General features: G+C 46.2%; 1 protein-coding gene across 1 annotated transcript; it reads right to left on the reverse strand.

Moving 5' to 3' along the window:
* Positions 1 to 3,837: 3,837 nt before the first annotated feature.
* Positions 3,838 to 93,297, reverse strand: LOC117364900 (cofilin-2-like). The gene is made up of 4 exons (XM_033954633.1): positions 93,158 to 93,297; positions 52,370 to 52,677; positions 26,140 to 26,216; positions 3,838 to 4,994 (listed from the first exon to the last, which is right to left on the reverse strand). Exons 1-4 carry the CDS (start codon positions 93,158 to 93,160, stop codon positions 4,885 to 4,887), a joined length of 498 nt encoding a protein of 165 aa, XP_033810524.1. The 5' UTR covers positions 93,161 to 93,297; the 3' UTR covers positions 3,838 to 4,884.
* Between the last annotated feature and the right edge of the window lie 50,882 nt (positions 93,298 to 144,179).

Consider the following 144,179-nt stretch of genomic DNA (forward strand, 5'->3'; position numbering starts at 1 on the left):
ACAAGTGGATTGGAATCAGAGATGACATCCCGTAGTTGATGATAAACCCCAGGGAATGATGGGTGGCTAAGGTGTATGGTAAGTAGTAAGCATTATCTGGAATGAATGTTGCTTTTGCTTAATACACATAGTGCTGAAGAGAAGCCAAAAGGCTGAACTTTGTACTGGTTATGGTGGTTGAGGAATTTGAACCAGAGGAATTGGCAGTGGGTGGGATAAGAGGATATGGTGTAAGCATCCTTGAGGTCTAGATCAGCTAGCCAGTTGTTTAGTCACAGAAGAGGGAGTATTAGTCAGATCATTCTGATCTCATTTGAGGTAGGCAATTAGCAAACAGAGATCCAGAACGGAACAGAGGTCCCGAGTCTTCTTGGGGATAAGGAAGAAATTGGAATAGAAGACTATATTCCTTCTACTTTTGGGTACTACTTCCACTACTTCCACTAAATTGTCCTGAATGAGAAGCATCAGTTCTGCTGTCAATAGTGGGATGTCATGATCTGTATGCAAGGGGAGATCCAGAATGGAAGTCTTCTTGGGGATAAGGCAGGTTTTGTCCTTTTAACCTCTTCTTGGCTGCAGTGTCTTCTAGTATTATGTTAGTGCTAGTTTCTGTGCCTAGCATGTTTGCATTCCTTGGCATTATTTCTGTTGCCTGAGATGTGGCCTCTGTTTAGCTGCCTTGTGCCATGATTGGTATTGTATTGTGCTTCTATATTTTGCTTCAATAAACATGATTTTACAAAAAAAAAAAAAAAAACCCCTAAATTTCTCCAACTTTTGGGCACTTCTGCGTTGTTCTGAATGAGATGCAACAGTTCTGCTGTCAACTGTGGTATGTCATGATGTGTATGCAAAAGTTGAGAAGCTTGGGAAAGCTGGGTTTGGGAATGGAAATTGAGTTGTGACTGGATAATCAAAATCACGTCTTATCACAAAGGCCTGATATGGGGGAAGGAAATAACTTAGCTGGCCTCCCAATGGCAAGGGATCAAAAACTAGAGATGGATTTGAGAGCAGGCAGCTGGAGGTCTGCTTCTGAGCTCTTGGGCATTGTTTTTGAGTAGACAGGACTAGGAACATTGAAGACTGGGTCCATTGTACAGAACAAACACACACATCTGGAAGAATTGCTGATGGTATGAGTGACTTGCTGCACTGAGAAAGATGTCCATAGCAGACATGAGTAAACTATGGCCCATTTAGTTTAATCCAGCCTGCCAACCGCCCAAACCCTGACCACAAGCCCTACATATCTCCCTCCAGAGCAGTGTTGGGCCAGCAGCACTAAACAGGCTGACTCACGGCCTTCTCTTATTGGGGAATCAACTCGGCACACAGAAGGCCCTGAGAGAAGGTTACGAAGCAGCCTGTTTAGAGTGCTGCCAGCCCAACGTTGCCCTGGAATGAGGTATGTAGGGCTTCAGATGGGAGGGAAGGATGGTCAGCGGGGGTTCGGCTGCGTAGCGGAGGCTCAGCTGCACAAGGGATGGGAGGGAGGGAAGGATGGAAACGGAAAGGGTTCTGTTGTACAAGGGGTGGAAGGGAAGCATAGAAGCTAGGCAAGGGTTCTGCTGCACAGGAGGAGGGTGAGGGGAGGAAAGATGCTGCACATGTGGGGGAAAGGAAAGAGGAATAATTGGGGTGGAGAGGAAGGGAGAGATTATTCATGTACATTTGTTTTGCATTTTTCCTGCAATGCCTGTTTTCCCAGTAGATGGTACATTAACCTTTGTTGAGGTGTGAGTATTACTCCACTCCACATTTTTGATTTGCAGTTGAGCCCCATAGTAAACATGAGTGGACCAAAGAAAAGTGGACAGTAAATGCTGAGTGTTTAAGAGGGAGTGGACAGCAAAATATTCTTTCACCAAAGTCTGATTAATGGCTGTATGTCCAATATGCTAGGAAACTTGCAATTTTCAAAGAATACAATATCAGCTGTCACTTTGCCACAAAACATGCTAGCAAGCAGTCACCACAAGAATGGGAGGCTACATTTACATTTAATTTATATTAGTTCACACAAACACTCCATCCATCTGCTCTTGGTCCGGCCCCTCTGTCAAATTTAAGAACCAATTGTGGCCCATGAGTCAAAAAGGTTTGCCCACCCCAGGTCTATAGGCACACAGTAGCCTGCTGAAATATTGCAGAGCTGGAAAAAAAAGCTGGTATGTGGAGAGGAGTAGCCTCTTGAGTGATGAGAGGCAGAGAAGACTGATTCAGAGGTGTAGGGTCATCAGCCTTAACATCACTAGAGGGCAGACATGTCATTTTAAATTGGATCTTTGAGGAAGAAAGGGTGGATTATCTTTCAGTAGTTTAGATTTATTTTGACCTGCTGGCTGTCCTCTTGAAGGAGTACTGTGAAGTTGAGACTGGGCTTGCAGGAGCTTTCCAAACCCATGTTTTGTTTTTCACTAAAAGAGCAGGCCACTTGTTGCTGGCTTGGTCCAGTGCTGCAAAAGCCAAAGGTGAGTGGGTGGCACAGCTGGCTGCCTCCATAGTTGTACAGTCATGTCTGGTGGGATCTGCCATCCTTCCCTAGTCACCTGATCCCATCATTCTGCAGTACCAAAATAGGCTGGGGAGGAGAAAGCAAAGCAGCTTGTGGCTTTGGTAAAATCAGAATGCTGAGCTACAAGCAGGAAAGGCTGCTGTTGGCTGTCAGCCTCTCAAGACTTACAGTGAAGAGAACCCATAGCAGTCCAAGTGCTTTGCCAATTTAAACCATTAAGGTCAGTTCTGTTGTAGTGTCTGCTGGAAGTTTTTAAAGAAAGTGAGTCAAGTGAAGAGAGCTGCAGAGGAGCAGCTTAAGGGAAAAAAAAACACAGGGGAAGGAGCCACTAGAGGCAGTAATCCCTGCACATGCCTAGTGCAGGGATTTCTATAGCTAAAGGAGAGCACCAACAGAGGATCAGTCTGAGGATTTCAGCACCAAGTGTGACTGTCTCTTATCTACTCATCTCTGGAGAAAAGATTCTCCTAGAAGGGTGTCCCCATCCTGTCTCTCTCCACACCCAGATATCCTCTTTTAGCAGAATTAGGGTCCTCTTGCTATTTGAGTAGTTCCTGGGAAGTGTAGCCTGCTTATGTCCTCAGCCTGGGTATAGAGACACTGGGTCTAGGGACCAGACTATCCTTCCAAAAGGACCCTCTCTAGCCCTGTGCCTACCCACACAACTATTGGAGACCTTCTAAACAAAGTGAAAGCCTGCACCATATGGGGCAGTTGCTAGGCCTTCCCTCTGCAAGGGGAAAAGGATAGCTTCCTCTACCACAGGTTCCAGAACATCCATAGGCCATTTATATTTTGATAGTCTGGCAGGAAAATGGCCACTGCCCTATGATCAGCAGTGAAGCAAAAAACCCAAAACAAAACCCCAAACACACAACAAAACACTTTTATAAATTGCCCAAGTGATCTGCCCCTCACGCTATGAGGCAGTTGACAGTAAAATCATGGTGGTATACATATGCCAGCTCCCATATGCTTTTATGCCTGGCAAGAAATGCTGCCAATACATTTCAGCCACACCAAAACAGTGTTGAGGCTCTTTGCTACCTCAGTCCAAGCATGCTTCGCGGTTGCCTGCTTAACTTAAAATTAATTAATCCCAATTAGGCTCTGGTTTCTTTTGTTTTCGGCACACTTTTTTTTTTTTTTAAAGGCAGTAATCTGCAAGGACAAGGACAAAATAGACTGAAATACTGCCCTAGGATTGGCTAGGTGTATCCTGAGGACTCTAGTAGTTTTTGGTTAGAACGAATTAGGCTTACCTGGGGAATTTAAAGCTAGGGGGAAGGGGAGAAGAAAGACACACAAACTGTAAAGAGGTTCATTATTAATGATTTTATTGAAGGGTTTTGTTACGGTGCTCCATCCATATTAGTAACTCCACTGAAAAAGGGTGGGGAGGGGAACCTTCCATCCCATGTTTTACAGACTCAATGTTCCATTTATACACAATACTACAGACAGCACATGTCACTAGTCTCAGCAATTGGCAGGTCCATCATTTTTTCCCAAGACAAAAAGGTTGGGAAAGATTTGGTCACACTAAAATACACAAGACTGAAAGTATAATCATCTGTGTCCCAAGGTACTCAAATCATTTAAGTTGGTCAACATAAAAAGCCACAGACTGATCACTATATCATGCCAAAACACTTCCATTATCCTCTTAGCATTCAATACAAAAATGGAGAAAGCAACTTTGCTATTATGTAGAAAAAGAACTATTTGCTTTAAACACTTCTTGGTCTCAAACCATACAACAATTTTAGTCTGTTTTGAAGTGTGGAATTAAGGGCAGACGTAACAGGAATGTTTAAATTTCAGTCTGTCAGACTATAGATGATCTGTACAGGAGGACCTTCTGATGTCTTTTTACATAGCTGATTTTTTACTCTAACCAAAAAATTCATGCCTTTAGCTGCTTTTAAAAATGACCCCACCCAAATGGAATTTGCTTCTGAAAAACAATCTGAAACATCCTTGACCAAATAAATACAATGAGAGAGGAGGTGGGGGAGGGAGACAAACCATACAGATGGCACACCCTGTTCCACTCAATCCAAAGCTTGGCAGATGACTTGTAACAAGTTTAACAAAAATCCACACTTACAAGTCAAATTTGGCAAACAATTCAAACTCTCGCTGTTGAGACTTAAAATGTACTGATTTTCAAAAAATATGGTAGACATACAGCTGGGTCAGATAAGAGCAGCTAGGAAATAAGGAAGGTGTGGAACAGACAAGAAACCATTTTTGGAAATCCGAACACTTAGGAATCCTACCCCATCCCTCCCCACCCACAAAGAAATAGGTAGCCCAGGGGACTTAAGGTGGAAGCTCCGTTAGAAATGGACATTGTGGTTTCAAACTATTTTGCCTTCCACCTTCAAAATCTGGCCACCCAGTTTCGCAGCCAGTTCCCTATGGTCTCTGATGTCTTCTATATTGTTTGCCTGCAACTCGTGCTTGACACCTGCAAGGAAAAAATGGTTGCATTAGAAATTAGTATTACAACTAATCATGCTTCCAGCTGTCACAAAAGAAAATGGACTGACTATAGAGAACCCAGAAAGCAGTTACTTGTCATAACAGTTGTTATCCAGGGACAGCAGGCAGCTATTCTCACATATGAGTGACATTATCCACGGAGCCCGTATGCGGACAGCTTCGCAAACAGACTTACTTGAAGAAACTCAGAAGTTTCGAGTCTGCTGCACCACGCATGCGCGTCTCCTCAGTTCAGCTAGCTAGCAGAGAAGCCAACCAGGGGAGGTGGGTGGGTTGCGAGAATAGCTGCCTGCTGTCCCTGGATAACAACTGTTACAGTAAGTAACTGTGCTTTATCCCAGGACAAGCAGGTAGCCTATTCTCATGTATGGGTGACCTCCAAGCTAACTAGAATGGGATGGTGGGAGCATTGGATGGTGGGAGAATATATTTTGTAATACTCTCTGGCCAAAATGGCCATCCCGTCTGGAGAAAACATCCAGACAATAGTGAGAGGTGAAAGTATGAACCGAGGACCAGGTGGCAGCTTTGCAAATTTCCCAATAGGAGTGGATCTGGGCATAGCAGAAAGAGATACAAGCAGCCATCCAGTTGGAGATGGTACGCTTAGAAATTGGATGTCCCAACTTGTTTGGATCGGAGACAAAAAGTTGAGGAGCAGATCTGTGTGGTTTGGTGCGTTCCAAGTAGAAGGCCAAAGGACATTTACAGTCCAGAGTATGAAGAGCTGATTCTCCCGTATGAGAATGAGGCCTTGGAAAAAAAACACTGGAAGTACAATAGATTGGTTGAGATGAAATTCTGAAACCACTTTAGGTAAGAATTTAGGATGAGTACGGAGGACCACCTTATCATGATGTAAAACTGTGAAAGGTGGATCAGCAACTAAAGCTTGCAGCTCACTGACTCTTCGAGCAGACATGAGAGCAATGAGAAACACCACTTTCCAAGTGAGATATTTCATGAGCTGTAGACATTGGTTCAAATGGAGGCTTTATCAACTGAGCAAGAACAACACTGAGATTCCAAACCACTGGAGACAATTTGGGAGGAGGTTTGACATTGAAAAGTCCTTTCATAAATCTGGAAACCACAGGAAGAGCAGAAAGGGATTTCTCTTCGATAGGCTGATGGAAAGCTGCAATTGCACTAAGATGGACTCGAATGGATGTAGACTTGAGGCCAGAGGTAGTTAAGTGCAGAAGATAATCCAAGATGGAAGCCAAGGAGGTATCTCGAGGCTCCTTGTTGCGAGAGATACACCACGTAGAAATTCTACTCCTATTTTGGTGGTAGCATTATCTAGTGGCAGGCTTTCTGGAAGCCTCTAAAATGTCCTGAACAGGTTGAGAAAACTGAAGGGAAGTTATGTTGAGAGATACCAAGCTGTCAAGTGTAGAGACTGCAGGTTGGGATGAAGTAGAGACCCTTGACTCTGTGTAAGCAAAGATGGAAAAACTGGTAGAAGGTATGGCTCACTGCTGCTGAGTTGACGAAGAAGAAGGAACTACCAAGGTTGTCTCGGCCACCGGGAGCTATCAGAATCACGGTGGCATGATCGTTCTTGAGCTCGACAAAAAAGTCTTGAGAATGAGAGGGAATGAAGAGAATGCATATAGGAAGAGATTTGTCCATTCCAACAGAAAAGCATCTGCCTCAAGGCGATGAGAATAGTATATCCTGGAGCAGAACTGAGGCAGTTTGTGGTTGTGGGGAGATGCAAAGAGATCTATCTGAGGAGTTCCCCACTGAGAAAAAATGTGATGAAAAGGCGAGGAATTGAGTGTCCATTCGAGAGGTTGCAGAAGACGACTCAATTTGTCCAAACAATTTTTTGCCCCTTGGATGTAGACAGCTTTGAGGAAGGTGTTGTGGAGGACTGCCCAGTCCCAAACCTTCAGAGTTTCTTGACAAAGAGGGAGATTCTTTTCCTCCATGTTTGTTGACATAATACATGGCGACTTGGTTGTCCGTCCGAATGAGGACTACTTGGTCGTGAAGATGTTGAAAAGCTTTGAGAGCATTGAAGATCGCACTGAGTTCCAACAGATTGATGTGACACTGACGATCCATGCTGGACCAATGGCCTTGAGTACGGAGACCATCGAAGTGAGCCCCCCCAAGTGTAGGTTGAGGAATCTGTCGTGAGGACCTTCTGATGAAGGGGTGTCAAACAGCAAACCTCTGAAGAGATTGGAAGAGAGCATCCACCAGCGGAGACTGTCTCAAGGAAGGAGTGACTGTATGGTGTTTAGAAAGTGGATCACAAGCCTGCGTCCACTGAGATGCCAGGGTCCACTGAAGAATTTTGAGATGAAGTCTGGCAAAAGGAGTCGTGTGAACTGTGGAAGCCATGTGACCTAGCAGTACCATTATGTGTCTCGCTGAGAGTGAAGAGCGGGAAGACATTTTGTGACAGAGGTAAAGAAGAGCATCCAAATGTTGTTGAGGAAGGAATGCTCTAAGATGGATTGTGTCCAGAACAGCTTCAATGAACTGTAGATTCTGATAGGGCTGAAGATAGGATTTGGGAAAGTAGATTTTGAATCCCAAGCTTGATAGGAACCACGTAGTCCATTGGGTCGCTACAATAACCCCCTGAGATGTTGAATGTTTGATGAGCCAGTCGTCTAGGCAGGGAAACACCTGAAGACCATGGTTCCTTAGAGCTGCTGCTGCTACCACCACCACTAGGCACTTGGTGAACACTATGGGAAATGATGCCAGACCGAAGGGTAGCACTCTGTATTGATAATGCAGATTCCCCACCCGAAATCTGAGGTACTGACAAGAGGCTGAATGAATGGGAATGTGAGTGTAAGCCTCCTTGTGATCCAGAGACAGGGACAGCATGCAAAATTTTTCTCTGACCAAAAATTTGTTGAGAGCCCTAAGATCCAAAACGGGTTGCATATCGTCCATCTTCTTTGGAACTAGGAAGTAACGGGAGTAAAAAACCCTGTTCTGCTGTTCCAAGGGAACTTCCTCAATGGCACTGAGATGAAGCAGAGCTTGAGTTTCCTGAAGAAGGGCGGTCTGGGATGGATTCGAAGGCTACTCTCTGAGGAAGCTCTGGTGGAATCAGAGAAATGAAGAGAGTATCCTTTCCTGATTATTGAGAACACCCAGAGGTTGGATGTAATGGTCTCCCATCGATGGTAAAAATGATGGAGACAACCTCTTATGGGGGAAGGGAGGACAGAGGTAGAACAATGGAGATTATGCTCTGTGAGACAGTCAAAAATGCTGAGCAGCCTTAGGTGCAGCAGAAGGCTGAGGTTTCTGTTGCTGTTTCTTGGCGGGTGCTCGAGTATAAGGAGCTGCCCTTGGAGGATAACGCCTCTGGAAAGTTGGAAGAGGTCGAGAAGGCTTTGCAGGAGCTGGCTTAGGCTTTGGTCTGACAATTGAAGCAAAAACTTTTTCATGCTCAGACAACTTTTTGGTGGCGGCTTTATGGATTCATCAAAGAGGTCATTGCCCTCCCAAGGAATATTAGCCAGACGATCCTGAAGATTGGGGTCCATATCAATGGTGCGAAGCCAAGCCAGTCAGCGCATTGCTACTGAGAAAGCAGTGACCCTGGAAGTATGTTCAAAGGCATCATAAGATGACTGGAGAAGATGCAATTGAAGTTGTGCCAAGGTAGCAGAGAGCTCTAAAAACTCCACATGTCTATTTTGATCCAAGATTTTCATAAAACCTGAAAGATGATCAATCAGGAACTTAAAATACGTTGTGAAGATAAAATTGTAGTTGAGGACTCGAGGCCATCATGGAATTCTGGTAAAGGTGACGGCCAAACTTGTCCATGGTCTTTCCCTCTCTTCCAGGAGGTACTGTGGCATAGACTCTGGAAGGATGGGTTCTCAAGGAGGATTCCACAAGGAGGGATTGGTGAGTGGTGAGATAGTTGTGAATTCTCAAAGCCCTTACAATGTAGAGTCCTATACCTCGATTTCAATTTGCCTGGAACAGCAGGTATAGCATAAGGAGTCTCCAGATTTCGTTTGAAAGTTTGAGACAAAAGCCTGTTAAGAGGAAGCTTGAGTGACTCTGCAGGAGGTTGAGTCAGATGCATTTCTTCTAAATACTCCTTAGAGTATTTAGAACCAGCATCCAACTTAATATCCAGGTCGTCAGCCATTTGACAAAGGAAGGAAGAAAAGAACAATTGATCCGCCAGAGCCTAGCCTCAAGAAGGACTCGATGACCGAGGCAACTCGAGTAGAGAATGAAGGCGAAGCTTCTCAGTAGTATTGGTAACCCAAAGAATAGACAGACTTGGAGGAGGCATTGGAATCGGCCGAGTCATCGGGGTCTGGAATTGGAGACCTTGATCGAGTAGTTGGAGGCCTCGAAGAGCTGGACGGTCTGGATTGAGGCCTAGACAAGGAAAGCTTTTCAGCGGAAGACAACCTATGCCTCAATGGATGCCTCGATGAGGGCCTTGATCTATGACTAGAGTGCTGCCTGGAAGTAGGTCTCGGTTGAGATCGAGGAGACTTCATCCTATGCCTGGAAACGGGCAGTGCCGCTGGTGAATGAATAGGGCTAGAAGCTGTAGATCGAAATTCAGTGGTTTGGATTGAGGAATCTCGAGGCACTCGCAAAGACTCGGCTCCTTGCATGGAATGTGAAGAGTCCTGTCGAGGCACTCGCAAAGACTCGGCTCCTTGCATGGAGTGTGAAGAGTCCTGTCGAGGCACTTGCAGACTCGGCTCCTTGCATGGAGTGTAGATTCCAGACCAGACACTCGCAAAGACTCAACTCCTTGCAAAAAGTATGTAGACTCAGCTCGAGGCACAGGCAGGGACTCGACCTCGTGGGAGACTGCTGTTTGCCCAGGCTAGACTGCAGGAAGCAGAGTCAAAGCAGGAATGTATTTGATCAGTAACTGAACAAATTTCTGCTCCAGCATGGTCTGGAGAGAAGCCTGCAATTGTGGATCCGAGTCTGAACTGGACCACTTGCTGAGGCTAGAGGTTCCAAGGTGGCAATAGAAGCATGCTTTGTTTTGGATTGATGCTTGGATAACTTGAGGACCACTGCAGGAACCTTCTGCTTAGGTATCTGACCTGAGGGAAGCTCAGGGGAAGACAAAGCAGATATGCTCGAGGTCCAAACGAGGAAGGTATGAGACTCGAGGTCAGAGTTGTGACAACAGGAGGACCACCCAGTTGAAGACTTGACCAAGTCAGAGATCGAGGTCAAAGGTGTAGCTGAAGAGTCCATCCTGAACTGCTTTTCCACTTGAACTCAACATTTCAGGGCTCGAGGTTGAAGAGTAGCACAGCGCTCGCAAGACTTCGGACTATGGTCAGGCCCGAGACAACGAAGAAACGAGCAGTGTGGGTCCATGAGGGAAATTGCACACTGGCACTGGCTACATTTCTTGAAGACCGTGAATGGCCGGGACATAAGGAAAGATAGCCGTTGCGAAGTCAAAGCCCACAGGCGCGCGACCTGTCCCGCCAGTCAATTGACAAAAAAAAAAAATTATTATTATTATTATTTAAAAAAACAAACAAACAATAGGAGAAAACAAACCACGGTGAAGAGAAGGCATGAAGCGAACGAAGTTCAATGCAGTGTCAAAGATAGACTTTTCAGCTCCGTGGAAAACTGAGAATTGAGGAGATGCACCCTGTGCTGGGCGGGAAGGAACTCACGCATGCGCGGTGCTGTAGACTCAAAACTTCCGAGTTTCTTCAAGCAAGTCTGCCTGTGAGGCTGTCCAGGCTCCATGGATGACGTCATCCATATTTGAGAATAGGCTGCCTGCTTGTCCTGGGATAACATACCGTTGAAAGACTACAGTATGGAGGGGATAAAGTAGAAGCCTAACGGTTTTCAATACCAAAGCTGGTGCTACGAGTTGGCAGCAGTAGATCATGCAGCCTTCTATGGCCTCTGAAAACAGACTAGATTAGCAAGTTAGATGTGATAGAAGCAAGAATAGCAACTGGTGCAAACAGGGTATATCAAGTTCAATAAACATACACTGCTATTTGGAAGTATTACAACTTAAACCCACCACATCAAGCTTAAGCCAGCTTTATCAGTATTTTGGTTGGTATCCTTATATATCTCAAAATCCTAATAAGAGCCAACAATGAAACTAAAACGTGCAAAGTAGAGCAGGCATATACGTTGAGAAGAAGACTAAATGCCTCAAGTGCCCAGGGTCAATGGCCAGAACTTATCTTGGCCGTTAAACCCACAACTGAGCTATCATCGGGTACTGTCTTATTTTCTCAATATGCCTGTTTATTCTTTTTTTATCTTTTTTCTTTATGTAGATGTTTTATAGATGTTAGTTTTAACATAAATTGATGTATCACTCTAAATAAATGCTGTAGGAGTGTGGTACTTAGCTCGGGTAAACGACTGCCCGGCACACTTCCCACACTCAGTCAAGACGGAAGATCTCCGTTTCACTCTCTATACTTTTCAAAGAGCTTCTTCAGAACAGCGAGAGGATTAGCTTCAATACTACAATACAAATAAATACAACATCATTGTTACTAAAATGGCAGGAATGGCAGTCAAATGCTGACCTTTCAATAACTCCCGAAAGGCAGACAAGGCCGTAAGCTGAACCTGGAGAGAAGACCAAGCCAGTCCCCTATCCACACCATCCTGCAAGAACTCTAAGATGTTAGGCAGAGAAGCGCGAAGAGACCACTCCACGCACATCACACCACTCCTCAAATAGACGCCAAACTCTCACATAAGCCCAAGATGTGGAAAGCCTCTGGGACCCCAAGAGAGTTGAGATCCCTTTATCTGAATACCCCTTCTTACCTAGGCGACCGCTTTCAAAAGCCAAGCCGTAAGACAAAAGCGACCTGGATCGAACATTCGAATGGGACCCCGAGTTAGGTCGTCCAAGAGAGGCAAAGGAAGAGGATCCACCACCAGATGCCTCACCAGATCCGTGTACCACGGTTGTCTAGGCCAATCCAGAGCTACTAGAACCACGAGGCCTGGATAGTGAATTATGCGGATAAGAACTCTGTCCACTAATGGCCATGGAACACATACAACAGCCCCTCCATTGGCCATGGCTGAACCAGAGCATCCAGGCCCTCAGTCTGACCGTCTCTACGACGACTGAAGAAGTGGGGTGTTTTGGCGTCGACACTTGTGGCCATCAGATCCATGAGGGGCTGACCCCAAGACTGCACTATCAACTGAAAAACCACTCTTTGGGATCTAGCAAGTGACGACTGAGCAGGGTCGCCTCCTGTGCCACTAAAGTGCTCCTGATGTCCCCCTGATGATTTACATAGGCCACCACCGTGGCATTGTCTTACAGAACACTGACTGACTTGCCCATCAGAAAGGACTGGAAGGGTAGCAATGCCTGTCAGATGACTCTGGTCTCCAAGATACTGATTGACCAAGAAGCCTCCTCTGTGGACCAGGTGCCCTGAGCTGAGTGACCTAGACACTAGTGCAGCCCGATTCAAATCGGTTCACCGATTCACTTCAGGTGAATTGATTAAAAAATAAATAAATCAGCCTCCTGATTTGGTAACTGACCCTCCCCCCTCGTCCCCTAAAGCAGGAGCAGCAGTGCTGTCTCTTGCTGGCCGGCTGCTGCCACACCTGCTTAGAGGGCGAGGGGGGTGGATCAGTCGGGAAGTGCTGATGTCCGGCTTCCCCCATGGCCTCCTGCGCACCATTTACCTAATATCAGCAGCTGCAGAGAAGATCGCCGTTGCTAGTGATCTTTGCAGCTGCCATAGGTCTTCCAAGCCGTTTTGTCTGCCGCGGTCCCGCCCCTCTTCTGACGACCAGTGCTGGACGCAGTACTCCATGTGATGGTGCACCATGGCCCGATTCAGCAGCATGATAACCTATAAAAGGGGTGAAGAGGCTATAAAATAAACCCAACAGGATGTTTTGAAAAAAAACAAAAAACCCAAGCCACACAATTGGGCAGGAAAAAAAAAATAGGGAAAAAAAACAACAAAATTCAATAGGCTGAATTGAATCAAAATTTTTTACCGAATCAGGCAGCACTACTCCCCAACCAAGAAGACTGGCATCCATAAGCAGCACCGTCCACTGCGGCTGATCCAGACACTCCCTTCGTACAAGATGAGTGGTCTGTAGCCACTAACGAAGACTGCCCCGAGCTAAGCCCAGAAGCAGAACAGGATGGTCCAGACTGTGCCTCTGGGGCGACCACCTCCGAAGAAGAGCATACTGAAGAGAACACATGTGGGCCCGCGACCACCTCACTACATCGAGGAAAGCCACCATTGACCCCAAGACTTGGAGAAAATCCTGCCCTCGAGGACACCGGGACGTCATAAGCAGAAGATCAGAGATTGCAATTTGCTTGCCCGGGGCTCTGGAAGGAAGACCTTCCCCAAGGAGGTGTCAAACAGCACGTCTAGATACTCCAGGCACTGAGAGGGAGACAGCCGGCTCTTGGCAAGGTTGACTACCCATCCAAGCGACTGCAAAAATTCCACCACCCGAGCCATTACCCTGTGCTAACGACTTCGCTCGAATCAGTCGTCCAGGTAGGGATGAACTAGAATGCCCTCTTTGCGCTACGCCGCCATGATGACCACCATCACCTTGGTGAACGTCCGCAGAGCCATGGCCAGACCAAAGGGAACTGCACAGAACTGATAGTGTTGCCTCAAGATCGCAAAGCACAGGAAGAGATGATGGGAGACCCGAATAGGAATGTGCAAGTAGGCCTCGGTCAAATCTAGAGGTCAGAAACTCCCCTGGCTGAACCGCCAGAATCACAGACCGCAGAGTTTCCATGTGGAAGGAAGGCACATGAAGAGTCCTGTTGACCCCCTTCAAATCCAGCATGGGCCAAAAGGACCCTTCTTTCTTTGGCACTACAATGTAAATCGAGTACCAACCTGTGCCCCACTCCTACGGGGGAACTGGACCCACCGCGTGGAGATCTAACAATCTTTGAAGGGTCTAACGAAAGGCCTGCTGCTTCCACGCCACCTGCAAGGGAGAAGCGAGAAACCGGTCTGGCAAGGAAGGGCAAACTCCAGAGAATAACCGTCCCGAATCACCTCCAGAACCCACTGATCGGATGTGATGTCTGCCCACTTTAGATAAACATCCTTCAGCCGGGCGCCCACCAGAACCAAGACGGGCGCCGGCAAGGAGTCAATGGGCAGGACAGGCAGCAGGGGACCTGGTGAAGGTACTACCCGCACCCCCGAGGGCCCCATGAAAGGACTGCATGAGCTGGAAGAACCTGCCTCTAGAGAGCCCAGGGGACTGAAAAGAGGTAGCCCCTCGGCCAGGGCGGAAATGGTGGAAATCACGCCCACGAGCAGCACCACCTCGAGTCAGCAGCCTAGGCCTATCCTTAGACAAACGAGGCACTTTAGAATCAGTGAGTCTGAATCAACCTGTCCAGGTCCTCACCAAACAAGAAAGATACCTTAAAAGAAAACTTTGTCAACTTAGCCTTTGACGCCGAGTCCGCCGATCAAGCTCAAAGCCACAAGGGACGGCGAGCTGCCACTGCAAACGCCAACGACTTGGCAGAAGCTCGCAATAGGTCATACATGGCTTATCTGAAAGATAAGCACCACCCAATTCAATCTTTGCTACCTCGCACTTGAGCAATTCCCAATCCTCAGTTTTACATCAAGGACATGCTTGGCCCAGTGAAAACATGTCCGAGCCACCATCCGCCACTTGGGCTGGCACATCAAAACTCTGTTTAAGGAGGGACTCCAACTTATACTCCTCCGGGTCCTTCAAGGCCGCACTGCCCTCAACAGGTATGCCTTTTAGAGATGGCAGAAACCACCACGTCATCCACTATAGGCGACTTCAGAGTGTCCCTATCCCCTTCAGGAATGGGATACAGGCGGGCCATGAAGCTCACAAAACGAAAAGCACAGTTACTTACCGTAACAGGTGTTATCCAGGGACAGCAGGCAGATATTCTTTACGCATGGGTGACGTCACCGACGGAGCCCCGGTACGGACCTTTTTAACTAGAAAGTTCTAGTTGGCTGAACCGCGCATGCGCGAGCGCCTTCCCGGCCGACGGAGGAGTGCGTGGCCATTAGGAGAATAAATTTTGTAACACAGATTGGCCGAAGTGACCATCCCGTCTGGAGAAGGCATCCAGACAGTAGTGAGTAGTGAACGTGTGAACTGAGGACCAAGTGGCAGCCTTGCAGATTTCCTCGATGGGCGTGGAACGGAGGAAAGCCACAGAAGCAGCCATAGCTGTGGGCCGTGACAGCACCTTCCAGTGAGAGACCGGCCCGAGCATAACAGAACGCAATACAGGCAGCAAGCCAGTTGGAAAGCGTCCGTTTAGAGACAGGACGACCTAGACGGTTAGGATCAAAGGTCAGAAAGAGCTGAGGGGACGAGCGGTGAGCCCTGGTACGATCAAGGTAGTATGCAAGGGCACGCTTACAATCCAGCGTGTGCAACGCCTGTTCCCCAGGATGAGAATGGGGTTTAGGGAAAAAGACAGGCAACACAATGGACTGGTTGAGGTGAAAAGCCGAGACCACCTTGGGAAGGAATTTAGGATGGGTACGCAGAACCACCTTATCATGGTGAAAAACAGTGAACGGTGGATCGGCGACCAGTGCATGCATTTCACTAACCCTCCAGGCAGAGGTGATGGCAATGAGGAAAAGCACCTTCCATGTTAGAAGTTTGAGCGAAGTTGAGGCAAGAGGCTCAAAAGGGGGTTTCATGAGGGCTGATAAAACCACATTCAGGTCCCAGACGACAGGAGGCGGCTTCAGAGGTGGTTTGACATTGAAGAGGCCTCTCATGAACCGGGAAACCAGTGGATGAGCCGTGAGAGGTTTTCCGAGGATAGGCTCATGAAACGTAGTGATGGCACTGAGGTGGACTCTGATTGAGGTAGACTTGAGGCCAGCCTCGGACAGAGAGAGCAAATAGTCCAGTACAGTTTCCACCGCTAATGAAGTGGGATCGTGATGATGCAGGAGACACCAAGAGGAGAACCTGGTCCACTTCTGATGGTAACATTGGAGGGTGGCCGGTTTCCTGGAGGCATCCAAAATGCGACGGACAGGCTGAGACAGATTCTCTGGAGAGGTCAGCCCGAGAGAAACCAAGCTGTCAGATGGAGTGAAGACAGATTGGGGTGCAGTAGAGATTGACGTTGCTGTGTAAGTAGAGTAGGAAACACAGGAAGAGGAATGGGCTCCCTGGAGCTGAGCTGAAGTAGGAGGGAGAACCAGTGTTGGAGAGGCCACCGAGGAGCGATGAGAATCATGGTGGCCCTGTCCCTGCGGAGTTTGGATAATGTCCGCAACATCAGAGGTAGTGGAGGAAAGGCATAGAGGAACCGATCCGTCCAGTCGAGCAGGAATGCATCTGAGGTCAGACGATGAGGAGAGAAGAGTCTGGAACAGAACTGGGGCAGCTGATGGTTGTGAGGCGCTGCAAAGAGGTCCACCTGCGGAGTGCCCCAGCGAGCAAAGATAGAGTGGAGTGTTGAAGGGTCCAGCGTCCACTCGTGAGGTTGAAGGATGCGGCTGAGATTGTCGGCCAGGGAGTTCTGTTCGCCCTGGATATAGACAGCCTTGAGGAAGAGATTGCGGGCCGTGGCCCAGGTCCAGATGCGTAGAGCCTCCTGACAAAGGAGGCGAGATCCGGTGCCGCCTTGCTTGTTTATGTAGTACATGGCGACTTGATTGTCTGCACAGGAGAAGAACCTGAGGGCAGAGAAGATGCTGGAAGGCCTTGAGGGTGTAGAACATGGCTCTTAGTTCCAGGAAATTGATGTGATGTTGACGCGCCTGTGGGGTCCAGAGTCCCTGGGTGCGTAGATCTCCTAGGTGAGCTCCCCACGCATAGGGGGAGGCATCCGTGGTGATGATCATGGAGTGAGGGGGTAGATGAAAGAGCAGACCCCTGGAAAGATTTGAGGAGTTCAACCACCATTGAAGAGATTGTTGAAGAAACGATGTCACAGAGATGGGATGAGAAAGAAGATCCGTGGTCTGTGACCATTGGTTGGCGAGAGTCCATTGAGGTGTTCTGAGGTGGAGACGTGCCAGAGGAAGTACATGTACTGTCGAGGCCATGTGACCCAGGAGGACCATCATCTGTCGGGCAGGAATAGAGTGATGCAGGAGCACCTGACGACAGAGGTGGAGCAGGGTCCGCTGACGATCGGAGGGGAGAAATGCCCTCATTAGTGTGGTGTCGAGAACTGCTCCAATGAACTGAAGTCGCTGTGTAGGAAGCAGATGCGACTTGGGGTAGTTGATCTCGAACCCCAGGAGATGGAGGAGAGAGATGGTGTGATGAGTGGCTTATAGCACAAGCGTTGATGTAGGAGCTTTCACCAACCAATCGTCCAAGTAGGGGAACACCTGGAGGTTGTGAGACCTGAGGAAGGCTGCCACCACAATAAGGCACTTGGTGAACACCCTGGGCGATGAAGCGAGGCCAAAAGGTAGCACTTTGTACTGATAGTGACGGTGCTGTATCTGAAACCGTAGGTAGCGACGTGAAGTCGGATTGATTGGGATGCGAGTGTAGGCCTCTTTGAGGTCCAGGGAACATAGCCAGTCGTGTTGAGAGAGAAGAGGGTACAGCGTGGCAAGGGAGAGCATTCTGAATTTCTCCTTGACCAGACACTTGTTGAGGTCCCTGAGATCGAGGATGGGACGAAGGTCTCCTGTCTTCTTGGGAACCAGGAAGTTGCGGGAGTAGAATCCCTGACCCCTTTGGGCCGGAGGCACCTCTTCGATGGCATTGAGAAGAAGGAGGGATTGGACCTCCCTCAGGAGGAGGGGGGTTTGGGAGGAGTGAGAAGCAGACTCTACTGGAGGATTGTCTGGTGGAAGAGTCTGGAAGTTGAGAGAGTAGCCGTGGCGGATGATGTTGAGGACCCATTGGTCTGATGTGATGACCTCCCAACGGCTGAGGAAGATTTGGAGACGTCCCCAGATTGGTTGAGGAAGAGGCAACGAGGGAGGAAGACTGGCTATGCCCTGGAGAGAGGAGTCAAAAGGGCTGAGAGGGTTTCGAAGTAGGGAGAGGCTTAGCAGGCTGAGTAGATTGAGAACGAGCCTGAGTGTGTTGATGTTGCTGACGGGGCCGCCGAGGTTGTTGTGAAGGCGGATTGAGGGGTCTGGCAGAGAACCTGCGCTGATACGAGGACTGTGGTCTGTAAGGACGAGCAGGTGGAGCCTTTTTCTTAGGTTTGATAAGGGTGTCCCACCTGGTCTCATGGGTGGAGAGCTTCTGGGTGGTTGAATCTAAGGACTCCCCAAAAAGTTCATCCCAAGACAGGGAGCATTGGCTAGGCGGTCTTGGTGGTTGATGTCCAAATCAGATACCCTCAACCAGGCCAGGCGGCGCTTGGCAACGGCCATGGCAGATGCACGGGAGGTCAGCTCAAAGGAGTCATAAATAGAGCGCACCATAAATTTTCGCAGTTGAAGGAGGCTGGAAATTTGCTGTTGGAAGAGCGGAACTTTGCGCTCTGGGATGTATTTTTGAAGGACGGACAGTTGTTGCACCAGGTGTTTCATGTAAAATGAGAAATGAAATGTGTAATTGTTCGCCCTGTTGGCCAGCATAGCGTTTTGATAAAGGCGCTTGCCAAACTTGTCCATCGTTTTGCCTTCTCTGCCAGGAGGGGTGGAGGCATAAACACTGGAGCCCTGAGTTTTCTTCAAGGTAGACTCAACTAGGAGAGACTCATGGGGTAGCTGAGGTTTGTCAAAACCTGGGATCGGGATGACCCTGTAGGCGACTCCATTATACGACATGTGGACAGCCACACCGCAGGAGGAAGAGAGGACAGAGTCGTCACCTGTCTGCCTGGAGCAAGAGTGAAGGATGTGACCAACAGGATCTCCAGGATCATAGATGGCGCACGGGGAGAGGACACCGCTGTGCTTATCCACGTGGGAACAAATGATGTGAGCGGGCGGAAGTATGACAGGGAAGAGCTGAAGGGCCAGCTCCGCTCACTCGGAAGAAAACTGAAGATCAGGGAGGTGAAGGTGGCCTTCTCTGAGATCCTCCCAGTACCAAGAGCGGATGGAAAGAGACAAGGGGAATTGCAAGTAATCAACGCCTGGATGAGACGATGGTGCGAAGAAGAAGGCTTCGACTTCGTGCGCAACTGGACGGCGTTCTGGGGAAAAAGCAAGTACTACAGAAGGGACGGACTACACCTCAACAAAGAAGGAGCAAGAGTTTTGGCAGGCAACATGAAGAAGGCAATCGAGAAAGCTTTAAACTGAAAGATAGGGGAAAGCCGACAGTCGACCACCGGTCGATGGCACGGATAGCAGGATGCCCCGACGAAGAAGCCATGGAAAACTACTCCTACACAAGAGAAGACGACCTCACGGCAAATAAGGGAGAAAAAGCAGGAAGGGACAATTCAGATACAGGAGGGGACGACCACACAGCAAACAAGGGTGATAACACAGGAGCAGTAAAGGATACCGTAATTGAAACTACAGGGACGGCCTAGAGTAGAAGGTCCAAAAAGGTAACACGAAGGGAACTTAGATGTATGTATACGAATGCTAGAAGTCTAGGTAACAAAATGGGGGAACTAGAGACAATAGCAAGACATGACATATTGGATATCATTGGCATAACAGAAACATGGTGGAATGAAGAAAACAAATGGGACACAGAACTACAGGGATACAAGCTGTATAGAAGAGATCGAGTAGGGCAGAAAGGTGGAGGTATTGCTCTATATGTTAAGGAGGGAATAGAGTCTGTTGAAATGGTTACAACAGAAATGAAAGAGAAGCTTGAGTCACTCTGGATCAAGATTCCTGGTCAATATGGCGCAGATACGAAAATTGGCCTTTACTATCGTCCCCCAGGACAGGCGGAGGAAACTGACTCAGAAATGATGGAGGAAATCAAACAAGAATGCAAGACAGGCAATATAATTATATTGGGAGACTTCAATTTCCCAGGGATAGACTGGAAACTAGCAACCTCCAACTGCGGCAAGGAGGCCAAGTTCCTGGAGGTGCTAGGGGATTGCTTCCTGGAACAAATGGTAAAAGAGCCGACAAGAGGCAACGCCACCTTGGACTTGGTCCTAAATGGCCTCACGGGACCGATAACAGAAGTGGAAGTCATAGTTCCACTGGGAACGAGTGATCACAATGTAATTAACTTTAAACTTGACATCGGGAAAGGGAAACATGCCAAAACCTTAACCACCACCTTGAACTTTAAAAAGGGTAAATACGATCGCATGAGAGCCATGGTAGAAAAACGACTCGAAAAGAAGGTGGACAAACTTGAAACGGTAGATCAGGCATGGTCCCTACTGAAAAATACTATCACAGAAGCACAAGATCTCTACATTCCGAGGATTTCCAAAGATCGGAGATCAAAGAGCAAAAGAGAACCGGCATGGCTTACCAAACAGGTGAAGGAAGCCATAAAAGAAAAGAAGGACTCTTTCAAAAAATGGAAATACATAAAGACAACCGAAGCCTGGAACAAACATAAAGATGATCAGAAGAAATGTCACAAGGCGGTGAGGGATGCAAAACAGGAATATGAGGAAAAAATAGCCCAGGAGGCCAAAAACTTCAAGCCCTTCTTTAGATACGTGAAAGGGAAAAAACCTGCAAAAGAGGCAGTCGGACCCTTGGACGACCAGGGAAGAAAAGGGTACATCAAGGAAGATAAACAAATCGCAGACAAACTAAATTCCTTCTTTGCGTCCGTCTTTACGAAGGAGGACACCTCAACAATACCTGAAGCGGAGAAAGTGTTTGCAGGAGAAATAGAAGACAGCCTCACCACAGTTGAAGTGGACTTAGACCAGATATACTATCAGATCGACAAACTTAAAAGTGACAAATCCCCTGGACCGGATGGAATTCACCCGAGAGTCTTAAAGGAATTGAAGGTTGAAATCGGAGAGTTATTGCAAAAACTTGCAAACCTGACAATCAGAACTGGACAGATACCGGACGACTGGAGGATAGCGAACGTCACCCCAATTTTCAAAAAAGGATCGAGAGGGGAACCGGGCAACTATAGACCTGTGAGTCTTACGTCTGTCCCCGGCAAGATGGTTGAAGCACTGATCAAGGATAGCATGGTCCGGCACTTGGACGCACACGACTTGATGAAACCCAGTCAACATGGATTCAGGAAAGGGAAATCATGTTTGACGAATTTACTCCAATTTTTTGAGACCGTGAACGAGCAAATTGATAGTGGGAAGCCGGTGGACATAATATACTTGGACTTCCAGAAAGCGTTCGACAAAGTTCCACACGAAAGACTTCTCAGGAAACTACAAAGCCATGGCATAGAGGGGGATATACAAAGATGGATAGGCAAATGGCTGGAAAACCGAAAGCAGAGAGTGGGCATAAATGGGAAGTTCTCCGACTGGGAGAAAGTGACTAGTGGTGTACCCCAGGGCTCGGTACTTGGGCCGATCCTTTTTAATATTTATATCAATGACCTAGAGGAAGGAACATCCAGTGAGATCATCAAGTTTGCAGACGATACAAAACTATGCCGGGCGATCAGATCGCAGGAGGATAGAGAGAAACTCCAGAGCGACTTGTCTCGGTTAGAAACATGGGCGGAGAAATGGCAGATGAAGTTCAATGTGGAGAAATGCAAGGTAATGCATTTAGGCAATAAGAATAAGGAATACGAGTATACAATGTCAGGTGCAACTCTGGGGAAGAGTGAACAAGAAAAGGACCTGGGTGTACTGATAGATAGGAACCTGAAGCCGTCGGCACAATGCGCGGCAGCGGCAAAGAAGGCAAATAGAATGTTGGGAATGATAAAGAAAGGAATCTCGAGTAGATCGGAGAAAGTTATAATGCCGCTTTATAGGGCAATGGTCAGACCACACTTGGAATACTGCGTCCAACATTGGTCTCCCTACCTAAAGAAGGATATAAAACTGCTGGAGAGGGTGCAGAGACGAGCAACAAAACTGGTGAAGGGTATGGAGAAACTGGAATACGAGGACAGACTTATAACACTAGGATTGTTCTCCCTTGAGAAAAGGAGAATGCGTGGGGATATGATCGAGACCTTCAAAATACTGAAAGGAATCGACAAAATAGAGCAGAGATTATTTACATTGTCCAATTTGACACGGACTAGAGGACATGAAATGAAGCTAAGGGGGGACAGGTTCAGGACTAATGTCAGGAAGTTCTGCTTCACTCAGAGAGTGGTTGACACCTGGAATGCCCTCCCAGATGAGATTATTGCGGAATCGACCGTCCTAGGCTTCAAGAGCATATCTCCTTAAGAGAGGCATGTAAGGATATGGTGGACTATAAATTACGACAGGTGTACACCTGGCAGGGCCTCCGCGTGTGCGGATCGCCGGACTTGATGGACCGAAGGTCTGATCCGGAGATGGCATTTCTTATGTTCTTATGTTCAGGCTATCCAGCTTACGGGGGGCCCCTGGAACGGTGAGTGGGTTCTCCCAGTTCTTATAAAAAGTTTCCCGCAGTATGTCATGTACGGGTAACTTGAGAAACTCCTTGGGAGGCTGTTCAAAATCCAAGGCCTCCAAAAAGGCCTGGGATTTTTTGGAGTCAGACTCGAGAGGGATGGAGAGAGCCGCTGACATCTCCTTGAGGAATCTGGAGAAGGAGGATTGCTCCGGCTTAGAAGTGGTATCGGGCGCTGAGGGCTCCTCGTCCGATGATGATGCGTCCTCCTCGGTACCGGGAGGGGAGTCTTCCCATAAGTCCGGGTCCCTGACATCAGTGTGTGCATGTCGAGATATCGGGGTGGAAGGCTCAGTATGGTGGGTCTTGGATAGAGACTTGCCAGAGTGCACCGAGACATTACCGGGAGAGGAAGATCGGTGCTGGTCTCGGTCCCGGGAAGAACGGTGCCGGTCTCGGTCCGGGGGGGACCGGTGCCCAGCCTGGTACCGAGGAGGATCGGCATCAGCGTGGGTAGGACGCACGGGATGGGCATGAAGGTGCTCAGCCGAGAGGATCAGCATGGAAGAGCTAAGTGGTACCGATGGAGTGGATACCGGTTGGGCGGTGTAAGGCTCGGGCCGGTCTGGTACCGAAAGGAGCGGTGCCAAGATGGTCGGTAACAGGTGCTGGAGTTGTTGCTGCAGCTGTTCCTGTAATTTATCTTGGAGGATGGTCGCGATGCGGTCATCCAGGGGTTGCACCGGAACCGCTTTTTTCTGCTTTGGTTCCTTAGGTGCCGCTCCACGCCCCGGCGATGAGGAGGCCAATGATGAGGCACTCACCGAGATCGGGGCGGAGCGTTTCCGGAGTCGGTGTGAAGCCGGTAGGGCCGGTGTCGCCACTGTGGCCGGAGGGCGCTCCAGGGAAATGGAAGGCTTCTTAGCCGGCTTACCTGGTGCCAGCGGCGCCGATGAAGGATCGGGCGTCGAAGTGGTGGGTGCCGATTTTGGAGGTACCGTAGTCGACGCAATCGGCTCCATCGCAGATGCGGTGCCAAAGAGGATGTTCTGCTGGATTTGTCGATTCTTCAGAGTACGTTTTTTAAGAGTGGCACAGCGGGTGCAGGAGTCCGCCCGATGCTCAGGACCCAAACACTGTAGGCACCAATTGTGTGGGTCAGTGAGGGAGATCAGGCATGCACACCGCTGGCACTTCTTAAAACCCGGCTGCGGGGGCATGAATGGAAACACGGCCTCTGCAAAATCAAACCCGGAGGCTTGTATGGTGACAACAGGCCCCGCCGGGGCTGGAACGAAAACAAAGAGAAATAAAATAAGAGAAAAACCCTAAGGGCAAGGGAGAAAAATAGAGAGAAAAAACGCGAGCGGGAAGGCAAAAAGGTGGATTCAACGGTTGTTGAGAATACACGCGTCTTCTTCGCTCCGCGGAAACGAAGAAACTGGGGACCACGCACTCCTCCGTCGGGCGGGAAGGCACTCGCGCATGCGCGGTGCGGCCAACTAGAACTTTCTAGTTAAAAAGGTCCGTACCGGGGCTCCGTCGGTGACGTCACCCATGTGTAAAGAATATGCTGCCTGCTTATCCTGGGATAAAGGAGCTTCCGGCATCTGCGCCTGTGTGAGCATAATATCCCAAATATCCTGATGCATAGGAAAAGAGCGGGAAGCAGAGTGGATCCCCTTAAGCAAGGGGTTCACCGTATGCGGGGGTTCCAACACGGTGTCCTCAAAGTGCAAAACCTGAAGAATTAACTCATGAAGCTCTTCCTGCTGAAAAATACACACCACAGACGCATCTTCGCCAGCTGGGAGTGCTCGAACCCCTCGCTGGCAGAATCTGACCCCCCAAAGAGGATCCTGGAAATCTCCCCAAGGGGCCAGGTCCTTATCCATAATATCTTGCTCCTCTAGGCAAAAATCCTCATACCAAGAGACTCTCAGCCGTTTGGATGAGAGAGGAGTAGAGGGGAGCAAAATCACCGCTGCGTGGGGCTGCACTGGGGAAGATGTCGAGGGCAAAACCCCATCCCCCGAGACCCTCGGAGTGGACATGGAATCTCCAGCCACCAGCACATAAGCTTTACAAAGTGCTAACATAAATTCAGGGGGAAAACCCCACTGCAGCCCCAAGGGACTCCCTGCCCCAGCAGGAGACCCTGCCATACCTTGCCCCTGTTTTTCCAGAACAGGGGGAAGGTCACCTGAGGTAACTGAGATGAAGGAGGAGGTTTCCACCGAAATTGGACCTGAAACTGCCAAAATCAGAGCTTCTGCGGCCTGTCGCGTCTGGGATTTTCCTGATGCCGAGGCCTAGGAACCGACCAATGCAAAAAGGGAATCCCTAGCTGTTCTGGCGGCAAGGGAATCCTCTGCGTGGCCCGCGATCCAAAACAGACTCGTGAGGTACATGCAACGGGGTGCCTTGGCCACCAGTACCCGCTGCCGACGAGGCTACCCCACTGCTCTGGCTTGCACAGGCTGAGGTACCTCTACAAAAATATGGGAAGATGGAGGAAGGATCCCAGCACGAAACCTGCTGGGTTTAACACTCCTGAGGTGAGACGGATCCCCAAACAGGACTCATCCAAGCTCTATCCGGCACAAAATGGGGAACCCAGGAGTCCAAAACAAAATTCCAACAGCCTTTCTATGGAGACTGAGACAGATTGAGTTGCTCTGCAGATTCTAGCCTGATATACAAGTTTGTGCTCAGTCTCCACCTGCTGGTAGCAGTGAGGCATATAACCCATTCGTAAGGACTATACCATTCTACCAAGCGATACAGAATAGAAATTTTTTTCTACCTTTGTTGTCTGGTTTCTGCTTTCCTCATCTTGACATTCTATTCCTTCCATCCATCCACTGTCTGCCTTCTCTCTGCCTCTCCCATATGGCATCTGCTGTTACTGTGCCTCTCCCTTCCATCTCTCACTCCACCCCCCTCCATTGGTATGGCATCCATCTCCTTCAGAGTCTTCTCCCCTCTCTCTCTACCCACTAACATGCACCATCTTATCCCCTTTCTCCCACCCACTAACATACAGCGTCCCCCTCCCCTTCCTTCCAGCGTGTTCCCCTATCTCTCTCTCCCCTACTCATTTTCCACAAAGCATCTGTTCCTCTCTCACCTCCCCTTTAGCATCCTTCATGCGGTCCTGCAGCCCCCTCCTCCCGATCAATGCCATCCAGGCATCACCCTCTCTCCCTTCATAGTGATTTTCATTTTTTTGTCTCCCAACTAAAGTCATATGCGGCTGCCCGAAACTTCTTTTGACGCAACTTCCTGTTCCTGGTTGTGTCAGAGGAGAAGTTTCAAGTAGCTGCGTGCGACTTGAAAGGCTCGTGCAGCTGGGAGACAAGAAAAATGAAAATCGCCATGAAAGTGAGGGGAAGGGAGGGAGATGCCTAGACGACGGCAATCTGAGAGGGGAGAGGGGGGGCTGCTGGACTGCGCAATCAGTAACCGTGCGTATTCCCTCACTTCACTGCGGAGACAAGGCTATTCACCACTCCACGGGGTGGTGAATGGCCTTGTCCTCTTACCCACCGTGACCACTTTTTCTCTCCCTGTTTCGGCGGGTTACCCGCGGCTAACAGCCACCATGTCGGACCTAAGTTCTTCCATGTGTCTCTAATAGGCCCATCAAATGATGTTTACCTGGGAATTTCTTTTTAATGGCATCCTTTGAGCTGGCATAAATCATTTTGCTTTTCAGTGATGCAGAATCTGGAGCCCTACAAAGGAAAAGTTCACAGAATTATCAGAACATTGAAAAATAATGTTTAACCAAGTCTAAACATCCATTCATTTCTCTGCCCTAAGCATATGACCTATGCCCATTGTAGCATCTTATGAATTTGACCTTTGGATTTCAAATTCAACTGGAATAGAAGCAAATCTGGCATCATTTGCCTTCATTTTGGTGATGCTCAGGAATTGTCCATAAGTCTCTAAATTAACTGGGACTATTGGGGTATCTTCAATGAATGCACATTATATAGTTAAAGGAAACAAGTAAACAAACAGTCAACTAGATCCAAACAGGATAGTTAGAAGCAGACATGGCTAATGGAACACATGGTGTTTGTGGAGTTAAGAACATAAATTAAGCTGAATACTAAAAGTAATTTAGTATAGTAGCAAGCCATAAAGCACAGTTACTTACTGTAACAGGTGTTATTCAGGGACAGCAGGCAGCTATTCTCACATGTGGGTGACGTCATCCATGAAGCCTGGATGCGGACAGCCTCGCAAGCAGACTTGCTTGAAAAAACTCAGAAGTTTCGAGTCTGCCGCACCGCGCATGTGCAAGTGCCTTCCCGCCCAGCACAGGGCGCGTCTCCTCAGTTCAGATAGCTAGCAGAGAAGCCAACCAGGGGAGGTGAGTGGGTTGCGAGAATATCTGCCTGCTGTCCCTGGATAACACCTGTTACGGTAAGTAACTGTGCTTTATCCCAGGACAAGTAAGCAGCCTATTCTCATATGTGGGTGACCTCCCAGAATGGGATGGTGGGAGTTTTGGCAACTTAGGAGAATAAATTTTGTAATACTCTCTGGCCAAAATGGCCATCCCGTCTGGAGAAAACAGCCAGACAATAATGAGAGGTGAAACTGTGAACCGAAGACCAGGTGGCAGCTTAGCAAATTTCCTCAACAGGAATGAATCTGAGGAAAGCTACTGAAGCTGCCATGGCTCTGACTTTGTGAGCTGTAACTCGACTCTGTAGATGCAGTCTAGCTTGAGCATAGCAGAAAGATATACAAACAGCCATCCAGTTGGAGATAGTTCGATTAGAAATCTGTTCGCTTAGAAATCGGATGTCCCAGCTAGTTCGGATCGAAGGAGACAAAAAAATTGAGGAGCAGATCTGTGTGGTTTGGTGCGTTCTAAGTAGAAGGCCAAAGCATGCTTACAGTCCAGGGGAAGAAGAGTTGATTCTCCAGGATTAGAATGAGGCCTTGGAAAAAACACTAGAAGTACAATGGATTGATTGAGATGAAATTCTGAAACCAGTTTAGATAGGAATTTAGGATGAGTACAGAGGACCGCCTTGTCATGATGGAAAACTGTGAAAGGTGGATCAGCAACTAAAGCTTGCAGCTCAGACTCTTCGAGCAGATGTGAGGGCAATGAGAAAGACCACTTTCCAAGTGAGATATTTCAGATGAGCCGTATCCATTGGTTCAAAACAAGGCTTCATCAATTGAACAAGAACAACATTGAGATCCCAAACCACTGGAGGCGATTTAAAAGGAGGTTTGACATTGAAAAGTCGTTTCCCTTCGATAGGTTGATGGAAAGCAGCAATTGCACGGAGATGGACTCAAATGCATGTAGACTTGAAGCCAGAGGTAGATAAATGCAGAAGATAATCCAAGACAGAAGACAAGGAGGTATCTTGAGGCTCCTTGTCACGAGAGATGCATCATGTAGAAAATCTAGTCCATTTTTGGTGGTAATGTCTAGTGGCAGGCTTTCTGGAAGCCTCTAAAATGTCCCAAACAGGTTGCAAAAACTGAAGAGGAGTTATGTTGAGAGGTACCAAGCTGTCAGGTGTAGACTGAGGGTTGGGATGAAGAAGAGATCCTTGACTGTGTAAGCAGAGATGGAAAAACTGGTAGAAGGTATGGCTCCCTGCTGCTGAGCTGAAGTAGAAGGGAGAATCAGGGTTGCCTGGGCCATCGAGGAGCTATTAGAATCATGGTGGCATGATTGTTTTTGAGCTTGACAAAGAGTCTTGAGAATGAGAGGGAATGCATACAGGAAGGGAATCGTCCATTCCAGAAGGAAAGCATCTGCCTCGAGGCGATGAGGAGAGTATATTCTGGAGCAAAAATGAGGCAGTTTGTGGTTGTAGGGAGACGCAAAGAGATCTATTTGAGGAGTTCCCCACTGAGAAAAAATGTGATGGAGAGGCGAGGAATTGAGTGTCCATTAGTGAGGTTGCAGAAAATGACTCAATTTGTCCGCCAGATAATTTTTCTCTCCTTGAATGTAGACTGCTTTCAGGAAGGTGTTGTGATGGATCGCCCAGTCCCACACCCCCTTAAGCTTCCTGACAAAGAGGGAGAGATCCTGTTCCTCCCTGCTTGTTGACATAGTACATGGTGACTTAATTGTCTGTCCGAATAAGGACTTCTTGGTCGTGAAAATGCTAAAAAGCTTCGAGAGCATTGAAAATCGCTCTGCGTTCCAACAGATTGATGCGACAATGACGATCCGTGCTGGACCAGTGGCCTTGAGTACGGAGACCGTCGAGATGATGCCCTCAAGCGTAGGTCGAGGAATCGGTTGCGAGGACCTTCTGATGAGGCGGTGTCTGGAACAGTAAACTTCTGGAGAGATTGGAAGAGAGCAACCACCAATGGAGAGACTGAACGAAGGAGTGACTGTAATGTGTTGAAAAAGTGGGTCGCAAGCCTGCGCCCACTGAGTTGCCAGGGTCCACTGAGGAATTCAGAGGTGAAGTCTGGCAAAAGGAGTCATGTGAACGGTCGAGGCCATGTGACCGAGTAATACAATCTGTCTTGCTGAGAGTGAAGAAAGCAAAGACACTTTGTGGCAAAGCTGAAGAGCATCAAGACGCTGCTGAGGAAGGAATGCTCCGAGTTGGATAGTGTCCAGAACAGCTCCGATGAACTGTAGATTCTGAGAGGACTGAAGATGGGATTTTGGAAAGTTGATATCTAATCCCAAGCTTTGTAGAACCGCGTAGTCCATTGGGTCGCTACAATAACCCCCTGAAATGTTGATTCTTTGATGAGCCAGTCGTCCAGGAGGGTCCGTTAGCGAAATCGCGCGCTGGCACTTGTCACACTTTTTAAAACCAGTGATAGGCCGGGACATAGGTCGAAAAAGCTCCGCCGCAAGATCGAAGCCACGGGGCTGCGGCCACATGGCCTGCCCAGTCGAACGGTACGAAGAAAATTTTTTTTAAAAAAAAACAATAACACACGATGAAAATCAGTGATTACGATTAATTAAAATCAAAACCGCAGACTTAGAAGGCACAAGCGAAGGAACTTTGCGCAGAGAGTTGAAGACGGACTTCTCGGCTCCACGGAAAAGTAAGAACTGAGGAGACACGCCCGGTGCATCGGGCAGGAAGGCACTCGCGCATGCGCGGTGCGGGCGACTCGAAACTTTGAGTTTTCTTCAAAGAAGCATCCGCATCGGGGCTCCGTTGGATCACGTCACCCATTAGTGAGAATATCTGCCTGCTTGTCCTGGGATAATGATTTTTATTTAAGTTTTACATTATTTGTAGCCTCCTTCTTTCCTTTTGAGTAATGCCTTTATAAAGAGAATCTTCCCACTTCTACCTCTAACCTTCTGTTGTAGTTCCTTCCTATTTCTCCTACTGTAAACCGCGTCGAGCTCTACGAACGTGGAGATGATGCGGTATACAAACCTAAGGATTAGATTAGAATTACAGTAGTCTAATTTGGATATAACTAATGAGTGAATGAGAATATTTAGAGCAGCAGGATCTAGAACTTTAGCTATTGATCTCTAATCATCCTTAATTTCCAAAAAACAGTTTAACTACCATACTAATTTGATCATGGAATGTCAACTTTTGATCTATTACAACTCCTAAGATTTTCATAGTAGTGACTACTTGAACTATGGTGTTAGTTTTATCTACACTATATACTAGGGAAATTTAAATTACCCAATAGTGATAAACAGCTCTATCTAGTCAATTGGGGCAAGGTCGTTTTTCCATGGGAATAGGATAGTTTTTTTATTTAGCTACATTTAGTGACAACATGTTTTTGTTTAGCCAGTTACTAATTTGTTGTAATTTAGAATTTATTTTAGTTATGTCTTCGGGGTCATTAGTATCAATTGGATGAAGTAATTGTATATATCTAGATTTCCAAAACACCTTTGACAAGGTGCCCCATGAATGCCTACTCTGGAAACTGAAGAACCATGTGGTGGAAGAGACGTACATAGATGGATCAGAAACTGGTTGGCGGGTAGGAAACAAGAGGGTAGGAGTGAAGGGCCACTACTCAGACTGGAGGAGGGTCACGAGTGGGGTCCCGCAGGGCTCGGTGCTCAGGCCGCTGCTATTCAATATATTCATAAATGATCTAGAAACAGGGACTAAGTGCGAGATAATAAAATTTGCGGACAACAAATTTGTGGAGCTCAGACTAAAGGGACTTGAACAAACTAGGGGAATGGGCAACAAGATGGCAGATGAAGTTCAACGTTGAGAAATGTAAAGTATTACATGTGGGAAGCAGAAACCCGAGGTACAACTATACGATGGGAGGGATGCTATTGAATGAGAGTATCCAAGAAAGGGACTTGGGGGTAATGGTGGACATGACAATGAAGCCAACGGCACAGTGCGCAGCGGCCACTAAGAAGGCAAACAGAATGCTAGGCATAATCAAGAAGGGTATTACAACCAGAACGAAAGAAGTTATCCTGCCATTGTATCGGGCGATGGTGCGCCCGCACCTGGAATACTGCGTCCAATATTGGTCGCCGTACCTTAAGAAGGATATGGCAATACTCGAGAGGGTTCAGAGGAGAGCGACATGTCTGATAAAAGGTTTGGAAAACCTTTCATACGCTGAGAGACTGGGAAAACTGGGACTCTTTTCCCTGGAAAAGAGGAGACTTAGAGGGGGATATGATAGAGACTTACAAGATCATGAAGGGCATAGAGTAGAGAGGGACAGATTCTTCAAACTTTCAAAAAAATAAAACAAGAGGGCATTCGGAAAAATTGAAAGGGGACAGATTCAAAACGAATGCTAGGAAGTTCTTTATCCGTATGGTGGACACCTGGAATGCGCTTCCAGAGGGTGTAATAGGGCAGAGTACAGTACTGGGGTTCAAGAAAGGATTAGACAATTTCCTGCTGGAAAAGGGGATAGAGGGGTATAGATAGAGGATTACTGCACAGGTCCTGGACCTGTTGAGCCACCGCGTAAGCAGACTGCTGGGCACGAAGGACCTCATGTCTGACCCAGCAGAGGCATTGCTTATGGTCTTACGTCATCTGCATTTGAAAAGATTGTGAATCCTATTTATTGGCCTAATGTCATTTATTACCCTAAACTATTGTTTTTTCCTTTTTTGTTTTGCCTTTTTCTTTCACGATTGTAGTTCTTCCCTATTGTTTGAAGCAAGTCCATATGTCTTATGTGTTTTATTAAGTCACTTTGGTTTTGTTTAGTTTCCCGATTTTTAATCCGTTTTTATGTAAACTTTATATTGTACACCGCTTAGAAACCTGATTAAGCATTTTAAATATGAAAATATTGAAAAGAAGAGGAGACAGTATCGAGCCCTGCGGCATACCAAAAGTAGAGGAAGAAGTACAGATTGAGTTATTGAATTTTACTTTTGATGAAAGATCAGTGAAATAAGACTGGAACCAGGGGGAAGATCCAAGACCCCTATCACGGCTAATATTTTAAGGAGTAATGCATGATCTATATTATCAAAAGCTGCAGAAATGTCTAGTGATAAGAACAGATTTATGGTGATCCAGAAAATACAGAATGTTGGTGGTTAATCCTATCAAAGATTGTTCTGTCGAAGGAATAGTTCTAAAACCTGTTTGGATGTATTGTCTGGGTGTTTTCCACAAAATCTGTCAATTGATTGAAGACTACTTTCTCAGAGAATTTGTTCAGAAATTCTAGGTTAGCAATTGGCCGATAGTTTGATTCTAGATTTGAACAGTATGATCTTTTAAAATAGGGCAGATAATTGATTCCTTCCAATATTTTGGCATTCTGCCTGTGGACAGACTGGTCAAAATTAGTTTGAATAATGGGTCCAAAATACAGAAAAATGTTTAACCATCATTGATGGGGGATTTGAACAGTTGATATTTATGGACTGTAGAAGTTTTTTTTAAAGTCTGCTTTGGAAGGGATACTAAACTGCCGTTTGGGAGGAGTTACTTGCCCAGGAAATTGCTTGATGAGATATTTCAAATAAGAGAAATAGAAATTGTAGTCGACGACTCTATTGGCCAACATGGAATTCTGGTATAGCTGTCAGCCAAATCTGTCCATAGTACAGCCCTCTCTACCTGGAGGGACCGATGCGTAAACCTTTGATGGAGTAGATTTGTTCTGTGTAGACTCCACCACCAGAGACCGATGAGGAAGTTGAGGTTTATCAAATCCTGGAATGGAGATTTTATTTATTTTTTTTTTTTTTACAGAGCCATCTCAATTGATTAGTTTTCTCTCAATGAAATGTCTTGAAAAAGGAATAACAACATAATAACGCCTATGAGAAATTAGTTCCCCGCACTTTAGTTAGACAAGGATTTTTCTTGCTTAATTAATTTGAAGTATATAAGTTCTGCTCTTAATAATGGATCCAATAATATTGAGGACTAGTGTGAGAACAGCTAGATTGGTATTTCCTTGTAGCAAATATTAATTTTGGAATTATAGTTTAATATGTAGTTTGATCTCACTTTTCTGTACAAGATGTATATGCTTGGTAAACATTGTAAAATGTTATAAATAAAATATTTTTTTAAAAAAAGAAAAAAAAAATGGAGATTTTATAAAGAGAGTCCAATTTCTTGGGTACCACTGAGACCATAAGAACATAAGCATCGCCTCTGCCGAGCCAGACCATAGGTCCATCGTGTCCAGCAGTCCACTCCCGCGGCGGCCCCCCCAGGTCAATGACCTGTAAGTGATCCTTTACTAAGACATTTTATCCTGTATAGTACCTCTCTAATTATACCCTTCAATCCCCTTTTCCTTCAGGAACTCGTCCAATCCCTTTTTGAAACCCAAAATCATACTCTGCTCTACCACCTCCTCTGGAAGCGCATTCCCGGTATCCACCACTCTGAGTGAAGAACTTCTTAGCATTTGTTTTGAATCTGTCTCCCTTCAATTTTTTTGAGTGCCCTCTTGTTCTTGTTGCCCCCACCAGTCTGAAGAATCTGTCCCTCTCTACCTTCTCTATACCCTTCATGATCTTGTTAAGTTTCTATCATGTCCCCTCTAAGTCTATGCTTTTCCAGAGAAAAGGGCCCCAGTTTCTCCAGCCTTTCAGCATATGAAAGGTTTTCCATGCCCTTTATCATTCTTGTTGCTCTTCTCTGGACCCTCTCAAGTATTGCCATATCCTTCTTAAGGTATGACGACCAGTACTGAACACAGTATTCCAGATGCGGGCACACCATCGTCCGATATAGCGGCAGGATAACCTCTTTGGTTCTGGTAGCAATTCCCTTTTTGATAATGCCCAATATTCTGTTCGCCTTCTTTGAGGCCGCTGCACATTGTGCCTCCAGCTTCATTGTTTTGCCCACCAAAACCCCCAAGTCCATTTCTAGGTTGCTTACCCCAACTACCATCCCTCCCATCGTGTAATTGCACATAGGGAAAGGAAACCCTATGTACAAGACTTTGCATTTCTCTACATTGAGAGGGGATTCCCAGTTTTTGTAAAGAGTTTCTCTCAAGATCCCATGGAAAGGAAGTTTGAGCATCTCCTTAGGAGGTTGATCATAGTCCAGAGTTTCTAGAAATTCCACACTGAATTTGGAATCTGCCTCCAATTTAACAGTTATCGAGTAAAGGAAAGCCTCTCAGTGGGAGAAGCAGCTCTAATTAAAGAATGCCTTGGAGACTTCAATGCTTCGGTAGTGGAAGGTGAATAATCTGGGATTTGAATCATCCTGTAAATCAGAGTCCACCAGGACAAAGGAAGAATGCTGTTTCAACTGGTGCTGGTCTGGTGTCAGTGTCTTGGAATGCTTACGTTTGCGGGAGCTTCCCTAACTTCAATGAACTCCTGCTAGAGCAGTGGTCTCAAACTCAAACCCTTTGCAGGGCCAGATTTTGAATTTGTAGGTACTTGGGCCTCAGAAAAAAATAGTTGACGTCTTAAAGAAATTTTGCATGAGGTAAAACTTTATAGTTTATAAATCTTTCCTTTTGGCTAAGTCTTAATAATAATAATATTGTAATTTATAGCTAGAGAGACATACGATCAAGAAACGGTTTTATTTTACTTTTGCAATTATGATAAACATACTGAGGGCCTCAAAATAGCACTTGATAGGCCGCATGTGGCCCCCGGGCCACGAGTTTGAAACCACTGTGTTAGAGCATCTGGAAGATGATGAATCACACTGGGAAGATTGAGATCGGTATTGAGAAGACGGATGCTTCGATGCAGGACTGGTAAGGAGTAGTGTCGTAGAGTCCTTACCGCGCACTAATGAACCACAGACAATACCGGAGGACCTGGGAGTGCTAGTCCAGTCAGTCAGGAGTAGTTGGAAATGGTCCCCGAGCTCCTCCCTAAAATGAACATCAAGCTTCTGTCTCAGGGTAAGCACTGGTACATGTGGCTTAGTCACCAGTACCACAGGTGTTGGGACACGTTCCGGAGAAAATGACTCTGATGACGAAGCACCCCTCGATATTAGAACTGGTCACTGCAGGAATTTACGCTTGGCTGGCATAAATGGGCTTGATGCCTTAGTGACCTGCGACCCCGGCTGGGAAGGTGGTGGCTTCTTAGCTGGCTTACCTGAGGGAGCAATGTGTTGCAATACCAGTTGATGTTGGTGCATCTGGCGATGTCGTTAACTTTGACATCAGAGACTTCGATGTAGACTGTTGTCGTCAGCTCATCCCCGAACATGCTGACAGCCTTCGGGCTTTTGCTGAGTCATGGTCCGCCTCTGATGATGCAACTTTCCTCAGAGGCAGACGTGACCCATCAAAGGACCCAAGGCTGTCTAAGTGAATCACTGCGCCTGCAAGTACCGAGAGCTGCTGGGAGGGGAGCGGAGGAAGCCACTCCAGTCCCTACTACCTTTTTAAGAATAAAACTGCTATAATAAAAGCAAAATAAGAAGGCTTTGCCCGACATACTTTAGAGCAAGAGTTCCACAAGAAAGGTTCAATGAAAGAGAATGCTCTTTTCCTAGTTCATGATAACTTGATCACATCTAATCCAGGTAATGCAAGAAGTCATTTTTGTAATGAACGCAAAGTCATTGATGGAGAATATTTGCACAAATAGGTTTTAACTGCTTCAACAGTATATAATGATAAAACCAAGCAATCACCACATTACTACTATGTGGTTTAGAAAGAGTGTTATCACACTTGACACCAAGAGAAATAATATTTTGACATTTAGGTAAACTGTGGCCTTTGATGTTTGATAACATTTTTAATTCATTGTTTTTACATGAAATCCACATAGCAGTGAAGCTGGAATAAATCATGTAAAAAGGAGAGAGGGACATAGAAATATAGAAAGGGGAGAGGGACATAGAAAGAAGGCAGATACCATATGGAAGGGGGAGAGGGCAGACAGTGGATGGAAGGGGCAGACGCTGGAAGGAAGATAGTGAAAAGAAGATGAAAGCAGAAACCAGAGACAACAGTCTGCCCTTTTTTTGGGGGGGTTTCTCTCTTTCTTTCTTTGCCCTTTCTCTCCTTACCATCATTCTGTGGTGCATCAGAACCCCCCTCCCTGGGTTGCCCAACCCCCAGCGGCAAATTTAAGAACCACCCCTGCACTAGAGCATTGAGCCCCTCGTTTCCTGGTTTGGATTTTCGACTGAAGGCTCAGCCCTAAGGAAGTCCATGGTTGGCTCGGGTGCCTAAGGCCAGTATGGTTGGCTCAGGTGCCTAAGGCCAGCACTGCGTTGCAGCCAGCAGGAAGACTTTGCCGCCACTACCACCACTAAGCTTCCTTCTGTCGCTGACCTATGGAAGATAGGTCAGCGATGGAGGGAAGCTTACAACTTGCCTACTGACTCTGCCGACGGGTGTGAGCTGGGAGGGATGGGAAGAGAAGTGCTACTGCAGCAGCACCCAATTGGGGAGAGAGAGGGGAGAAGGAAGAGGAAAGATGCCAAGACATGGGAGGGAGGGAAAGGAGCTACCAGACCATGGAAGGGGGGGAGGAGGCGGCAGATGCCAGACCAGGTGGAAGGAGAAGAGATGCCAGATAATTAAGTGGGAGGGGGAGAAGAAAGAGATGCCAGGGCATGGGGGAAGGAAGGGAAACTAAAGGAGACAAAATGCCAGACCAGAGGGAAAGAAAGGAGAGGAGGTGCCAGAGAAGGAGGGAGAGAGAGGAAGGAGATGCCAGGGCATGGGGGGAGAGAAGGGAAGGAGATAGAGATGAAAGAACATAGGGGTGGAGTGGTAAGGAAGAGAAGGAAAGGAGAAGAGAGAGATGCCAGAGCATAGGGGAAGGGGGTGAAGCTGAAATGAATCATGTACAAAGGTGAGAAAGGGCACAGGATATAGAGTTTATTGAAGGGACATAGAAAGAGGGAAGATGCCATATAGAACAGAGAGGGTGGACAGTAGATGGAAGGAGTATAGAGAGAGAGAGAGGGCAGAGGCTGGGTGGAAGGGGCAAAAAGAAAGGACAGATGTTGCATGGAAGGGAACGAGGACAAACACTGAACAGAAAGAAGAGAGCGAAGAGAAGATGACTAAAGTAGAAACGACAAAAGATAGAAAAAAATTATTTTGTTGCTTTACTTAGAATCGAGTAGTACTGTAACATTATTGATTAAAGTTTATAAATAGGAAATGGAAATAAGGCAATTTTGGGGGGACTAAACCCCTTTCCTCAGGTCAGGACAGGATACCATAACAGCAGTATACTGTTCTGCAGGGGTTCCCAAATGGTTGATCGCGATCGACCAGTAGATCGCAAAGGCAATGTGAATCGATTGCATTGCCTTTGCAATTTTTCTTCCTGCCTGCCCGAGCCAAGCCAGGCACGTACAAGTGCTGGACTCACAAGACTTCACCTCCGACATCAGAGAGGAAGTTCTGGGCCAGCCAATCGCTGCCTAGCTGGCCTGGAACTTATTCTCCGATGTCAGAATTGACGTTGGAGGTGAAGTCTCGCGAATCCAGCGCTTGTACGTGCCTGGCCTGGCTCAGGGAGTAGCAGGGAGAAAAGGTTGTGGTGGTTTGGGGGGTAGGGATAGAATCAGGGAAGTGGAGAAATTAGTGCAATGGCTTGGGGAGGGCAGGGTGAGAGAGAGAAAAAGACAGAAATAAAGAGGGGGCAGGGGGGAGAGAGAAAGAAAGAAAAGGGGAGAGGCAGAAAGAAATAAATATTGGATTTAGTCAGAAGAAGGAGGTGCAACCAGAGACTCATGAAATCAGACAAAAAGGTAGGGAAAATGATTTTATTTTCAATTTAGTTATCAAAATGCGTCTGTTTTGAGAATTTATGTCTGCTGCCTATATTTTGCACTATGGCCCACTTTTACTAAACCACGATATTGGTTTTTAGGGCAGGAAGCCTATGAGTGTCAAGAGCAGCATGGGGGCATTCAGCGCAGCTCCCTGTGCTAAAAACAGTTATCGCACTTTAGTAAAAGGGGGAGGGTATATTTGTCTATTTTTGTATAGTTGTTACTGAAGTGACATTGCATAATTAACTTTCTCTGCGTAGAGTGTTTTAAAAAATGTTATTGTTGGTAGATCATTTTGACTTGGTCATTTTAAAAAGTAGCTCGCAAGCTAAAAAAGTGTGGGCACCCCTGCTGTACTGTCTTGAAGAAAGATTTGGCCTCTGAAAGCCAACTGAAAATTGGATTAGTCCAAAAAAATGGTATTTTCTTATTTCTCATTACTTGTTTTATTTCTGTTTGTTAATTTGTAAAGTGGTGATTGTTATGTAGCAGTTTTTTTTCAAATTTACATCTACTGTCTTCATATTTTGCACAGTAAGCACAGTTACTTACCGTAACAGGTGTTATCCAGGGACAGCAGGCAGATATTCTTAACGCATGGGTGACGTCACCGACGGAGCCCCGGTACGGACCTTTTTAACTAGAAAGTTCTAGTTGGCCGCACCGCGCATGCGCGAGTGCCTTCCCGCCCGGAGGAGAGCGTGGTCCCCAGTTAAGATAAGCCAGCTAAGAAGCCAACCCGGGGAGGAGGGTGGAACGTAAGAATATCTGCCTGCTGTCCCTGGATAACACCTGTTACGGTAAGTAACTGTGCTTTATCCCAGGACAAGCAGGCAGCATATTCTTAACGCATGGGTGACCTCCAAGCTAACAGAGAGGGAGGAGGGATGGTTGGCCATTAGGAGAATAAATTTTGTAACACAGATTGGCCGAAGTGTCCATCCCGTCTGGAGAAGGCATCCAGACAGTAGTGAGTAGTGAATGTGTGAACTGAGGACCAAGTGGCAGCCTTGCAGATTTCCTCGATGGGCGTGGAACGGAGGAAAGCCACAGAAGCAGACATAGCTCTGACCCTGTGGGCCGTGACAGCACCTTCCAGTGAAAGACCGGCCCGAGCATAACAGAACGCAATACAGGCAGCAAGCCAGTTGGAAAGCGTCCGTTTAGAGACAGGACGACCTAGACGGTTAGGATCGAAGGTCAGAAAGAGCTGAGGGGACGAGCGGTGAGCCCTGGTACGGTCAAGGTAGTATGCAAGGGCACGCTTACAATCCAGCGTGTGCAACGCCTGTTCCCCAGGATGAGAATGGGGTTTAGGGAAAAAGACAGGCAACACAATGGACTGGTTGAGGTGAAAAGCCGAGACCACCTTGGGAAGAAATTTAGGATGGGTACGCAGAACCACCTTGTCATGGTGAAAAACAGTGAACGGTGGATCGGCGACCAGTGCATGCATCTCACTAACCCTCCTGGCAGAGGTGATGGCAATGAGGAAAAGCACCTTCCATGTGAGAAGTTTGAGCGAAGTTGTGGCAAGAGGCTCAAAAGGGGGTTTCATGAGGGCTGATAAAACTACATTCAGGTCCCAGATGACAGGAGGAGGCTTCAGAGGTGGTTTGACATTGAAGAGGCCTCTCATGAACCGGGAAACCAGTGGATGAGCCATGAGAGGTTTTCAGAGGATAGGCTCATGAAACGCAGTGATGGCACTGAGGTGGACTCTGATTGAGGTAGACTTGAGGCCAGCGTCGGACAGAGAGAGCAAATAGTCCAGTACAGTTTCCACTGCTAATGAGGTGGGATCGTGATGATGCAGTAGACACCAAGAGGAGAACCTGGTCCACTTCTGATGGTAACATTGGAGGGTGGCCGGTTTCCTGGAGGCATCCATAATGCGACGGACAGGCTTGAGACAGATTCTCTGGAGAGGTCAGCCCGAGAGAAACCAAGCTGTCAGGTGGAGCGAAGACAGATTGGGATGCAGTAGAGACTGACGTTGCTGCGTAAGTAGAGTAGGAAACACAGGAAGGAGGGAGAACCAGTGTTGGCGAGGCCACCGAGGAGCGATGAGAATCATGGTAGCCCTGTCCCTGCGGAGTTTGGATAACTTCCGCAACATCAGAGGTAGTGGAGGAAAGGCATAGAGGAACCGATCCGTCCAGTCGAGCAGGAATGCATCTGGGGTCAGACGATGAGGAGAGAAGAGTCTGGAACAGAACTGGGGTAGCTGATGGTTGTGAGGCGCTGCAAAGAGGTCCACCTGCGGAGTGCCCCAGCGAGCAAAGATGGAGTGGAGTATTGAAGGGTCCAGAGTCCACTCGTGAGGTTGAAGGATGCGGCTGAAATTGTCGGCCAGGGAGTTCTGTTAGCCCTGGATATAGACAGCCTTGAGGAAGAGATTGCGGGCCGTGGCCCAGGTCCAGATGCTGAGAGCCTCATGACAAAGGAGGCGAGATCCGGTGCCGCCTTGCTTGTTTATGTAGTACATGGCGACTTGATTGTCTGTGCACAGGAGAAGGACCTGAGGGCAGAGAAGGTGCTGGAAGGCCTTGAGAGCATAGAACATGGCTCTGAGTTCAAGGAAATTGATGTGATGTTGACGCTCCTGAGGGGTCCAGAGTCCCTGGGTGCGTAGATCTCCCAGGTGATCTCCCCACGCATAGGGGGAGGCATCCGTGGTTATGATCATGGAGTGAGGGGGTAGAGTGAAAGAGTAGACCCCTGGAAAGATTTGAGGAGTTCAACCACCATTGAAGAGATTGCTGAAGATACGATGTCACAGAGATGGGATGAGAAAGAAGATCCGTGGTCTGTGACCATTGGTTGGCAAGAGTCCATTGAGGTGTTCTGAGGTGGAGTCGCGCCAGAGGAAGCACATGGACCGTCGAGGCCATGTGGCCCAGGAGGACCATCATCTGTCGGGCAGGAATGGAGTGATGAAGGAGCACCTGACGACAGAGGTGGAGCAGGGTCCGTTGACGGTCGGAGGGGAGAAACGCCCTCATTAGTGTGGTGTCGAGAACTGCTCCAATGAACTGAAGTCGCTGTGTGGGAAGCAGATGTGACTTGGGGTAGTTGATCTCGAACCCCAGGAGATGGAGGAAAGAGATGGTGTGATGAGTGGCTTGTAGCACAAGTGGAGACGTAGGTGCTTTCACCAACCAATCGTCCAAGTAGGGGAACACCTGGAGGTTGTGAGACCTGAGGAAGGCCGCCACCACAATAAGGCACTTGGTGAACACCCTGGGCGATGAAGGTAGCACTTTGTACTGATAGTGACGGTGCTGTATCTGAAACCGTAGGTAGCGACGTGAAGTCGGATTGATTGGGATGTGAGTGTAGGCCTCTTTGAGGTCCAGGGAACATAGCCAGTCGTGTTGAGAGAGAAGAGGGTAAAGCGTGGCAAGGGAGAGCATTCTGAACTTCTCCTTGACCAGACACTTGTTGAGGTCCCTGAGATCGAGGATGGGACGAAGGTCTCCTGTCTTCTTGGGAACCAGGAAGTAGCGGGAGTAGAATCCCTGACCCCTTTGGTCCGGAGGCACCTCTTCGATGGCTTTGAGAAGAAGGAGGGAATAGACCTCCCTCAGGAGGAGGGGGGCTTGGGAGGAGTGAGAAGCAGACTCTACGGGAGGATTGTCTGGTGGAAGAGTCTGGAAGTTGAGAGAGTAGCCGTGGCGAATGATGTTGAGGACCCATTGGTCTGATGTGATGACCTCCCAACGGCTGAGGAAGATTTGGAGGCGACCTCCGATAGGCTGAGGAAGAGGCAATGATGGTGGGAGACTGGCTATGCCCTGGAGAAAAGGGCTGAGATGGTTTTGACGGAGGGAGAGGCTTTGCAGGTTGGTGAGAATGTGAGCGAGCCTGAGATTGATGCTGTTGACGAGGTCGGCGAGGCTGCTGTTAAGGCGGGTTGAGAGGTCTGGCCGAGAACCTGCGCTGGTATGAAGACTGGTGTCTGTAGGTGCGAGCAGGTGGAGTCTTCTTTTTAGGTTTAATCAGAGTGTCCCACCTGGTCTCATGTGCTGAGAGTTTCTGGGTTTTTGAGTCCAGGGACTCTCCGAAGAGTTCATCACCCAGACAAGGTGCGTTAGCCAGGCGGTCCTGGTGGTTAATGTCCAGGTCAGAGACTCTCAGCCATGCCAAACGTCGCATGGCCACCGCCATGGCAGATGCGCGAGAGGTCAGCTCAAATGAGTCGTAGATGGAGCGAACCATGAAATTCCTGAGTTGGAGGTTCCAAAGGAGGGATTCGTGGGGCAATTGAGGTTTGTCAAACCCTGGGATTGGAATAACCCGGTACAAGCTATCCAATTTGCGAGGGGCCCCAGGAACAGTGAGGGGAGTCTCCCAGTTTTTATAGAAAGTTTCCCGTAAGATGTCGTGGACGGGCAACTTTAGAAATTCCTTGGGAGGTTGCTCAAAGTCTAGGGCATCGAGGTCTTTTTAGAGACTTTTTAGAATCGGACTCTAAGGGGATGGAAAGAGCTGCTGCCATCTCCCTAAGGAATTTAGAAAAAGAGGATTGTTCTGGTTTTGAGGTGGTATCGGTCATGGAGGGTTCTTCGTCGGTTGACGAAGCGTCCTCTTCGGTACCGTGCGGGGAGTCTTCCCACAAATCTGGGTCTCTAACGTCAGGGTGTGCACGTTTGGACATCGGTGTGGAAGGCTCGGCATGGCGGGTCTTGGAGAGAGATTTGCCTGAGCGCACCGAGGCGGTACCGGGAGAGGAAGACCGATGTCGTTCCTGGGACCGGGAAGGGTCAGCAGCAGTACGGGTATGCACTATAGGTGTTTCAGCCAAGAGCACCGGCATAGAGGTATTAATCGGTACCGAGGGGGTCGACACCAATGGGACAGTGCGAGGCTCGGACCGGAAGGTGCGGTGCCAGCAACGCCGGCAACAGTTGTTGGAGTTGTTGCTGGAGCTGCTCCTGTAATTGGTTTTGGAGTATGGCCGTGATGCGGTCATCCGGGGGGGCACCAGTACCGCTTTTTTCTTTTTCGGTACCATAGGTGCCGCTCTACGCTCCGGCGATGAGGAGGCCGATGATGAGGCACTCACCGATATCGGAGCGGAGCGTTTGCGGGGTCTGTGCGGTGCCGGGAGGGCCGGTGTCGCAACCATGGCAGGAGAGCGCTCAAGGGAAGTGGAAGGCTTCTTAGCCGGCTTACCTGGGCCCAACGACCCCGAAGAAGGGTCAGGTGGTGTCAACGTCGTGGGTGCCGACTTTTGTGGTGCCGTCGACGTCGCAGCAGGTTCCATGGCAGATCCGGTACCGAATAAAAGATTTTGCTGGATCTGCCTGTTTTTTAATGTGCGCTTTTTAAGCGTAGCACAGCGGGTGCAAGAGTCAGCCCGATGCTCTGGACCCAGGCACTGCAGGCACCAATTGTGCTGGTCGGTGAGAGAGATCGGGCGTGCACACCGCTGGCACTTCTTAAAGCCCGGTTGAGGGGGCATGAAGGGAAACACGGCCTCCGCAAAATCGAATCCAGAGGCCTGTATGGTGGCAACAGGCCCCGCCGGGGCCGGCCTGAAAAAATAAAGAAAACTGGACGAGTTTTTTTTTTTTTGTAAGTAAAAATAGGGAATCTGAAAGGAAAAATTAGAAGAAAAACGAAAAATTACACGAGCGGGAAGGCAGAAACTAGCTTTTCAACGGCCGTTGAAAGCACATGCGTCTTCTTTGCTCCGCGGAAACGAAGAAACTGGGGACCACGCTCTCCTCCGTCGGGCGGGAAGGCACTCGCGCATGCGCGGTGCGGCCAACTAGAACTTTCTAGTTAAAAAGGTCCGTACCGGGGCTCCGTCGGTGACATCACCCATGCGTTAAGAATATGCTGCCTGCTTGTCCTGGGATAATTAGAGGACATGCCACTGTTTCTGTGGTGTTGCATTATATGCAGTCTGGTTTCTTGGTTCAGTTTAACTTTTGTCTACATAGTTCTATTTTTAGTTTGTGATTATTCCATATTGGGCGAGGGTGTATCTGTCTGTGTGTATGAAAAGGACATGGCTTTCTGTTAGCAATGACTGTGCAGGATCTGGCTTGTTTAGTTTTACATAAGAACATAAGCATTGCCTCTGTTGGGTCAGACCAGGGGTCCATCGTGCCCGGCAGTCCGCTCCCGCGGCGGCCCCCCAGGTCCATGACCTGGAAGTGTTCCCTACCTAACCTAAAATATCCATACCCTATTTGCTCAATGTCCAGTAAGGTAACTCTATCTGTACCCTGTAATCCCCTTCGCTTCCAGGAAGTCATCCAGTCCCTTTTTGAACCCCAGAATTGAACTCTGTCTTATCACCTCTCCGGGAAGCGCATTCCAGGTGTCCACCACCCTCTGAGTGAAGAAGAACTTCCTTGCATTCGTTATGAATCTGTCTCCTCTCAGTTTTTCTGAATGACCTCTTGTTTTAGTTGTCCCTGCTAGTCTAAAGAATCTGTCCCTCTCCACCTTCTCTATGCCTTTCATTATTTTATAAGTCTCTATCATGTCCCCTCTCAGTCTCCGCTTCTCCAGGGTAAAGAGCCCCAGCCTGTCTAACCGTTCGGCATATGAAAGGTTCTCCATACCCTTTATCATCCTCGTTGCCCTCCTCTGGACCCTCTCGAGTATTGCCATGTCCTTCCTGAGGTATGGCGACCAGTATTGGACGCAGTATTCCAGATGTGGGCGCACCATTGCTCGATACAGTGGCAGGATAACTTCCTTCGTTCTGGTAGTGATACCTTTTTTGATAATGCCCAACATTCTGTTTGCTTTTTTTGAGGCCGCTGCACATTGCGCCGCTGGCTTCATTGTGTTATCCACCAATACCCCCAGATCTTTTTCTTGTTTGCCTTCCCCGAGTGCCCTCCCTCCCATCGCGTAGCTGTACATGGAGTTCCCTTTCCCTATGTGCAAGACCTTACATTTCTCCACATTGAAGTTCATCTGCCATTTTTTTGCCCACTCACTCAGTTTGTTCAGGTCGCTCTGCAGTTCTTTGCATTCCTCAACAGTTCTGACCCTGCTGGAGAGTTTTGTGTCATCCGCGAACTTGATAACTTCGCACTTTGTCCCCATTTCTAGATCATTAATAAATATATTGAACAGCAATGGTCCCAGCACTGACCCTTGCGGAACACCACTTGTGACCCCTATCCAGTCAGAGTAGTGCCCCTTTACTCCTACCTTCTGTTTCCTGTCCGCTAGCCAATTTTTGATCCATCTGTGCACGTCCCCTTCCACCCCGTGGCTCCACAGTTTCTTCAGTAAGCGTTCATGGGGCACCTTGTCGAAGGCTTTTTGGAAATCTAGATATATAATGTCTACTGGGTCACCTTGGTCCAATTGCTTATTTATCCCCTCAAAGAACTGCAGTAGATTTGTCTGGCATGATCGGCCTTTACAGAAACCATGCTGGCTCGATCTCATCAGATTATTTTTTTCTATATGCTCATTGATACCTTTCCTGATCAGTGATTCGGCCATCTTCCCCGGAACAGAGGTTAAGCTCACCGGTCTGTAGTTTCCCGGGTCGCCTCTCGATCCTTTTTTGAAGATCAGTGTAACATTCGCTATCTTCCAGTCCTCCGGGATTACCCCTGTTCTCAAGGACAGGTTGCAAATATGCTGCAGTAGCTCTGCTGTTTCATCTCTGAGCTCTTTCAGTATTCTCGGGTGGATCCCATCTGGGCCCGGAGCTTTGTCCTTTCTTAATCTATCTATCTGTCTGAGAACATCTTCGAGGCTTACCTCCATGCATGATAATTTCCCCTCTTGATCTCCCTTGAAGATTTTTTCCGGTTCTGGCACACTGGTTGTGTCCTCTATTGTAAAGACCGACGAGAAGAACTTGTTTAGCCTACCAGCCACTTCTTTTTCCTCTTTCACCACTCCCTTCCGGTCACCCTCATCCAGGGGCCCCACCTCCTCCCTCGCTGGTTGTTTCCCTTTCACATATCGGAAAAATGGTTTGAAATTTCTTGCTTCCTTGGCCAGTCTCTCCTCATACTCTTTCTTGGCTTTCCTGACTACTCAGTGACATTCTTTTTGATGCTTCCTGTGCTCTCTCCAGTTTCCTTCAGTTTTATCTTTTTTCCACTTCCGAAATGATTTTTTCTTGTCTCCTATCACTTTCTTTACTTCACTGGTTATCCATGCAGGGTCCCTCGTCTGATTATTCTTGGAACCTTTCCTAAATCTTGGTATATATAGGTTTTGCGCCTTGTTTACTGTGTCCTTGAATAGGGACCAGGCTTGCTCCACAGTCCGAGTTTCCTTGGAGCTGTTTCTGAGCTTCTTTCTCACCATTTGTCTCATGGCATCATAGTTCCCTTTCTTGAAGTTAAATGTTGTTGCCTTGGTTCTCTTTCCCATAGGTAGTCCTACTTGCACTTTGAACTGAATCATGTTGTGGTCACTGGTTCCTAGTGATCCCATGACCTCCACATCCTTTGCTGGTCCTTTCAGCCCATTGAGGATCAGATCCAGAATCGCTGATCCTCTCGTTGGTGTCTCGACAAGTTGTTCCATGAAGCAGTCATGGACTGCTTCCAGGAACTCCGTTTCCCTTGCACATTTTGAATTTCCAAGACACCAGTCTATACCAGGATAGTTGAAATCTCCCATAACTATGGTGTTTGGGTTCTTGCATTCCTTTCTCAGCTCAGCTACCATTTCTGTATCCTCAGCTTCAGTTTGCCCTGGTGGGCGGTAGAACAGTCCCATCTTTATCTCGGATCCGTTGCTTCCTGGTACTTTGATCCACAATGACTCCAGTTGGGCATTTGTCACTGCTGTGTCCACAGTGGTTGAGTGAATGGTATCCCTTATGTATAGTGCTATTCCTCCCCCTTTCTGGTAAGTCCTGTCTTTTCGGTAGAGTATCCTGGCAGTACTATGTCCCATTTGTTTTCTTCGTTCCACCATGTTTCCGTGATCCCTATGATGTCTAGTCTCTCATTATTGGCCATGACTTCTAGTTCCCCCATTTTGTTCCTTAGGCTCCTTGCATTAGTATACATGCAGTTCAACTCCCGGCATTTTCCCTTCCTTTCTATTTTCCCTTGCATTCCATTCTTCATTCTGTCCCCTTCCTGACCTGCCAACTCCTGAGTATTGTCTCTTTTGTCCTCTCTTTGTGGTAGATTCCTATTGCCTTCCCCTTGTGGCGTGTTCCTATTGTCCTCCTCTTGTTCCTTCTCATCATCCAGTCCCATTTTGACTTCCCCTTTCAGCATGCTCATGCTTGTGTTGGTGTTCTAGTGCCCACTGCAGTGTTTAAGATGCTGCCTTTTCCTAGGTGCACCCTTGTCGTGTGACTCATAGATTATTACTAAAAATATCTTTTTTATATAGAGGAGGGGGTTGTTAAAAAATGATCAGCACTGGCTGTCATAATACTAGGTACATCACTGGATTTAATGATACTATTCTAACTTTACTGTTGATGTAGTTGTTGTCCCCCCACACACACTATAAAGAATTAAATTAAAGTTGTATTAACATCAAGCAGCTTTCAAATGACATTATAAGCAAATAAAAATAAAATATTTTAATACATTGATAATTATTACCTGCTTCTTTACCTAAACTGTTTTGCCCTAGCTCTCACTTCACACTTCTCCCCTCCGTACTCGCAAATTCAGTATCTACAGATTTGCTTATTCATGATTTTAAACCAAATAATGCATTTTCATTCTCAGGCTATTTTAAGCACTGTAAGCCCCCCCTTAAGTCTTACCTGGTGGTCTAGCGGGCTTTCAGGGCAGAAGCGATCTTCCCACGCTCCTGCTCTGTGCAGATCGCTCACAGGAAATGGCTTGAGAGACTACAGGAGCTCAAGGCAGCCATTTCCTGTGAGCAATCTGCACGGGGCAGGAGCGTGAGAAGATCGCTCCTGCCTGAAAACCCGCTAGACCACCACGTAAGGTTTAAGGAGGGGGGGGGCTTTCAGGGCTTAAAATAGCTGGGGGGAAAGTGGGGTTAGAGGCAGAACCGGTCTGAATATTATTTGCGGTTTTTTAATATTCACGGGCTAGCTCTGCCCCTAACCCCCGTGAATAAGGAGAGGGAAGTGTACAGCAAAAAAAATAAAAAAATAGCAGATAAAGATCTATCACACAGGTCTCCTTCAAGGCTCAGTAACATCTCTCCATAAATTATGTGGAAGAGGTCTGGAAGTGGGGATTGCATCCATTTCATATCCTCAGCGAGACCTCAGGAAGGAACCTAGTGATCAAAACATTAGAGGTGCTGTAGAGCCATTTCTTGTATGACTGGATGAGCTATATTTATCTTTTTTTTTTTTTTAGTTGTTTTAAATTTATGCAGAAATAAATGGCTAGATTGAACCTAATGACTTCATTATCGCATTTCCCTTTTTTTAAACCTCTATACCATTTGAAAGAGGGCAAATATCTAATTATTCCCTTCTATAATTGGATACTTCTTAATTTAGTAAAAATATTCTGGCACAAGTGTCAAACCTTAAAAAAAGGAAGTCATATTGAGCATTGGAAAATAATAATAAAAATAGTACACATTTAGGGCTCCTTTTACTAAGCTGCGATAGCGGTTTTAGTGTGCGCTTAGTGCGTGCAGAATTGCCATGCGCACTAGACGCTAACACTAGCATTGAGTTGGCGTTAAATTTTCCTGCATAGTGCAGGGGTTTGCACGCGCTAACATTCTGCACAAGCTAAAAACGCTAGTGCACCTTAGTAAAAGAAGGGATTAATTTTCCCCAACACCAAATTTCCCCATCCCGCCCCACCTGGCTACTTTTTCATGCCACCCGGCTGGAAAAAATGTCTAGGGAGAACACTGAGCATGGAATGTTACTATTAATCCCCCCTACTATATTTGGGGAATTTCCAGATACTTGGATTGGCCACTATGGAAACAGGACACTAGGCTACGTGTACCACTGATCTGAACCAGTATGGCTATTCTTATGTTATGAGGTTTAAACTTACACTGAACCACTGAAAATGCTAAAGCTAAGTCCCTAAATCTTTTATAAACATTTTCAAAAATGCAGCCCAATTGTGCAAGAGATGAAACCATGTAGTAGTACATTTTGTCATGTTAAGACAGCTCCATTCAGCTTTCCTAAAAACTAAAAAAGCACAAAGGATGTTTTGGAAGGGGTCTGCCAGTGTTAAGTTGAAGTCTGGCATGTTAAAAGTTTAACAATGGAGGAGAGTAAACAGTGGAGGGCCACAGGGATCTGTACTGGGACCAGTGCTGTTTAGCTTATTTATAAATAATCTGGAAATTGGAACGATGAGTGAGGTGATTAATTTTGCAGATGACACAAAACTGTTCAAAATTGTTAAAACGCATGAGAATTGTGAAAAATTGCAGGCAGACCTTAGGAAATTGGAAGACTGGGAAAGTGGCAAATGAAATTTAATGTAGACAAATGCAAAGTGATGCACATTGGGAAGAATAACCCAAATCAGTTACTGGATGCTAGGAGATTAGTGCCCAAGAAAAGGATCTGGGTATTATTGTAGACCAGTGGTCTCAAACTCAAACCATTTGCAGGGCCACATTTTGGATTTGTAGGTACTTGGAGGGCCACAGAAAAAATAGTTAATGTCTTATTAAAGAAATGACAATTTTGCATGAGTTAAAATTCTTTATAGTTTATAAATCTTTCCTTTTGGCTAAGTTTTAATAATAATTTTGTAATTTATAGCTAAAGAGATATATGATCAAGAAACATTTTTATTTTACTTTGTGATTATGATAAAACATACCGAGGGCCTCAAAATAGTACCTGGCAGGCCGCATGTGGCTCCCGGACCGTGAGTTTGAGACCACTGTTGTAGACAATATGATGAAACCTTCCACCTAATGTGTAGTGACAGACAAAAAAGCAAACAGGATGCTAGGAATTATTAAAAAAAGGGATGGTTAACAAGACTAAGAAGGTTATACCGTATTTTCGCGGATATAACGCGCACCATTGTAAAACGCGCACAGGGGTATAGCGCGCAGAAATCACGATGATATGTACAAAAACTTTTCTATACCGCGCTCAGGCATATAACGCGCATGCTGCCCGACTCTCCTCTGGCCACCCCGACTCTCCTTTCGCTCTCCCCGACTCTCCTCTGGCCACCCCGACTCTCCTTTCGCCCTCCCCGACTCTCCTCTGGTTGCCCCGACTCACCCTGACTTTCGGTGCACTGCCCCGCCTCTCCGTTCCTGTCCCCCTTGAAGTCCTGTCCCCCCTTGAAGGTCTGCCTGTCCCCCCTTGAAGATCTGCCTGTCCCCCCTTGAAGTCCTGTCCCCATCCTGAAAGCCTGATGCCCCCCCTCGACGTACGATTCTTCTCCCCCCTCGGCAGGACCACTCGCACCCCCACCCCGAAGGACCGCCGACTCCCCGACAATATTGGGCCAGGAGGGAGCCCAAATCCTCCTGGCCACGGCGACCCCCTAACCCCACCCCGCACTACATTACGGGCAGGAGGGATCCCAGGCCCTCCTGCCCTCGACGCAAACCCCCCTCCCTCCAACGACCGCCCCCCCCAAGAACCTCCGACCGACCCGCGACCCCCCTGGCCGACCCCCCCACCCCCCTTCCCCGTACCTTTGGAAGTTGGCCGGACAGACGGGAGCCAAACCCGCCTGTCCGGCAGGCAGCCAACGAAGGAATGAGGCCGGATTGGCCCATCCGTCCTAAAGCTCCGCCTACTGGTGGGGCCTAAGGCGCGTGGGCCAATCAGAATAGGCCCTGGAGCCTTAGGTCCCACCTGGGGGCGCGGCCTGAGACACATGGTCGGGTTTGGCCCATGTGCCTCAGGCCGCGCCCCCAGGTGGGACCTAAGGCTCCAGGGCCTATTCTGATTGGCCCACGCGCCTTAGGCCCCACCAGTAGGCGGAGCTTTAGGACGGATGGGCCAATCCGGCCTCATTCCTTCGTTGGCTGCCTGCCGGACAGGCGGGTTTGGCTCCCGTCTGTCCGGCCAACTTCCAAAGGTACGGGGAAGGGGGGTGGGGGGGTCGGCCAGGGGGGTCGCGGGTCGGTCGGAGGTTCTTGGGGGGGGCGGTCGTTGGAGGGAGGGGGGTTTGCGTCGAGGGCAGGAGGGCCTGGGATCCCTCCTGCCCGTAATGTAGTGCGGGGTGGGGTTAGGGGGTCGCCGTGGCCAGGAGGGTTTGGGCTCCCTTCTGGCCCAACTACACAAAGTACGGGGAAGGCGGGTGGGGGTGTCGTGGGGGTCGGCCAGGGGGGTCGCGGGTCGGCTGGGGGACGGGCGGAGGTTCTTGGGGGGGGGGGCGGTCGTTGGGGGGAGGGGGTTTGCGTCGAGGGCAGGAGGGCCTGGGATCCCTCCTGCCCGTAATGTAGTGCGGGGTGGGGTTAGGGGGTCGCCGTGGCCAGGAGGATTTGGGCTCCCTCCTGGCCCAATATTGTCGGGGAGTCGGCGGTCCTTCGGGGTGGGGGTGCGAGTGGTCCTGCCGAGGGGGGAGAAGAATCGGACGTCGGGGAGTCGGCCGGGCAAGAGGGCTTGGGCTCCCTCTTGCTCCGATCGTGGATGCGGGTGCGGGTGGGAGCGCGTGCGAGCGGTCGTTTGGAGTGGGGGTGCGAGCGGTCCTGCTGGGGGGGTGAATCGGGCGTCGGGCGGGGTGGGAACTATGTTTAAAAACTTTTGTATACCGCGCTCAGGCATATAACGCGCGAGGGGTATGCGCGGTACGTAAAATCACGTATAACGCGCGCGTTATATCCGCGAAAATACGGTAATGCTCCTGTATCATTCCATGGTGTGACCTCATCTGGAGTATTGCATTCAATTCTGGTCTCCTTATCTCAAAAAAAGATATAGCAGTACTAGAAAAAGTTCAAAGAAGAATGACCAAGATGAAAAAAAGGATGAACTCCTCTCGTATGAGGAAAGACTAAAAAGGTTAGGGCTCTTCAGCTTGGAAGAAAGACAGCTGAGAGGAGATATGATTGAAGTCTACACAATCCTGAGTATAATACAGCAGGTACAAGTGTATCGATTTTTCACTCTGACAAAAATTACAAAGACTAGAGGACACTCGAAGTTAGAGGGAAATACTTTTAAAACCAATAGGAGGAACATTTTTTTCACTCAGAGACTAGTTAAGCTCTGGAACACATTGAGAAAGGTTATGGTAAGAGCAAATAGCATAGATGGTTTTAAGAAAAGTTTGGACATATTTCCTAGAGAAAGTCCATATAGTATGTTATTGAGAAAGACATGGGGGAAGCCACTCCTTGCCCTAGATCGGTATAGCATGGAATGTTGCTACTACTTGGGTTTTGGCCAGGTACTAAGGACCTTGATTGGCCACTGTGAGAACATGCTACTGGGCTTGATGGACTATTGGTCTGACCCAGTAAGGCTATGCTTATATTTTTATGTAATTCCAGGCAACTAATTGAGACTAGGTTAAGATGGGCAGTTTCTACTGCTTATAAAAAAATTTAAAAAAAAGTTATGTTTACAGACAATTGATTAATGTACCCAATTCTGATCCCTACCCCCTTACCCCACTAACAGATAACCACAGCACACTATATAACATTTTTATATTCCAGCCTTAACTTATAGATTACCTCACTAATTTCACACACACATCCCATCTCTAAATCACACAGCTTTTAAATTCCACAAAAGCATAGTCAACTCATCACTTAAAAAGCTTCCATACCAAAAAAGAAAGACTAGGTCTTCCTTTCTTGTTTCATGGGTGTCATAGCAAACATCATAAAGGGCATAGCGACAGTCATCTTTAGGCAGCATAGAAATGAAGGTCTTGTATGGGTCATCCACCGTCTCGCCAATATCTCCCACCAGGATCTCCTTGCCTGCCTCCAAGATGATGTATTTCTTGTCATCACTCAAACAGAAAAGCACTGCCTTCTTCCGTTTTTTGATCTCTTCTTGGGAGGAGCATTTCCGCACTTTCATGTCATTGAAGACACGGATGACTTCATCTGTGACAGTTACACCAGAGGCCTGTGAAGGGGGGGGGATTAAAAGCTTGTTAGTAATGAAATTCAAAAACTTCCTCACCACCCAGTGGAACTTGCTCAAATTTGACACTATTTGATATGAAATCTATGTACAATATTCAAAATCGCTTATCAGTGTAAAAAAGGTTTAACAATTTAACAATTCTGCCTCTTGTTTAAAAATAAGGCCACCTTCCACTCAATACTCTTACAAAAAACCCACAAGAAAATATAGTAAAACTTCTACTTGGCTAGAAAAAGATGTCCTAAGGTTTTCCTAAAAGAAAGTATGACACTGAAATTAAGTTGCTTATGGATATATAAGGTACTTGACCTTTTAATATGATTTAGAAAAGTTTATCTGGAGAACTTGGCACAATCTATAAGTGGGAATCTAAGGGCCAGATTCCCAAAATTAAATCCATCGCTAAACTGTTTAGACAGTTTAGCCTGTAAGCATTTTAGCGGCGGATTATCAAAACATATTATGTCTGTCAAACAGCGAGCTTTCTAGCAGTCTCCGACAATGACATGCAAATGGGCTCTTCAACATTGTAATGAGCCCTCTTATGGATTCTTAAAAGATGTCGAGCCATTCTTTTAAAAGCAGCGTTGACTTTTGGCGACAAAAAATAAGCAACTGATCCTGGGGTGTCGATCAGTGTCAAGAGACTGCTAGAAAGCCTGTGTTGTGATACAGCAGGAGAGATGACTATTCTCTTTCACTGCATCACAACACCCCCCCCCCAAAGAACAGTGGTGACTGCAGCGGGAGATACCCACACTCTCCCACTGCCAAGAAATCCCAGCCACGCACCCCCAACCCCCCTGCAGCAAGAGAGAATCCCACTCTCCATCACTGGTAAATGACCCCCCTGCAACAGAACACCTCCCCGCCTCCAATGTCCCATTGCATCCAAATTGATGCATGAGAGGGGCCTTAAACAACTTGGGCCAATCAGAGCCTCAAGCCCCATCCCCGGTGCATCCCAAGATGCACCAGGGAGGAGAAGGCCCATTTTCGACAACACAGGACTTCCAGGAGGGAGTCTGCATCAATCTGGTGCATCAATCTGCAGGTAAGAGGGAGGGGGCATCTGAGGTGGAGGGGAGGTGTTCTATGGTAGGGGAGTCACTTGCCAGTGGCAGACAGTGAGTATCCATCCCGCTGTGGGGGGAGGGCGCAAGGCCGAGATTTCTTGGCAGCGGGAGAGTGTGGATATCTCTCCCACTGTTGCTGTGTTTTGGGGGTTTTATTTTCTTGACAGCATTTTATTTCTGTGTATGTGCTCATCGCTATCACCAGCGTTAGCAGACCATTGCTTTTTAACGCAGGTTTTTAAGAATCCTGGCCTAAACTGCCATGTGAACACCAGGTTATCTATTAAAATGCATTTTTAAAGCTTACAAAGCCAGCAGCGGCTTAAGTTTAATTGGCTCCCAATAAACACACTTTTTTTTAAAGCAAGATCTGAGTGCACTCCCTTTTTAACTCAAGAGTAATCTTTGTATAACATTCTGTATGAGTTGAAGGCCAACAAAATTCTAACCTATGTACAATGCACTGCAATAGCTCAAAGAGCTTAAAGACAACTTAACAGCTATGACCAATATGAAATGAGTTTAAGCTGACAATCAATATGAAAGAGGCAATTCAACACATTAGTAACCTGTCACATCCTATCCCCTCATTTTCTAATTGAACTCCCAATGATCTTATGTACAGTATTTCATGCATTAGGGCAGGGGTGTCAACTCAATCACACAAGGGGCCAAAATCTAAAAACACAGGCCAAGTCTCAGACTGAATTTTTAAAATACTTTTCTGGGTTATATGGACCATTGGTCTAACCTATAATTGCCCTTCTTAAAATTCTCATGTTCTTCAGAGTAATCTCGCTGTCATCTTCCACTCAACCAGTTCCTAAGTCTGTCACTTTGGGGGCCTATCCCAAGGGCACTCAAATTTATTTACTATATGTCTTGTGTGGAACTCTGTCAAAAGGCTTTGCTAAAATCTAAATACACCACATCTAGCGTATGCAGTATAGCACCAGAGAAATAGAAACAAATGAATTTCTTCCTAAACAGTGCTAAGGAAGTGCAAATTTATATGCAGAAACCCGGCCTCATGTTCTACTGAAAAGAAGAGAGTAGTGAGCTCAAACTTGATGATCAAGTAAGAGATATAGGACCTTTTCCTAATTAAAGGAAGTAACGGTGGAAAGGAAAGCTACCATGAATCTGGTTGCGAATAGTTGAGAAGTACAGTAACCCCACCCCCAAAAAAAAAAACACAAACAAAAAAAAAAAACACGTGTAGCAATGGAAGTAAACTGTAGAATGATCAGAGCACAGTTCGACTGTGTTCCATTTTTTACCTTTTTCTTGAGATGAGAATAAAGAAAAAAACCTCTGAAGCCTTCTGAAGTGAACTCATGTGCAATTTGAGCTTAGAAACTTGCTACCAAATAGCACAGTTACTTACCGTAAAGCACAGTTACTTACCGTAACAGGTGTTATCCAGGGACAGCAGGCATATATTCTCACGTGGGTGACGTCATCTACGGAGCCCCGATGCGGACAGCATTTCAAGCAAACTTGATTGAAGATTCAAGTTTGCAGTGCTGCACCACGCATGTGTGCTTCCTGCTCCACTAGAGGGCGCATCCCCTCCTCGTGGTCTCCAGTTCACATATCCAGCAAAGTAGCCAACCCCGGGGAGGTGGGCGGGTAGTGAGAATATATGCCTGCTGTCCCTGGATAACACCTGTTACGGTAAGTAACTGTGCTTTATCCCAGGACAAGCAGGCATGATATTCTCACATGTGGGTGACCTCCAAGCTAATAAAGAAGGGGTGGAGGGAAGTTGGCAATTTAAGAAAACAGATTACATAATACCGATTGGCCGAACCGGCCATTGTTCCTGGACAATGTATCCAGGCAGTAGTGGGAAATGAAGGTATGAACCGAAGACCACGTGGCAGCCTTGCAGATATCCTCGATAGGCGTAGACCTGAGGAAAGCTACCGAAGCTGCCATCGCTCGGTCTTTATGCCCTGTGACTCGACCGTGTAGCGCGAGACCAGCCTGAGCGTAGCAAAAAGAAATACAAGCAGCCAACCAGTTTGACAAGGTGCACTTGGAAAGTGGGTGCCCCAATCGATTGGGGTCGAACGATAAAAACAATTGAGGAACTTTCCGGTGAGATTGAGTGCGTTGGAGGTAGAAGGCCAGCGCTCTCTTACAGTCAAGGGTGTGAAGCGCCACCTCTCCAGGATGAGAGTGGGGTTTGGGAAAAAATACAGGCAGAACAATGGACTGGTTGAGATGAAAATCAGATACTACCTTAGGCAAGAACTTAGGGTGAGTGCGGAGGACTACCTTGTCATGGTGAAAAACCGTGAAGGGCGGATCCGCCACCAGAGCCTGTAGTTCACTAACCCTCCGAGCAGATGTGAGGGCCAGCAAGAAGATCACTTTCCAAGTGAGAAACTTCAGATGACACTTATCCATAGGCTCAAAGGGGGGTTTCATCAGTTGAGCCAGGATGACGTTTAGATCCCAAACCACAGGGGGAGGTTTGATGGGAGGGTGAACATTCAAAAGACCTTTCATGAAACGAGAGACCAAGGGATGAAGCGAGAGAGCCCTCCCTTCCAGGGGCTGATGAAAGGCAGCAATCGCACTAATATGTACGCGAATGGAAGTTGTCTTCAGGCCTGAGTGGGACAATTGAAGCAAATACTCCAGAACCAAAGGCACGGGGACTGTCATTGGGTCCTGGCGGTGGGAGGAGCACCAGGACGAGAATCTAGTCCATTTCTGGGAATAACAGTCTAGTCGATAGTTTCCTAGAAGCCTCCAATACCTCCCTGACCGACTGTGACAGTGGGAGAGAGGTCAGGGGGAAAGGAACCAAGCAGTCAGGTGAAGAGACTGAAGATTGGGATGTAACAGTGAGCCTCGACTGAGATAGCAGAGAGGGAAATACAGGCAGAAGTAGGGGTTCCCTGACACTGAATTGAAGCAGTAGGGAAAACCAAGGCTGGCGGGCCCACCGAGGAGCGATCAAGATCAGAGTGGCCCTCACCGATTTCAGATGAACCAGTGTCCTCAGGATCAGAGGGAAGGGTGGGAACGCATAGAGGAATCTTCCCTCCCAATCGAGGAGGAAGGCTTCGGCCTCGAGGCGTTCTGGGGAGTAAATCCTTGAATAGAAGAGAGGCAGTTTTTGGTTGTCGGGGGAGGCGAACAGATCTATCTGGGGGGTCCCCCACCTGTCGAATATCTGGCGTAGGACCTGAGCATGCAGGGACCACTCGTGTGGCTGGAGGAGGCGGCTGAGCCGGTCCACCAGACAGTTTTGTTCTCCTTGTATGTAAACCGCTCGCAGGAAGATGTTTTGGGAGATTGCCCACTTCCAGAGACGCAGAGCTTCCTGACAGAGGGACCAGGACCCCGTCCCTCCTTGCTTGTTTACGTAGTACATCGCCACCTGGTTGTCCGTGCGGACCAGAACCACCCGGTCGTGAAGCAGGTGTTGAAAGGCCACCGCGGCGAAGTAAATGGCCCGAAGTTCCAGCACGTTGATGTGGCAGCGACGATCCTCTGCTGACCACAGGCCTTGAGTGCGGAGACCATCTAGATGAGCCCCCAAGCGTACTCCGACGAGTCCGTGGTTAGGACCTTGTGATGCGTAGGGGCGAGAAATAGTAAACCTTTGAAAAGATTCGAAGAGTCGGCCCACCAATGGAGCGATCTTTGCAAGGAAGGAGTCACTGTCACAGGGTGGGTGATTGGGTCCCGATCTTGACGCCATTGTGAGGCCAACGTCCACTGTGGTAATCGCAGATGAAGACGTGCGAACGGAGTGACATGGACGGTAGAGGCCATATGGCCCAGGAGCGTCATCATTCGTTGCGCCGAGACGGAGGTCAGGCTCAAGGTCCGGCGGCTCAGATTTACCTGCGTCTCCCGACGTTGAGGGGGGAGAAAGGCACGAAGACGGACCGTGTCCAGCACGGCCCCGATGAATGGTAAGGACTGAGAGGGGCGCAGCTGGGATTTTGGAAAGTTTATCTCGAACCCCAGACTCTGAAGGAAGATAATAGTCTGTCGGGTCGCTGAGATAACCCCCTCCCTGGTCGGGGCTTTGAATAGCCAGTCGTCCAGGTATGGGAATACTTGCACACCCCGGGAGCGTAGGGTGGCCGCAACCACTACAAGACACTTCGTGAAGACCCGGGGGGACGAGGTCAGGCCGAAGGGGAGGACCCGATAGTGTAGATGGAGGTCCCCGACTTGGAACCGCAGGTATCTGCGACAAGCGGGGTGCACCGGAACATGGGTGTAGGCCTCCTTCAGATCGAGGGAGCAGAGCCAATCGCCCTCGTCGATCAAGGGGTAGAGAATCTGAAGGGAAAGCATTTGGAACTTTTCCCGCACCAGAAATTTGTTCAGGCGTCTTAAGTCCAGAATCGGGCGCAGGTCTCCTGTCTTTTTTGGTACCAGGAAGTAGCGAGAGTAAAAACCTTGGCCCATCTGTTCTGAGGAACCAGTTCCACTGCCCGCAGTCGAAGGAGATCTCGGGCCTCGGATAGGAGGGACAACTGCATTCGATTGGGGGGACACGCACTCGGTGGGCTCTCGGGAGGGACCTCTCGAAAGTTGAGTGAGTATCCTGATGAGATCACGCCAAGGACCCATGAGTCCAATGTTATGGCTTCCCAGTGAGGGTAATAGGCTCGTAGGCGTCCCCCGATGGGAAGGAGGCCAGGCTTTGGCGTGGAAGGGGCCAGCCCCAGTCCGCACATCCTGTCAAAAGGACGGAGACGGCTTTGTAGGCGCGGAGGGCTGTGATTTTGGCAGTGCCCTAGAGTGAGTCTGGGGACGCTGAGGTGGTGGTCTTGAAAAGGCCGGTGTGGACTTTTGGGGGTAGCGCCGGGGCAATCCCCTGAAAGGCCTGGAGGTCGGTGGTTTTGGCTTCGGGCGGACGAGCGAGGCAAAGGAACGTTCGTGTTCTGAGAGCTTCTTCGTGGCTGCCTCGATGGTGTCGTCAAACAGTTCCTTGCCAACGCAAGAAAGGTTGGCTAAGTGGTCCTGGAGGTTAGGATCCATGTCGACCAACCGCAGCCACGCCAGCAGGCGCATGGCCACAGCGAAGGCCGCTACTCGGGATGAAAGTTCGAAGCCGTCGTATGCGGCGTGGAATAAATGTAATCGGAGGTTTGAGAAATCCTCGAGGAGGAATCCAAACGCTGCCTGGCGGGATGTCGGTAGGTCTACTGAGAAGGCGCCCAGGAGCCCAATGAGGTGCTTCAGATATGAAGAAAAAGTAAATGTGTAGTTTAGAACTCGAGAGGCCATCATTAAGTTCTGATATAAGCGACAGCCAAATTTATCTAAGGTCCTGCCTTCGCGTCCCGGAGGAACGGCTGCGGATACCCTAGAGGGGTGAGCCTTTTTTAGGGAAGACTCCACCAATAGGGATTGGTGGGACAACTGTGGTTGCTCGAACCCCGGGCAGGGCACCGTACGGTATTTAGACTCCATCTTAGATGGGACAGCCGTCACCATGTAAGGAGTCTCGAGGTTCAGGATGAGGGTCTGCCGGAGCACCGGGTTCAGCAGCAGCCGGAGAGATTCTCGGGGCGGAGAAGGCATATCCAGCTCCGCCAGGTATTCTTTGGAGTAACTCGAATCAGACTGCAAGTCCAGGTCAAGGGCTCTTCCCATGTCCTGGACGAACCTCGTGAAGGAGGACCGATGCGAGCCCGTGGCCCCATGCGGGGTCGGTGAACGTGACCTCCGTTTCGCTGAAAATGAAGGGGAAGCCTCCCTGGAATAGCGAGGTTCGCGTTCAGAGCCTCGATCTGATGCCGGGGACGCGCTATGGAAGCGTTCCGAGGTCGAGGACATGCGTCGTCTCGAGGAGCCCCTCGGGGACGTCGGGGTAAGGGGTACCGACCGATGTCACGTCGGGGACCTCTCCCCGGACTCCCTCGGCGGAAGCCTGGAGCCTCGGGCCGGAGCCCCGGACCGAGGGGGAGTCAGAATCAGCTTGGGGTTAGTGAGGGATAGCTCGGTCACCCGTAGCGGTTCCCCCGATCGTGTCGAGGGTGAGCGGCCTCGGTTCGGAGGTGAACTCCTTGCCTTCTTTGAGAGTCGGTGTCCCGAGGAGTCTCGGACTTTCGATCTGCGTTTTGCCCCGCTGGTCTCCGCCGGGGTGGAACGCCTCGAGTGCCTCGGGGAAGAATCTGAGGATGAAGAGAGGCGGCGAAAACAGTGCATCTTGCCCCGAGGGGCTTCGACGCGAGGCTCAGGCTGGTCCGGCGCACACAAGGTCGAAGTCGGGGCTGGGTGGAGGTGAGCCAAGGCAGCCGATAGCTCAGTCGAGATCATTGCCCGGAGCAGATCTTGGAATACCGGCACAGACAGCATCGATGGCATGTCCGAGGCCGTGGTGCACTCCACCGAGGGCGATCTCGATTTAGAGCATTCCCGAGTGGTGGAGGCATGTCCAGAGGTCTTCGAGGGCTTCGTCGGGGCCGTGGGAAGGGCATTTCCCCCTTGTCCGGCCATCGTCCCCGAGGTTGGCTTCTTTGAAGGTATGGGACCTGTCGAGGAAAGAGGGGACTTACCCGGAGCCGGAGACTTCTGGGAACTCTGGGTCTTCGAGCTCGAGTCCTGAGGCGGGGCCGAGGTACCCGGGGCCGACCTCGAGGCCGAAGTTGAGGGTTGGTCGGCGGCAAACAGGTCTGCCATGCGGGCCCATCGGCAGCGGAGCGCCTGGTGTTGGAAGGTTGCACACCAGGGGCAAGTTTCGGTGGGGTGATCGGCACCCAAGCAAAGGATGCACCAACGATGCGGGTCTGTAATGGATAATAGACGCTCGCACCGGGTGCACTTTTTAAAGCCGCTAATCGGCCGTGACATAGATCATGTAGCCACGGCCTACCCGGCCACGACGACCCGGGAGCCCCCGGGCCGCAACGAAAGCGCGTTGAGCGCGATGAGCAGGAATCAAGCTAGAATTAAGAAATTTTGCACAGCGACTTTGTTAAACTACGAAAAAATAAAAAAATCGCGGTGCAGGGAGCACTTTGGGGCAGAGCTAGGAAAAAAACGGTCTTCTTAGCTCGGCGGAAAAAATTGAACTGGAGACCACAAGGAGGGGATGCGCCCTCTAGTGGAGCACGAGGCACACATGCGTGGTACAGCACTGCAAACTTGAATCCTCAATCAAGTTTGCTTGAAATGCTGTCCGCATCGGGACTCCGTAGATGACGTCACCCACATGTGAGAATATCATGCCTGCTTGTCCTGGGATAACAGGTGTTATCCAGGGACAACAGGCAGCTACTCTCACATATGGGCGACATCAACGGAGCCAGGATGCGGAAGCCTCGCAAGCAGACCTGCTTGAAGAAACTCAAAGTTTCAAGACGACCGCACCGCGCATGCATTCCCACCCAGTGCAGGGCGCGTCTCCTCAGTTCAGATAGCTAGCAGAGAAGCCAACCAGGGGAGGTGGGTGGGTTGTGAGAATAGCTGCCTGCTGTTCCTGGATAACACATGTTATCCCAGGACAAGCAGGCAGCCTATTCTCACATATGGGTGACCTCCAAGCTAACCAGAATGGGATGGTGGGAGTGTTGGGAATTTAAGAGAATAAATTTTGTAATACTTTTTGACCAAACTGTCCATCCTATTGTCTGGAGAAAACATGCGTATTACATCTCTGCTAGCATGACATAATCTTAAAGGGCTAACCCACGTATTTTGATTAACATGACCTAATGACTCAGAAAACAAAAAAAGAAAGAAGAAAGAAAGTTAGATATTCGGAGAGACCATCCAAAATGGGGAAGTTAAATAAAGCTCGACCATTCAACTTTAGAATTTAACCCGTAAGGGTGCACACTATTTAGTCTAAATATCCATCTGGATTCCCGTTGTTTAAGACGTGCAGTACGATCACCTCCAGATGGATATTTAGACTAAATAGTGTGCACCCTTACGGGTTAAATTCTAAAGTTGAATGGTCGAGCTTTATTTAACTTCCCCATTTTGGATGGTCTCTCCGAATATCTAACTTTCTTTCTTCTTTCTTTTTTTGTTTTCTGAGTCATTAGGTCATGTAAATCAAAATACGTGGGTTAGCCCTTTAAGATTATGTCATGCTAGCAGAGATGTAATACGCATGTGCAAGCGTTCTTTTGGATAAAAGCGCCATTTTGTGTAATGATAGGTGTGTACTCAATTGATTCTTTGCAGACACAAAGTAAGTTCGTATTAGTTTACGAGTCATGTATTTATGTGATAAGACTGGCTTTTGACTTTACATTTTTCTTATATTTGTATTTATTCTAGTTTCCTGATGAAGCCTGTTTGGGGTGAAACGGGGCCCGTAGAATGAATGATTAGTGACAAGTTATTTGCGAGTGCTTTTTCCAACTTATTTCTGTTGGTGTGACTTCATTATTTTGGTGTATTTCATCAGCTTCTAGAGCAGCAGCTTCTTGAGATAAGTGCTGTTTTCCTTGCCAATATTAAGATGGATTTCCAGTGGCAGCCTTAAGCATTTGCACTTTATTCTTATGTGCAATTTTTTTCCTTGTAGGCTACTAGCACTTCATTTTGAAGCATCTTTTACTGAAGCACTTTCAGCATTGCACTCTGCACTTTCACTTAAGGTCTCTACATTTCAGAAGAAGCAGATAAGTAAAATTTTTTCTGCACTTTATAAATTGTTTAATAACACACAGTTATGAATATTTTATTCAATTATAATATAAAAAGATAAAAAGATAAAAAGATGAAAGCATATTAATTAAATTAAAAAATACACAGGAGGTTTTTGATCTATGAAAGAGAACATATGCCACAACGATATAGGGAGAAAACATATATGTTCCCTATGTGGTAAAATCTGAGATCTTTTCTTCCTAATAGGTAAAATTTCTATATATATCAACTTGTTGTAGTCCTTGTTATTAGTGTTGATATACATCTTTCACTATTCTGTTTGATAGTTCAATAATTTTTGAAAGATGACTGATAATACCTTATTACAGACATTAAGCTTCTCTAATGAGAAGATGTTGGATATTTTGAATGGTCCATCCATATTTGGTGATTTGAACCCCCTGTCGGATAATAATGATTGGTCCAAGCTGTTAAATTTACATAAGAATGCTACAAGAATTGAATTAAACAGTGCTTTTTTGATTGAATACTGCAGGGCTGGTAGAATCCCTAGGGGATTACGTGTTAATACCAGTCCGCAGATCTTTAAAGAAGATTCGGATTTCATTGATAAATGGAAAATGATCCTTAATAAGTGCTCTTTGGACATCATGCTTTTAATCATAGAAAAGAGTAAAAAAGTTGTTGTTGAAGTACAAGAACAAATCAGAGAGGAGTTAACAAATATGAAGTCTAAAATAGGTCAATCTGAATATGATATTCATCTTAAGCAAATTCAAGATAACATCGACAAATTTAAGGATCAATTAAAGAAAAACAAATTAAAAAAGTTTCAAAGAGACGAAAAGGACTATAGAGAACATCATGTTTATGCTTGGTCCAATATAAATCCAGATAAAGGCGGTGAGCCTTCTACTTCCACTAATAACTATACTAGTAATACCAGTCTAGACAATACATCTTCATCATCTAATAGTAGTGGTTCCAGTAATAATTTTTTTTCCCAAAGAACTACTCGAGGAAGAAGGGGAAATCCAAGAGGGAAATGGTTCCAAAGAGGACGGCCCCAAACGAGGTCTCAACAATATCAACAACAACCATGATACTTGAACCTGTGGTAGTAAATTTATCTGATCAACCTTTGTCAATTCAAGAAATACAACTGTTAAATTGTGGACTATCGTTTGTTCCATCAAAAAGATTTGATTTTTTTCAATTTAATATTGACCTTGAGAAATTTATTAGAAATCTTCAAATAAAAATCTTTTTTCATGGCAATGAATTTACTGATCACTCTATATTGTCCCCCCATTCTAATTGGTATCCTCCTGGACCTTTAGATAACATCTTAGCTATTTTTAAAAATAAGGTTTTAAAAGAAATTGGATCTAGTAAGTTACAACAAATGAATGGATTTAATAATCTAAATAAGGAATTAAGACTGGCTTTAAAGAATCTGATAGGAGATGATTCCATTATCATACGTAAAGCAGATAAAGGAGGAGCAGTTGTGGTTTTAAACAAAAAAGATTATAAACAAGAGGCATATAGACAACTGAGTGATTCTGATGTTTATAAAAAAATCAAGTTAGATCCAACTAAAAGACTCCAAACTGTAGTTCGCAAATTAACTGATAAGGGATGTAAAGATGGTTTTTTAACTAAAAGAGATGTTAGATTCCTTAATAAACCCCATCCTGTGACACCAATTCTGTATTTCTTACCAAAAATTAATAAAGATCTATGTCATCCTCCTGGTCGACCTATCATTTCCTCTAGAAACTCAGTAGTAGAACCCCTCAGCAAATTTGTTGATTTTTTTCTCCAAAATGCAGTTACACAAAGTAATTCATATATCAAAGATACTGCTCATTTTTTACGTTTGCTGGATAATGTGCACCTAAATTCGCCATGTATTATGGTTACATTGGACGTTGTGTCCTTATACACTTCCATCCCTCAAGACGCTGCGGTTCAAATTGTCAAGGATACGTTAATCAATCTTCCTAGACCTCAGTTGATTCCGTGTGAATTTCTTACTAGTATCACCAGACTAGCTGTCACTGAAAACTTTTTTATGTTCGACAATGATCTTTATTTACAAACGTCTGGTGTAGCGATGGGGGCAGCATTTGCACCCTCCATCGCTAACCTTTACATGAGTAACTTTGAAAAAGAATGGGTACAACATTCCCCCTTCGAAGATAAAGTGATATGTTGGTATCGCTTTATTGACGATATATTCATGCTGTGGGGAGGAACTGTATCAGAGTTAAATGAATTTTATTATTGGTTGGGTACCTGTGATACATGTATCCAATTTACTATTAAATCTTCAACCAATAATATTCAATTTTTGGACGCTGATATTACATTGGATTCATATAATAATTTTTCTACCAAGGTCTATTTTAAACCAACAGATCGTAATACTTTTTTGCAATTCGATAGTTGTCATTCAAGAAAATTAAAAGCAAGTCTCCCTTTCTCACAAATGGTTAGGATCAGAAGGAACTGTTCATCTTTAAGTGATTTTAATATGCAATCTAAAAATCTATCATCTAAACTTGCTGCAAGAGGATATCCCAGAAAAATATTACATCAAGCACGTAAACGTGCCAAGTATTTAAATCGAGATCATTTACTTCAACAAACTAAAGGAATCCCTGCTCAAGATGAAGATCTATTAACATTTACCATGAGATACAGTTCTAATAGTAAGGTTGCTGCTGACATCATTAGAAGAAACTGGGAGATTATCAATCTACATCCTTGTTTTACAAATACCACATTAAGAATTGCCTTCTCCAGAAATCAAAATCTCAAAGAAATTTTGAATCCTCCATCTTCAACAAATTACCTTTCCAAAGACATTGTGTCGGGACATTTCAAATGTGGCAGCTGTAATATCTGTGCAATTACGAAAGAATGTAAAGAATTCATTAATCCTCAAGATCAGAAAATTTACACCTTAAGACATTTTACTAACTGTAAAACCAACTTTGTTGTTTATTTAATCATCTGTCCATGTGACAAAATGTATGTTGGTATGACATCACGGGATTTGAGAACACGCATGCGTGAACATAAATCCAATTTGAAATTGGGTCGATGTTCTGAAGTCATAGTTGAACATTGTCAATTAAAATGTCATTCATTTTTTGATCTACGTTGTTTTGTAATTGATACAGAACCAAAGTTATCTAGGGGAGGTGATCGTACTGCACGTCTTAAATAACGGGAATCCAGATGGATATTTAGACTAAATAGTGTGCACCCTTACGGGTTAAATTCTAAAGTTGAATGGTCGAGCTTTATTTAACTTCCCCATTTTGGATGGTCTCTCCGAATATCTAACTTTCTTTCTTCTTTCTTTTTTTGTTTTCTGAGTCATTAGGTCATGTAAATCAAAATACGTGGGTTAGCCCTTTAAGATTATGTCATGCTAGCAGAGATGTAATACGCATGTGCAAGCGTTCTTTTGGATAAAAGCGCCATTTTGTGTAATGATAGGTGTGTACTCAATTGATTCTTTGCAGACACAAAGTAAGTTCGTATTAGTTTACGAGTCATGTATTTATGTGATAAGACTGGCTTTTGACTTTACATTTTTCTTATATTTGTATTTATTCTAGTTTCCTGATGAAGCCCGTTTGGGGTGAAACGGGGCCCGTAGAATGAATGATTAGTGACAAGTTATTTGCGAGTGCTTTTTCCAACTTATTTCTGTTGGTGTGACTTCATTATTTTGGTGTATTTCATCAGCTTCTAGAGCAGCAGCTTCTTGAGATAAGTGCTGTTTTCCTTGCCAATATTAAGATGGATTTCCAGTGGCAGCCTTAAGCATTTGCACTTTTTTTTCCTTGTAGGCTACTAGCACTTCATTTTGAAGCATCTTTTACTGAAGCACTTTCAGCATTGCACTCTGCACTTTCACTTAAGGTCTCTACATTTCAGAAGAAGCAGATAAGTAAAAAAATTTTTCTGCACTTTATAAATTGTTTAATAACACACAGTTATGAATATTTTATTCAATTATAATATAAAAAGATAAAAAGATGAAAGCATATTAATTAAATTAAAAAATACACAGGAGGTTTTTGATCTATGAAAGAGAACATATGCCACAACGATATAGGGAGAAAACATATATGTTCCCTATGTGGTAAAATCTGAGATCTTTTCCTCCTAATAGGTAAAATTTCTATATATATCAACTTGTTGTAGTCCTTGTTATTAGTGTTGATATACATCTTTCACTATTCTGTTTGGTCGCTACAATAACCCCTTGAAAGGTGGAATCTTTGATGAGCCAGTCGTCAAGATAGGGAAATACCTGAAGACCATGATTCCATAGAGCTGCCACTACCACAACCAGGCACTTGGTGAACACTCTGGGAGACGATGCCAGGCTGAAGGGTAGCACTCTGTATTGAAAATGTAGATTCCCCACCCGAAATCTGAGATACTGATGGGAGGCCGGGTGAATGGGGATGTGAGTATAGGCCTCCTTGAGATCCACAGAGCATAACCAATTGTTCTGCTTGAGAAGGGGATAGAGAGATGCCAGGGACAACATTCAAAACTTTTCTTTGACTAAAAATTTGTTATGAGCCCCGAGATCCAAAATGGGTCGCAGATCACCCGTCTTCTATGGAACAAGGAAGTAACGGGAGTAAAACCACCTGTTCTGCTGTTCCAAGGGAACTGATTTGATGGCATGGAGACGAAGCAGAGCTTGAGCTTCCTGAAGAAGGGCGGTCTGTGTCGGACTGGAAGGATACTCTCATGGAGGAAACTCTGGAGGAACTTGATTGAAATGAAGAAAGTATCCTTCCCCGATGATGGAAAGGACCCAGAGGTCTGATGTTATGACCGTTGTAAAAAAAGATGGAGACGACCTCCTATAGGTGGAAAAGGAGTCAGAGACAGAACGATAGCTGTTATGCTCTGGTGCAAACAGGCAAAAAGGCTGAGAAGCCTTAGGTGGAGCAGAAGATTGAGGCTTCTGTTGCTTCTGAGGTGGTTGCTTCTTCAAAGGAGGGCGAGTGTAAGGCGCCGGCTTTGGAGGAAAATGCCTCTGGTAGATAACAGGAGGACGTGTAGGTCTAGAAGGAGCTGGCTTAGGCTTAGGTCTAACTATAGAGGCAAAAGATTTAGCATGTTTAGACAATTTTTTGGTGGCAGCCTTGATGGACTCATCAAAAAGGTCATTGCCTTCACAAGGGATGTTCGCCAGGCGATCCTGGAGGTTAGAGTCCATGTCTATGGTGCGAAGCCAGGCTAGACGATGCATAGCCACAGAACAAGCCACTGCTCAGGCAGAGAGCTCAAAGGCATGTATGACTTTATTTATTATTCTGTATGATAATGTGTTAAATTTATGTATTCTTTTATAATTAATCTGTTGTACCTATTTTTTTATCTGTAAATCGCTTAGCAATTTAAATTAAGCGATTCAACAAGTTAAAAATAAACTTGAAACTTGAAGATGATTGCAAAAGATGGATACGCAACTGAGAGAAAGAAGCAATGACTTATTGGAACTCAAAATGCATACTATCATCTAAGTAACCCAAAAATTTCGGCAGAAGAGACAAAAGAAATTCAAAATAAGTAATAAAATGAAAGTTATAATTGAGGACCTTCGAAGACATCATAGCATTTTGGTAAATGCGACGTCCAAACTTATCCATGGTCTTCCCATCCCTGCCAGGAGGAACTGTGGCATACACTCTGGAAGGATGTGATCTCTTTAAAGAGGATTCCACAAGCAAGGATTGATGCGACATTTGGGAATTGTCAAAACCTTTATGATGCACTGTTTTATATCTGGCATCCAACTTTCCTAGAACTGCTGGAATGGAAAAATGAGTCTCCATGTATCTAGTAAAAGTCTGATCAAGAAGCTTGTGTAATGGCAGTTTGAGAGACTCAGCCAGAGGTTGAGGAGGATGCATGGTCTCGAGGTATTCTTTACAGTACTTATAGCCAGTGTCCAATGGAACGCTCAAGTCTACAGCCATCTGTCTCAAAAATGAGAAAAAAGGTAACTGATCTGCAGTGGCACGGCTTCGACAAGGACTCGAGGACGTCAAGGCAACTGGAGTCAAAGAAGAAGAAGCCTCAACAGGAAACCATGGTACGAAGGAACCTGGAGACTTGGACGAGGCACTGGACATCAGGATATCCTCCAGGGCCGGCATCGGAGACTTGGAACGAGGAGTTAGAGGTTTCGTCAAGGCTGGAGAAGACCGAGGCTTTGAGGAATGATGTCTTGAAGAATGCCTCGAAGCAGGTCTCGAGTGATGTCGAGAACTGTGTCTCAAACTGGATCTCGAAGATCAAGCAGAGGTTGCCTCGGAAGCAGTTGATCGAAGATCTATAGGCGTGGAGGAGCCCTGAAGCAACTTCGAAGACTGGACTCCCTTGGTAGAATGGGAGGTAACCTGTCGATGCACTCGCACAGACTCTACTCTATGCGTTTCGTGCTTGGAAGCCCGACCAGACACTCGCAGAGACTCCGCTCCCTGCATCAAGTGTGGAGGATCAGACCGGGACACAGGTGGCTCGACCTCGCGGGAGACTTCTGCATGCCCAGGCTGAAGCAGATTAAGCAGATTAAGCAGTGTGGGCCCCATATTAGTGAGGACCTTAATAATCTGCTCCTCCAAAGAGGGTACTGCGTCTTAAATCGGCCCACCTGTCTTGGCTGGAGTTTCTCGCACAGGGGGGTGAGAATGTTTCGACTAGGAAGGCTTCAAAACTTTAATCACCACTGGCAGAACCGAGTGCTGAGCTATCTGACCTGAGGAGACAGGAGATATGGCAGCCGAGAACGTCAAAGCAAGAGCCGCTCCAAAAGACGAAGGTTTGATGAGGCTCGAGGTGGAAGCAGTAGAAGGAGAGGCGTTGACCGGGACCGATGCCGAAGACACCTTCGATGCCAAGAGAGTAGAAGACTCCATCTCGAAGAGATTATCCACCAGAACGCAACGACGCTTAAAAGCACGAAGCTTAAGTGTTTGGCAAGGCAGGCATGAGGTAGGATGATGTTTCGGCCCAAGGCACTTGAGGCAGCGTCCGTGAGGGTCCATAAGGGATATCGTGCGCTTGCACTTGCGACACTGTTTGAAACAGGTAACAGGCCGGGGCATAGACAAAAAGACAGCCGACGCAAAGTCGAAGCCCGCGGGCCACAGCTGAACGGACAGAACTAAAAAAATTTTTTTTTTAAAAGAAAGAAAAAGACTAACACAGCGATTCGTGAGAAAAAGAAACACAAATCACGGTGATAGAAGGCACGAACGACGAAGTTACCGGAGAGAGCCAAAAAGATGGACTTCTCGGCTCCGCATAAAACTAAGAACTGAGGAGATGTGCCCTGTGCGGGAAGGCACTCGCGCATGCGCGGTGCGGGCGACTCAAAACTTCTAGTTTCTTCAAGCAAGTCTGCTTGTGAGGCATCCGCATCAAGGCTCCGTCGGATGACGTCACCCATATGTGAGAATACCTGCCTGCTTGTCCTGGGATAACTCCGACACCCGCCTGGCTGAAGCCATGGCAACCAGAAAAAGCCGCTTTCAACGTCACATCCTTCAGAGTAGCATTTGGCAAGGGCTCAAATGGCGGCTTTTGCAACCTCCCCAAGGACAATCTTAAGACTCCACTCCAGACAGATCTTTTTAACGGGAGGCCGAATATGTTGTACCCCTTTGAGAAATCGAACGATATCAGGTTGCGATGCTAGGGAAGAACGAGTCACCCCGCCCCTATAGCAAGCAATAGCGGCCACTTGAACTTTCAGAGAATTATAAGCCAAACCCTTGGTGATTCTTCTTGAAGAAAAGAAAGAATGGTAGAGAGAGAAGCTTGGAAGGGCGACAGCCAACACACCAAGAATCGAAAACCTGCCAAACTCAAGCATACGAGGCAGAGGTAGATCTCTTTTTCGCCTGAAGAAGAGTGGAAATAACCTGTTCGGAATATCCCCTATGTCTCAGCCACGACCTTTCAAGAGCCAGGCCGTAAGACCAAAGTGGGATGGATTTTCCATGCTTATCGGACCCTGAGTAAGCAAGTCCGGAGTCACCGGAAATGTCAACCGATCGCCCGCTGACGGATGAATCGGGTCCGCATACCATGGACGTCGTGGCCAATCCGGAGCCACCAGGATCACTGTGCCGGAAAACTGAGCTATGCGATGCAACACACGACCTATCATCGGCCATGGAGGAAACACATAAAGGAGACAACTCTGAGGTCAAGCAAGAGCCAATGCGTCTACCCCTTCTGACGTCTGCTCCCTGTGTCTGCTGAAGAATCGAGGGAGCTTCGCATTGTTCAAGGAGACCATGAGGTCTATGCCCGGGAGACCCCATGTTTGCATGACGAGGTCGATCGCCTGATCGGAGAGTTCCCATTCTCCAGGATCTAGAAGATGTCTGCTGAGGAAGTCCGCCTGAACATTGTCCTGACCTGCAATGTGTGCTGCTGACAGCAGAGGAAGATGAAGTTCTGCCCATTGAAGGAGAAGCATGGCTTCGTTTGCCAGCTGAGGACTTCGGGTACCGCCCTGCCTGATGATGTACGCCACCGCTGCGACACTGTCCGAAAAAAACCCTTGTTGGTTGACCCTGAATCATGGTCAGGAACGCTTGGAGCGCAAGCCGGGCCACTCAATTCCAGCAAATTGATGGGCCACTGAGCTTACTCCAGAGACCAGTCTCCCTGCACTGAGGATTGAAGGCAGTGAGCCCCCCAACTCAACAGATGAGCCATCAAGCCATGCTGCGCGATGCTAGGAGGCGTCCATTGCAGATGACTAGTGTAATCCTGAGACACTGGGGACCACCGAGAGAGAAACGATTGCTGCAGTGGTCTCATGTGAAAGCACGCCCAAGGCACCACTTCCAGCATTGCCACCATGGAACCCAGAACCTGCACATAATCTCACACTCTTGGTCTGGGCGACTGGATAAGTAGGCGAACCCGAGATTGCAACTTCACCCCCTGGTCTTTGGGAAGAAACACTTTCCCCCACCTTCGTGTCGAACAGCACCCCCAGATGTTCCAACGACTGGGAAGGGATAAGAGAACTCTCTGGAAAATTGATGACCCACCCTAAGGATTGAATAAGAGAGATCAACCTTTGGATCATCGACAAACTGTCCTGCATGGAAGACGCCCTGATCAGCCAGTCGTCCAAGTAAGGATGTACTCGAATTCCTTCCTGGTGAAGGAACGCCACCACCACAACCATGACCTTTGAGAACGTCCGAGGAGCTGTGGCAAGGCCAAACGGCATGGCGCGAAACTGATAGTGCTGTCCCAAGATTGCAAAACGAAGAAATTTCTTATGCAGCGGCCAGATGGGAATGTACAGATAAGGTCGAGAGCCGTAAGGAATTCCCCCGGCTGAACAGACGCTATGACCGACCTCACTGTTTCCATCCGGAAATGCCTGACTCGAAGAAAGCAGATGACCCTCTTGAGATCCAAGACTGGCCTGACCGAACCCCCCTTTTTGGGCACAACGAAGTGAATGGAGTACCGTCCCTGCCCCAGTTCTGCAGGAGGCACCGGAATTAAGGCCCCAATCTCCAAAAGAATCTGAAGAGTGCTCCGTACTGACTCTCTTGGCAGCCCCTAAACAAGGGGAGACCAAGAAAGAATCTGCGACAGAAGAGGAAAATTCTAATTTGTAACCTTCTTGAATAACATCCAAGACCCACCGATCGGACGTGATCTTGGCCCACTCCACCAGAAAGGAAGACAGCCAACCCCAAATGGCCACGACAGAGGGAGCTGACCTCCCATCATTGGGAAGGACGCAAGGCCGGGGTCCGGGCAGGCTGGGCAGCCTGGGATTTTGTAGGACGAAAGGAAGACTTTTGTGGAAACCTAGGCCTAGTATTATAGGAAGACCCATAAGACGGTGGAAAAGACGGTTTCCCAGGCCTATATCTTTTAACATCTCTGAAACGATTTTTGGCAGACAAAGACTTTAGGCTTATATTCTGGTAACCGCCGAGTCTTGGTATCACCAAAATCCTTCACCAATTTATCCAATCATCCCCAAACAACAAGCAACCCTTAAAAGAAAGTCTCACGAGCCTAAGCTTGGAAGCAGCTGCATCTGCCGCCCAGTGTCAGAGCCACAAGGAACTTCGAGAAACAATAGAAAGCGACACCTGCTTCGCCGAAGCTCGAATATCATCAAAGAAGGCATCCGCCACACACGCAAGACCCGTTTCCATATCAGGAAAGTCAGAAGGAACAGCAATCCCCATTTCCATCATTGTATCCGCCTTACCTTGCGCCCATTGCAGACAAGCCCGTGCTGCATAGGAACTGCACACCGCCGCGACAAAGGGCAGCTTAAGCGAAGATTCAATCTTCCGATCCTGAATGTCTCTGAGCGCTATACCATCCTCAACTGGCAAAGTAGTCTTTTTTGTAACTGCAGCCACTAAAGCGTCCACCTTGGGGTTCTTAAATTTGTCCAGGTCGTCCTGAGATATAGGATACAACTGGCGCATAGCCTTCGCCACATGGAGACCAGCCTCCGGAGTGTCCCATTGAGCAGAAATAAGCTCATGCATCGCATCATGGATCGGGAATGCCTTTGCAGGCTTTTTTGTGCTCGCCATCAGAGGATTAGCCGATCCAGTTGCTTGTGGATCCGGTTGAGAGAAATGAAGGCCTTGCAGTGCTTTGGAAATAAAAGATGGTAATTCTTCTCTATGAAAAAGATGGAGCGCTGTAGGATCATCCACCTCCCTAGACAGCGCATCTTCAAACCCCCAAATCTGCCACTTCGCCATCCTCCAGAGTCCAGAATATCCAGAGACAAGGCGGAGCCTGATGGAGGGTCATCCCCACCCATAGGCGCCACTCTTCACCTTTTTGCCGCCAGAGACTCCAAGGGAGGCCTACTGATATGAGGCATGGGAGACTGGTCCAAATTACCCTCCCGTTGTTGCGCAGGCTGAGAGGTCTGTAAAGCACAGTTACTTACCGTAACAGGTGTTATCCAGGGACAGCAGGCATATATTCTCACATGTGGGTGACGTCATCTACGGAGCCCCGATGTGGAAGCATTTTCAAGCAAACTTGATTGAAGATTTAAGTTTGCTCTGCTGCTCCACGCATGCGTGCCTTCCTGCTCCACTAGGGGGTGCATCCCCTCGTAGTCTCCAGTTCACTTAATTAGCAAAGAAGCCAACCTCGGGGAGGTGGGCGGGTTGTGAGAATATATGCCTGCTGTCCCTGGATAACACCTGTTACGGTAAGTAACTGTGCTTTATCCCAGGACAAGCAGGCATGATATTCTCACATGTGGGTGACCTCCAAGCTAACTGAAAAGGGATGGAGGGAAGTTGGCAATTTAAGCGAATAGATTTCGTAAAACCGATTGGCCGAACCGGCCATCGCTTCTGGATAGTGAGTCCAGACAGTAGTGGGAGGTGAAGGTATGAACCAAAGACCACGTGGCAGCCTTGCAGATTTCCTCAATAGGTGTGGACCTGAGGAAAGCTACGGAGGCTGCCATCGCTCGGACTTTGTGTCCCGTTACTCGACCATGCAGCGCGAGACCAGCCTGAGCGTAACAAAAGGAGATGCAATCGGCCAACCAGTTGGACAAGGTGCGTTTGGAAACTGGGTGACCTAACCGGTTTGGGTCGAAGGACAAAAACAGTTGTGGGACTTTCCGGTGTGACTGAGTGCGTTGGAGGTAAAAGGCCAACGCTCTCTTGCAGTCAAGAGTGTGGAGCGCCACTTCTCCGGGGTGAGAGTGGGGCTTGGGAAAAAACACAGGTAAGACAATGGACTGATTGAGGTGGAAATCAGACACTATTTTAGGCAAGAACTTTGGATGGGTGCGGAGTACCACCTTGTCGTGATGGAATACCGTGAAGGGTGGGTCCGCTACCAGAGCTTGTAACTCACTAACTCGCCGGGCGGAAGTGAGCGCGAGCAGGAAAATCACCTTCCAAGTGAGGAATTTTGGATGGCATTTGTCTAGGGGCTCAAATGGAGGTTTCATTAGTTGAGCCAGGACCACGTTAAGGTCCCAAACCACCGGGGGAGGTTTGAGAGGAGGGTGGACATTCAGGAGACCCTTCATGAAGCGAGAGACTAAGGGATGGAGCGAGAGGGCTTTCCCTTCCAGGGGCTGATGAAAGGCCGCAATCGCACTGAGGTGTACTCGAATGGAGTTGGTCTTTAGGCCGGAATGAGATAATTGGAGTAAATAGTCCAGGACCAGAGGGACGGGGACCGACACCGGGTCCTGGCTGTGGGAGGAGCACCAGGTTGAGAATCTGGTCCATTTTTGGGAATAGCAGGTTCTCGTCGAGGTCTTTCTGGAGGCCTCCAATATCTCCTTGACTGATTGAGACACGGGGAGAGCAGTCAGGGGGAGAGAAACCAAGCATTCAGATGAAGAGATTGAAGATTGGGATGTAATATCGAACCCTGACCCTGTGATAGTAGAGAGGGAAACAGAGGCAGAGGCAGTGGATCTCTGACACTGAGTTGAAGTAGAAGTAGAAGGGAAAACCATGGCTGGTGTGGCCAGCGAGGGGCAATCAGGATCAGGGTGGCTTGTACTGTTCTCAGGTGGACAAGCGTTCGCAGTATCAGAGGAAACGGCGGGAACGCGTTCAGGAACCTTCCATTCCAGTCGAGGAGGAAGGCGTTAGCCTCGAGCCGGTCCGGGGAGTACATCCGGGAGCAGAAGAGAGGCAGCTTGTGGTTGTGGGGGGATGCGAATAGATCTATTTGAGGAGTCCCCCACTTTTCGAACACCTGTCGTAGGGTCTGAGAGTGTAGTGACCACTCGTGTGGCTGGAGGAGGCGGCTGAGTCTGTCCGCCAGACAGTTTTGTTCTCCTTGTATGTACACCGCTCGAAGGAAGGTGTTGTTGGAGATTGCCCATTTCCAGAGGCGCAGGGCTTCCCGGCAAAGGGACCAAGACCCTGTTCCTCCCTGTTTGTTCACGTAGTACATCGCTACCTGGTTGTCGGTTCGGATGAGAACCACTCGGTCGTGGAGCAATGTTGAAAGGCTACAGCTGCGAGATAGATGGCCCGCAGCTCTAGCACGTTGATGTGGCAGCGACGGTCCTCTGCTGACCATATCCCTTGAGTGCGTAGGCCGTCCAGATGGGCTCCCCAAGCGTACTCCGACGAGTCCGTGGTGAGTACCTTGCTGTGGGGTGGGGCGAGGAAGAGCAAACCTTTGGAAAGATTTGAAGAGTCGGCCCACCAGCGGAGCGATCGTTGCAATGAAGGAGTCACAGTCACGGGACGGTCGATCGGGTCCCGGTCTTGACGCCATTGAGAGGCCAGGGTCCATTGAGGGATTCTCAGATGGAGGCGGGCGAAGGGTGTGACATGGACGGTGGAGGCCATGTGGCCCAGGAGAGTCATCATCTGTCGAGCTGATACAGAGGTCAGCAGGGAGATCCTTCGACTCAGACTTACTAACGCCTCTAGGCGCGGAGGGGGGAGGAAGGAACGGAGGCGAACCGTGTCCAGCGTGGCCCCGATGAACTGTAGGGACTGCGAGGGGCGTAGTTGGGATTTTGGGAAGTTTATTTCAAACCCCAGACTTTGTAGGTAGGTTGGGTCGCTGAGATAACCCCTTCCCTGGACGGGGCTTTGATTAGCCAGTCGTCCAGGTAGGGGAATACCTGGAGGCCCTGGGAGCGTAAGGTTGCTGCGACCACCATTAGGCACATGGTGAAGACCCGAGGTGATGATGCTAGGCCGAAGGGGAGGACTCGGTATTGTAGGTGCCAGTCCCCTACCTGAAAACGCAAGAACTTGCGGTGAGCGGGGTGCACTGGGACATGTGTGTACGCCTCCTTGAGATCGAGGGAGCAGAGCCAGTCGCCCTCGTCGATCAGGGGGTAAAGTGTCGGTAGGGAGAGCATCCGAAATTTTTCCCGTACCAGAAATTTGTTGAGGCGTCTCAAGTCTAGTATTGGGCGTAGGTCTCCCGTTTTTTTCGGTACCAGGAAGTAACGGGAGTAGAAGCCCTTCCCCCGTTGGTCGGGGGGAACCTTCTCCACTGCTCTCTGGCGAAGCAGGTCTCGAGCTTCGGAGAGGAGTAGGGGTAGCTGAGTCCAGTTTGGAGGGCAATTCCTTGGGGGGTTGTCCGGAGGAATGGCCCGAAAGTTGAGAGAGTACCCTGATGAGATCACGCCAAGGACCCATGCGTCCGACGTGACTTGTTCCCAGTGAGGGTAAAAGGCTTTGAGCCGGCCCCCGATGGGAAGGAGGCCTGGGACTATGGCGGAGGGGGCCCGCCCCCTTCCACGTATCCCATCAAAAGGACGGGGATGGTTTGGTAGTCGCAGGCGGTTGGGACTTGGGCATGGTCCGGTGGTGGGCTTGCGGACGCCTGGGTGGGGGCCGCGAGAAGGCAGGGGTGGATTTTTGTGGGTAGCGGCGCGGAGGGGCCCTATACGGCCCGGACGCGGGCGGTTTGGGCTTTTGTCGGACCAGGGAGGCAAACGAGCGTTCATGTTCGGAGAGGCGTTTTGTAGCCGCCTCGATAGTGTCATCGAACAGTTCTTTTCCCACGCAGGGGAGGTTTGCCAACCGGTCCTGTAAGTTGGGGTCCATGTCGACCAGGCGTAGCCAAGCTAGTCGGCGCATGGCGATAGCAAAGGCTGCCTCTCTGGAGGAGAGTTCGAAGCCATCGTAGGCCGCGTGGAATAGATGGAGGCGTAGGTTGGAGAGGGATTCCAAGACCAGGCTAAACGCTCCTTGGCGGGAGGCTGGTAGGTCCGTCTCAAAAGCTCTCAGTAGTCCAATGAGGTGTTTGAGGTAGGATGTGAAGGTGAAAGTGTAGCTTTGCACCCTAGAGGCCATCATCGCATTTTGGTATAGTCTCCCGCTGAACTTGTCTAAGGTTCGGCCTTCTCGGCCTGGGGGGACCGCCGCTGAGACTCGGGAGGGGTGGGCCTTTTTTAGGGAGGATTCTACTAACAGCGACTGGTGGGAGAGCTGCGGTTGTTCAAATCCTGGAAAGGGTACTGTGCGGTACTTGGCCTCCATTTTGGAGGGCACGGCTGTGACCATATATGGGGTCTCCAGGTTCCTGAAGAGAGCCTGTTGGAGTATTGGGTTAGGCGGTAAGCGAAGGGACTCTCTGGGCAGTGATGGCATATCCAGTTCCGCTAGGTATTCTTTAGAGTATCTGGAGTCGGACTGGAGGTCTAAATTCAAAGCGTGGCCCATGTCCTGGACAAAGCACGAGAAGGAAGGTCGGGATGTTCCCGAGGCCCCGTGCGGGGTCGGTGAACGAGACCTTCGTCGGGTGGAGAAGGAAGGGGAGGCTTCCCTCGAGTAGCGAGGTTCCTGTTCCAATCCAAGCTCCGAAGCCGGGGAAGCACTGTGAAAGTGTTCCGGGGTCGTGGATCTCCGACGTCTCGAGGAGCCCCTCGGAGACGATGCCGGGGTTCGGGGTACCGATCGATGTCGGATCGGTGACCTCGACCCGGACTCCCTCGGTGAAAGCCCGATACCTCGGATCGGAGCCCCGGTCCGAGGGGGAGTTCGGAGGATGCGTGGGTTGGAGAGTGATAACTCCGCCACCCTCAGCGGTCCCGTACGAGGTGTAGGTGAACGTCCTCGTAGAGTGGGAGAACCCCGGGCCTTCTTAGAGGTACGGCGGTTCGAGGTTTCTGTCGGTTTGGCCCGACGTTTTGCCCTGTGGCGGTCTGTGGAGGGAGAGCACCTCGGGTGCCTCGGCAAGGAGTCCGAGGAGGATGAGATGTGGCAAAGTTTGCGCACTTTCCCCCGAGGTGGCTCGACGCGCGGCTCAGGCTGGTCTGGCACATGCGAGGTCGAGGCAGAGGCCGGTTGTAGATGGGCCATTGCAGCGGACAGCTCCGACGAGATCATTGCTCGGAGTAGGTCCTGGAAGACGGGCACGGACAGCATCGAGGGCATGTCCCCTGCCTCGGTGCACTCCACCGGGGGCGACCTCGTATCAGAGTATTCCCGTGTGGTGGAGGCACGGCCCGAAGGCTTGGAGGGCCTTGTAAGCATGGGACTTCCGCCATGCGTCGCCAGTGTCCCCGAGGTTGGCTTCTTCACTGGTACAGAACCTGAAGAGGGAAGAGGGGACTTACCCGGAGCCGAGGCTTTCTGTTGTCCCGAGGACTTCGGAGTCGAGTCTCGAGGCGATGCCGAGGTATTCGGGGCCGAGGTCAAGGCCGGGGCCGAGGCTGACCTCGAGGCCGATGTAGAGGGTTGGTCTGGGGCGAAAAGATCCGCCATGCGGGCTTTCCTTCGGCGGAGGGCCCGGTTCTGGAAGTTAGCGCACTGGGGGCAGGAGTCGGTTGGATGAGCGGCCCCCAGGCAGAGGATGCACCGGCGATGCGGGTCTGTGATGGAAAGAAGCCGCTCGCACCGGGTGCACTTTTTAAAGCCGGACAAAGGCCGGGACATAGAATCGAAAGTGGCCGCGGCTCGAGTAGCCACGCGGCCACGGGGACCCGGAAGCCTCCGGGTCGATCGAACGAAGCAGGGATCAAGTTGAAGGTAAAACTTTTGTGCACAGCGATCTTAAACGATGAAAAAACAAGAAAATGCGGTGCTAGAAGGCAGTTGGGGCAGAGCCTGAAAAAACACGACTTCTAGGCTCAGCGGAAAATTTTGAACTGGAGACCACGAGGGGATGCACCCCCTAGTGGAGCAGGAAGGCACGCATGCGTGGAGCAGCAGAGCAAACTTAAATCTTCAATCAAGTTTGCTTGAAAATGCTTCCGCATCGGGGCTCCGTAGATGACGTCACCCACATGTGAGAATATCATGCCTGCTTGTCCTGGGATAATAAAAAGGCCTTATGCATCAGCATAATGAACTCCGGGGAAAACCACATCGGTAAAGATTGTGCTGGCGACGATACAAGATTCCCCTGCCCAGTAACCGGCCCCGCAAAGGCAGGAGAAGAAACACTGCTGACCGCTGGCGCCGCCATGCATTGAAGCGGAACGGCAGCAGCCGCAAGCGAGTGCAGGAGAAGCTGGCCTGAGTTCAATCGCGCGGGAAACCTCTGGTGCGATCTGTATTTCTTCCCCCACGGCGTTGGCGGGTTTGCCGCTTCCCACAGTGGGAACACCGTTTAACTGCCTCTGCCGCCTTTACCTAAGAAACACCACCGAGCGATCCCAAACCGGCAGCCAATGGGACAACACTGCGTGTCAGCAAAACTCGAACAAACAAACCAGCAGATATAGCCCCCTATGCAAATAAGTAAGAAAAAATGGTCTTACCCGATTCAACCTTTACTAAAGCTGATAATTGCAGACAGGAACTGCCAGGACAGAACCGTCCAGCAATAGCTGGACTTTTTTTTTTTTTTAAGTTGGTTGGGAAAAGAAGAAAAATACAGGACCAGGAAAATATGCCTCAATCCACCGGAGAGGAGGGTGGAGCAGCGACCTGGGGGGGCCCAGGTGTAAATCCCAAAGTTGGCACCATTCAGCCAAACACCCCTATCTACCTGAAGAGAAAAAATTCTCAACAGAAGAGGAAATTACAAACCAGCCAGAATCCAGGAGCTAGTGGAAAAGCGACCATCACCTGCTGGGAGATAGAGAATACTGAAGATACAGAGAGCGTGCCAACCAATGGGACCACTTGTTATTCAGTTCCCTATCTCCACCTGCTGGTAGATGTGTATTATCCCACTAGTCTCTGGATTCATCTGCTGCTGTTGATAAGGAAAAGCAGTTACTTACCGTAACAGGTGTTATCCAGGGACAGCAGGCAGCTATTCTCACATGTGGGTGACGTCATCCACGGAGCCGGGATGCGGACAGCCTCACAAGCAGACTTACAGACTTGAAACTTTTGAGTTTCTTCAAGGAAGTCTGCTTGTGAGGCTGTCCGCATCCGGGCTCCGTGGATGACGTCACTCACATGTGAGAATAGGCTGCCTGCTTGTCCTGGGATAAATAATTTTACTTTCAATTTAGTGATCAAAGGGGAGAGTGACGTCACCTCGCTGAATGGCAGCGTGAGGCAGAAGCTCCGTCGGGCTTTTGCAAGACATCGCGAGTGGCGCTTCCACAGCGTTGTTTTTTCGACGCTATTTTCGGCTGCCGGGGTTCCTCTGCTGATGGCGACCCGAAAACGCCTGGACAAATTTAAATTTTTCGGCGATCCGCCGGAAAAATCGGGCCCGGAGGTGGTGAGTGGCATGGGAGAGGAAAAAAAAGATGGCGGCCGGGCCGACGACTCAGTCCGAGTCGGAAGATGAAGGCATCTCTGACCAGCGGGGGGAGGCTGGAGAGGCACCGAAAAAGTCTATGGCTGCCTGGTTTACAGAGCTCAAGGCTGAAATAATTGGAGTGAGGGGAGATGTGCGGGCGGCGATTGCAGAGCTTCGTACGGAGGTCAGTGAGCTGGGAGCTCGGGTTTCAGCTTCTGAAGACAACGTGGCTGCTTTAACTACCACTGTATCCACTACCTCTGATGTTACGGGTCGCCTATCGACTGAACTCCGGGAACTGCAGGCACAGGTTGAAGACTTGGAGAACCGCTCTCGGAGATGCAACCTGCGTTTCAAAGGCATCCCTGAAACGGAAGCTTTTCGGGACAGTAAAGAGGTGGTGAGAGCCTTTTGTGCACATCTACTGAGGGCGGATGGAGCTGAAGTTCCTGAGTCTATCGTTCTGGTGCGGGCCCACCGCAGCTTGGGGGCTCCCAGGGCCCAGGGCACACGAGATATAATAGCCTGCTTTGGAGAGTTTACACTGAAGGAACGTATTTTATTAGCAGGCCGCAGACAAGCAGCTCTCCGATGGAAAGATCTGGCAGTGGGGGTTTTCCAAGATTTGGCGTGGTCTACTTTGCAGAAGCGCAGAGCGTTTAAAGATGTCACACAAGCGCTGCGCACTGGGGGCCATAAATATCGGTGGCTATTCCCCTTTGGCATATGGATGACCATTAACGGCACATCTCGCCGAGTTACCACAGTGTCGGAAGCTTGGGCGGAGATGAGAGCTCTGGGCTGCGGGACTCCGGTGGAAGGGGACAGACCTCCGGCAGTAGCATCCACTTCTGCGCAAAGCGAGCCTTGGAGTACAGCATTGCGCTCTGGCAAGAAATCTGCGAAATCCCAGACCTGAACATGTTTGGACGATGGTAAAACCATTTTGTTCCGCCTCGTTGCGGGGCTTTGCCTGGGCCGGTTGAGTGCAGGCCCTTGGAATTGGCTGGGAGAATTAGAGACATTGGTTTGACACTGCTCTCTTTGAATGGGGGTTGGTGGTTTCTTATTATGTACTGTTCTCATGGTGTACGTGTGAAGTTGTATGGTTTTCTGGGTGTTGGGGTCTGGGATCCGGGGGGTTCGGTGTTGGCAAGTATGGGGTGTGAGGGGTGGGGGGAGTGCTTGGAGGATGAGTGCAGGATGGAGAGGGGGGAGTGGAATATAGTGACAGTGGGGGAATTCATTTGTTGGAAGTTTCATTGACTTTATAGATGAGTGATGTTTGCCTTTGGGGGAGGATCGCACTTTCTACACGCTGGCGAATCCTGAGGCACGGGATTCAGATCAGCAGAGGGGTGGGGGGAGGGGGGTGGGTTCTGGGGGGGTTAGGGGGGGAAGAGGGACAGGGAAGGAGGGTGATAAGCTTTTCATTTTAGGTTCGTGGAATGTTAATGGACTTAATAGTCCGGGTAAGCGCAGTATTGTATTAAAAGAGTTGACACGCTTGCGATGGGATGTTTGTCTACTTCAAGAAACACATTTAAGGCCTCGAGATGTAGCAGTCCTACAATCTCCATATTTTGATCAAATCTGGACACACCAGGGGGCGGCGCCGGGGAAGAGGGTGGGAGGGGTAGCCATCTTGGTTAGAAAGGGACTGGGTCTAGTGGTTCACCAAGTCTTTCGGGATGGGGCAGGGAGATGCTTGGCTCTAATGGCTACCTTACAAGGCCGTCCCATCACTATTATAAATCTGTATGGTCCCAACACGGGTCAAGCAACATATTTTGGGTCCCTTAGAACTGAATTGGTGGGTTTTGTGAAAGGCTCTGTTTATCTGGGTGGAGATTTTAATGTTACCCCAGATGTTCATCTGGATCACTCTGTGGGAGGGACTCGGTCTCCGACTAGGGCTGCTAGAAAAGCTCTTCTATCTTTGTTTTCTTCTTTGGGCTTGGTAGACAGTTGGAGGTTGTCTCATCCTGCGCAGCGCTCTTACACTCACTACTCTCATGCACATAGATCGTATGCACGCATTGATGGGGTTTGGGTTCATCGTAACTCTTGGGGCGGGATACGACAGGCCGAGATTGGAACTATCCAAGTTTCTGACCACGCGCCAGTGTGGGTAGCTTGCGCGGGTTATTGGGAGGGGGTGGGACGTCGTTTTTGGCGACTTAATGAGTCTTTATTAAAAGATCCGGCTGTAGTTCGAGAGGTGGATACGACAGTGGCTCAGTACCTTCAACATAATGATAACGATACGGTCACTGATGCGATTCTGTGGGATGCACTGAAGGTGGTAGTACGGGGCGTTTTTATTAAATGGGGTGCTCGCCGAAAGCGTTTGCGGGCGCAGCGTTCTTTAGCGCTTCATGAACAGCTGGAGCGATTGACGAAGTTGCATCAGAGACATCAGGACCCCTTGGTGTATGATCATCTTGTTAAGGTTCGTGCAGAACTCTCCTTACTGCAGATGGAGGAATACGAGTTCTTGCGGCAGCGCCTACGCCACACTGTTTATGAGTATAATAACACACCTGGATCTCGCTTAGCTCGACTTATTAAGCTGAAGCAGGCGAGATCGAATATTACAAAGATTAGGGATACTGCGGGCACTGTGCATTGTACTGATTCGGCTATTAGTGCTGTGTTCCAGGATTTTTACTCAGAATTGTATCAGCCATCGGGGGGGCATGATTCCGCGGCCATTGAGGGGTACCTTTCTGAGTTGCGGCTACCGCAGCTTTCGGACACTGAGAGGGATGTGCTTAATGAGCCTATTGGATTAGGGGAAGTTCTGGGAGTCATTGCTAATTTGAAGTTGGGCAAATCGCCTGGGCTAGATGGGTATACTAATCAATTTTATAAACTTTTTCGTGAAATCTTGGCTCCATTATTGGTCCGCGTAGCGAATGGGGTACGGGGAGGTTCCCCCTTGCCCAAGTCCATGGGGGAGGCAGGGATTTCGGTCTTGCTCAAGCCGGGCAGAGATCCTATTGGGTGCGGGTCGTATAGACCGATTTCGTTATTAAATACTGATGCAAAAATTCTAGCGAAAGTTTTGGCTCTTCGTCTGGGAAAGGTACTACCCTCTCTGGTACATTTGGATCAATCTGGTTTTGTTCAAAAGAGGCAGGTCTGTGACAATATTAGACGAACGTTGCATCTTTTGTGGGCTGCGCAGCGGACTTCTGCAAAAGTTGCCTTTTTGGCGATTGATGCGGAAAAGGCTTTCGATCAAGTGGCGTGGGAATTTTTATGGCAGGTGATGCATCGGATGGGGCTGGGCTCTTTCTTTTTGGCTTGGGTGCAAGCCTTTTATAGGGATCCTAAGGCTACTGTGCGTTGTAATGGGATTTATAGCGAATTTTTTTCCATTGGGAGAGGCACTCGACAGGGCTGTCCTTTATCTCCCTTGTTGTTTGCTCTCTCTATGGAACCATTAGCCATTCGTATACGGGAGCATGGGGATTTACTGGGGGTGAAGGTGGGAGATCTTGAACATCGACTAGCACTGTTTGCCGACGATGTGTTATTGTATGTTCGGGACCCGGAGGTTTCCTTGCCGATTCTTGTTGCCCTTTTTATGGAATATGGGAGGGTTTCGGGATTTACGGTGAATATGGATAAATCTGAACTGCTGAGTGTTACATTGGGGGAAGAAGACCAACGTCGTTTGGCTGTTCGGTTTCCTTTCCGCTGGGCGCCTGGGGTTATTCGTTATTTGGGGATTCGGTTACCTGCGGACTTATCCCAATTGTTTACTGTTAACTATGCGCGGCTTATTCAACAGATTAGGACTGATATTCAACGCTGGAATGGGTTTTGGTTGTCATGGTGGGGTCGCATAGCAGTTCTTAAAATGAATGTTTTGCCCCGCTTGCTTTTTCTTTTCCAAACATTGCCGATTTCGGTCCCTACTCTAGTTTTGAAACAGTTGCATACTCTGTTTTTTCGCTTTATTTGGCAGGGGAGGCCTTCTCGTATCTCTAGGGCAGCGCTGTGGGCGGACAGGGCTAGTGGGGGGCGGGCGGTACCGAATTTATTTTGGTATTTTCGAGCAGCTCAATTGCGTCTATTATTGGATTGGGAGATTGCAGAGTATAAGTTGGCGGTCCGACTGGAACAACATTTTGTGGGGCGCCCCCGTTTGAAATATTTACTTTGGTCATCCTCCATTGATACTGGGAGGTTCGTGGTTCCGGGGAACCCATTTTTGGCACATCTTTTGAAAGTGTGGTGCGATACCCGTCGCCGTTGGGGTGGGGGGGTGGTTCCGTCGATTTTGGGGGCGGTGCGGGAGGAGCCTCTGTTCCCTGTTGGAAGGGAGAGTTCTGCATTTGTGCGGTGGGCACATTTAGGGTTGCATACTTTTCGGGATGTGCTTCAAAAAGGGGTCCTGATGTCTTTTGAAACCTTCCGGCTTAGTGCTGCCTTGCCCAAAGGAGACTTTCTAGCCTATTCTCAAATACGTCATTTTTTTCATTCTCGGAAGTGGGATCGGGGATCTTTTCAGTCTAATGATCCCTTTGCTCACATGTGGTTCACTCTTAAGAGCCTTCCTAAGCCTATCTCTGTTCTTTACCAATATATTCGAGGCTCCTATTCCTTTCCATCTCTTTATCAGCGAGCTTGGGAGTTGGATTTAAGCTGTACATTTTCTGTTCAGGAGTGGGCTCTGATCACCACTGAGGTTGGCAAGGCCACCTCGTGTGCTCTCATTAAGGAAAACGCTTACAAAGTGGTGATGAGGTGGTACTATACACCGGAACGTCTTCACCGTATGTATCCAGGTGTTTCAGCCTTGTGTTGGAGATGTGGGATGGACTTGGGGACATTTTTGCATATCTGGTGGGCCTGTCCCGTCATACAGCCTTTCTGGCGGCAGGTGGTGGGGTGTTTATCACAATTGTTACAAATATTATTGCCTTTTTCTCCGCAGGGGTGCTTGCTAGGCCTTTACAATGTATGTTTATATTCATGGCAAACTAAGATCCGACGTTGGGGCCTGGCGGCGGCTAAATGTTTGATAGCTGCTCGTTGGAAACAGGGGCAGGCGCCCACCCAATTGGAATGGACTGTTAAACTCCAGTTTATTTGTAATATGGAACTGTCTATTGCAAAGCGTCACGGTTATTATTATACTTATACCCGGACTTGGACACGAATCCTTGATAAAATTACATCTTTGTCTTGAGCTTTTTTCTGTGGGGGGGGGGGGGTTGAGGACCGAGGGGGCTCTCCTGAAGAACCAACTGGGGGCCCTCTTTGCTGGAGGTGAAGCTTGGGGGTGGGGGGGAGGGATTTGTGGAGTTATGGTTGTTGCTGGGTATCAGGGGCTTGACTGTATAGGTGGGGGTTCTTCTGTGATTTGTACATTTATTGTGGTGCTCTCTGTTTGATGGCTGTATGTTATGTTGTCCATGATATTCATGGTATGTTTGTATATTCTCAAAACTTTTCAATAAACATTTATTGATAAAAAAAAATTTAGTGATCAAAATGTATCAATTTTGAGAATTTATATAGATATAAAATAGACATAAAATATAAAATAGATATAAAATAAACAGCAGATCTGCTGTTTGTATTTTGCACTATATGTCTATTTTTCTATAACATAACATGAGACATGCATCAAGAAACTGGATGCTAGATATGCCAATGATGCTATTCAATATTGATGTCCACCGGTTATCGACAGATCAGTACTACAGAAAAGTCCAAATTTCTGGAAATCCGACTCCAGGCTTATTTCCTAAAAGAAATTATTATTTAGAATTTTAAAAACCATGCAGTTTGTTTTTTCTTGTTTGGGGGGGGGGGGGTTGGTTTTAAGTTAGCCTTGGACTCAGAACCAGCAGGAGAGGATGATACCGTGGTGGAGTAAAAAGGCAGCTAAAATGTTAATTATAGTTTACTAGTTTTATAGCCCATTACATTAACGGGTGCTAGAATATATATGTGTGTGTGTGGTTTTATTTCTTTTTCTCTCTTTAGCCAGGTGCTAGAATAGATGTGTGTGTGTGTCTTTCTTTCTTTTTTTCTCTCTCTCTCCTTGGCCGCTTTCTGTCTCTCTCTTTACTCGGCTGTCCACCATCACCCCTTGCCTGTTCCACCTGTCCAGCAGTAGGCCTTCTCCCTTCCTTTTACCTCCCCCTGTCCAGCAGCACTTCTTCCCTGCTCCTCTGTTCCTCTTCCCTGCTCCCCCTGTCCAGCAGCACTCCTTACTTTCTCCCCCAACCCTCTTACCTGCTCCCCCTGTCCTTCTTCCCTGCTCCCCCTTTCCAGCAGCAATTCTTCCCTGCTCTCCAGTCCCTCTTCCCTGCTCCCCCTGTCCAGCAGCACTTCTTACCTGCTCCTCTGTTCCTCTTCCCTGCTCCCCCTGTCCAGCAGCACTCCTTACTTTCTCCCCCTGACCCTTTTCCCTGCTCCCCCTGTCCAGCAGCAATTCTTCCCTGCTCCCCAGTCCCTCTTCCCTGCTCCCCCTGTCCAGCAGCATTTCTTACCTGCTCCTCTGTTCTTCTTCCCTGCTCCCCCTGTCCAGCAGCACTCCTTACTTTCTCCCCCTGACCCTCTTACCTGCTCCCCCTGTCCAGCATGCGGCTCCTCTTCTTTAAAACAGCCTACCGGCTGTAAGGAACCTCGCAGGCCGCTCTGAGGCATGGTGACTTTTAGTGTGCAGCACTCTCCACACACTGCTTCGGGGCCGTGTACTGCCCTGATTTACTCTGGCACGTCCCTGATAACATCATCAGAGACGCGGCAGAGCAAATCAGGGCAGTAGAAGGCCCTGAAGCAGCGTGTGGAGAGTGCTGCACACGCTGCTTGAATCGGCGTTTGGATTGGGGCCCGCGAAGAAAGTATCAGCTGGACTTTTTTTTGCGCTTCCCTTCCCGCCCCTTGAGGTACGCCGCAGCTCCTCTCGATCCCCGCCAGCATCGGAAGCCTTCTCCAACGCTGGTGCGGCTCGTGAGAGGAGTCGACAGGAGAGCAGGATGTCCAGCACTGGGGTCCAGTCCTTCCGCTGTGGAGGCGATCGTTGGCTGGCTGCAGTCCCGCACTTGCGACGCGTGTCTGGTGACCTAGTAAGCGCGCATGCGCACTCGTGCGGCCACATCCCGACAGAAAAGGGATCAGGGAACACGCGTCGCGAGTGCGCATGCGTGGGCTAGCATTTTATTATTTAAGATATTAGTTTTTTTTCAAGAAGTCAAGGCAGATGACTTAAAATATGCAATGTCACTTCAGTAACAACTAGACAAATATACCCCTCACCCCTTTTAGTAAACCGTGATATTGTTTAGCAGAGGGAGCTGGGCTGAATGCCCTGCGTTGCTCCCAACGTTCATAATAGGCTCCCTGCGCTTAAAACCGCTCTTGCAGTTTAGTAAAAGGAGGCAATAGTTCAAAATATAGACAGCAGATATAAATTCTCAAAACAGACACATTTTGATCACTAAGTTAAAAATAAAATCATCTTGTTGTCTGGTGATTTCATGAGTCCCTTCTGACTGTGCATACAATATTTCTTTCTTTCTCCTGCATGCTTCCTATCCTCCAGACCTCATTCCATTGCCTAACCAACATCTCTCTCTGCTCCTCTTTCTTTCTCTCCCCCCCCCCCAAGCTACTACCGCCAATTTCTCCCCGTTGGGCCCACAAGCCTTTCCCACCCCCACCCCAGACATCAATTCTGATGTCGGAAAGGAAGTTCCAGACCAGCCAGGCAGCCACTGGCTAGCCCAGAACTTCCTCTCCGATATAAGAATTGACATCGGAAAGGGGATGCTTGTGGGCCCGGTTTTTGCAGAGTCGGAGAACCAGGGAGAACACGAAGGCAACGCGAGTCTATCGTGGAGGCCATGTTGCCCTTGCGATCTACTGGTCTATCGAGATCGACCTTTTGGGCACCCCTGTACTAAAGCAATAACTGACCAGAGTCTCCATAAAAAAAGGTGAGGCACTCAAGAGTCGCACTGACATACTTGATGTCCAGGATGGGCCTTCAGTCATCCGAGTCTTTCTTGGGCATAACAAAGTATATGGAGGGTGTCAGAGCCCAAATCTTTGTCTGGAACTTGATCGATGGCTTGAATGTCTAGCAACCTCTGGAGGGTTGCCTGGACCTAGAATTCTCTTTCCAGTCTTCCCACCGGTGAGTCCACAAACCAGTAAGAGAGGGGATGGGCAAACCTCCATCTTGTAGTCATCCTTGATAACTTCCAGAACCCATTGATCAGTCTCAATAGCCTCCCATGCTTCTGGGAAGTCCTGCTATCTGCCTCTTATTTTACACAGGTAGGAAGGACGCCTGGCGTCATTGTGACTTTTGGGTTGCCCTTCGTGGCAGGAGGTGGAGCCCTGGGATTTTCTATTCCCGGTGATTTGCTGGTGTGAAGTCTGAAAGGATCTCTGGGATGAGGATCCAGAGGAGAAAAGGCACAGATGGCGTGAGCTTCGAAAGGACCCGTGGGCCTGCTCTTTAGAAGTTCTGGGCCTGTTGTCTGGGAGAGACTTCAGATGGCAGTCCTGTATACTAAAATAAATAAATGCAAGCTGAATATCCAATTGATTAAATTGTAACACCCAAATGATATTCATTCATTGAAACCAACACTGTGGGTAAAAATAGATAAAGGTCCCTGTAGGTTATGGAGAAAGACCTCAGTTTCTTCCAAGGGTCTTAGACACTTGGAGGAACTCTATGTAACTGTTGAATTTGAGTCCTGTGGAAAAGAATTTCCCCTAATGCAGCAATTTTGCTAAACAGGGCCTTGTCGGAAATTCTGGATTTAATTATTTCTTCCGAATGCTTCAGATGTTATAACTTCGGGAGACTGCGATTCTACAACTCCTGAGATTTTGTACCAATACCAGTGGAAAGAAAACTTTAAAAGATAAGTGCTGGTCTCCTATGCTTTAAACATTTATTGATGTTTTGATGATGGACTAACTTGAATTAGTAAAAACTAAGTTACATTAGCACAGAAGTCCAAGCTGTTGAATTTGAGACCTGTGGAAAATAATTTCCCCTGATGCAGCAATTTTGCGAAACAGGGCCTTGTCGGGAATTCTGGATTTAATTATTTCTTCCGAATGCTTCAGAAGTTATAACTTCAGGAGACTGCGATTCTACAACTGTTGAGATTTTGTAGACCAAGGATGTTTTTTCCTACGATAGCTTATATACAATCATAGAGTTCCTCCAAGTGCCTATGACCCTTGGAAGAAACTGAGGTCTTTTCTCCGTAACCTACAGGGACCTTTATCTATTTTTACCCACAGTGTTGGTTTCAATGAATGAATATCATTTGGGTGTTGCAATTTAGTCCTGTATACTAGCCATGATGACATCCAGCCCCTGGTCAAACAGCATGTTGCCCCTGAAAGGAACCCTGCTGAGTGTGGCTTTCGACATAGAATTCCCAACCCAATGTCTGATCCACAATATTCTGCAAGCAGACAGAATAGACTAAGAGCTTGCTCAGCAGATAATACAAAGCATCAACCACATAATCCACTCCCGCCAGTAACAGCTGGCAAGGAGAATCAGAAGGCACATACCGCCTGGATCATCACACACTCTAGATTGGCAAGCATGAGCCACAAAGGAGGCTCAGCAGCAGCCCTCACCACCAGATACAAGACCTCAAATCAAACTGCCTCTTGAGCAATATGTCCAGTCTGCGATCCTGTTTATCCTTAAGAAGCACCATCACCACCACCCTCCCACACAAACGGAATGGAAAGGGATGTGCGCTTGGTCAGTTGAGCCAGAGTCAACTTTAGACATAGCAAACATTTTCTGAAACACCTGATCAATCGCATATAGCTTGGACATTGATTTCGCCACCTTAAGGGAGCCCTCAGGTTTCTCCCAATGCTCAGAGATCAGGTTAGTAGGCTAAGAGCAAACCCTGCTCAACAGGGAACAGTGTGAAGTAGGTCAAGGAAAATCAGTTAAGCTCTTTAAGAGACTCAATGAGCAGATCTGTCACAGAAGCAAACTTGAATAGTCTGCAAACCGAGGGGTCTTCGCCCTAATAGTCTGCAGCAGCACTCAGACCCCGATTCACATTGCCCAGTGTTGCATCGTCTCTGACCAAGGCATCTCCCTAGAACAGTGTCCCACAAACTCTGTTAAGCTGTGGCTTGAGGCATCCAATGTACGCGGACACTGCCATGATGACATCACGTGCATGCATGACATCATCATGTCAATATCCGTGCATGTGAGAAGAAGGCCCTCCAGACGGGTCCTGAGCCGTCAGTGGAGGGTACCAGCAGGGAATAGGGCCAGAGAGAAGGAGAGGTGCTGGCACCGGCTGATTGCCTACAGGACATCAAGGACATAGAGGACCGAGAGCCCCCTTCAAGAGAAGGGTTAGAGAACTTTATTTTGCTTTGGAGCCTTCAGGACCCTTAATTTGCACTGGCACCACATCACGGGCCTGTAAGAAGGTAAATTCACCTCTACATGTCCCAACAATCATTTGGCAGCATTAATAATGTGGTCAGAGACTATACCCGAAGTTCCCGCCTCCCTAGCATGTGTGGCAGAACACACGATGCAAGGGCAGTCTTCAGGTGCTCATTTGGAGAATGAGGACTCCATCCCTATTGTTAGAATCAAAAACAAGGCTTTTTGAAGACGTTTAAGAACTTAGAAAATCTGGAAAAATACAAGATGGCCATCACCAAGATTTTTCATAGAACCCCCCCCCCCCCCCCGTAACCCAACTGGAGGACATCCAAAACCAGCAAATTTAGGATTTTTTTTTGGGGGGGGGATGGGGAGAAGGTGGCTATAACAAGATATAACATTAAAAATACAATTTCAGAGACACACACCCAACTGCTTTGTGGGCTTTGTCAGCCCTACTCACAGACCAGAAGCTAGGAAGACATACTGCAGCCTGCCACAGCTCCTCTCAGGGTAGATGAAATAAAGAGAGGACTTCTGCCACCAGAAAAGCGGCCTCTTCTGCTGCCAGTTGGGCCATAGTTGGGCTGAGCCTCAACCCCGACCCCAGGAACCAAAAAACTGCCAGGGGAGGAGACAGAAAATTCAACTGACACTGTGTGGGCTCTAATTAGTGCCTGTACAGCCTGCACTCCTGATCAAATCAAGGAGTGAACATACAGCAGGGTAGCAACCCTTGAGCTCCACAGTTCCAGCAGCATGGCTGAGCAGATCCAGCTGCAGACTAAGTCTGCTCCTCTCATGCAGGCTAGGTAGGCACTGGAGATGAGTAGGAACACAAAATCCCTGATGTTAAGATACAAAATAAAGTAGCTGCTCCTGCAGGCTCACTTGTAAAAGTAATAACTGAGGGCAGCAGAGAGCAGGGAGAAGGCAGTGATCAATGCCTTCTGCAACAGACTCGCGGGAGCGGATGTTAAGACCCATGGTTCAGCATACCGTCCCTACTGCACTGGAAAAGCCAGTTAGCACAGCAGCAGCAGCAGCTCAAGGAAAAATGCATGCTTTATCAGCACAGAGAAAACTAGAGCAATCAGGTTCACTCTCAGACAACTGGTCTCCCTTTTGATAGGTGTGTAGAAAACTAAAGCCCAATACAGAAGCCGCCCGGTTGCGATATCAAATGCATGCAAACCGTTACATCTCCAGAGCGTACAGAAAAGCAGCTCGAGCACAAAACGGTAACGCTAAGAGCTTTCCACCCTCCCAAGTGTCAATCGCTGCGTTGCTGTAGTTTAAACACGTCAGGTTCTCACTTCTTCAGCGAAACCACCGCGTTCCGGTCGCGCGCCGCACCCACAAAAGCAGTCGCTAGCGCGGGAACACAGCGCATGCGCCTTAGACGCTCGCCGTCTCTCGCTCTAGTTGAGGTAACGCGCATCATCGCCCGAGGCAGCGATTAACAACAGTACACGAGGAAGGGAAATAGTTATTTGGGCAAACCAACCAGACACAACGTCCGAAGAGCTAGCGGTATAAAGTAGCGTTTTCCACACTACGTTCAGAGTAAGACAAATTACGGACATCACCCAAAACGGAAGCAGGAAAATAATTCCCCGCTCGTAATACGTGCCTGCAATCAGAGCACGCTTTTCCCACAAAGAGCCGGCCAGGCGTCGAAAGAACGCGAGGAACGAAACCCAGGCGCCTCACATTACGTTTCTCTCCCCTCGCCCCAACGTAGCCGTAGTAATTGAGAGAACACAGCGGCAACTTCCTAGAGCCCCTACAACGCTTCAGCCACTTTTTCTATAACGTCTCCAGCTCCATACTCCACAAGGGGAAAAGCGTAAGAGAAACGCAGACCCTGCGCCGAACCATTACGCCTAAACGCTAAAATACATCATTTATACTTATCCCCACCGCCCGCACTTATTCCGGATAAATCAAAGATGGCGTGTCTGAGTTTTACACCAACAGGGGGAAACCAGGCAGTATGCGATGATATAAGGCCAATCATCATGATTACGAAACCGCAATTAATACTTCATTTAAAAAAAGATGAGGAGTGCTGCTCGAAGAAGGATAGTGATGAGGGACTTACCATGTCTATTGATAAAGAAGCTGCTGTTCCACGGAACCCAGCACCGTCTCTCTCACTCGCTGGTCACCGATCAACTGAACGCCGCAGTATTCATCCCCTTCTGAAACCTTTTTTTTTTTTCCCTAGCCGGGCGGGGCTAACGTCCGGTTAATGGCCTGTTGCAACCTGGGAGTTGTAGGCTGATACTTGCCCGCCTTTTTACTTGGGGGGGGGGTTTTGTTTGTTTTAACTTTAGTGGTTTCTGCCATTCACATCTGTGATGTCTCCAAAGCGCCGCTCATACGAGGATAGCGAGTTCCATATGATTATTTTCCCCCCAGAGCTCAAGACAGCGAGCAACGATCAGCATATGCTCCAATAAGTCCTTGAATGCGGTTCAGGCCCAGAGCAAGCGGTACCAGGGCGTTGCCTCCTCAGCTAGTAGCTAGGGCTAGAGCTGTCCGATTCAGGGAAAAATTATTCGATTCGCTTTCAATGACAGCTTTTTAAGTTTAACGTTGAATCAATTTTTATTGTAAAAATTAAGCAAAGCCAGATTAATACAGATCGATCCTGCACAGTTAATGCTAACAGAAAATCACCTTTTCATACCTGCAGAACACAGATGTACCCTCGCCCAGTACGGAATTAGTAATCACAAACTAACTACCATTTTATTGGACTAATCCATTTTTAAATTAGCTTTCAGATGCCAAAACACCATTCTTCAGGTCAGTACAGTATACTAATGTGACCATTTATTTTTTTTCCTCAAAAGAGGACTAATTTTCAGTCCCACCCTAGCCCCACCCCCAATTTCTTCCATTCATTTTTCATGTACACACAATATCTTATTAATTCATAATGGTAACCACAAAATTAAAAAAAAAACATAAAGCACACTGTATGCAGAGAAAATGTTCATTATCATTTATATTTGTTTTATTTTTCAAAGAGGTCAAGGCAAATGACTTTAAAATGTGCAGTCACCTCAGTAACAACTAGAAAAATAGACAAATATAGTGTAAAATATAGACAGCAAATATAAATTCTCAAAACTGCCCCCTCCCCCTCACTGTCTTCCAGCATTTGTCCCCTTATTGAACTGCTCCTTTGCCCCAGCAGCACTACCCACATCACTATGTCTATTATCCCCCCACCCTGCATCCCCTCTACACCACCATATGAAAACTCATTTCAGCCTTCTCCCCCTCTCTGCCTCCAGCATATGTCCCCAACAGCACTCCCCGCATCACTATGTCCAAAATTCCCCCACCTGCATCCCCTCTCTTCTTACTTGTGAGAGTGTCCAATCCCTCACCTTGCATCTCCTCTCTTCTTACTTGTGGAACTGCTCCTCTTAGTCTTTCCAACTGTTTGAACTGCTCCTTGCTCCAGCAATCCTGGATGGCAGATGATGGCCCAGGACTCCTGGACGGCCCAGCCCAAGCAGCTTCGAGATGCTGCACATGACTGACCCACAAGCCTCTGACGTGAACATAAGAATTGCTGCTGTTAGGTCAGACCAGTGGTCCATCGTGCCCAGCAGTCCGCTAGCCACTTACAAAGGAGAGTGCGGCTCCAAAAGGCGGGGCGAGGTGGTGCAGCAAATCCAAGAGCCAATGCAGGAACAGGAAGAGATTGGGACAGGATTGCGAATGGTAGCAACGGATAAAGAAAGCTGTGTCCACAGCTCTTCCAGGGTTTTGAACAGGACCGTCCCGTTATTAGATCGCCCTCTCCACTGAAAACGGGAAATTTTGGTGTCCCGAAGTGGTGTGTGGGGACAACGGGACAGGCGATGTAATAACAGGACGGTCCCATTCAAAATGGGTCACCTTAAATATATTGTTGTTACAGTATCCTGTCCTGACCTGGTTAAGTAAAAAATGTATTAAAATTAGTCTAATAAAAATATTGCTTTATTTCCATTCTCTATTTAAAAACATTTATCAATACAGCTACAATAAAGCAACAAAAAATATTTTTTCTACATTTTGTTGTTTCTGCTTTAATCATTCTCTTCACTTTTTCCATCCAGTGCATCCTTCCATGCACATGCTCTCTTTCTCTGTCCCCATCCCTCAACCTGTGGCCCTGCCTCTCCTGTCCAGTCCCCCCACTCCTCCTCTTCTGTTCCCTTTCTTTCTCCTCCTACACCCCTCAACCCATTTGTGGATTTAGCATCTTTCCCAATCTTCGCTCCTCATTTTTCTCTCTTGCCTCTGCTCTTCCAGCTTCCCTATCCCAGCATCTCTCTCTTCCTCCCTCCTTGACTTCAGACTCTCAACTTCCCCACTGCCTATCTAATCTCTCTCTTGTCAGAGGGTTGTGGTTAATGGAAGTCGCTTGGAGGAAGGAAAGGTAAGTAGTGGAGTCCCTCGAATTGGTGCTTTGGCTGATCCTGTTCAATATGTTTGTGAGTGACATTGCTGAAGGGTTAGAAGGAAAGGTTTGTCTTTTTGCAGATGATACCAAGATTTGTAACAGAGTAAACACCAAGGAGGGAGTGAAAAACATGAAAGGATCTGCAAAAGTTAGAGGAATGGTCTAATATCTGGCAACTAAAATTCAATGCAGAGTAATGCATTTGGGAATTAGTTACCGGATGGAGCCGTATGTGCTGAGAGATGAGAGGCTGATATGCACAGATGGGGAGAGGGACCTTGGGGCATAGGCATCGGAAGAGAGGAGGGGCACCGGGGCCATGGTCTCCCCAAAAATTGCCCAGCCTTAGCGGGGAAGCAAACAGGGCAGCTGCCCTATCTCCTGCAGTAACCTACAAGGGACTTTGACAATTCTCCGGGGCTCTAACTCTGTGCTTACCGGCTTCCCGACCCTTCTCCGACAAAACCAGAAGTTATGTCATGAGGGGGGAGGGAGGAGAAGCGAAGCCAACAAGCACAGTGTTAGAGCCCCGGAACATGGGTGAAGTTGCTTGCTGGCTAGGGCGGCGTCAGCGTGAGATAGGACAGGGAGAGAGGCGTTCAACTCGCTGCTCCTGCTTGCTTCAGGCCTTCCTCGCTGCTGGGTCCTGCCTTCATGGAAAGAGAAAGTAGGTGGGACCTGGCAGCGAGAAAGGCCCAAAGCAAGCAGAAGCTGCAAGTTGTGAATGCTGTGCTGTGATAGGGAAGGAGGGAGGAGGGATGGAAGAGGGAAGAGAAATGCTGCTGCACCCAATTGGGGAGAAGGAACACCAGGGAAGGAATAGGAGAGGAACGAGAGATGCCAAGTCTGTTGGAGGAGGGGGAGAGAAATGCTGCTGCTGCTGCACCCAATTGGGGAGAGAGAGGGAGAAGGAAGACCAGAGAAGGGGGGGGGAAGATAAATGCTGCTGTTGTACCCAATTGGGGAGGGAAAGAGGGAGAAGGAAGACCAGGGAAGAGAAATGAGGGAAAGGGGATCAAGAGATGCCAAGTCCGGGAGGAGGGAAGAGAAATGCTGCTGCTGCTGCTGCACCCAACTGGGGAGAGAGAGAAAAATAGGGAGAAGGAAGACCAAGGAAGGGAGAGGAGAGGAACGAGAGATACTAAGTCCATGGGAGGGAAAGGAAAGGCGATACCAGTCCAAGGAGGGGGAGGGAGGGATGCCAGGGCATTGGGGGGAAGGGAAGGAGACAAATGCCAGACCAGGGGAAAGGAAGGAGGGAGGGAGAGAAAGGAAGGAGAGGAGATGCCAGATAATGGAGGGGGAGATGGAAAGAGGAGAGCGATGCCAGGGCATGGGGGAGGAAAGGGAAACTAAGGAGACAAATGCCAGACCAGAGGGAAAGGAAGGAGATAGAGGTGCCAGAGCATGGGGTGGAGTAGAAAGGAAAGGAGAAGAGAGAAATGCCATAGCATAGGGGAGGGGGTGGAGACAGAAACATGGAGAGGGGGTGAAGCTGAAATGAATCATGTACAAAGGAGAGAAGGGGCACAGGATATAGAGTTTATTGAAGGGACATAGAAAGAGGGAAGATGCCGTTTGGAAGAGAGAGGGGGCAGACTTTGGATGGAAAGGGCAGAGAGGGTGGACACTGGATAGAAGGGGCAGAGAGAGGGTAGACAGTAGATGGGGTTAGAGAGAGAGGGCAGAGGCTGGATGGAAGGGGCAAAGAGAGAAGGTAGATGTTGCATGGAAGGGAGAGAGGACAAACGCTGCATAGAAAAAAGAGCAAAGAGAAGATGATTAAAGCAGAAATGACAAAAGGTAGAAAAAATATTTTTGTTTTTGTAGAGTCAAGTAATATTGTAATTGTATTGATAAAAATTTATAAATAGGAAATGGAAATAAGGCAAAAAAGATTTGACCTCTGAAAGCTAATTGAAAAATGGATTAGTCCAATAAAATGGTATTTTCTTATTTCTCATTATTTGTTTTATTTCTATTTGTTAATTTGTAAAGTGATGATTGATTTGTATCAGTTTTTTTCAAATTTACTACTACTACAACTATTTACATCTACTGTATTCATATTTTGCACAGTATTAGGGGACATGTGTCACTGTTTCTGTGGTGTTGCATTGTATGCAGAGTCTTGCATCTTAGGGTTTCATTTTTATATATTAGTGCTTTTAGTTTGTGGTCCCATATTTGCTTAGGGGTTATCTGTGTTCTGGTAGGAATGAATGTTTTGAAGCATACTGTACAGTGTGCCTTGTGTAGTTTAATTTTGTGGTTAACCATTATGTGTTGTTAATAAGATTATATTGTATATATATTTGAAAAATGAATGGGAAAAATGGGATTGCAATTAGTACTATTATAGGAGTGGGGTCTAGGGTAGAGCTTTCTACGCTCCCCCCCCCCCCAACAAAAAAGCGTTCTGCTGCCTATGCCTTGGGGTGATAGTGTCCGAAGATCTAAAGGCGAAGAAACAGTGTGACAAGAAGGTGGCTGTTGCCAGAAGGATGCTGGCCTGTATAAAGAGAGGCATAACCAGTAGAAGAAAGAAGGTGTACATGTCATTGGTGAGGCCCCACTTGGAGTATTGTGTTCAGTTTTGGAGCTGTATCAGGTGAAATACATAAGAAAACTTGAAGCTGTCCAGAGGAGGGCGATTAAAAAGGTAGGAGGTTTGCGCTAAAGAATGACACGGTTGCTCTTACCTGCAGGTAGCTGCGGGTAACCCGCCGAAATGGGGAGAAAAAAAGTGGACAGCACGGGTACAGGGACAAGGCCATTCATTGCGCCATGCAGTGGTGAATGGCCCTATCTCTGCAGTTAATCTGTTTACTCTCTGATGGGTTCCGTGATTTATGAATGTATTGGAGTTTTCTTTACTGGTGTTTATGCTACTTTGTATTTTATAATCAAAACTTTATCTGTTCAAACAGTAGTTAACAAAAAAAACTGAATAGAAAAACCAAATTGAAAAAAAAGCTTTGATGCAATACAGATCTGTAGTGAATAAAATGAATATTCCCTCCCCCCCCTTTTACAAAATTGTAGTGTGTTTTTTAGTGCCAGCCGTGGCGGTACCAGCTCTGACGCTCATAGAATTCCTATGAGCGTCGGAGCTGTTATCACTGCGGCCGGCGCTAAAAACCATGTTATGGTTTTGTAAAAGGTGGGGTAATAAATTTCCATCCTTAATTTATTTTGTTCATCAGTTTCTGGTGAGGCACATTTCTTTTTTTTTCTTGACAAACACTAATAAATTTCATTACACATAAATGCCTTCATATTTATAACGAAGGAACTCTGTTTTGATTATTCTGCTGGCAGAAAAAGTAAGTACTGTATATCAATTTTTGTTGATAACAGCTCTACTGAAACAGTTAACATTTTTCTTTTTAATTACCAGCATAGAGAGAGAAAAACTTTTTTCTCACATTAACCCCCCCCCCCCCCTTTTACCCTGAAGTCCTTTAAATCCCTATGGGCTTTGGGGCAATTACCGCAGCAACCTACACTAAACAACTAAGAAAAAGAGACCCCAAATTACATACTTTGTCCTTTTTCATCACATTATCCAAAAATACATTAATACACAAACAGACACACATTTATTTAAATACATACATTACTCAAAACTGTTTACGTAACACCAATCACAAAAACTATTTTTCATTTTAGTCTGTTACTATGAAGGCCTTTTGAATTAATTGAACATAAGAACATAAGCAATGCCTCCGCTGGGTCAGACCTGAGGTCCATCGCGCCCAGCAGCCCGTTCACGCGGCAGCCCAACAGGTCCAGGACCTGCACAGTAATCTTCTATCTATACCCTTCTATCTATATCCTTCTATCCCCTTTTCCAGCAGGAAATTGTCCAATCCTTTCTTGAACCCCAGTACCGTACTCTGCCCTATTATGTCCTCTGGAAGCGCATTCCAGGTGTCCACCACACGTTGGGTAAAGAAGAACTTCTAGCATTTGTTTTCAATCTGTCTCCTTTCAGCTTTTCCGAATGCCCTCTTGTTCTTTTATTATTTGAAAGTCTGAAGAATCTGTCCCTCTCTACTCTCTCTATGCCCTTCATGATCTTGTAAGTCTCTATCATATCCCCTCTAAGTCTCCTCTTCTCCAGGGAAAAGAGACCCAGTTTCTCCAATCTCTCAGCGTATTAAAGGTTTTCCATCCCTTTTATCAGACGTGTCGCTCTCCTCTGAACCTTCTCGAGTAATGTCATGTCTTTCTTAAGGTACGGAGACCAATATTGGACGCAGTACTCCAGATGCGGACGCACCATCACCTGATACAACGGCAGGATAACTTCTTTCAGATCTGTCTTGCAAAACACATCAGCAAAGGCAGATTCTGTTTGATTCCCTTCATTCTGGCTATGCTCAACACTAGAAACAGGTGTATTTGGTCTCTGGTTTCCAATATAATTTTTGTAATCAAGAGTCTTTATAGGAGAAATCACTGTTCTTTTCTCCTTTTCCACCTGCTCTCTCACATCTTCCCCAAACATCTCATGAATTCTCCTAGTATTCTTTCTCACATCTCTCTCTGGTCCTTTCCCTACCTGTATCTGAGTAGAGGTTTTGGGCCTGATTCTCAAAACGGCATCCTGGTTGTAGGCAGTGGTAGGCGTCCTACCACCATCTAATGGACCAATTGGGACGCACATTTTTGGCAGGGAAGACGCGCAGCGAGAAGGATAAACGCTGGTGCCAGCTGATTGCCTACAGGATGTGTCTCTCGCTGCGAGAGGCACATCCTTTAAGCAGTCAGCCAGTGCCGGCTTCTCTCCTCCCCAGTGTGTCGTGGCACAAAATCTCAGGAGGTGCACAGTTTGCAATACACTGGCCTTTATCAACATACAGAGTAAAACCTGGAGTCAGGTGGTGACTCTGGAAACTAACTTTTTATCACTGAACAGAGGCAAATCTTTTGGTCCTGTTGGCAGTCCACATAGTCAGCAAGGACAATGTGAAGGCAGACTTCTTTAGTCAATCTCTGCTGGGGCAGGCAGCCTTTCAGCTCCTCCTAGACCAGGGGTGCAGCAAGTCTTCAACCTATTAATCTCGAGCAGCAGTGTCAAGGTGGAACTCTTCTTCAGTTGCCTCAGGGAAGAGCCCTTGTATGTGTGTGTATCCACTGAGACCTCTAATAGGCCAGGTATTGCCCAAGATAGTGTGGCATCTCTTTCTGGGTTTTCTAGTTGCCCCAGATTGGCCATGAATACTGTGGAGGTAGATCTGATACATCTATTAGTGGGCAATCAGATTCCCCTTCTCAGGAATTGTGGCTTGTTCAAGCAGAGTCCAGTAAAGATGGAGGATCTGGATCCCTTCAGGCTTATGGTTTGGCCTTTGAGAGGTGGTGTTTAGCAAGGAAAGGATTTTTGCCCGGGGCCTGAAGGTCTTCCACTTCCCTGGCTTATGTCTGGGTTTGGAAGGTTTTTGAGAGCTAGTGTGGTCAGCACACCTTCTCTTATTGACAGGCTTATGTTCTGGCTCTAGAAACTAGCAGTGCTAAAGTTATACTTTAGAAACTAGCAACACTAAAGCTGTAAATTCTTAATAGAACAATGCTTTCTCAAGTCATGTGGTGGCTAAACACAGAAAGCTGCTGTTCAGACAAAGAGCATTAGAGAATAATACAACACAATACAATTTTTATTTATATACCACCAATACCTCTTCCAAGTTCACAGTGGTTCACAAGCAATAAAATAGAGCAGTGTCTCTCAAACTTTCTCGAACCGTGGCACACTAAAGGTAGTGGCCATAGCTCGAGGCACCCAGTAGTGCGTGGACGTCACCATGATGACATCATGTGCATGCGTGACATCACGCTGACATCCACGCACGCACAGAGGCCCTCCAGACAGGTCCTGAAATGCCAGTAGGGTGTGCCAGCAAGGAAGTCTAACAAATATCAATTGAGTACCCCCAACCACAGACCTCCCAAACTCCACCCCAGAACCATGTGATGCGGGCTGGCCTAGCAAAGGCCCCGAGGCTGCCTGATGAAACCGCGGCTAAACTACTGCTAGCAGCAGCTGTGTGGTGAAGTTAAAAGCACACAGAGCTGCCGCTGCTAGTCCGGGGGTGCGGACAGAAGACGAAGAAGGCGGGAGTCCTAGGAGATACATGACCATAAAAGTCAGTCCCAGCATATGCAATGGTAGGAGCAAGTCAGCTGACACAGGCGCCGGGGCCTCTCTTCCTGCCTAGTGTGCCATGGCACACTTCAAATCTCAGAAGGCACACAGTTTGCAATACACTGATATAGAGCATTAGAGAATAACACAGAGGCACCATCCCAGAGCTAGAGAGACAGCAGCCACTAGGAAGCATCCAATACTACACAAGGGGAGCTGCAAGAGTCATTCTTAAAGGCACAGTTACAGAAATCTGACACTGACAGGGAACCTATATTAAATGGCAATATTAAACACACACTTCAATACAAACAGCCTGCTCCCATAACTGTAGGGACAGAACAGCAGAGGAGTATGTAGTGTAGTGGTTAGAGCAACAGCCTCAGCACCCTGAGGTTGTGGGTTCAAACCTCATGTTGCTCCTCGTGACCTTGGACAAGTCACCTAATCTTCCACTGCCCCAGGTACAGTAGATAGATTGTGAGCCCACCAGGACAGATAGGGAAAATACTTGAAGTACCTGTATGTAAACCACTTTGAATGTGGTTGTAAAACTACAAAAGGTGGTATACAGTCCCAATCCCTTTTTTGAGTTTCTGCAGCAGGGCTTTGAACAGGAAGTGGCACAGAACTCACTTAAGGTTCATCTGGAGGCCTTCTCTTTATTTCCTGGGGTAAAATCCTGGATCTTTCCATAGCCACTCATGGGGACATCACTAGATTTTTGAAGGGAATTGCTCATTTGTAGCTTCCTGTCCATCTGTCTATTCTCTCTTGGGAACTGAATTTAGAGCTGAATGCCCTCTCAGGAGCCCCATTTAAGCCCCTTAGGTCAGCCTGAATTATGGAGCTCACACTGGAGACAGTCTTTCTTGTAGCTATTTCATTAGCCAAGAAGGTATTAGAATTATAGGCCCAGTCTTGTTAGGACCTCTATGTCTTCTTCTTGGAGGATTCAATGTGCATTCATATGAATTCTTCCCTTTCTTTCCAAAATGATCTCCTCCTTCCATGTGAACCAGAAGGTCTGTCTGCCCTCCTTTGTGGATGAGGGATCAGACTGTTTCACTAGAAGGCTCCATGAGCTTGAAGTTCACAGAATTCTAATCAGATATTTGCATGAGATCAACAAGTTTCACTTTTCAGATCGTCTCTGTTCTCTCCCAGGCCATTGGACATGTACATTGAATCTAGGTGGCCATTGAGGCAACATACATTTGCAGGAATGAGAGTTGGGTTGAGAGTCCACTCGATTTGGACTTAGGCAAGCTGCTGGACAGAGGCCTGGGTAGTTACTTTGGAGGACATCTGTTGGGAGGTAGCATGGTCATTGCTACATTCCTTTGTGAAGTATTATGGACTGGATGTGCTAGCCTGAGCCCTTTCAGACTTTGATAGAGAAGTCATTCAAGGGTTCTTGTCTTCCCCACCCAACGAGTTCTGCTTGGGTACATACCGTTTATTCAGGATAATACAGCCCAGATGTTAAGGAAGGTGAAATTTAGTCGTAAATATTTATTTCTTTTCCTTTAATCAAGCTATTCCATCCTCAGACCCTTCTTCAGAAGACTATAATTACCAGGATCTCTGTCTTTCTTTTTAAGTTCAAGTTCAAGTTCAATTTTATTTGATGAATCGCCTATAACACTTTCTAAGCGATGTACAATTAAATCATATATGATAACAAACAGTATTAAAAACAAAACTTCTTAACAAATTTTTGAAAAGCAAAAATTTATGACATACAATGTTAGAACTTAAGGGGTTACATCACTAACTAGATACATTAGGGAAAAAAGGGGAACAGTTACAATTTTCTCAGTCTAAGATGGAAGAAACATTAACGGTAAATACATAGGGAAGGGGCAAAAATAAATTTAGAAGAATAAAAATATGAGCTTGAAAAACAAGAATTTTTAAACAGAATTTAAAATATTAAATAGTAAAAGCGTCTTTAAATAAAAAAGTTTTCAAAGATTTTTTAAAGGAATTGAGGTCTTTTTCTTTTCTTATATAGAGGGGCAAGGAATTCCAAGTTTGGGGTGCTAACACGGAGAACATTTCGTTTCTTCTTGTGCCTACTATTTTTAAAGAAGGGACTGATAATAGATCTTGAGATATTGATCGAAGGGAGCGAGAAGAATGATAAGGAATAATCATTTTGGAAATAAATTGCGGTTCATTAGATGCCATAGTCTTAAAGATTAGTAGTGCTATTTTAAAAGTGATTAGGTGGTTAATGGGTAACCAGTGGGATTTGATCAGTAAAGGGGTTACATGGTCATATTTTTTTGCTTTATGGATTAGTTTTATTGCGGTGTTTTGGATAATTTGTAGCCTCTTTTTGTCCTTTTGTGGTATATTGAAAAGTAAAGAATTGCAATAATCTAGTTTTGATATTATCATAGAGTGAGTAAGTATACTAATGGATTTAGGTTCTAAAAAAGAGGAAATAGAGCGTATAAGACGGAGTTTGTAGAAACAGGATTTGACAATTTGGTTGATGTGGTCGTGGAATTTTAAGTCGGAGTCAATAGTTACACCTAAGATTTTTAATGATGAAACTGATACAATTGGAGAATTATCGAGTAAAAATGAAGATATTGGAACGATGTCTTTTCTCCAGGTAAAAATCATTGTTTGTGTTTTCTGTATGTTCAAAGATAGCTTATTGGAGCTAAGCCAGGTTTTAATTTTTTCTAGTTTAGTGTTAATTTCTGTAATTTCATCGTCCTTTTCTGGGTCAAGCGGGTGAAGAAATTGGATGTCATCTGCATATGAAAATGGGGTGAAACCTAATGATTGGCAGATGGTGAGTAATGGGGAGAGAAAGATATTAAATAGGAGAGGTGATAGAATAGAACCTTGGGGTATTCCAAAAGATGTAGTATAAGGAGCAGAGTGAACGTCATTAGTAACAACAGTAGATGAACGGTCAGAGAGAAAAGATTTAAACCAGTTTAAGATTTGTCCGCTAATACCAAAGGATTCCAGACGGTAAAGTAACAGAGTGTGATCTATAGTGTCAAAGGCTGCGGAAAGATCCAAGGAGAATAAGGCAACCGATTTATGGTGATCAAGAAAATAATGAACATTGTTTATAAGACCTAGCAATGAATATTCGGTGTTGTGGTGTTTCCGGAAACCCGTTTGGTTGGGATGTAAAGCATTGGAAGTTTCAATAAAATCTGATAGTTGTTCAAAGACCAATTTTTCAGTCACTTTAGCTAAGAACGGTAAATTAGAAATTGGTTGATAATTAGATACATCTCTACGATTGGCATTAAATTTTTTCAGAATTGGAGTGACTGTTGCTTTCTTCCAGTTAATAGGGACAGTAGCTGTTAAAAGACTATTATTGATAAGTGAATGGATAAAAGAACCAAAGCAGGAAAAAAATTTTTTCAAATAAAAAGGCGGAATCAGTTCAAAACGAGAGTTTTTTAATTTAATTCTTTGAAAAATGCCTTCTATTTCCTTAAGGGATGGAAGTTTAAAATTCGAACATTTAGATGTTGGTATAACAGATGAATCTATAAAGTGAGAGGATTCTTCAGTTTTTTGAAGAGAAAAGGTTTTTCGTAATTTCATAATTTTAGCGCAGAAGTAATCGGCCAATTCTTGTGCTTTGGGAATAGATTCAGATGTGATGTTATTGGTTTTTGACTCTGGCGTAATAGATTTAAGAATTGAAAATAATTCAGAACTATTTTTGGCTTTATAGATTTTGTTAGAATAGTAAGTTTTTTTAGTTAGATTAATTTTATTTTTGTAGAAATGAGCATGTTCTTTAAACCGTTGTAAATTAACAGGTGATTTCGATGCGCGCCATTTTCTTTCTAAAGATCGTAGTTGTGTTTTGATTAATGATAATTCCTTTGAGTACCATGGATTACGTAATTTACGAGAAGAAATAGTTTTGGAGATTAAAGGGGCTGTTACATTTAAACAAGATTCTAGAGAGGAGTTCCAGATAGATAATTGATCGTCTAGAGCAGGGGTGTCAAAGTCCCTCCTCGAGGGCCGTAATCCAGTCGGGTTTTCAGGATTTCCCCAATGAATATGCATTGAAAGCAGTGCATGCACATAGATCTCATGCATATTCATTGGGGAAATCCTGAAAACCCGACTGGATTCCGGCCCTCGAGGACCGACTTTGACACCTGTGGTCTAGAGAATCAAAATTAGGAATAGGTATTGAAGGGCTAAAAAAAGTAGAGATTTTAGAGATTTCCAATTTGGAAAAATCTCTATACAGTACGTACATTTTTTTAAGGATGCAGAGGAAGAGATTGTTTCTACGGGATGAGAGTAACAAGAATTAAATACAATTAAATAGTGGTCAGACCATGGTACTGGTGTAATTTGGGATAGTGAGTGAGTTATAGAATGAAATTTGGTTGTGAGAATCATATCGAGAGTATGCTTTGAAGAATGTGTAGATTCCTTAATGAGTGGTTCCAGGTCTAATGTCTTAGCGAAATTGATCATTTCGGCAGAGTACGAATTGTTCGGGTTGTCAAAGTGAATGTTAAAGTCTCCTAAAATAATTGGGCAAATCGTATCTGAACAGAAATCAAATATAAGGTTTTGTAAAGAACTAAGTTTGGTATTATCTATGGGGGGATTATAGATTAATAGAAGATCAGTTTTTGGATTTTGTTTAATTTGTACATGTAAGAATTCAATAGTAGTAGTATTGTTCGTAGGTTGTTCGCAAATCTTCACTAAGTTATTTTGAAAGATAATGGCAACTCCACCTCCCTTACGGTTCTGCCTATGGTTCCAATAGTAGTCAAAATTTGGAGGGCAACAATAGGAAAGGAAACCAGCTGTAAGCCAGGTTTCCGTGATGCATAGAATATGTAAATCTTGTGAGAGTATAACATCTTTCAATAATTGATGTTTATTACGTATTGATCTGGTGTTAATAAGACCAATTTTTAAAGAATGATTGATGGGAAGGGAGTGTATTTTAGAAATATGAGAAGATATTGGTAAAGAATTGTTGGAGCATAGAGCTGAAAGTGGAATTGTTATGAGTGAATGCGGGGAAGATGTAGTTGTCTTAAGAGGAATGGGTCTGGAAGGTCTATTGCCCCAATAAACGGGGATATTATTGTCTATAGTAGACATCTTAAGAACAAAAAAAGAGTTGTTGAGTATATAAAGGGAAGGAATTAGAAATGTAATGAAATAAATAAATGAAACTGAAAGTATTAGAGGAATAGCATTAATAAAGGTGCTCTCAGAATGCGCACGAAGGAGCGAACTAAGGAGCAGGACCTGCTCCTTATGCGCGCGCCAAAGGCGCGCACCTCTGCGGCATGTGCCGCAGAGAGTCCCTCTAAATAGTGCATGCGCTGACCTGGAGAGGGAGGAGTCCGGCGGGCCGCCGCTTTGCGGCAGCAAAGGCACAGTAGGTGAAAGAACTCACTTGACAATGAGCCACAGCTCCCCTCTTTCTCCCTCCTCGCTTCTGCATTCAGCTGCCATGAGTGTTAACGAGAGAGAGTGTTAACGTAGTGTTAACGAGAGAGAGTGAAAGAGACAGAAAGACACACAGACAGCGGCCAACGAGAGAGAGAGAAAGAGAAAGAAAGAAAGATAGATACACTATCTGTCTGTCTTTCTGTCTGTCTCTCTCTCCTTGGCCGCTGTCTGTGTGTCTTTCTGTCTCTTTCTTTCTCTCTCATTGGCCGCTATCTGTCTCTCTGTCTCTCTCTCCTTGGCCACTGTCTGTGTGTCTGTCTGTCTTTTTCTCTCGACCGCTGTCTGTTTTTCTTTCTCCTTGGCCGCCTTCTGTGTGTCTGTCTGTCTTTCTGTCTCTTTCTCTCTCTCTCTCCTTGACCGCCATCTGTGTGTCTGTCTGTCTTTCTGTCTTTTTCCCTCCCTTCCAATCCCCACCTGCACCCCACTCTCCTTCCTTTGGCCGCCTCCCAAGCCCACCCCATCCCCTCTGTGGCAGTGTCACCAGCCTCCAACAAATCCTCATCCTCGACCCGCCCAATGAACTGAAATTCACCCAGAGGGGTGAATGGAGGCAGAGAAGAAGGCCGTGAGACCAGGGAGCGGCAGTGGTTGTGGCCTTCTCTCCCCAAGCTCCGTAGCTCAGTTGCCGCCACCTCCTTCTCTCCCTGATGTCAGCTCAGAATGTGCGCATGCGCCGCACACACTCCCAACGTACGCATGTACCGCACTCTCCAACATTTCTCTGCCAGCCATGGAGCTACGGACGCACGGAGCCACAAAGATTCAAGTGCGCATGCGCGCTAAGGTTACTATTATATAGGATTGTTTATGCCAGTTCCTCCATAGGTTTTAGGATTTATATAGCAAGTTTCTGAACAATAAACCAGCTGCAAGACTATATCTGCTATCTAAGCTCTGGCAATGGAAAACAAACCTTACAGAGCTAATCTACAGTTCAAGAAACCAAGTTAGGAAAATTTAGAAAAATTAGCAGCATGAAAGACTAGAGTCAGTTTGAAAAGATATCAGAGTTAGCCAGAAAGGGAGAGAAAGTTTTTCTTTTCATTTTTGTTTTTTTATGGCTTGCTTTTTGAGGAGGGAGAGGTCTAGGTTTGAGAACAGAGCAGCATACCACAATACAGATATAGAGACAGCAAAGTTTAATTAAGCAATTTAAGGGTCCTTTAACTAAGGCGTACTAGCTGTTATAGTGCGAGCTAAACACTAATATGTCCTTTATAGTCTATGGACGCATTAGCGTGTAATATGTGCTAATATTTAGCGCACGCTAAAACGGCTAGCGCGCCTTAGTTAAAGGGCCCCTCAAAGTTTTGAGAATAGATATCAGGCAGCAAACCCTAGAACCCTACAAAGTCCATTTACATGTAGTCTCATATCTCAAACAATATTTCTTCTGGTTTCTGGGATTAATAAATTCAGTCATTGTAAGTATAGTGCCATAAGTCATGCATCTACTACACAGTCTGTGACCACATCCACTGACTTCTGTGTGAAGAATATCATAATATCGCAAGGCCTAGCATTTCCTTAAAGTTGGGTCGTCTTCTATAGACAATCCTTAATCTTTGCCCAATGAAGGCTAGCATAACTGAAACAACATTACAATGCTTTTTAATGATGTGGTTCTAAGAGAGAGGTTGTAGAGGCTTAACATTAAAGATAGTTTTCAAAGTAACCTGTGAACTGCATATATAATTTGCATATATTTGCTTGAGGAGAGAGCTGTTGATGAAAAGACTTCTTTGAACATAAGAATAGCCATACTGGGTTAGACCAATGGTCCATCGAGCCCAGTAGCCCATTCTCACGGTGGCCAATCCAGGTCACTAGTACCTGGCTAAAACCCAAGGTGTAGCAATATTCCATGCTACCAATACAGGGTAAGCAGTGGTTTCCCCCATATCTCTCAAAAACAGACTATGGATTTTTCCTCCAGGATCTGTTTTGGACCTTTTTGGGGAGTAGTAAGTTGGAAAGAGACTGGGAAAACTCTTCAAGTCAGGCCAAGCACAGTATACTTAATGGGGCTGTGAATCCTGTCACCCTAACTAAAAAGCGCACCTTGAGGAGAGACCTCTAGCTGGTTTCAGCCTCTTAGTTTGAGACTGAACTCTGAAGACTTTCTTAGAGATCAGACTCCACAGCTGACCCTTGAGGTTAATTCCCTCCCACTCACCCCAAGGCGGAGTGTTTTGGCTTTTCAGCCAACCAGGAACAGGGCATTGTTTTGGTAGGATTTTGCTGTTATTTTTTCTTCCAGGTGTAAGTACTTCTGCATCCACAGTATGGCTGAGAAACATCGTATCAACAAAGTTGCTGCTCAGATTACAGCTTCTGTCTCTGTGCAGATAGAAAATGTTACCAAGGCAGAGGGAGTGGTTCCATGTGCAAGCTGTCTTCATCTTGAATCCCTCATGAAGAAAGTAAAGGAACTGAGAGAGGAGGTGGCAAGACTAAGAAGCATCCGTGAAAATGAGAGGTAAATTGATGAAATGGTTCATTAGGTGTCAAAGAATTCCAGCAGTGGGGAAGAAGAGGCTGTCCTGAGGGAAGACAGCAGAACTCAGATTACAGAACCCTACAAAATTGGTACTGTGACTTCACCACCCTTGAACTGAAGAACCGGTATGATGCCCTGGAAGTGGAGGAGATGAAAACATCCCAGGGAAAGAAAGAATCAAAACTTGAAATTCCAAAAATTTCTGGATCCATGACCACTATGAGGCGTAAGTTAGTGGTGCTTGGCGATTCCCTTCTGAGGGGTACAGAAGTGTCCATCTGCAGACCAGACATGATATCTCAGGATGGAGGAGTGGTAGACCCTGATCCATTTTCAGAGGGTTGTGTTCATGAGGAGCTAGCTAAATTAAAGTTAGACAAAGGAATACCTCCGATGGTGCTGAAGGAACTTTGGGAAGTTCTGGTGGTTCCGCTGACTGAACTTTTCAATGCTTCTCTAGAGTCAGGAGTGTTATCAGACAAATGGAGAAGGGTGGATGTGGTGCCTCTACACACAAGTGGAAGTAAGGAAGAAGTAGGGAATTACAAGCCAATAAGCCTGACTTTTGTGGTAAGCAAATTAATGGAAACTCTTTTAAAACAGAAAATGCTGAAGTTTCTGGATTCCGGTGGATTACAAGACCGAAGACAACATGGATTCACTAGAGGAAGGTCTTGTCAGACAATTCTGATCAATTTCTTTGACTGGGCGACCACAGAATTGGATAGAGGGAGTGCACTAGATGTGGTGTATTTAGATTTTAGCAAAGCCTTTGATAGTGTTCCACACAGATGTCTAATAAATAAACTGAGTGCCCTCGGGATGGGCCCCAAAGTGATGGGGTGGGTCAGAAACTGGTTGAGTGGAAGATGACAGAGGATAGTGGTCAAAGGAGATTGCTCTGAGGAAAAGGATGTTATCAGTGCTGTGCCTCTTGGGCCTGTTCTTTTCAACATTTTTATAAGTAATATTGCTGAAGGGCTGTCAGGTACGATTTTCCTCTTTGTGGATGATACCAAAATCTGCAATAGAGTAGACATCCTGGATGGTGTGAATAAAATGGAGAAAGACCTAGTGAAGCTTGAAGAATGGTCTGAAATTTGGTAACTAAAATTTTTTTTCCAAAATCTGGTTTTATTTAAATTTTTCAGAATACAATCCAAACAAAAGAAGCATCACTTTCCCAACAACCCACCCAGTCCCTCCCTCAAATCCCTCATCCCCACCCTCTTATACAAAACACATGAAAGATTGAAAAGCAAGCTATAAAACCTTGAGCAGATAACCACCCCCCTCCCTCAGAGATTCCCCCCCTTACCACCCACAACAACAGGACAACAGCACACAGGTTTACAGCTGTTACGGAGAGGAGTCCGATCTCTAGGCAACATAACTATCCCTAATTTTATAAGGAACCAACCTCTGGCGCCATAGCACTATTAGATTACACATTATTTTTATTTATTTTAAAAATTTCTATACCGTTTAAAACTAAATGGTTTACATAATTTACATATATAATTTTAAAACAAAAACATGATAAAATAAACATACAAACAATCCTCAGAAATCATGTCTACAAAATAATACCATAGCTTATCAAGTTTATTAAGTTTCAAGTTTATTAATACATTTGATGAATCGCCTATTAAAATTGCTAAGCGATGTACAAAATCCAAGTAAAGAGTAATAAAGAGAAACTAACATTTTAACAACATAATTATTACATAAGATACAAACATGAGTCGGGAGGGAAAGAGTAAAAGTTACAATTTTCAATTTTTGGTAGAAAAAAGGAAAAAACAAGGAGGTATATCAGTGTCTCTCAAACTTTTTTGAGCCGGGGCACACTAAAGGTAGTGGCCACGGCTCGAGACACCCAGAAGTGCGCAGATGTCGCCATGATTACATCACGCGCATGCATGACATCATCATGCTGACATCCACACATGCACAGAGGCCCTCCAGACAGGCCCTGAAATGCCAGTAGGGTGTGCCAGCAAGGAAGTCTAACAAATATCAACTGAGTATGCCCAACCACAGACCTCCAAAACTCCACCCTAGACCCACCTAAGCTCTTCCCCAGATCCCACCCTCTTTACTAATTGTAATGTAATTTTTTTCAATTCATTTTTCCTACACACACACAATGTACACAGCAGATATAAATTCTCAAAACTGACATATTTCAATCACTGTATATAAAATCATTTTCCCTATCTTTGTTGTCTGGTGACTTTATTTTTCTGTGCTTTTAACTATGTTTCCAGGGCCTTCTTATCCATTGACTGTTTTTCTCTCCGTCTTCACTTTCTGCCCTGCATCCATCTTTGGCATTAACTTAACATTCAATTTTCCATTTTTCTGCTTTCTTTTCAAAATCTACCATCTCTCTCTCTCTCCTTCTCTCCCTATTTCCATGGTCTAACATCTCTCTCCTTCCCTCCTTCACTCCCCCCAGTGGTCCAATGACATCTCTCTCCTCCCTTCCCCCCCCCCCCCCCCGCCTTCCCAGTCTGGCATCTCTCTTTACTACTACTTTTATTATTTCTATAGTGCTACCAGGTTCCCCTCCTTCCCTTCTATTCCCTGGTCTGATATCTCTCCCTTCCTATAGTCATCTCTCCTCCCCCCCCCAGTGTAACATTTCTCTTTTCTTCCTCCTTTCTGCCCCCTGCAGTCCATCTCCCTTTCTTTCCTCCTTTCTGGCCCCCCTCCCAGTCCAACATTTCTCCGTCCTTTCCACAAGTCCAACATTTTCTCTCTCTTCCTCCTGCATGCTTCTCCTCTGGTCTTCCTTCCCTCCCCCAACCAACATCTCTCTCTTTCTCTCCCTCCATGAGTCCAACTTTTCACTCTCTGCCCTCTCCCCCTTCCCCATAGTATAAAATTTCTCCTTCCCTCCTTTCTATCCTCCCCATCCATCTTGCCCTCTCCATGAGTCCAACACTTTGTCCCTCCTGCATGCTTTCTCTCTCTGTCCTTGCCTCTTCCCTCAGTGGCATCCCTTCTTCCCACCCACCAACCCAACATGCTCTCTCCCCTTGCACCATCTCACCCTCTCCTCCAGTGTGTAGCACCTTTCTTTTCCCTCCCTTTCTGCCAGGTCCAGCAGCACCTCTTCTCCCTTCATTTTACTTCCCCCCTGTCCAGCAGTACCCCTTCTCCCTTCCCTCCTCCCCCCCCTGTCCAGCAGAACTACTTCCCCCTTCCCTGTCCAGCAATACCTCTCCTGTCACTGCTAGCAGCAGCTCACTATGGGCTAGATTCACTAAGCAAACCGATCGTGTACCGATCGGTGTGCGAGCCCTTTATGACCAGATTTCCTTCTGACCCGATTCACTAACGCCTGTAGCAATCTGATCCCGATCATCCCAAGCAAATTAGTAAAACCCCATGCAAAATAGCCAAGCAATTGATTCACTAACAATTGCTTGGCTATTTTGAGTCGGATTTTACTATTGGCAAACCCGACTGCTGCAGACCTGTCGTTAATTGAGTTACCGTCAGGTCTGTAGGCTTTTTGACAGGCCTGCCTGTCTTTTTTTTATTCATTGTGCCCAGTCCCTCCTGCTCCCACAACGATCTTCGGGAGCAGGAGTAAAGTCTTCCTGCTCCTGCTCCCCAGGGCCGCTGCTGCACAATAGCGGCCTTAGGCCCCGCCTCTGCGCATCATTGTTTTGGCCAATCAGGGACTTCCCTAGACTACTCCCTAAGGAAGTCCCTGATTGTCTGAGGGGCCCCAGGCCCCTCCAAAGGGAGAAGCCTGAGGCGCCTCAGCCAATCAGGGCCTTAGGCCTCTCCCCGTGCATCAGATGATGTGCTGGGGCGGGGCCTAAGGCCACTATTGCGCAGCAGTGGCCCCGGAGAGCAGGAGCAGGAAGACTTTACATAGAGAGATACGCCTCCACCTTTTCAACCATGTCTATCCTTCCTAAAAAGATTATAGCCCAGTATGTTGGCATTCCATCCATGGCGGCTATAATCAGTAAACCTAGCTGGATAGTGAAGCCTAGGCTTTTGGGTGTTGTTTTTACCCCTAGTGCTGCCTTTCTTAGGGTTCTTAAAGGGGACTAAGGCAGGAACAGACTGGTCACAATACTTTGGAGGAAAAGGGAGATATGATAGAAATGTTTAAATACCTATTTGGCGTGAAAGGAAGCCCTGGAATGAGAGGGCATAAGATGAAGTTGAGAGGTGATGGACTCAGGAGTAATTTAAGGAAATACTTTTTTACAGAAAGGGTGGCGGATGCGTAGAATGGTCTCTTGGAGGAGGTGGTGGAACAAAGACTGTGTCTGAATTCAAGAAAGCATGGAATAGGCACGTGGAATCTCTTAGAGAGAGGAAGAGATAATGGTTACTGCAGATGGGCAGACAGAATGGGCCATTTGGCCTTTATCTGCCATCATGTTTCTATGTTTCTAGGTCAACTGTTCTTCTCTAGAGAATTGTCTTCCTAGCTTGGAAAGCCAGTTGTCTGTAGGAACAGGATAGTTAATCTGTTCCTTTCAGCCTGATACCCCTTACTCAGCTGCATTGTTGGGTAGGCATAGAGCCTTCTTACACAACTCCAAGATGCCTTGATTTTGCAAAAAGAGAGGGTCAGTTCTTGAATTTGGTTGCCTTTTTCAATCATTCAATTATCTGCCTCTCCAAGTGAACATTTACTTCCCTTCCAAACTGGTAGAGTCAACAGTTTTGTTAGCTGGGTTAATCCTTTCTCTATATATCCAGAGGAAGTAACATAGAAACATAGAAACATAGAAATAGACGGCAGATAAGGGCCCACGGCCCATCCAGTCTGCCCACCTTAATGTCCCTCCCCTACCTTTGCTTTGTGAATAGATCCCATGTGCCGATCCCATTTTGCCTTAAAATCAGGCACGCTGCTGGCCTCAATCACCTGTAGTGGAAGACTATTCCAGCGATCAACCACTCTTTCAGTGAAAAAGAATTTCCTGGTGTCACCTCGTAGTTTCCCGCCCCTGATTTTCAACGGATGCCCTCTTGTTGTCGTGGGACCCTTGAAAAAAAAGATATCTTCCTCCGCCTCGATGCGGCCCGTAAGATACTTGAACGTCTCGATCATGTCCCCCCTCTCTCTGCGCTCCTCGAGCAAGTATAGCTGTAATTTGTCAAGCCGTTTTTCGTATGGTAGATCCTTGAATCCCGAGACCATCCGGGTGGCCATTCTTTGCACCGACTCCAGTCTCAGCACATCCTTGCGATAATGCGGCCTCCAGAATTGCACACAGTATTCCAGGTGGGGCCTCACCATGGATCTATACAATGGCATAATGACTTCCGCCTTACGACTGACGAAACCCCTTCGTATGCAGCCCATGATTTGTCTTGCCTTGGACGAAGCCTGCTCCACTTGATTGGCAGACTTCATGTCCTCACTGACGATTACCCCCAAGTCTCGTTCTGCTACCGTTTTTGCTAGGATCTCGCCATTAAGGGTATAAGACTTGCATGGATTCTGGCTGCTCAGGTGCATAACTTTGCATTTTTTGGCATTGAAGTTGAGTTGCCATGTCCTAGACCATCGCTCCAGTAGGAGTAGGTCGTGCATCATGTTGTCGGGCACTGAATCTTCATCTGTTGTGCATTTGCCCACTACATTACTCAGTTTGGCGTCATCGGCGAATAATGTTATTTTACCTCGAAGCCCTTCTGCCAAGTCTCTTATAAAGATGTTGAATAGGATTGGGCCCAAGACTGAGCCCTGTGGTACTCCACTAATCACCTCCGTCATTTCGGAGGGGGTGCCGTTCACCACCACCCTTTGAAGCCTACCTCCAAGCCAGCTCCCAACCCATTTCGTCAATGTGTTACCTAATCCTATAGAACTCATCTTGCTCAGTAACCTGCGGTGTGGTACGCTATCGAATGCTTTGCTAAAGTCCAGGTACACGATGTCCAGGGACTCCCCAATATCCAGCTTCCCCGTCACCCAGTCAAAGAAGCTGATCAGGTTGGATTGGCAGGATCTCCCCTTAGTAAATCCATGTTGTCGGGGATCTACTAAGGGGAGATCCTGCCAATCCAACCTGATCAGCTTCTTTGACTGGGTGACGGGGAAGCTGGATATTGGGGAGTCCCTGGACATCGTGTACCTGGACTTTAGCAAAGCATTCGATAGCGTCTTTGCTGATTGGGTTGGTTCGCAGTGTTACCATGGCTCCATTAGTTCCTTTTCTCGAAAGTGACATTCTGTCACCAGATTTTCTTGCTAACTCTTTCAGTTATTTTGTATACAATAGTCAACTATTTTTCTAGTGAAACTGAGGGGGATTCCGGTTATCTGGAACTTCAGCTCCATTTCTAGACTAATGTCTTGGCATTCTTGTTGCATCAGCTTTTCTTGGACTGGCCATATCTCTTTAGTTTCAAGCTGATCAGAAACATAGAAACATGATGACAGATAATGGCCCATCCACTCTGACCATCTACAGCATCCACTATCTCTTCCTCTCCCTAAGAGATCCCACGTGCCTATCCCATACTTTCTTTAATTCAATCTTTTCTCTCCATCACCTCTACTAGGAAACTATTCCACTCATCTACCACCCTGAACCTATCGTATCTTAACTTCATCCTTTGCCCTCTAATCTGGAGCTTCCTTTCAAATGAGACTCGCCTTATGCACATTTATGCCATGTAGGTATTTATTTATTTTGTTTTCTATTCCATTGTCCGCAGGAACTTAGGACGACTTACAGGTTAACATACATAATATACAGTTAACAGGTGACATTTGCCACAATTATAATACAATTTTATTTTTGTTTGTTTCTTTTGTATAAGATTTTGTCCTAACATGACATACTAGGGATCTAATACCCTTATCTGTAATATACAGTTTACAGGTTAAAATTGACACAGTTATAGTTCAAGATTTAGCAATACAAGTTTTTATTCTAACACAACATGTAATGTAATGTAATGTAATTTATTTCTTATATACCGCTACATCCGTTAGGTTCAAAGCGGTTACAGAAAATATACATTAAAAATTATGAGCAAGAAAGGCACTTTGAAATTCCCTCACTGTCCCGAAGGCTCACAATCTAACATATACTGAGGATCTTGTTTCAATATACATTTCTTTGTTATTTATGGATTGTGGGGGTTAGATGAACAGGTATGTTTTTATTGCTTTCCTAAAGTTGAGGAGTCATTCAAAGGATCTTATCTGTGGGGGCAGTCGATTCCAGCGGGTCAGTATGAAATGGGAGTAGTAATGTCATTTGGAGGTTTGCAGTATTTAAACATCTCTGTCATATCTCGCCTCTCCCAACTTTCCTCCAAAGTATACATATTGAGCTCTTTAAGTCTGTCCCCATATACCTTATGATGAAGCCCACTGACATTTTAGTAGTCTTCCTCTGAACCAACTCCATCCTGTGTTCTCAAGCTGAATATGTCTCCTCACTTCTCAGATTCAATAAGTAGACTCTGTTCTCAGGCAATCAGTTGGCTATCTTCTTGGGTCATTTAGTTTAGTACATTATATTATCTTTTCTGATTTAGATTTAGACAGGAAGGCGTTTTTTTGTCTTAACCTATTAGATCCACCCTGTTTGGGCACTGCTTTGCTACATCCAGTGGCATAGCAAGGGTTGTAGGAGGTTCTCGAAGAGGGTGCAGTGGTACTCCCCAATGCTGTCCTCTCCACCCCACCGTCCGCTTCTTCTCAGCCCCCCACAATCAGAAAATGATTTCAAAGGGGAGCCATGTCACTGGCTACATCCCACTAATCTGGACTGGTCTGGTATGGATGATGAGGAAGGAGAAATTATGTTATACCTGATCATTTTCTTTCCTTATGTCCTACTAGACCAGTCCAGAAGCCCATCCTCATTGTTTTTCTTTTTTCTATTATTCACATTGTGGCCAATCTCATTGCTTTTATTTCAATTTTTTTCAATGTACTCACTCATGAAACTCCTGACTCGTGTGAGATACTGGAATGTCAGACAGGCGTATGCCTCCTAAAATGCTAAAGTTATTGGCTGAATGAAAAATTTCATCTTGACTTTTCAGTAATGAGTGACAGTCTGATAATATGCATCAATGCATGGCTAATCAAAATACTGAACAGTCCAGGCTGTATAATACCGTTAAAGGATGAATCACAAACAACTACTTTTTTTTCCGTTTCCATCCACTGGTCAGCAGACATGATTATTCTCACTAGTCTGAACTGGTCTAGTAGGAATAAAAGAAAGAAAATTATCAGGTAAGATGTAATTTCTCCATTTACAAAAATGTTGACAAGAATTGGATCAAAGGCTGATCCCTGTGGCATATCACTATCTGGTGAATGACCTTATCCTCAGAGTGAACTCTATAAGTTAGATTGTAAGCTCTTCAGAGCAGGGACTGTCTATTTAATATCAATATGTACAGCACTGCGTAACCCTTCAGCGCTATAGAAATGGCTAATTCAATCAGTCACTTTAGGTGCTCAGTTTATATATTGTTTATTTAAAACTGTGTCAAAAGCCTTGCTAAAATCTAGGTACACCATCTCTCTCTCTCTCTACATATACATATATATATGCACACACACATATATACATATATATATATTCAACCTGGTCACCCAATCAAAGAAATTAATCAGATTCATCTGACAAGACCCTATCATTAGGAAAACCATGCAGTTCCTTGGCTTCCAGGAGTTGCACTATCATCTGTCTTAACAGCATTTCTATTCATTTACTCACACTGAGACCAGGCTAATTGTCCTGTAGTTTTCAGTCTTCTCTCTACTTCTGTTTTTGTGGAGAGGGAACATGTTCTCTGGTCTTCAGAAAAGCAGAAGCAAAGAAGAAGCTGTGTGATGCAAGAAAGATCTGCTTCACTGTTAGTTCATCATTATAAGTTACAAAAGCTGAGATAAACTCATTGAGAGATATGTGGAGTCCCCCTTAGTATTTTGGATTTGAAAGGGAGTATTTAATCCAGATGAGATTTTATGCTATAATAAATATTATATAATTGTTTATGTGTAACATTCCTATACATTATAGTACATCATAAGCCACCTTCTCTATAAGACATAATTTCATTTGGAATTCAATCTATTTTTTCTTGATGATGACCACCAATTAGGTCAGGATTTCTATCAGCACATATTTAGTTAGATCTGTACTGGTAAAAGATTTATCAGCCGCAACATTACTTCATAGGCTGAATAAGTTCTTATGCAACATGGCTATTTCCATTCAGGAGGTACAATGTTGCTGCATTCCAGCATCACCAAATCTTGGCACCATATTTTGAAAACATAGGTATGTAGAAAAATGATACCAGATAAAGGCCATATGGCCCATTGAGGGTTTGCTAGACCTATGGATGTAATTTTATAAGACATTTCCATATGGAAAACAGCATTTTGCTCACAGGAATGGATGCTAATAAAATTGCATGGGTAATGCTTGTAAACTTATGCATACACACTCTGTACATGCATAAGATTATCAGGAGATGCGGTTTGCACCTATGCATGAATTTTATAAAGTATGGGGCCTATATATTCAAAGCTAGGTGCCTGGGTTGCAACACTTGTTACCTGGATAACTTGCAATCGCTGGGTCCAGGTGACAAAATTCAGCACCATTACATAATAATACCTGTACGGTCCATTCAGTCCATCCAGATACCTGTACGGTCCATTCAGTCTGCCCAACAAGATAAATTTGTAGGCTTGACTGTCAGTTAAACCAGAGTATAGAACATTATTATGAGAAGACTCAGTATTCTTGAACAAAATCTTCTTTAATGCAGTAATCAAACCAGGAAAAAAATTCCAGCTCAGATATACTGGAAAAAGAGTTATTGTCTTTTAATTGGGCATCTGTTCTCAACCAGCTCCCTCTCTCTGTGCATAAGAGGCTGGGAGCTTCAGCAAGACACTGAGAGTAATGCTGTTTATACTTTTACTCTGTTAAAATCTTGATAGAATCACAATGGACTTGCAGGGTTCATGCAACCCTTGTACAGCATGGCAGTTTCAGTTCACAAAAACAACATTCAGGAGACTGACATTAACAAACCTGATGGAGGGGGAAGGCTACTTGCCCAGCATGCTTAGGACACAAGCGAGCCAAAAGAAAAGAGTCCGATAAGTGCCTATTACAGGGAACCACAAGACTACAGGGACTTGTAGTCCTAGTGCCTTAACCAATTACCTGCCTCCAAGCAAATGGAGTCTGAACATAAGGTCTGATGCAATCCTACTGACTTTTTAAAAGTCACAAAAGTGGTGACTTGCTTTCAGAAACCAGGAAGGTCATCAAGGGACTCATTCAAATACACAGGGGAGGTAATTGCTGAATGTATTTGATACTAGTAGCTTATTGCAGGAAGAAAATCAAAGATTTTTTCCCCCAGCAAAAGTATTCTTTTTGCCTCTAAGCACATCTGAATAAAACTAGAGCTATGGTGAACTTTGAACACACCTTGGTTTATCACCCACAAAACATACAGTATGCTGATTCATCTCTGATAAGTCTGATTGGAATACGGGATGCTACGCAAGTTAATCCTTTACTGGAAAACCCATGCAAGTTAGCACCGTATTAGAAACCCATTCAGGTGAAAATACAGCTGGACTCCTAGGGCCAGATTCACTAACCTGCCCGATAAGGCTCGATCCGGGCAGGTCCGACAAATTCAGAAAAGTGAAATATGCAGATGGGGGTGATCGGAGAAACACCCCCATCTGCCTGCCCGGATCACTGGTGTGCGATTCCCGTGCATGCGCAGACCATCTGCTTTCCCTGCTGATGATCTGCGCATGCATTTTGTGTCTTTTCTTTTTTACTGGGGGGGGGGGGGTTCGGGACTCTCCTACTCCTATCTCTGGCGGAGGTAGCCTCTTCCCTGCGGCGACAGCAGCAGCCTCTTCCCTCCTTCCCTGCAATGCAAGCCTGCGGGTTTAAAATGGCGTGCAGCCCCTCTTTAAACTCACAGGCTCGCACTGCAGGGAAGGCAGCAGAGATCGATCTGGGCGGCCCCTAGATGTATGTAGCATAATTGTTTGGGAACTTCAGGGTACACGCTGCCCTTTACTGGAAACACGCAAGGTTTACTTCAGTGGTCTCAAACTTGCGGCCCGGGGGCCACTTGCGGCCCGCCAGGTACTATTTTGAGGCCTCGGTATGTTTATCATAATCACAAAAGTAAAATAAAACAGTTTCTTGGTCATATGTCTCTTTAGCTATAAATGACAATAGTATTATTAAGACTTAGCCAAAAGGAAAGATTTATAAACTATAAAGAGTTTTACCCCATGCAAAATTGTCATTTCTTTAATAAGACATTAACTATTTTTTCTGAGGCCCTCCAAATACCGACAAATCCAAAATGTGGCCCTGCAAAGGGTTTGAGTTTGAGACCACTGGTTTACTTTATAGCGAACTGGGAGCTCTCTCCTTAGAGATTTTTTCAAAGACGGTCCTACAACATTCCTGAATCTTCCAGGCAGTACTGGAGAACCCCCAACACTTGAAAACTGTCCGATTCACACAGGCACTGCTCTCCCCCCTGCCCCAGGGCTTCTGCAGCCCCTGAAACAGGCAGCAAGATCGGGGCAGCAGAGAGCAGGGCAGAGGTGGCAAAGGAGCAGGAGAGTCGGTAGAGAGGTGTGCGACTGGTCTCCAGCAGTCGCTATAGGCATTGATCGGCCAGCCCAGTTGGATCGAGAATTTTGTGAAGTGAATCGCTGCCTTTCCTACTTTTGGACGTCCCTCCCCTCATTTGCATGCGCAGATCGGAGGATGGTCGGCAGAGAGGTAAGTGAATCGGGCCAGAGGGAATTTGGTCGCTAAGGGATCGCAAACCGATTGGTACACGATCAGTTTGCTTTGTGAATCTAGCCCCCTAGTTTTTCAGGTACATAGACCAAATAACCATTTGTAGAAATTAAAGGGGTTCTTTTACTCAGCTGCAGTAAGTGCTAGTGTATGCTTGCATCAGCTTAAAAGGGCTTACCACAAGAAGAGCTCAGGTGTCCTGCAGTAATTTCCCAATCAGCATGCAGTACCTGCTTGCTAAAAAATATGTTTTGTATTTGTACGGAGGGGCACATCTTAGGGTCAGAAAGTGGGCATTCCAGTGCTAATCAGCGTGGCCACATTATTGCACACTAACTAATTAGCATAGGATTAAAGCAGAATCCCTTACTGCCTACATACTAGTTGTTGGCAAGTGCTCCTGCATGGCCATTAAATGAAAAAAAAGAGAAAATCAGTCGTTTTCCGATTACAGTGAAAATGTACGTAAAGGCAAGCTAAGGCCAATTTTTAACGAAGCTTGTGTCCTGGAAAGTCAGTGACAAACACCAGAGGGACAACATTTTAGAAACTAAACCAAACAACTTATTCACCTCTATTTCTGTTAGAATGTCTTCTGTAACCTGTGGTTAGTGTCAAGTCGATGTCTCAAGCACAGGAAGTGAACAGCGGAGAAAGCAGAACCAAGAGCCTCATTGTTAGAGATTCTACTACTACTGCTATTTAACACTTCAATAGCACTGAAGGTATAGTACTGTACAACAAATGTCATAGGATACTGGTATTCCATCTACCAAATTCTCAAGGTTCTACTGCTGGAGAATAGGAAGCACTTCTCAAAACCCCCTCTGCACCTCTCCTGTAAAGGGAAAAAGTAAAAGCAAAGTATAGGGTTCATGGATTCAAAGAGACTCACTCGCCCTACCATTCAGTACTTAAGCCTACCCTAAAGAGAGCAGAAGAAAAAGAGGGACCATGCTTTTGCCATACTGGAACAGACTGACAGACAGATTACAAATCATACAAAACACATCCATTAAGCTTATTTATAAAGCTAAAAAATTCGATCACATAACACCTCTCCTCAAGGAAGTCCATTGGCTTCCAGTAGCCCATAGAATAATATATAAACTTAGCTTGCTCACCTTTAAATCTCTTCTTTTTAAAACTCCGGCTTTCATTCATAAATTGCTAATCCCATACACAGCTAATAGAACATTAAGATCTACTGAAATGCATTTATTAACGATTCCATCTCTTAAAATAATAAATACGCGTCGTCAATTTATTTTTTCAGTTACTGCACCCCAAACCTGGAATTCTCTACCTAGTCATTTAAGGGAAGAAATTAACATAGAAAAATTTAAAAGTAAACTAAAAACTTTCCTTTTTAAAGATGCCTTCATTAACTAACTAGCTACAATGTAACCTTTTTAATAATCATGAGAATCTCTTAAAATCTTTCTTTTAAGTCTCACTTTCAATTTTTATCCTTCTTTTACATCTTATTATTATCATTACCCTCTCCTTATGTGCCTTCCCTATACGTATGTTTCTTTAACTTAAATTGTAACTTTTTCCCTATACTTCCCCTTTGTTTCCAGTTCTGTCAAATTTGTCATTAACCTTGTTTGTTTTATCTACTATGATACTGTTTTTATATTGTAATTTTATCTTTATGTACATCGCTTTGAATTTAGATAAAGCGATTAATCAAATCTGTATTAAACTTGAAACTTGAAACTTGATTATACTTTCTGCATGCATATTTTCCTGCAAGCTATTTATAAATACAATATATGATATTATTTTAGAGAGAGTGCTGGAAAACATTCAAGGATACTTCAAACTTTTTTGGAAATAATGCTTCAAGAAAGCTTGGCAAAAAAAGAGAGAGAGGCCCCGATTCTATAAACTGCGTCTAGTTTTAGGCGTGGTTTAGTCGTCCGATTTAAGTGGTTAATGAGTGATTTAAGGGTCTTAGACGGAGTTAGGCGTCAGGCAGGCGTTCTCAGAATAAAGACGCAAGCTAGACGCGAATTTTGGGAAAAGTCGCGTCCAAGTTTGTGGGCGTAACAGGGGCATAACGTGGGCATGGCTAAGGATAGGCACCACATAGACGCTAGTTGGGGGCTGCAGACCGCGTCTAAACATCGTGGAAAATGTGGATGAAGGAAAAGCTGGTCTAAGTGTGGTTTCTGCTTGGCCTGAACTCGGGTTTCTATGGGCGCAACATAGACGTGCTTTGGGCTTCCGAAATGATATATTCTAGCTAGACTTCAGAAATCGGAGTTTTTCCTCTTTTCCCCCTCCTAATAGATTTAATAAGCCACCATATCAATAGAGCACATCAATAAACAAATAAACCACATCTTTTGTGGTTAGAGCAGCTGCTTTAGCACCCTGAGGTTGCGAGTTCAATTCCCACTACAGTTCCTTGTGACTCTGGGCAAGTCACTTAACATATCATTGCCCCATGTGAACCATACAGAACAAGCAGCATATCAAGTCCAATCCCCTTTGCCCTATAATTGCACAGAAGAGTTGCTTTCAATCAAATAGGTGATCTTTTGGAATCACACCTTTTGGTTCTCATTATCTCTGATACAGCCCTTAGGAGGATGACACTTGGCTACGTCAAGCTTTTAGAGTTTTTATGCTTGATGTGAATAAATTCTGAATACAGACTTTTTTCAACTGGTCTTTTTTTTGCCATCTACTTCAGATACTTCCTTATCCAGGAAAGGTCTGGAGGCTTCCATCCCACTGGGGTTCTTAGATCCCTGGACAGATCTCCACAAAGAAAAATTCATGATTATATTGTCCATTAACTTGCTCTGTTAAACAAGAAACACTGTTTTATTTTGTTGTCAGATCTAAAAATTGCCTATAGAACCATTCTGGTAGGTTAAATGAAAAGTGTTGTGCACTGCCCTGTGGAGGTGGCTGGTTCAGTCAGGTGCTGCAGAGGGAATGCTAATGACCCAACATAGGGTTCATATTTGTAGAATTCCAGAAGAAGCCCTGGTACTTGATCCCTAACTTAGGACTGTCACTACAATCACCAGACTATGACTTGCAGTGAACACCAGATACATACCATACTAAAATTATGGTATAATAACCCCAGCTTTTAGAGTATTATTCTATCACCCAGAAGCATCAAACATTCAAGCTGTGGCCCCTCCCCAAGCAACTTTCCTTCTCCAATTTTCCCTACCCATCAAGGGCCCCCAACCCCAAAATGATCCCCCCACCCCATGACAGTACCTTATGTTCCTGATGGTCTAAGACAGTGTATTTCAAACTGTGTGCCATGGCACACTGAGGAGGAAGAGAGGCGCCTGCCAGCTGACTTCCCTACATGGTATAGCGCCAGCACTGCCCGATTCGCCAAAGGCCTGCATGTTTTCCCCTTCTGTTATGCCCATGACCAGGGGGTAATTGAAATTCAAAATACTACGTAATATGTCTCCTCAAGTCTGCTTATCTGGGTGTTGCCCAAACAACATCAAAGGGACTGGCCAGGGGGGTAACTGAAACTCAGCATACTACTGACATGAATCCACAAGTCTGTTTATCTGACATTCTGACCTCCTTGACCTGAGTGTTGCCCACATCACATCAAAGGGAGAGTGAAACCAGATGAGAAGCCGGTTTTCTGCAACACCTCCTTCTGACATCCTGACCTGGGTGTTGTCAAAACACAGAACAAAAGACCAGCACCTGCGGTTTATGCTTTTGAACTCAGCAGATTTCACCCTTTATAAGGATGGGACGCTGCTCATAGAATTAGAATCCAAGACGTCAAAAGGATCCAAAAGATGTCTAAAGGGCCAGTTCCCCGTGTCCTACTCGCCTATCAGTTGAGGGATTCCCAAGTGTGAAGGAAGAGTGTTTGCGTGAGATACGGTGGTGCTATTTTATTCTTATATTTATCTATATATATATATATATATATATAAGTATAATAAAGTGTTATTGTTTATGCTTTATATCAGGGGTGCCCACACTTTTTGGGCTTGCGAGCTACTTTTTAAATGACCAAGTCAAAATGATCTACCAACAATAAAATTAAAAAAAAACACAAAGCACACTGTATGCATAGAAAATGTTAATCATCATTCCTATTCCAGGGTTTTTCAAAGAGGTCAAAGCAGATGACTCTAAGCACTATCACCTCAGTAACAACCATACAAAAATAGACAAATATACCCCCTCCCTTTTTACTAAACCACGATAGCAGTTTTTAGCGCAGGGAGCTGCGCTGAATGCCCAGCGCTGCTCTCGACACTCATAGGCTCCCTGCGCTAAAAACCTCTATTGCGGTTTAGTAAAAGGGGACCTTAGTGTAAAATATAGACAGCAGATATAAATTCAGACACATTTTGATCACAAAATTTAAAATAAAATCATTTTTCCTACCTTGTCTGGTGATTTCATGAGTCTCTGGTTGCACTTTCTTCTTCTGACTGTGCATACAATCTTTCTTCCCTTCTTTTAGCCTGTATGCTTCTTCTCCTCCAGACCTCATTCCTTCCCCCCAACTTTTCCTTCCTCTTCCCTGCCCTTTCTTTCTCTCTGCCTCCTTTTCATTTTTTTCTGTTTCTCTTCTTTCCTTCTGTCTCCCTGCCTGCCCTTTTTCTTTCTTTCTCCCTGCCCTCCCCCAAGCCACTGCCACTGCCATTACCATCGGGGACCAGGACCCAAACGCCACCAATAACAGGCCCCAAGCTCTCCCTGCTTCGGCCAACCAGCATTCCTCTCCCCGACGTCAATTCTGCCGTCGGGAAGAGGAAGGCTGATCAGCCCAAGATCGTGATCAACCTATTGGGGGAAATGCTGCCGGGTCCTGCCTTTGCGGAAACAGAAAGTAGGCAGGACCCGGCAGGAACAAGAACAAATGCTTCACTAACCTGTCTCCCGCATTAGCCCGTAGCGAACGCTTGCTTCAGGGCTCTCAACATGTGCGTGCAGGCTTCCCTTCTCCCCCCCCCCTCCCCGGACATAACTTCCGGTTTCAGAGGGAAGAGAAGAGAAGAGAAGCCTGCACGCACACGTTAGAGCCCGGAGCATAAGTTCGCTAGGGACTGAAATCTCCAAGCCAGTTTTTTGGGTGTTTTTTTTAATGTTCAGCAGCAGCAGATGACAGCTGGGCGGACCGCCCAGCTAAAAGGCCCTAGGGAGAACACTGGAGAGGAAGGCTGATTGGCCCGTAGATCAGGACGGCAACACGAGTGCGATCGACTCGAGTTGCCTTCCTGAGCTACTGGTCGATCGCGATCGACGCGTTGGGCACCCCTGCTTTATATTGTCTGTGTGCTTTTCTGAGTGTCACTGATCATCCCATTTGACAGAAATTAGTGGCGGAACACCTTCTCTTTAGCGTCCTCCAACTTCCCCCCTGGCCTCCTGGTCTCACTTTTAAAGCTAATTACAGCAGCCTGCAGAGGATTGTCGGTAGGTAAAATGATTTTATTTTCAATATAGTGATTGAAATGTGTCAGTTTTTGAGAATTTATATCTGTTGTGTATATTGTATGTATATAAAAAATGAATGGAAAAAAATTGCATTACAATTATTAAAGGGGATGGGATCTGGGGGCAGAGCTTGGGTGGGCCTAGGGAGGTCTGTGGTTGGGGTACTCAGTTGATATTTGTTAGACTTAGGGGGTACTTAGCTTGAAGTAGTTGAGAAACACTAGTGTAGGCAATCAGCTGGTGCCAGTGCCTCTCCTTATCTCTGGCCCTCTTCCCTGCTGGCACCTCCCTACTGGCGTCTCAAGGCCCATCTGGAGGGCCTCTGCACAGCGACGTCCGCACACTTCTGGGTGCCTCAAGCTGTGGTCACTACTTTTAGTATGCCCCAGGTCAAGAAAGTTTGAGAGACACTGGTCTAGGGGGTTCCTGAGCAGAAGCATCTCCAAGTCACTCCTGCCCTTCTGGCATGTTCCATCAGAATGGCGCTTTTAGCAGTAGACTTGTATGACTGGGGTCATATGTGGAAACATGATCTATAGCAGTTGTGTGAGACTGACCCTAGGGATGCCATTTTGATAGATGGCACCTAAAGGATATGAGTGACTGGGGGTCACTTCTGGCCAGGAAAACTCTAGACCACCAAAATCGTAATGTACTGGCATGGTGATGGGGGAATCCTTTGAGGATGGAAGGGCTCAATCAGGAGGCTTCTGATCAGGAGAGCTACTAATTAAGATGAGACTCGGGGAGTTTTGATCAGGGGGAAGTTGGATTGGGTGGGGTCTGGCCAGGAACTCATGGCCAGAAGCATAAAGCTGCAGCTTGGCAACCCAATGTTCTAAGTTGCTAGAATAACACTACTTGTGGGATGGTTCAGGGAATAGATTTAATAGATAAAGACAGGTTCTTCACCCTCTCCAAGGTAGAAGAACGAGAGGGCACTCTCTAAAGTTCAAAGGGAATAGATTCCGTACAAACGTAAGGACGTTCTTCTTCAGCCAGAGAGTGGTGGAAAACTGGAACGCTCTTCCGGAGGTTGTTATAGGGGAAAACACCCTCCAGGGATTCAAGAGAAGGTTGGACAAGTTCCTGCTGAACCTTACGTAGGCAGGTAGGGTTGATCTCAGTTAAGGCTCTGGACTTTGATCTGGGGGCCGCCACCGGAGTGGATTGCTGGGCGCGATGGACCACTGGTCTGACCCAGCAGCGGCAATTCTTATGTTCTTATGCTTCACAAGCAGCATTATTCATTTACTACAGTAGTCATCAACCTGTGGGACTGTTATACTGCAGGTTGCTAACTCATGGAGTAAATCAAAGTGTAGTATAAGGTTGCTTTTTAACGCACCCTGATAATTCCCCCCCCCAAATATATTGGAGATGTGACATTACTACAAGCATAACAAAGAGCAATCTTTGAACTTAACACCATCTCCCCTTTAGGTTTGAATATGGATATTGAGTTTTATCACTTTTACTAAGTCACTCATTTTCTTAGTGCCCCACCCTCGATTTTACTTAGTTGTGATTTTCTCAGGTTTTCAGGTCTCATTTACTATGTTGCTCTGTTATTGTTTCAACAATTTGCTCTCACAAATGTTGTTGCTAGTGTTGACTTTTATCATTTTTTCCTTTTATTCATTTCTTATTATTATTAGTTCTTAAAATATGTTTTTTATCATATGTTCTCATCATATCTCAACACAAGTGTTCATGACTTTTCTATTACCTATTTTTATACTTGTATCCTGAGTTTCCATAATATTCTCTTATTATTTATTATGATACTAGTTTTTTAGCCTGTTACATTAATGGGTGCTAGAATAGATGTGTAGATTTAGGCATTTCTTTCTTTCTTTCTCTTTCCCTGGCCCCGTCTGTCTGTCTTTCTTTCTTTCTGTCTCTCCCCCATGTCCAGCAGCACCCCTTCCCTGCTCACCCTGTCCAGAAGTAGACCTTCTCCAACAAATCACACCGCTTCCTCCCCCCCCAATGGAAAGCAAGATTGCTCCCTAGGCCCCTTCCCCAGCACACCCACCCCTGCCCTTTACCGAAATCAATGCACGATAGTTCACAGCTTCCCCAGCGCATACCCTTCACCCAAAACAAACCGCAAGTATTTTTTCCTGCCCAGCACACTGCTGTAAAAAAAACCCCAAAAAACAACCTTCTAAATCAGTAATTGTCAGGGGTTCGTGTGTGGAAGCCGGCAGTTATTTTTGCTTGCCTCGTGTGCTCCTCACACGACGGTTGTTAGGGCTGCGAATACATTTTCTTCAATGTCGGTGCCTTCGACAATGCTACACGCTGGCAAGGGAAAGACGCCAGGCAAACAGCTGACTTCTTCGGCTTCCTCCCCTCTTATCTGCGAAGTGTCCCTTGCTTTCGGAGACAGCTGGGGCAGGGTTCGCTGTAGGCTCCTTTTGCAAGCTGGGGAAAATGAGGCATGAAAACCTCCACCGCAACAATCTCCTTTTTCATCAGTGGAAACCGCCGCATGGAAAACACAGCCGTCGCTGGGGAAATCACCACACAGAAAATGCCACATGCTCGGTGTACTGCATGGAGCTACGGATCACGGACCCACCGACTGCTGGAGAGCAGGGAGGCCTGCGCTTTACAATTTCTCTGCCGGCCATTGGCACAGCTAAGCGTGCATGCGCACTCCTGCCTGCCACGGACACACGGATCATGCGCGCGCTTAGCGTTTTATTATAGTAGATGTTCCCATCATGTTTTTATCTATTTTCTTCCTTAACCTTTTCCTATCGTGTGTCCCGGATGACGGGACATTCCAAAAATGACATAGACAATGGATAAACAGTCTGTATGGACTAATAAAGAGCCAGGAACACAAAATATTTGACTTTACAGACTTATGACTTATTTACATTATGTTTACAATAGCCATAAATGATAACGGTGAATAATACAGAACTTTGCTAAAATAATTACAATTAGAACTAGCGTAATGTAAAATTTATTACGATAGGAAAAGGTTAATCTAATTAGGTTACTGGTATACATAAGTATATCATTTTTAACACATTTATGGCTTATTATGTCATTTATACTTTTATCATTAGCTCCAGATAGCATAACTCCAGATTGCAATACTTTTTATACTTTATTTATTTTCCATTTCACTTTATATATTAAGGTCTCATTATGCCTTTTTCATTGCATTATTGTCTTTTTTTGCAATTGAATTAGTTTGTACTGGTTATGTTCATGATGTTGCAATGTTTTTATTATGATGCACTAATAACTCCTAAAATACAGGCCCATGTGAGATCGAGAGTGTCTATGTAAACAATGTTGAATAGAGACTATAGATCTCAAGTGCCCACGGTTACTGGCCGTTAGAACTAGTCTTTGCTGGTAACCTTCATGCGGGCTATCATTGATCAAAATGTCTCTTTTTTGCTTATTGTTTTGGCATTGTGTAAACTATATATAGAGATAAATATTTTTTCCTTTTTCTTATTTTAATTTTATTAATAGTACTTAGCTCGGGTGTAGTTTTCTACCCAGCCATCCGGAAGGAGGAGTGTGTGGCGCAGTGGTTGGATCTACAGCCTCAGCACCCTGGGGTTGTGGGTTCAAACCCCGCGCTACTCCTTGTGACCCTGGGCAAGTCATTCAGTCCTCCATAGCCCCAGGTACATTAGCTTGTGAGCCCACCGGGACAGAGAGGGAAAATGCTTGAGTACCTGATTGTAAAACCGCTTAGATAACCTTGATAGGCGGTATATAAAATCCTAATAAACTTGAAACTTGATTTATTATGATGCAACCACATTATTTATCGATAGATGTTTCACCCAAGCATTTATAATTAGTATCAAGAATTGTAGGAGGTTAAAGAACACATTTTTCTATGTTTACATGACATTTTTACTTCCTTTGATTGCCATCTTATCCATCGGTAGGCCATTACATACAATTTTTGGAAATTTATATGTACAATACACTTCTCCCTTCGTATTCGCGGTTTCAGCAATCGCGGTTTCGATTATTCATGGTTTTTAGCTTGCTGGCTCCTCCCCCCAAATTACATCAGCTTGCATAGAGAAATCGCTGATTCTAAGCGTTTACAGAGAAAATTGCAGATTCCCAGCACTTTCTTCACCGTGTTTTGCCTCTCTTTCAGGAACAGGCCAGGTCTCCCACCATGTTATTCGCGGTTTCACCATATTCACGATGGTTTTTAATAGAAAACAGCGAATAACATATGAAAAAGTTATTCGCGGTTTTTTTGTATTTGCAGTTCTGTTAATCCCCTATCACAGTGAATATGGAGGGAGAAGTGTATATCATTTATTTGGTCTGAGTTTCTTTATTCTATGTTAGTACTTTCTTGTTACCCTTCTATATGCCACTTTATTGTATTATATTCCGTTTATCCCAATTGCTCCGACGATGTTTTTCTGCTATTGTTTATGTTTTGTACATAATGTGATTGCATTTTGCTATTATTAGATATATTTCATGCACAATTTGTGGCCATCAACTATTTTATACATATTATGACTGTTACATCTCGTTCATACCATATCCTCAGATACGCACTCTATGCATATTTTCCTAGACTCGTTTACACCCCACCTCTACCTCTATACACATACGCTGTTTTACACTCTTATGGCTTTTCATTACATCACACTGCCAACGCATAGATCCACACACCCTTTTCCACTTTTATGTATTGCTTATCTGACCACTTGCTACTACGATACTCTCACCTGTACCATACACCTAATGAGCACATCATATTTTTCCATATTTCTCTGTCTAGCATATTCCATATTTCTCTATCTAGCAATTCATCTTTATATCATATTATTTCATTTTATTTTCATCAGGTCAGATCAAGGTTACAAACACATCCACACATCACACTTACATGCGTATGTTTTCAATCCATACCCAACACATTTGCAGCATAATTTTGTCTGTTTCTTCACATATTTTTGGTTCTAACCTCTGGACTTCTTTCAACTATTTTCTTCCCCCACATGCAGGTCGCTAATTTTGCTCCCTCATGGACAATTCTCCTCATCACTTCCCAACATCATTATTATACGTTCCATACATAAGTACCCTCATTTTCTCTACCATTGACTTGCAATTCCTTTTATACTCCTGTCTCATCCTTTGGAGCTATTATATTCTACTGTTTTTATCACATTGATACATAATAACATAGTAGATGACGGCAGATAAACACCCGAATAGTCCTTCCAGTCTGCCCAACCTGATTCAATCTACATTTCTTTTTCTTAGCTATTTCTGGGCAAGAATCCAAAGCTCTATCCAGTGCTATGCTTGGGTTCCAAGTCCTACTGAAGTCTCCATCAAAGCTCACTCCAGCCCATCTACACCCTCTTAGCCACAGAAGCCCTCCCCAGCCCATCCTCAACCAAAAGGCCATATACAGACACGTGGAGGGGCATAATTAATAGAAATGTCCAAGTCCTTTTTGAGCTTAAGTCGCAAGTCGCCCAAAGTCGAACACGTAAAAAGGTCAATTTTTGAAAAATACGTCCCAACATATATTTTTTTTTTTCAAAAATTGTCCAACTGTATGTCCAGCCATCTGATCACCCAGACCGCTAAGTCGTCCATCTTTATACCTCATTTTCGTCCAAGTCACAAACGCCTAGAAAAATACCTTATGGGCGCAGGAGGGGCCAGAAAAGTGATGGACTGGACACCCAGACATGGCACCAGAGTAGTGGGGTACCTTACAGGACACTGCTTTAAACTTCACAAAAAGAGTCCCACATACACATCTCACTACAGCTCCCTTATAGGTCATGGTGAGCCCCCACAAAACACCCCCAGAATCTATTAGACCCACCTACCACCCCAATAGCCCTTATAGCTGCAGGAGCCACTTATATGGCAGTACAAAAGGGTTAGGGGTTGGGGTGCACATTTTTCACCATGAATGCAGTGATTAGAGTGGCTTATGGGCCGGGTCCTCTAACCCACCCCCATAACCACTTAAGCCACCTCTGTGCAGCTCTATTAGGCTTTCCTATGCCAGGATGACGTGGTTCAGTAAATCCCATAGATGGGATGTAAACATACTGAGATATAATCTTTTTAGGAGGTGTAGTTTCAAGTTTATTAAAAGTTTGTTGTACATGCAATATCAAATACTTCAATGCGTATGACAATTTAAAATGAGGAGGCAAAATTAAAACAATTTATACAAATAAACATACAATGTATATATACAAGTAATTAAACTAAACTAAACCTTAAATTTGTATACCACATCATCTCCATAAAGATAGAGCTCGGCACGGTTTACAGGTAATTCAATAAATGAGAGAAGGGCATAATAAAAAATTAGAGGTTATGAAGAGATAGCTTTACGTTTTGGAGAAAAGCCAGGTTTTCAGATGCTTTCGGAATAATTGGAATGAGCCTAGATTCTGCAGCGGGGAGGGAGGTTATTCCAAAGCTCAGTGAATTTGAAGAAAAGGGATTTCCCTAATCTACATGCATACATGATGCCTTTTAACGAGAGGAAAGATAGTTTGAGTATGTGGGCAGATCTGGTAGTGTCAGGTCTCGAAGAATTCCAGGATAGTGGAATTAGGGAGGAAGAATGTCATGTAAGATCTTGAATGTTAGGCAGGTACATTTAAAGTGAATCCTAGAAATCACCGGAAGCCAGTGAAGTTTTGACAGAAGCGGGGAAACATGGTCGAATTTGCTTTTTGCGAAGATCAACCTAGCCGCAGTGTTCTGGATCTGCTGAAGTCTTTGAAGATTTTTCTTGGTTAGACTTAGATTTACTATTACAATAGTCCAGTCTGGAAAGAATGATTGATTGTACAAGGACAGCAAAATGTTGTTGGCAGAAGCAGGATCTCACTTTCCTCAACATGTGAAGACTAAAAAAAACATTTTTTTTTTACCAGAGAGTTGAGATGATCATTAAAGGAAAGTGTAGAGTCAATAATGATGCCCAAAACTTTGCTTGAGAATTCAATCTGCAGTGTGGGACCAGAAGGTAGTAGAATGAATGTGGGTAACTGATCTAATTTTGGGTCAAGCCAGAGTAGTTTTGTTTTGGACTCATTCAGCTTTATTTGTATAGAGAGGGCCCAGGTTTGGAGTTTTGTTATGCAAGCTGTTATATTTTCAGTGAGGTTAGAGAGATTCGAATCTATCTCGAGAAGGACAAGGATGTCATCTGCATATGTAAATAGAGTTTCAAAGGGAAATAGATGGAAGAATTTCAAAGAAGACATATAAATGTTGAAAAGAATAGGGGACAGGGGTGATCCCTGGGGAACATCATATAACGGTCTCTAAGGAGAAGACATGGCTCCATTCATGTTAGTGTAAGAGCGGGATCGTAAAAATTTCGAGAACCAGCCTAAGACTGTGGAATCAATGCCTATCTCAGAAAGTTGGTAAATTAGGATATCGTGGTGGACATCAAAGGCCGCAGATAGATCGAATTGTAGTAGGATAGCAAACTTATTACGAGATTGAAGTTGTTGAATCTTTGAGATTAAAGAGGCCAGCAGGGATTTAGTGCTGAAATTGGGTCTGAAGCCATATTGGCAAGGTAGTAGAATGCTTAGCGATACAAAAGGGAAGAGGGGTGAACTACAATCTTTGAAGAAAGTAAAAATACGTTTAGGGAAAAACAACATCAGGAGGGTGATGAAGAATGTTTTTAAAAGTATGACTAAGCCTAAAAGAGGATAGGGGAGATTGTGACCTATACATAAGGTCTGGTTAAAATTAAGTATTTGAGCCTGAGATTAATGATAGATGAATTATCCTATCTATGTCTCAAATGCGTCTTTGTACAGGTAGGATTTTAATGTGCTTTTAAATTTTTCTAATGAGGTTTCACCACGTAGATAAATTGGTAAATTGTTTCAAAGCTGGAGTGCTATGACTGAGAAAATTGTAGATCTTCTGGTACCTATTATTTTTAGAGAATGGATAGTCAGCAAAGATCCAAGATGGTGTTTGGTACCTGCTGACTGGAGAGACGCTGTGAGAATCACTGCTCGTTCGAGCATGTTTCCTTGTTTACTGTTTCTACGATGCCGAAGAGAAGGGATAGGAGTACTGCTGCAGCCTTGCAGCACCCCAAAAATCTCCCTCTCGCTACCATTGAGCAATTTCTCTATTGTCTTCAGAGGGAGCCAGTTATGTCAGGGGATCGCCCGCTGGATCCATCGGCGCGGAGTGACGCTGACCCGGAAGTCCTTGGGCTAGAAACTACTCTGAGCCCTGACCTAAGGAATACACCTCCCCCGCTGCTGCGTGCTAGCTCACCATGCAAAGGGAGTGAGTCAGAAGCGGCAGCACTCCCCGACCAGCTTACAGATGTCTCGATGGACTTTTCAAGCCCAGAGACTACACCAGCAGCTAGAATATCTTTGGGAGGAGAAAACCAGGATCAGCAGACAGAAAGTGGACAAGGTGAGCCGAGACAAATTTTACATGAAGCTTCCTTTCATTTTGAGAAGCCGGCTGAAGTTACCCTTGATTCAATTTGGGACTTGGTTTCCAAACTAGGAGACTCTTTAACTAAACAGATTAAAGATGTTGAAAAGAATTCAAAAATTCAGAAACAAGAAATAGAAGAAAACAAACAAGAAATTTCCAATGTAAAAGTTAAAGTAGGAGATATTGAAAAAGAATTGACTGTGATTAAATAAGTTCAATCAACAATAATAAAAGATAATCAGATTATTAGAAGAAAATTGGAGACAATGGAAACTAGTTATTGAGCCAATAATCTACGTTTGCTGAATTTCCCATAAGTTCCTTCTATAAGCCCAAGGGAAATGATAAAAAAGTACTTTACAGAGATTTTGAATATTCCCGAGGACTCAATACCTCCCTTTACCCGGGTGTATTATTTGCCCGGTAAGGTAATGGAGCAGCAAGCAGATGATCAGAACCAGGCTCAGCAGGAACTGCAATTAGATTTGACAGCAATCTTGGGAGCTTCTGATAAAGATTTGGCTAAACCAGCAACTCTTCTATTATCTGTGGCATTATTGCCAGATAAAGAATGGATATTAAAAATGTTCTTTAAAAATAAATATAAGGAGTTTATAGGTTTGAAAATTCAAGTTTTCCCAGATGTTAGTAAGGAAACTCAAAATCGTAGACGACAGTTTCTTTTATTGAAACCAGGTGTTACTCAGTTGAGTAGTATTTTCTTTTTACGTTTTCCATGTAAATGTATTGTAAGGTATCAAGATAATAAATATGTGTTTTTTGAACTGGCCCAACTTACTACTTTCCTGACGCTGAAACGCTTGGAAAAGGAAGGAACATCGCATTAGCTAATAGGAATTAAGCTCCTTGAACCAGTCAACAGATACCCTTTTTGCTTTGAGTATACAGTACTTTTTGAATTTTTTTTTTAGATTCACTCACTGATTCTTGGATCAATAAATGAGAACTTGAGATTGTTTGAACATAATAAAGTTACTGTAAAAAAATTGTGTTTCCTTAAAGTGTAGTATTAACACTCAATCCTTCTGTACAAAATGTTTGATTTTGTTAAAATGTAAAATTGATAAATAAATAAATTATAATCTTTTTAGGAAGGACAGAGATGGTCAAAAAGGTGGAGGAGTAAAGATCGATATCCAAGCAACTGAAATGCAAGGGATCTGGGGAGAGGAAGAAGCAATATGGATGCTCTGAAAAGAGAAGATGGAACTTCTATCTACGTGGGTGTAATCTACAGAGCTCCAACTCAATCGCAACAAATTGATAATGATCTGATTGTGTATATCCAAAAGTTTGGAAGGAAAAAGGAGGTACTGCTGTTGGGAGATTTCAACCTGCTGGATGCGGACTGGAATGTTCCGTCTGCGGAATCGAAAAGAAGTAGGGAGATTGTGGATACCTTTCAAGAGGCTCTGCTCAGACAAATGGTGAAGGAAACCATGAGGGGAAAAAGCGAAATTGGATCTGGTCCTCACAAATGGAGAGTATCTCTAATGTTCGAGTGGGTGCTCACCTGGGAAGTAGCGATCAAATGGTTTGGTTTGATATAACGGCTAAAATGGAGAGCGGCCGCACGATACTTAAAGTCCTAGATTTCAAATGTACGGACTTTAATGAAATGGGAGAGTACCTGAAGAAAGAGCTGTTAGGATGGGAGGACATAAGAGAAATGGAAACATAGTGGTCTAAGCTGAAAGGAGTGATAAAAGTGCCAAACAAACCTGATTGAATTTTTTGATTGGGTGACCGGAGAGCTGGATTGAGGACATATGCTAGATGTAATTTACTTAGATTTCAGCAAAGCCTTTGATACAGTTCCTCATAGGAGGCTGTTGAACAAACTTGAAGGGCTGAAGTTAGGACCTAAAGTGGTGAACTAGGTTAGAAACTGGCTGTCGGACAAACGCCAGAGGGTGATGGTTAATGGAAATTGCTCGGAGGAAGGAAAGGTGAATAGTGGAGTCCCTCAGGGTTTGGTGCTGGGGCCGATCCTGTTCAATATGTTTGTGAGTGACATTGCTGAAGGGTTATCAGGAAAAGTTTGCCTTTTTGTGGATGATATCAAGATTTGTAACAGTAGACACCAAAGAGGGAGTGGAAAATATGAAAAAAGATCTGCAAAAGTTAGAGGAATGGTCTAATGCCTGGCAACTAAAATTCAATGTAAAGAAATGCAGAGTAATGCATTTGGGGATTAATAATTGGAAGGAACCGTATATGCTGGGAGCTGAGAAAATGATATGCACAGACAGGGAGAGGGACTTTGGGGTGATAGTGTCTGAAGATATAAAAGCGAAATAACAGTGTGACAAGGCAGTGGCTGCTGCCAGAAGGATGCTGGGCTGTATAAAGAGAAGCGTAACCAGTAGAATGAAGGTGTTGATGCTCCTGTACAGGTCATTGGTGAGGCCCCACTTGGAGTATTGTGTTCAGTTTTGGAGAATATATCTGGTGAAGTATGTAAGAAGACTTGAAGTGGTCCAGAGGAAGGTGACAAAATGATAGGAGGTTTGCACCAGAAGACGTATGAGGAGAGACTGGAAGCCCTGAATATGTTTACCCTAGAGGAAAGGAGGGACAGGGGAGATATGATTCAGACATTCAAATACTTGAAGGGTTTTAACATTGAACAAAATCTTTTCCAGAGAAAGGAAAATGGTAAAACCAGAGGACATAATTTGAGGTTGAGGGTTGGTATATTCAAGAGCAATGTTAGGAAATTCTACTTTACAGAGAGGGTGGTGGATGCCTGAAATGCACTACCGAGAGAGGTGGTGGAGAGAAAAACGATGACAGAATTCAAAGAAGCATGGGATGAACATAGAGGATCTAGAATCAGAAAATAATATTAAATATTGAACTAAGGCAGTTCTTGGCAGACTTGCATGGTCTGTGTCTGTCTGTATATGCCTGTTTGGGAGAGGATGGGCTGGGAAGGGCTTCAATGGCTGGGAGGGTGTAGATGGGCTGGAGTCGGTTTTGACAGCGATTTCGGCAATTGGAACCCAAGCAGAATACCGGGTAGAGCTTTGGATTCTTGCCCAGAAATAGCTATGAAGAAAAAATTTAAAAAATTTAAATTGAATCAAGTTGGGCAGACTGGATGAACCATTCAGGTCTTTATCTACCATCATCTACTATGTTACTATGTTTGATTCCCACTGCAGAATGCTCAGGTTTTCCTTCCCTGCAAAGGGGTAAACAATTTCATAAACCTGAAAACCCATTTATACAACAGCTGAACTGTCACAGCAAGAGGTTTTCTTAAAATATTTTTTTCCATTAGATAGATTCCACCTATGACAGCTTCGATAATCACTAAGTTCCCACTGGAACCAGAATCTCAATCACAGCATAACAGTCACCAGATAATTTAAAAATTGAAACCTTGATTTCATGGTTCATCAAGGACAATCTACTATCAGGATGGCCTTTCTACCTACCACTATCCCAGATTGTCCTCATGATGGATACATCTCTTGTATATGGCAACTGTTGTATATTCAGGCACCTGATATTTTCAAGAGACCTATCTTCATATCAAGTTGCTGAAGCTATGAAACCATATATTAGTCCTCAGCTTCTAGCCCATGCTGTCCATCAAAATTTTACTAATCAAGCTGGACAAGCTGGAAGACTGGGCAAACAAATGGCAAATGCGCTTCAACGTGGACAAATGCAAGGTCATGCATATAGGGAAAAAGAACCCGTTGTTCAACTACAAATTGGGGGGGTATTGTTGGGAGACAGCAGACTCGAGAGAGACTTGGGTGTGCTGGTGGATGCATCACTGAAGCCATCTGCACAGTGCGCAGCAGCCTCGAAAAAAGCCAACAGGATGCTGGGCATCATAAAGAAGGGCATAACAACCAGAACACGGGAAGTCATCATGCCATTGTATCGAGCGATGGTGCGTCCACATCTGGAATACTGCGTTCAGTATTGGTCGCCGCACCTCAAGAAGGACATGGCGGTACTTGAGAGAGTCCAAAGGAGAGCAACGAGAATGGTAAGAGGGCTGGAACACTGCCCATACGCCGAGAGGCTGGATAGGCTGGGGCTCTTCTCTCTGGAGAAAAGGAGGCTCAGGGGAGATATGATAGAGACCTTCAAGATCATGAGGGGCATAGAGAGGGTGGATAGGGACAGATTCTTTAGACTGAAGGGGACAACAGGTACGAGGGGGCATTCGGAGAAACTGAAGGGAGATAGGTTCAAAACAAATGCAAGGAAGTTTTTTTTCACCCAGAGGGTCGTGGACACTTGGAATGGGCTACCGGAGGAAGTGATCAGGCAGAGTACGGTCCAGGGATTCAAACAGGGATTGGACGGATTCCTGAGGGATAAAGGGATCGTGGGATACTGAGGGAGGAGCTGGGATGTAACACAAGTATAGAAAGCTAACCAGGTAATGAGTATAGAAACCAACCAGGTCGTGCATGTGCAAGACCGGAGGGCTAGGACTTCAATAGGAAGGCAGGACTTAAATGAGAAACCAAGGTGTCAAGGGAGCCCCTTCTGGTGATTCAGACAGGTCGTGACCTGTTTGGGCCGCCGCGGGAGCGGACTGCTGGGCAGGATGGACCTATGGTCTGACCCGGCAGAGGCACTGCTTATGTTCTTATATGTCAAGCAGCAATATTTTATGTCACTGATTCCCAAACACGTCCTGGGGGATCTCTGAGGAAAGAGGATGTTGTGTTATCTGAGGCGGGCTGGCCTAGGGGGAGAAGAGGTGCTGCTGGACATGGGGAAGGGAGGAGGAGAGGTGCTTCTAGACATGGAGAAAGGGAAGGAAGGGAGATGCTGCTGGACATGAAGAAGGGGATGAGAGGAGAGGTGTGGCTGAATATGGAGAAGGGAGGATAGGTGCTCCTGGACATGGGGAAGGGAGGAGGACAGGTGTTGCTGGGCATAGGGATAGGGAAAGGGAAGGGAGGAGGAGAGATGTTGCTTGGCAAGGGGAAGGGAGGAGGAGAGGTGTTGCTAAACATGGGGAAGGGGAAGGGAGGAGGAGAGATATTGCTGGGCAAGGGGAAGGGAGGAGGAGAGATGTTGGGCATGGGAAGGGGAAGAGGAGGGGTGTTGCTGGACACGGGGAAGGGAGGAGGAGGGGTGTTGCTGGACACGGGGAAGGGAAAGGGAGGAGAGGTGTTGCTGGGCATGAGGAAGGGGCAGGGGAAGGGAGGAGAAGAGATGTTGGGCATGGAAAAGGGGAAGGGAGGAGGAGAGGTGTTGCTGGGCATGGGGAAGGGGCAGGTGAAGGGAAGGGAGGAGAAGAGATGTTGGGCATGGAAAAGGGGAAGGGAGGAGGAGAGATGTTTCTGGGCATGGGAAATGAGGAGGAGAGGTGCCGCTGGGCATGGGGAAGGGAGGAAGAAAAGTGCTGCTGGACATGGTAAGGGAGGAGGAGAGGTGCTGCTGGACATGGAGAAGGGGAAGGGAGGAGGAGTGATGTTGCTGGGCATGGGGAAGGGAAGAGGAGAGATGTTGCTGGATATAGGGAAGGGAGGAGGAGGGGTGTCGCTGGACATGGGGAAGGGAAAGGGAAGAGAGGTGTTGCTCGGCATGGGGAAGGGGCAGGGGAAGGGAGGAGAAGAGATATTGGGCATGGAAAAGGGGAAGGGAGGAGGAGAGGTGTTGCTGGGCATGGGGAAGGGGCAGGGAAAGGAAGGGAGGAGAAGAGATGTTGGGCATGGAAAAGGGGAAGGGAGGAGGAGAGATGTTTCTGGGCATGGGAAAGGGAGGAGGAGAGGTGCCGCTGGGCATGGGGAAGGGATGAGGAGAAGTGCTGCTGGACATGGTAAGGGAGGAGGAGAGGTGCTGCTGGACATGGAGAAGGGGAAGGGAGGAGGAGTGATGTTGCTGGGCATGGGGAAGGGAGGAGGAGAAGTGCTGCTGGACATGGGAATGGGGAAGGGAGGAGGAGAGGTGCTGCTGGACATGGAGAAGGGAGAAAGAGAAGTGCTGCTGGGCATGGGGAAGGAGAAGGGAGAAGGAGATATGTTGCTGGGAATGGAGAAGGAGAAGGAAGGAGGACAGGTGCTGCTGGACAAGGGGGAGGGTAAACATAGAAACATGATGGCAGATAAAGGCCAAATGGCCCATCTAGTCTACCCATCCGCAGTAACCATTATCTCTCTGTCTCCGAGAGATCCCATATGCCTATCCCAGGCCCTCTTGAATTCAGGCACAGTCTCTGTTTTCACCACCTCTTCCGCGAGTCTCTTCCACACATCTACCACCCTTTCTGTAAAAAAGTATTTCCTCAGATTACTCCGGAGCCTATCACCTCTTAATTTCATCCTATGCCCTTTTATTGCAAAGTTCCTTTCAAATGAAAAAAGACTCGACTCACGCACATTTATATTACATAGTTATTTAAATGTCTCTATCATATCTCCCTTCTCCAGCCTTTCCTCCAAAGTATACAGATTGAGATTTTAAGTCTGTCCCCATACGCCTTATCACGAAAACCACACACCATTTTAGTACCATTGCTCTGGATCGACTCCATCTTTTTATATCTTTTTGAAGGTTTGGCCTCCAGAATTGTACACAATACTCTAAATGAGGTCTCACCAGAGTCTTATACAAAGGAATCCATACCTCCTTTTTCCTACTGGCTATACCTCTCCCTATGCAACCTAGCATCCTTCTAGCTTTCGCTGTCACCTTTCAACCTGTTTGGCCACCTTAAGATCATCACATACAATCACACCCAAGTCCAGCTCTTCCGTCGTGCACATAAGTTCTTCATCCCATAAATTGTACCATTCCCTCTGGTTTTCTCAGCCCAAATTGCATTTCTTAGCATTAAATTTTAGCTGCCAAATTTCAGACCATTCTTCAAGCTTCGCTATGTCTTTCTTTATATTATTCACACCATCCGGCGTGTCTACTTTATTGCAGATTTTGATATCATCCACAAAGAGGCAAATCTTACCTGACCACCCTTTAGCAACATCGCTTATAAAAATGTTTAAAAAAAACAGGCCCAAGAACAGAACCTTGAGGCACACAACTGGCAACATCCCTTTCCTCAGAGCGATCTCCATTGATCACTATCCTCTGTCACATTACACACAACCAGTTCCTGACCCAGCCTGTCACTTTGGGACCCATCCCAAGGGCACTCAGTTTATTTATTAGACATCTGTATGGAACACTATCAAAGGCTTTGCTAAAATCTAATTACACCACATCTAGCACACATCCTCTATCCAATTCTCTGGTCACCCAGTCAAATAAATTGATCAAATTTGTCTGACAAGACCTACCTCTAGTGAATCCATGTTGCCTCCGGTCCTGTAATCCACAGGATTCTAGAAACTTGACCATTATCTGTTTTAAAAGTATTTCCATTAATTTGCTTACCACAGAAGTCAGACTTACCGGCCTGTAATTCCCTACTTCTTCCTTATTTCCACTTTTGTGGAGAGGGACCACATCCGCCCTTCTCCAGTCCTCCGGTACCACTCCCAACTCTAGAGAAGCATTGAAAAGGTCAGTCAGTGGAGCTACCAGAACTTCCCTAAGTTCCTTCAGCACCCTCTGATGTACACCATCCAGCCCCATCGCTTTGTCTACCTTTATTTTAAATAACTCCTCACAAACACAACCCTATTCACATTTGTTTTCTGCGGTCCCGCTCCCGGTGCTTCAGCCGTGAACATAGAACAGAAATATTTATTAAACAATTCGACCTTCTATCAGCTTCTGCACATTCCTTCCCTTTGAGTCTCACAATGCCAGTTTTGCACTTTCTTCCTATCACTGATATATCTAAAAAATGTCTTGCCTCCCCGTTTTACCATTTCAGCTATTTTTTCTTCCATTTGCATCTTTCCTTTCCTGACTACACGACCAGCCTCTCTTAACTTTTGCAGTCTTTGGTAGTTAATGAAGGCTAACCTCTTATTCCTTACTTTCTCAGCTACTACTTTTGAGAACCAAAGTGGCCTTCTTTTCCTCTTACTTTTACTTACTTGCCTAACAAAAAGATTTGTTGCCCTTACAATCGCTTTCAGTTTTGCCCACTGCATTTCCACTCCTTCCAGACGTTCCCACCCAGACAACAATTCCTTGACGTAAATCCCTTTCCGAACAAAGTTTTTAAAAAGTCTAGAACCTTTGCTTTTCAATGAGCCCTTTCTATACCCATCTTAATATTAAACCATACCATGCAGTGATCATCTCTTCCAACCCAGACCCCGACTCATTTACAGTAGACTCCTGGACCAACACGAGCACTCAGATCCTAAACAAAATGGCCCCCTAAAAGCAAGGAAAATGAGAAACAAAAATTTGGATGGTTGGTTTGATGCCAAACTAGGAACAGTGAAACGGGAATTACGAAAACTTGAAAGACAATGGCTGAAATCTGGAGACAGTAAAGAGAGAGCCAATTGGAGAACAAAATTAAGAGAGTACAAAAAACTTATAACAACTAAACACACTAACTTTTACGCACAAAAAATTGGTTCCCCAAACCCTGACATCAAAAATATTTTCATTATAGTTAACAATCTTTAAGACATTCAGACCTTAACAGTAGGGGCTGCGAAGCTTAGAAAGTCCAAGAAGGAACCACAAAGGGAACTTAAATGTATGTATATGAATGCTAGAAGCTTGAGAAACAAAATGGGAGAGCTAGAGATAATAGCAAGACGCGACGAGCTAGAAATCATTGGCATAACAGAAACA

The sequence above is a fragment of the Geotrypetes seraphini genome, chromosome 8, assembly GCF_902459505.1.
Source record: "Geotrypetes seraphini chromosome 8, aGeoSer1.1, whole genome shotgun sequence".
Lineage (NCBI taxonomy): Eukaryota > Metazoa > Chordata > Amphibia > Gymnophiona > Dermophiidae > Geotrypetes > Geotrypetes seraphini.

Bases quoted from the DNA above. Each gene is read 5' to 3' on its own strand.
- LOC117364900 (XM_033954633.1), bottom strand. The intron at 26,217-52,369 runs GTATGGAAGCTT...TTTCCTTTGTAG, and splicing joins GACCTAGTCTTTCTTTTTTG to GGCTCCAGATTCTGCATCAC. The intron at 4,995-26,139 runs GTAAACATCATT...TTTTCCTTGCAG, and splicing joins CATTAAAAAGAAATTCCCAG to GTGTCAAGCACGAGTTGCAG.